General features: G+C 36.0%; 5 protein-coding genes, 4 long non-coding RNA genes and 1 pseudogene across 23 annotated transcripts; 2 read left to right on the forward strand and 8 right to left on the reverse strand.

The window, feature by feature from the left end:
- Nucleotides 1-5,921: 5,921 nt before the first annotated feature.
- On the reverse strand, nucleotides 5,922-64,060 carry LOC113273170 (telomere repeat-binding factor 5-like). The gene is made up of 5 exons (XM_026522932.1): nucleotides 63,986-64,060; nucleotides 63,719-63,783; nucleotides 62,967-62,986; nucleotides 62,667-62,921; nucleotides 5,922-5,977 (listed from the first exon to the last, which is right to left on the reverse strand). The coding sequence occupies exons 1-5, from the start codon at nucleotides 64,058-64,060 to the stop codon at nucleotides 5,922-5,924; spliced, it is 471 nt and encodes a 156-aa protein (XP_026378717.1).
- Nucleotides 64,061-66,889: 2,829 nt separating this feature from the next.
- On the reverse strand, nucleotides 66,890-67,644 carry LOC113273171 (annotated as a pseudogene).
- Nucleotides 67,645-69,877: 2,233 nt separating this feature from the next.
- Nucleotides 69,878-70,994, forward strand: LOC113274298. The gene is made up of 3 exons (XR_003322936.1): nucleotides 69,878-69,931; nucleotides 70,604-70,711; nucleotides 70,864-70,994. It is a non-coding gene; the product is annotated as an uncharacterized LOC113274298 (long non-coding RNA).
- A 1,213-nt stretch (nucleotides 70,995-72,207) lies between these two features.
- LOC113273172 lies at nucleotides 72,208-77,665 on the forward strand. Its single transcript, XM_026522933.1, has 2 exons — nucleotides 72,208-72,269; nucleotides 76,735-77,665. Exons 1-2 carry the CDS (start codon nucleotides 72,208-72,210, stop codon nucleotides 77,663-77,665), a joined length of 993 nt encoding a protein of 330 aa, XP_026378718.1.
- Nucleotides 77,666-87,212: 9,547 nt separating this feature from the next.
- On the reverse strand, nucleotides 87,213-88,078 carry LOC113273173 (cytochrome P450 71D10-like). The gene is made up of 2 exons (XM_026522934.1): nucleotides 87,949-88,078; nucleotides 87,213-87,836 (listed from the first exon to the last, which is right to left on the reverse strand). The coding sequence occupies exons 1-2, from the start codon at nucleotides 87,952-87,954 to the stop codon at nucleotides 87,213-87,215; spliced, it is 630 nt and encodes a 209-aa protein (XP_026378719.1). The 5' UTR covers nucleotides 87,955-88,078.
- A 1,601-nt stretch (nucleotides 88,079-89,679) lies between these two features.
- Nucleotides 89,680-93,657, reverse strand: LOC113274299. Of its 3 annotated transcripts, XR_003322938.1 has the most exons (6): nucleotides 93,520-93,649; nucleotides 92,542-93,135; nucleotides 91,443-92,282; nucleotides 91,287-91,341; nucleotides 91,073-91,210; nucleotides 89,680-90,772 (listed from the first exon to the last, which is right to left on the reverse strand). It is a non-coding gene; the product is annotated as an uncharacterized LOC113274299 (long non-coding RNA). The 3 variants fall into 3 exon arrangements; XR_003322939.1 differs by lacking the exon at nucleotides 92,542-93,135; XR_003322937.1 differs by lacking the exons at nucleotides 91,443-92,282; nucleotides 92,542-93,135 and having other exon boundaries at nucleotides 93,520-93,657.
- A 6,354-nt stretch (nucleotides 93,658-100,011) lies between these two features.
- On the reverse strand, nucleotides 100,012-100,948 carry LOC113362763. The gene is made up of 2 exons (XR_003365816.1): nucleotides 100,537-100,948; nucleotides 100,012-100,357 (listed from the first exon to the last, which is right to left on the reverse strand). It is a non-coding gene; the product is annotated as an uncharacterized LOC113362763 (long non-coding RNA).
- A 10,577-nt stretch (nucleotides 100,949-111,525) lies between these two features.
- LOC113362764 lies at nucleotides 111,526-114,046 on the reverse strand. Of its 2 annotated transcripts, XR_003365818.1 has the most exons (4): nucleotides 112,988-114,046; nucleotides 112,518-112,662; nucleotides 112,289-112,416; nucleotides 111,526-111,912 (listed from the first exon to the last, which is right to left on the reverse strand). It is a non-coding gene; the product is annotated as an uncharacterized LOC113362764 (long non-coding RNA). The 2 variants fall into 2 exon arrangements; XR_003365817.1 differs by lacking the exon at nucleotides 111,526-111,912 and having other exon boundaries at nucleotides 112,209-112,416.
- A 3,071-nt stretch (nucleotides 114,047-117,117) lies between these two features.
- Nucleotides 117,118-122,253, reverse strand: LOC113362765 (protein MAIN-LIKE 2-like). Of its 12 annotated transcripts, none has more exons than XM_026605258.1 (5): nucleotides 121,557-122,253; nucleotides 120,032-120,138; nucleotides 119,682-119,945; nucleotides 118,801-119,561; nucleotides 117,118-118,419 (listed from the first exon to the last, which is right to left on the reverse strand). In XM_026605258.1, exon 5 carries the CDS (start codon nucleotides 118,109-118,111, stop codon nucleotides 117,161-117,163), a length of 951 nt encoding a protein of 316 aa, XP_026461043.1. In that variant the 5' UTR covers nucleotides 118,112-118,419; nucleotides 118,801-119,561; nucleotides 119,682-119,945; nucleotides 120,032-120,138; nucleotides 121,557-122,253; the 3' UTR covers nucleotides 117,118-117,160. The 12 variants fall into 12 exon arrangements, 10 of the variants coding, with proteins under 10 accessions (XP_026461043.1, XP_026461041.1, XP_026461042.1 ...); XM_026605256.1 differs by having other exon boundaries at nucleotides 120,032-120,902; XM_026605257.1 differs by having other exon boundaries at nucleotides 120,678-122,253.
- Nucleotides 122,254-135,699: 13,446 nt separating this feature from the next.
- Nucleotides 135,700-138,611, reverse strand: LOC113362766 (transcription factor ICE1-like). The gene is made up of 4 exons (XM_026605263.1): nucleotides 137,544-138,611; nucleotides 136,777-136,995; nucleotides 136,253-136,423; nucleotides 135,700-136,127 (listed from the first exon to the last, which is right to left on the reverse strand). Exons 1-4 carry the CDS (start codon nucleotides 138,429-138,431, stop codon nucleotides 136,044-136,046), a joined length of 1,362 nt encoding a protein of 453 aa, XP_026461048.1. The 5' UTR covers nucleotides 138,432-138,611; the 3' UTR covers nucleotides 135,700-136,043.
- Nucleotides 138,612-144,179: the final 5,568 nt, after the last annotated feature.

Raw genomic sequence — 144,179 nt, forward strand, 5'->3', positions numbered from 1 at the left:
AGACTGATTCAGGTTATACAAACCAAGGCCCTTACATAGGCCAGAAGCTGAACTGCATCATAATGATGCATCACAAGACTCAACACACTAGCTAATCTCAACTGAGCAACCATTCCTCCCTGCCATAGTCTCATTTCCAATTCTACTTCTTTAACATTTCAATTCTTTATACATTCATTTAAAGTAACTTATGTTTACATGCAATTGCAGTAGGCGTAGTAACTATCTTCTCAACTCAAGCAAACCAGCAGACCACAACTACTACACAAAATCTTAGAGTTCTTCCTAAAAGCTTAGTTCAGAATTCAACTTATTCTTCTCACTACCAACCCCTGTTATGGACATTAACACTTAACAGTTTACCATAATTTTCTTTCCCGTTCAATACAAAGTTTCCTACAATTACAACTGACCACTTCATTTCACCTGTAACATTAACTTAACTACAATCCTCACTGTATCAATCAGTATCTTACATGCTCATCACCAACAAAACAATCCAACCAACTACTGTGACACAATCCTGTCAATGTCATCATCTCACAACAACACTAACACCCACAAAATTAACTCACGTCCCTAACACTTTCACTTCAGTTGAGACTAAGCACAAATACCCCCAACATCTCAGCTTCAATACAGTTCTCCATCTGAACAACACAATCACTTTTCCAAGCTGAATATCACTTCCATTACAACCTACAACTCTCAGCAACATATTAAATCTCCACCTGCAGATTCATCTACACAGACAACACCACCATCCTTAGATATCACATGCCATTAACCTAGCATTCATTTAAAACACAGTTCATTCAAAACATCCTCCCCTTCATATAACTTCTCCAATCCACACAAACATTATCTCTATCTCTATCTACCACAGGTTCAACTCTTCCCTGTAACTTAGCAATCTTTCTACTAATTCAACCCTGTAATTATCATAACTCAACAACTACGGCTCATCCAATTCACAACTCAGATAATACTCATTCATCCAATATTGATGTAATCTAATCAATTACTCAATGAACCCTAAAACGAAAACAAATATAAGAAACCTTAAATTAGATTACCTTTTCTTCTGTGTTGAATCGAAACCTGAATCAACACCACCACCACCAACTATTTTTGATTGTATTCACTTCTCTTGATCTCAGTCTCTTAACCAAATTCAGAACTTCAATTTAATTACAACCCTTCTGTTATTCAACTAGCAGCAACCCAAATCACATCTTAGTTCACCTAAAAACTCGAATTCAATTCCCAGAAACCCTAGCTCTTTGATTCTTCAATTCATCTTCAAAACATCTTCATAACACCAAATTAGTATCCACCCCTTCCTTCAACATCTATCAGCAACTCATAAACAACATCAATTCTACTCGAACCCTAATTCACTTCCAGAACTCCTAATAATAATTTCTCTACAGATCGCCATCTCTTCTTCTTCTCATGACCAAATCAACATAAACACCATCTCTTACATCATCAAAACATATTCATCGATTAATTCTCTCAAATAAATTCTCACACTTCTCTTGAAAATCTGAATAAAAGAGAAGAAAATGAGGAGGAAAGAGCGAGAAGAAGAAAGAAGAAGAAAAAGAAAATAAGAATCCGAGTTTATCTTCTCGAGTGAGAGATAAGGCCGACCAAATTTACTGAGACCCCCACTCGCTTCGACACGTGCAGCCACAAGGGTAACATCCAAATTATTATTTTACCCTCCGAAAACAAATTGATAAATCTTCTTCACCCAATGTCCAAAAGACGCGTGCGAGTAGTCCATTATGCCTAACTTTTCGAGACCTATTCAATGATACTAGTTTCGTATCTATATCGTTGTTAAATTAATTTCTATTAATTAATGTTCGTGTTACACTAGTCGAGTAATTAGTGGCTAAGACGTCCCTTGATCATCGCTAGACCAGTCAAATAGCGTTGACGAGCTTGAGGGTCCTTACATTCTCCCCACCTTATGTCATTTTCGTCCTCGAAAATCAAACAATTCTTCTGGTCTTCAAAAACTCCCCACCTTATAGAATAATCTCATCTCTTGTCTAAGCGCAAACAACATAAAACAAAATTCAACCTAAATGGCTTTGTACAACTAAAATTTGTGGCTCTAGGTTTAACTATGTAGATTTAAGTTCTACCAAATAGGGAAGTCTAAGTTTCTTGCACTAATTCCTATTTTATAAAAAATATTTGTCTCTAATTACAAGGGAGATCCCTGCGAATCTTTCTAAGTGGATTTATACTAAAAATTTATACAAAACTTCTATGATCGGTCATCTCTGAATGCAGTTTCCCTGTCAAGGTTGGCCAGGCCCAACAATGCCTTCCTACGAACAGAGAAAACACAACCTTCACTATTCCCCAGTGCTGGATTAACTAATTATTAATTTATTAAAATTAATTAGTCTCTAAAATTAATTATTCTCTAATCTTATTAGCTAGAATTGTTGGTGTCCCCTACAATTTTTACTTAATTACACATACAAATAACCAAACAAACAAACATATCTATCAATCAAATAAATCTTTTAATTATTAATAGCTTTTAGTGATTAAGATTTATCTCACAAAACCAACCCAATTCTAAACTAAACTATTTCACTAACCGGCGCTGGCTATTCCTATTGTTTCCCATATAAGATCTAATAGTGAGCTCTGATACCAACACTGTAGCGCCCCCAAAGCTAGCAGCTGACTAATCCAAGAGATTAACTAAATACAGAGGCACTAAAAATCTAAATCATATACTTAAACATTTAATTAAGAAATCTGCTACAAAACTTAACCCAAAACTAGCCTCGCTCAGAATAATATATACAAGAACTCCTATCAAATGATACATATACAATAGTCATTTGGTTTGCAAATATAATAAACAACATAATAAACATAGCATAAGTTAACTAATTAACGAAGTCAACTCCTCGAAGCTTTCGCTGCGCAACTCTGATCTGTCTCTGAAACTGAAAGTGGGAAAGGATGAGCACATCATCCCTAAAAGGGGTGCCCAGCAGGAATATCATTTTTAAAGAAATCACGAGCAAGATTTGGAAAACAATACATGTTTTCCCAAACATCAAAGTGACTAAGTCACTGGAAATGCACAAACAATGTATATGGACAAACTCCTTCTTAAAACAATATATATTAGTGATGCCGGGTTTTTCCACACCTACATAGCTATATTGATGTCGGGTTGTTCCACACCTAATAAGCATAAAAGTTGAATTCATGTAGATATAAACGAAGGAGCGTATCCTATATACCACACGTGGAAATTCTCATTTCCCATAACAATTCATATTGACAACAAAACATTACATGTCCTTTCCAAATTCATGGAAAGATTCAAAGAATCAACAGAACAATCATAATACAAACTAAACAATGCGTGAAATGCACGAACAGACAATGCATGAGTTTGTTAAACATAAACTTTTGTAAAAGAAATAAACAATGGTTTCAAAAGAGTTAAAAGTATTCCCACCTCTTTTGATGAAAAGCCACGCCTACTTCGAGATCCACGGGTTCGTCCTTAAATCGATCATTGTTAATATAGACTAACTGTTAATCACACAAGAAGTCTAAGAATCTAGCCAAAAGGCTCACACAAGAATTATACAATTCTATCTAATGGTTCTAAGCCCTAGTCCATCAAACCAGCCCATTAACACAAGGTCTGACCACCCAGGTCAACTAACTGTCACTCTCAGTCAAACTAGTCAACTGATGGTCAGCATCTATTCCAAGTCAAATCCACTGGTCAAGGTCCCGGTGAAAAGGTCAACTAAGTCAAGTCGGGCCAAGGATCCAACTCATTCCTCCCTGCCATAGTCTCATTTACAATTCTACTTCTTTAACATTTCAATTCTGTATACATTCATTTAAAGTAACTTATGTTTACCTACAATTGCAGTAGTTGCAGTAACTATCTTCTCAACTCAAGCAAACCAGCAGACCACAACTACTACACAAAATCTTAGAGTTCTGCCTAAACTCTTAATTCAGAATTCAACTTATTCTTCTCACTACCAACCACTGTTATGGACATTAACACTTGACAGTTTACTATAATTTTCTTTCCCGTTCAATTCAAAGGTTCCTACAATTACAACTGGCCACTTCACTTCACCTGTAACATTAACTTAACTACAATCCTCACTGCATCAATCAGTATCTTACATGTTGATCACCAACAAAACAATCCAGCCAACTACTATGACACAATCCTGCCAGTGTCATCATCTCACAACAACACTAACACCCACAAAATTAACTCATGTCCCAAACACTTCCACTTCAGTTGAGACTAAGCACAAATACCCCCAACATCTCAGCTTCAATACAGTTCCCCATCTGAACAACACAATCACCTTTCCAAGCTGAATATCACTTCAATTACAACGTACAACTCTCAACACCATATTAAATCTCCACCTGCAGATTCATCCACACAGACAACACCACCATCCTTAGATATCACATGCCATTAACCTAGCATTCATTTAAAACATCCTCCCTTTCATATAACTTCTCCAATCCACACAAACGTTATCTCTATCTCTATCTACCACAGGTTCAACTCTTCCCTGTAACTTAGCAATCGTTCTACTAATTCAACCCTGTAATTATCATAACTCAACAACTACAGCTCATCCAATTCACAACTCAGATAATACCCATTCATCCAATATTGATGTAATCTAATCAATTACTCAATGAACCCTAAAACAAAAACAAATATAAGAAACCTTAAATTAGATTACCTTTTGTTCAGTGTTGAATCGAAACCTGAATCAACACCACCACCACTAACTATTTTTTGATTGTATTCACTTCTCTTGATCTCAGTATCCTAACCAAATTCAGAACTTCAATTTAATTACAACCCTTCTGTTATTCAACTAGCAGCAACCCAAATCACCTCTTAGTTCACCTAAAAACTCGAATTCAATTCCCAGAAACCATAACTCTTTGATTCTTCAATTCATCTTCAAAACATCTTCATAACATCAAATTAGTAGCCACCCCTTCCTTCAACATCTATCAGTAACTCATAAACAACATCAATTCTATTCGAACCCTAATTCACTTCCAGAACTCCTAATAATAATTTCTCTACAGATCGCCATCTCTTCTTCTTCTCATGACCAAATCAACATAAACACCATCTCTTACATCATCAGAACAGCTTCATCGATTAACCCTCTCAAATAAATTCTCACACTTCTCTTGAAAATAAGAACAGAAGAGAAGAAATTGAGGAGGAAAGAGCGACAAGAAGAAAGAAGAAGAAAAAGAAAATAGGGGTTTTTTATAAAGTGCCACACTTCCGATTTGCAGTTTAAGAAAATGCCACCGTTTTTTTCAGAGTTTATTAAATGCCATATATTTGACCTTTTCCATCCCATTTTTTTCAAAAGAACAATTAACATCCATTAGTGCATAGGTGGCAGTTATCCAGCTTAGTAAATGACATTTGTGCCCTCGAAACAAAAGCCGAGAACTCAAAAACCATCACTGTCATCTACAACCACAGCAGCAAATCCATAACAATCATGTACGCGAAATGGCTGAATGCCTTCTCTATTGATATCATCGTCTTTAAATGAGAATAATGTACAGCCTAATGAGAATAAACGTCAAAATTGAAAGTTAAAGAGAAGGGGTAAAATATTGCTCAGATTGACTGTACTATTGACTTACAAGGAGACGAGGAGGGACTTTCATGGAGCAAATAATTCGACCTGGTTCAATAAGATCAACTTTGATTCCTTGAATGATTAGAGGGTCGAGTAATGAGCCTGGTAAGTCATACATTTCCTCCCCTTCTGATGATGTTCTCTCCAACAACTTCTTCACTGCTTCCAACTCCATTGTTTCCCCCTCTCTATTCTTCTTTACCCAGATACTCCTTCAAGTTTGTTCTTACTTTTTACTTTCTCAATTGGCTGCCCTACATTGACAAGTAATGATAAATTATACATTAGATTCGAACTTTAATATGAACCGCTATTTAAGTAACATGGTGAGAAAACAAAGCATCCATGTATTGTTAATAGACTGTACCAAAAAAATTAAAATCCGTCTCTTATTTAGCAAATTGCTACCTCTGATATCATTACAGACTTAGCGCAGCAGAACACGTGGGTCAACAGAAAATATAAGGAAAATGATTAATCTTCTGCAGGGAAAGTAATATGCCTGAATAAAAATGATGACCGCTGCCATTACTTGCTCAAATCAATCTCAAATCCGCATGAACTAGAATGGAAGAATGATATGCTACTGTACAGTTACCCATTAAATATCTAAAACTGTATTCATAACCATTTCACCAGATTGGCTGATGAATACATTAGTCGAACAACATAAATACTGATTGGCTGATGAATCATTTCACCATTGCCATAGCATGCCCAGTACATGCATCCAAAACCTACATCAGTACATGAACTCGCCATTGACAATTCAATAAACTAAATGAGCTCAATTTTCTCCACCCCACCATGGAAATCAGTTAGGGCATAACATTCAGTCACCGTGTCAATTATAGGTCTTGCTGTTGGCATACCTTAAATCTACTAAAGCATGAACCAACTTAACAGTAAATCCCAATTCCACTTCTCAAAATCCCTAAAACAGCGATCTTTAATAAATTTTATCAAATTCAAGCTAAACCCATTTCTCAAAAATCAATCTTGTCTCTGAAAAACACCCAGTTCATTAAAAACACAAAAATTTCCATTGAACATTAATTGATGAATTTACACACAGAAAACAACAGTTATTGAGGAAGAATTTACCTCCAGGTGATGTAGCACAAGAAACCAGAATCAGGATTGGAGATTTGAGAGACAGGGGAGAGTGGGAGACTTTGATGATAACTTAAATTTTGAGAACTGATTCTCTTTTATGTAAATTCTATCAGCAACCATCATCATTCTTTCTCTCTAACAACGATTCCAACACAAACCCATGTTCTAATTCTTTACAAGCTCTTTAAACCCTTGTTCTTCATCTCTGAACCCATCTGATTTCGAGAACCCACTCATACTCAAGTTCCACTTCCCCCTGAAATTCTCCATTGTCTTCTCTCAAGAACATCACAAACCCGTTTCTCTACTGTTTCTTCTCATCCATCACCGAGATCAACAAATAACAACAATCACCAATTCTAGTATAATAGGGTTTTTAAGGGTAAATATGTAAATCGTGATAGATTCTTTTGACCGAGTCAGCGAAAAAGACCGAGTGTGTGGGTCCTGACGGAAAAACTAATGGTTATGGCATTTAATAAACTCTGAAAAAAACGGTGGCATTTTCTTGAATCGGGATTTGTAAGTGTGGAAGTTTGTTAAAAATCCCAAGAAAATAAGAATCCGAGTTTATCTTCTCGAGTGAGAGATAAGGCCGACCAAATTTACTGAGACACGCACTCGCTTCAACACGTGCATCCACAAGGGTAATATCCAAATTACTATTTTACCCTCCGAAAACAAATTGATAAATCTTCTTCACCCGGTGTCCGAATGACATGTGCGAGTAGTCCATTATGCATAACTTTTCGAGACTTGTTCGATGATACTAGTTTCGTATCTAGATCGTTGTTAAATTAATTTCTATTAATAGTCGAGTAATTAGCGGCTAAGACGTCCCTTGATCATCGCTAGACCAGTCAAATAGCGTTGACGAGCTTGAGGGTCCTTATAGATATGCTTTCTCCAAAGCATTATCACAATGAAATATGTCACGTGCTTTTAGAGTGAGATATTTGAAGTTTCTTTCGTCGAGTTTGAATTTAATGAGCATTATTTCCCCAAGTTAATACTTCTTCTATACAGTCTGCCCCGTTTTTCAGTAAAACAAAATTATTTTTTAACAGATTGCATTTTGTTTTTTCCCCCAGAAAATTGTTCTTATCTTAAACATTGTTGTTAGTTTTCATCATCGAAGACAATTTGAAATATACCTTTAATTGAAATACTTTTATTCTTATCTTGAATGATGGCGTAGATCCACTTGTTAATGCATTCGGCTCCATTTAGTCGTTAAGTTTGGAGCAGCGGGTTATGACGTGTTTACCTATTTCCAGATTCCACGTGAGATTTGTTTTCCTGAAATACATGAAGGTTCAGGATCATAAGAGTTTTTTATTAAGATATTAGTATGCTTTCTTCATCTACGTTGAATTTATATATTAGTTGTTCTCTCGATTCGTGTTATAATTGCTCTCAAACATTTTATGTATGCATCAGATAGGTTCTAGCATTTGCTACACGTCAGGACATCAGAACTTGGATTTTTTAAGAATCCTACGCGAGTACCTAGAGCTTTTCGCTCCAATGATAGAAGTGCTACTGTAATAAACTTTGGAAGTCATACAAACACAATTGTCGTTATAACATGTTTGAATAGCAGAAGTCAGTTCTAGAAGTCATAAGCAATAACATTTTATTTTGCTTGGTTCTAGAAGTCATTTGAAAAAATATCCGCAAGCTGATTTCTAGAAATTGAAAAGTTTGTTCTCAGTGCACATCCAAACGCTCAATTATAACACCTTTGAATACAAAATTCAAAATCATCCTTAACAGAAATCATAAGCAAAATATTTTTTGCTTCGCAAAAAGGTACGGTCTTTTTTACTTCTAGAAGTTGATCTGAGTTCTACACCCAAACTGACTTCTTCCAAGAAGTCAAAAAGTTACTTTTAAGCTTCAAGTTCTCTACTTCAGATTGATGTCGAGCATGATATTGCGAGGTCCCTTGTTCAAAGATCTCCATTTTTTTTTCTTCTACACATACTTGTAATATAAACTTGATGTGCGTGTGATTCAAAAGTTTAGTTGGACTGTTGGTCTTGAGGAGTTTGCACATCATGTTGTTTTCTCAACTGTTGGAATTATTGGACCAACCTTCTTTCTGGTGACCAATTTTCATTCTTATTTGAAATGACCATTTGAAATTGATACTTTGGTTGCTGAAAAAAACTTAAGCTACGTCAGTTCCCATATTTAATTGAATTATCAGTAATTTATTCGCTTGGTACTTCTTGTTTATTTATATGCACACAATCACAGTAATAACACATTTGCTAGACAATTAACTCATAGAGACGATAAAACTTTCACATGACGGAACAAAAAAACAATCACCGGTCTCAATCTTTCTTTTCACTATATAGAACGGTCAAAATAGATTTAGGTTTTATTAACTAAAACTATCATATTGTATATTAAAGATCGACCCATGAATTAAACCATAAAGACCAACATATTTGAGTGCTTACACATGTCGTTGGACATGTTTTCAGCATCCACTGATAACCCTGCTAATCCTCTTCGTAATAACCCATCATTCTATTAATTCCAAGTTCCAAGTAGCGGTAGTTTTCATCGTAAATACAAAACTTATAATCGAACAGAAATAATCACAAACAATTTTATTTGGAAGTATTATGGCATTGATGTGATGCTTCCTTTTTCATTATCGAACAAAATGTTATCCTAGTCCATCCTTGATTTGATGGCCACTACCATAAACATTACAATTTATCATTTTGACAATTCCTATTTCTTACAGGAATATTGACCAGTGATGCTTTTACTCTCTCGTCGACAAAAGATAAATCAACTATTGTTCTTTATATATACTTATCGTATGCATGAAGATAAAACGGACCATGTACGCACATAGCTAAGAGTATAATTTTTGATTCTCTAGTTTCTTTATAATACAAAGAGCTTCCCTTACTGTGGAAGCTATTGCATAACTTATTTCTGGAAGCTAGTATGTAACCCATGTTATACACTGGGACCAGTAGGAATCTTTGGTTTGGTATAGCGGGGCTTCTCCCCGCGCTTGTTGCCCAAATGCGTTAGGATTTCTTTAAAAACTCTTGCTTAGTCTGATTATTTTTAATAGATAGGAAAGTTTGACTCCTTTTATAATCAAACTATGTTATACGACTGAAACATTAAGAAACATATACTTCTGTACCCTTTAAAATGGCAACAAAAAGCAACCAAGTATTTTTTATATTTCTCATTATAGCCACAAAAAAAAGAAGTCCAACGTGTTACCAAGCGGAAAAATTTCCAAATGCCGGAGGTTGATTAGTCACCATCCATACCAAGCCATTAAGGGCATGAGAACTACAAAGCACCTAATTTCTTATAAACTAACAGAGCATGGTCTAAATGAACATGGAAAACAAAAAGAAAAATTTAATTATACCCGGCGTGTACAAGTTTTTAGCGCAAGCATCTGTTCATTGACACGGGGAATCAGCTCTCACCCGTAAATGAGGTATAATTACAGTGAAATCCATTTAGTTCTAAAATTTCACGAATTTGTTTTTTGTTATATAAAGTTTGACACAAAGGACAATAACATGTTTGAAAAGTGGTGAGTTTGGGAATAAACACTTCCTTCCGTAGAAAAAAATCACTCGTATAGATATTATAACGATTATACATACACTATCTAATAAGTGAGGAAAAAATTGATTGTACTGCGCATTTGTACCTTGGTGTTTGTTGATCCTTACAGGAAGATGAGTTATGCTCGTGAGTGTATGCATATAGAATTTTCTTGTACTAAGTACTGGTCAAAAATCTCTATGGTACGACTTTTACTTAAAAGGTTGGATTCGAATGATTTGCTTGCCCTGTATTTGTCCTTGAAGTACATAATAACTTTCGGTTTAAGTTTAGAATGCATTTACTGTTCTGTTGTGCGCTCTATGAATAATAAATATTCTAACTTTTTTTTTACATTGTTCTACTTAGTTACGAATCTATAAGAATCATCTACAAATTGTACACCTGTCACATCTTATTGTTAATTAACTTCTTTAAGCGTTGTCTCTGTTAGAATCATAACTAGTCTTAAGCATATTCTTTTTCCTATCACTGTGAATAGGTGATTTTGCTGGTTTTGTTTAGTTGTCGTTCCTCTCCTAAAGCCTTTAAGTAAAAAAAACATGTACTTAAGAAGCTTTAATAATGTTTTCATTAACTTATAATAAATGTATATTAAAAATTGACACGTAGATGTATAAGAAATCAAAAACAGAGTATAAGAAATTCAGAACAAATGTATTCGCTTACCACGTAGCCTCTGCTTGTTGTCTTTGAAATTCAAAACAGATGTTTTCTATATAACACGTAGATCCAAGCTTAAATTTTAATTCTACTCAAGAAAGTATTTGCAAGAAGTTCCGACGGGTTTTTCCATTTTCTAGGAAACATATTTCACAGATGGAATCCATAAGTATTATAACCTTTTAAATATACTGTAATATGCACGAAGACCATTATCCCATTGAAGCCCTTCCTCACTCAAGATCTTCTTTATTTAGTGATATGAAGCTTAGTTGACGACCAAATTGATGGAGGATAACAAACTATTTATAAAATCATTATGTAGTGCTTTCAATTAGTCTTTGATCTGCACCAATATATCTAAGCACCATGATCATCCTGCATTAAATTTAGTACGAAACCATTAAAAATTTCCTTAGGGTAAAATTGCTAATATAATCATAATTTTCACATCGGTTTAGCTTGCTACTGACAATGATAAACATCACCATTCGTTTGGGGACAAATTCTAAAATATACTTTCTCTACTGCTATCAAAAGCAAGACAGTGTGCATTGTGCATATGAATGGATATTAAGATGAACCAATGAATAAAGAGCAGAAAGAATATCAAGATGTAAATGGATGAACTAATATTAAGAGGAACTAAACTAAAGAAATAAAATGAACAAAAAGAAAAATAATTTATTTTGATTGTGTATTATATCCAATAAAAAACTACAGACTCTGCAACGATAATTTCAAAGATTTGTTGATGTTAGATTTCTAAAAAAGGGTAAAATCGTAACCCTGCATATTCCTGATCCAACAGTCAGATGAATATTGAGAGTTATCTCTCATTAAAGCGTGAAAGCTCATGCCACAGTGATCTCTGATCGAGCGTATTGTCTCTCAGAACATCTCTAAGAACCTCTAATCGAGTATATTACTTCTCAGGACATATGTATACAGTCTCTCAGCTGGGACCACAACATATTTCGTTATCTGAGCAATTTCAGTAATCACTTCTGTAAAGAATCGAAATGATTGGACGGATCCTAGATGTATTACTCACTAGTATAGAGCACTACGTCTTCAGGACGTCGCAATGTTCCCTGACTTTACAGAATACACTTTCAAATCGAGTGTTCTGCTTCAGCTAGCTCATACCTCGATTTCCGAATAATTATAATGCTCCTAAACGGCGTGCCTGCTAGTATAGAGCCATCAATTAATTATTTCTAGTCGCAAGATTCATCAATTGAATTCCTAGAAAAATACTCTGCATTCTGCACAATATTTCATTACTTCAATTTATGGTTATTCCCAGCAGAATTCCATGGGTTAGTAATAAATATTTAATGTGTGGGCATCTGAGCCATCATCGAGTAAGCCCCAAAGAAACGGTGCAAGTGTATTCAACAATAAATGCACTAACGAGCATCTAAACGAACGAATGAGCGCTCGATAACACGAAGGAACGATCAAATAATAATATTAAAATATTTAAAGGAGGCGTCTAAGGAGACCAAACACACCGTCCAGCCGGTCATGTCGCCGTGGTCGGTCCCACGCTTCTCCCTTTATTTTATCATATTTTATTATTTTCCTTGATCCCATGAAAATCTCTTCAATTGATGGAACTCCTTCGTCTCATGGTACTTCCTTCACATTAAGGAAATTATATAAAATAATATAAAAATTAGGAAAAGTGTCGCGGGACCGTAGTCACTAGCCGACCGACCATGCCCTAGCCGTGACCGGTCCACACCTTGTAATTCTTATTCTTATTAAATATTTCCATCGTCTCATGGAAATTCCTTAATCCTATGAAACTTCTTCGTTTCATGGTGTTTCCTTCACATGCAGGAAATTATACAAAAATTACATAAAATTAGGAAAGGTGTCGCGTGACCGTGGTCACTAACCGGCCGGCCATGCCCTAGCCGCGACCGGTCCCACACCTTATAATTCCTTATTTTATTAATTATTTCCATCGTCTCATGGAAATCCCTTAATTTCATGATATATCCCTCAAATCATGAAAATTATATAAAATTAGGGAAGACTGAGGGACCCGACCACTAGCCAACCGACCATGCCCTAGCCATGGCCGGTCCCACACCCCCTTATTTTATTATTATTAATTCTTTTGTTTCCCTCATCTCATGGAAACTCCTTCACTTCAAGGAAACTCCTTGATTTTAATAAACTCCTTGATTTCATGGTATTTTCATAAAATCATGAAAAATAATATAAATTTAAGGAAAGTGTCACGGGACCGGGTTTATTGGACGGTCGGTCATGCCTTGGTCATAGCCGATCCCATATTTCATGATCCCTTATTTTATTACTCTCTCCGTCCTAGTTTACTTGCCAAAATTGAGTTTTTTATCAAAAGTGTACCAAAAAATTACTATATTTTCCACTAAAATTTTCTAATTATTAAGAAAGAAATAAAAACTAGGATATAAAAACTAATATAGTAAACAAGAAATTTGAAAGATTGATGGCGTATGTGAAAGTAATTTGAATTTGTTTCAAGTTTTTGCAAAATGCTATTTTGGCAAGTAAACTAGGACGGAGGGAGTATTATTATTCCCTTCATCTGATGAAGTTTCCCAGTTTCAGCAAAACCCTGGTTTCTGTGTATTTTCTCAAAATGTTGCTCAAACGCTCGTCAGAAAATACCAAAACTCTCAGGACTGAGACACGTACACCATGGTGGCACGGGTATGCCTCCATGACCGACCATGGCCGGCCCTAAGGCTTGCAAGAAGCCGGTCTCACACTTATTCATAACTTATACCTAATTTACCATCAATTGGTCATTGGGTCTAAATTCTCTTCAATTAACTTGAGACTTGCTCGAGTGACCAACAACTGGTCCCACGGTCACCAAGGGTCGGTTTCATGCCCCCTTGGTCGGACCTCATCTCTCCACAATTAGGTTTTGCTACCTAACGCTCGCTCGAGCGCCAATTTAATAAAGGATTAAACCAGCATTTAATCATCCTTTCACCCACTGGTCTTCAAGAGACTTTGGTATTTTTCTCACTCGAGCATCAGGGTACCACATGGTTGATTCATCATCCCATGTAGCCGGTCCCTCCTTCACTCCATGGTTGATTTTCAATAAATCATCAATTGATCAACAATTGATCATAATTAGGGTTTCGAATCCAAAGCTCTGCAAAACATAATTCTGAGCAGATTCAAACATTAATAATTTTGCGTTGATCTCATGATCAACATTTTAATTAATTATACTCGGTTCAGTTGCCAGTATTTTAATTAATATTTATTTTGGTCATGTTACTAATAATTCATCAAACGAGCAACATTTGCTCAGAGCAATATTTGCTCAGACTAAGGAATATTAGTTCAACTATCAATATTCAACAATTCATCGAATGAGCAATACTTGCTCACCTTAACTATCAACATTTACTCGAGAATTATACCTCTGTCTCAACAGACATGTTCAAATCATGAACCCTAGAACATTTACAAATCATGTTCGACTCAGCAATACAAAGACTCATCGTCCCATAAAGTCAGCAACTGACTAACTAAATACACGCCTGCCTTGCAGACTCCACATTCACGAGACATCAATCATGTCACATGAAGGGATATTAACTAGGGTTTTGGTCTGGCGGTCTACGGAACGTGTGTTCATACACACAATGAGAATGTGAGAAAGTCGTGCAATCAGTTGGAGGAGTTAGCAAAGTAGTGGATGGAAAATCAACCAAGTCTCCGCACGATGAATAACTAGTTTTGACACGATTTCCATTTCCCCACTCTTTGACTCCAGCAAACTGTCACACTTCATGGGATCATGATGTCTACTACTTCTGCAACATAAATAGTTCTCTGAACCGATGATTGAAAAAACAGAACAATTCTGGCAAGGAAAACAATTCTTGCCAACAAGACAACGTTCATACGATAGACAGTCTATCGTATATTCATCGTTTTAACAATTACTCTCAACTGAGTAAATTCAATCACTCAGAAACTATTTTCACGCAAAATACACAACACCAACAATACTTGATCACCATTCATCTCACACATTTCTCAGCTTCCCTCCTATAGATCAACCCATCCTCTCTTGTGACCGAATTGACTCCGTAACGACCATTGTCTTGGTTTAGGTCGGAGTCCTACAGATTGATCTCTCGAATTCAAAGCACTCCCTTTTGCAGTGCATCTTTGTGAGGTTGAGCAATTTGCTCGGTTCAAGGAGTCTCCACCGCACGGTCGTCTCCTCAATTCCTTAAAAACCAACAAATCGTTTTGCCCCATCTACAATCTTATACTCCCTTCTATTATACAACTCACTTATCTTTCATTACTTACTGAAATGCACTACGACCTTCAACCCATTATAATTAAATTTAAGTTGAATTCTTTATCTCAAAAGTCATTGATATCTCTATCTCTCGCAGGTGACTTGCTCATATTGAGATGCTTAGGACCTTTCTGAAAGCTTCGAGACGTTAGGCTTGGAAACCCATAAATATCTGATCATCCACCTTTCTACCACTCAAAGGATATACCCATAAACCATCCCTAACCTATGTCATTTCCCAGCTCTCAATTGCTTAAAGACTTAAAAAGTTTATTTGTGAGCACCTCCTTCATGTGAGGCAGAGTCTAAACAATACTCATGCGGTAGATCCAAGTCTTGGTCTATACCCTCGTTCTTCTATAGCACCCGGTTCTGGCTTTGGAGATCCACATTATGTGAAGTACGTAACTGGAGACTCGGCTCTAGCAAAAAACCATAGTTAATATTTCCATTAATCGCATTTGCACGTTAAAATAACATTAGAGGAAGCGCATTGAAAGACGCATTGTGAAGTGGATGTCGTAGTGAAAAGATGAGGTACTTGAGTATTGCAGAGACACATAAGTTCACTTTATCTAACAGATCAATGTATGAGTTCCCTTCTTTTCGATACACTGTTAACTTCATATTTCATCAAATCCTAACGATAAAATCCCAAAATAAAGTACACGTAAAACCTTTTGTTTAGTAATTTCCTATGTGTTAACCTTTTCCCCCAAATACCAACAACATCTAAAGTTACTAAAGTCCTCAAATCCCGAAGTGCAATTAACATACACAGTTACAAATTATCTCACATTTAGATTAGATTTAGATCATGTACATCAAGAAAGCTTGTTTTCCTTTATCCTAGAGGTTAGGTTATCTTAATTCAATAATAACTTCATCTTTAAATCCTAAAGATGTTGTCAAATTAAGATGTGATCCAAATTACAGGAAAAATAGGAAGTTCAATATAGACATAGTAATCATCAGCTAAAACACATTCGATCTTTTTGGTTGTATTAGGAGAATCTGTAAAATGAAACCAAGTTCATAAGTGAAGTCACAAAATTTCATAAGAGAAGTCACAAATTCCCATATCTCTTCCAAGATCTCCACCTTTTATTATTCCAGAAACATAGTAGTTCAGAATGAAATAAAAAAGCGTTTATTGTTGTATATGAACTGCACACAAAAAAAATAAAAAAAAATAATCATGCAAGGGGTTAGTTGAATATGGTAAAATAGGATTATCAATAACAAAGAACCACATCAACATCTTTACAAACAGATTACAACTAATTGCTGATTAAAATACCTTTTGTCTAATACACCTCCCTAACTTGTTGAATTAACAATTGCTTTTCATGCTACCAGTCTTATTCAACCTGGAGTACTTTCTTTTCTTTTTTTGGAGTTTCCTTCCAAGGATCATCTATTTCATACAAAATGATGTATGGTTCATATTTATTTCATGGCACAACATAATAAGATGTCATAAGGATATCGGAAATGCGAGATATACCGAGGGATTGCACCTGCAAATGAAAAATAAAAAATATATTATAAATATATGTCTCGATAAATGGCATGGATTAATTTAAAGTCCATTCAGGTAGTCTAATTTTGTTTGTCAAATTTTCGGTCATATGTAGAATTAAGAAGAAATTGTAGCAATAATAGTGAACTACCAAAAAAAATTGGTATGTTAACACCCTAATCAATAGTATTTCGTTCAATCTTGGACGACCTATGCTTCTCTTTGTGTCTGCTAGATGAAAAATAAGAAATTGTTTATTTAATAATGTGTAAGTTAAAATGTTTCTTACCCCCTATCCATAATGATTATGTCAAAGCAGAACATTCTCTACAAATTGGTTTTCCTGGCCGAACTCTTTTACACCCACCAAGCACATCCCCTGGAATCTAAAGTTAAACAAATGGAAATTGTTGTTGCTAGCAAATTCCCTGCTTAGAATCATTTCTACTTTATTTCATATGAATTAGTCAATAACTACAACTTAAAACTGCCAAAACCGAATACCTACGACCTTCATGGCACTTGGATGGACAACAATGCACATCCATATAACTATCACAAATTCCACCTAAATTGGATGCATGTATACAGAATAATACAAAAAGAATCCTGATTATCAGATAATATTAGTGACTTTCTAGAAAAAAAAACATTGAGTTGGAGCTTCACCTTAAGATCGAATTAAGTGGTATGGTCTTGAACTCTTGATGACTTTTTGCACTCATTACCTTAACTCTCTGTATTAGGTCACAGGCAAGGAGCTCTTAGTTTCGCAGGATCAACAAAACTAAGCCAGCCATCCAAGAACTCCGCCATTCATCACTTTTTGAGCCCCATGTGCATCTTCTTTAGCTGCATAATAAGAAAATAAACAAAAAAAATGCAAACCACAATGAAAAGAAAAACCAACCTGTCAGGGGAGAAAGATCTAGACCTTGGATGAATCACGTGGTTTCTTGAGTACCATCCTTGGAATCAATCTAGACAAAACTCGTCAACAACAACTCTCAACAATTCATGGTTGAGGCAACTATAAGCACTAATTTTGAAACTGCGTAAGATCAGACAGGATACGTAGCGTACACCAATCAGAGACCACACAAAGCAGATATCGGCTCATAAACCTTTAATGTGTATATATCAAGTAAACTGAAGCAGGTACCGAACATAAAAATCAACCCTTTCATTACAACCATGGGTAAGTCAAAAACCCAAGTATTCCAAAAAGATGATAACATAAATTTCCCCTTGATAAAAACAAAGAATTGGGGCACTGACATTAAGAAAATTCTCATCCTAGCTCAGATTGTAAAACAACGTAAAACAGTTTATAAACAACTGATATCGAAATCTAAGAAACAAAACCCTAATCAAATTAACCAATTGCAATAGCTTTGTAGGCATAGAAAATCACTTCCTCTACAGACAAACAATGGCAGTCAAAAATTAACCATTTGACCATAGCACATAAATCATCTTCAAGAAATACATACGCCATATAAACTACAGAAGGTGCTGAGATATATAGCCAGTTAATTTTGTATGAAAAGGTGATTACAGCTTTTCGACAATGAAATTGGTCAAATAACACGTTAGCAACGTAGATGGCACAGATCAAAGAGATAAGTCATTACCACAAAGCAAATGAAATCTTTAAAACACCCATTGTTGGAAAAAAAACAAAAATCAAACACAAATCAAAGAGGAGAGCAAAGGTCTAGGGTTTCTGTGAAGAGAAGAGAGAAACAGAATCGCAGAAAGAAAACCGGAATATACATGGTTATCGCATAACCTTTGTCAAGAAATAAAAACTTCCAAAATTATCTAAATACTTATGTAAAAATTTAAGAAAATTCCTGAAAATAGTTTGTTTGAAAATACTAATTCTTATCGCCAAAATTTGGCATAAGAACTTAAACGGAAATAATGATTATCCATACTTACAATAGGAAACCATATTTAGTAAGAATGGTAAATATCTATAGTAGTTTAGGAATCTTAGATTTGTTTCTTAATTTAAGCATTAGATCCTTAAAATAGTTTCTTGCAATGGTTCGTTACTAAAAATTTAAGCATTAGATCTGAAGGTCTAGATTTCATTAAAATTATGTAAACGCGGTGTAAGAAAATCCTAAACCTATCGACTAATATGGAGCATCAATCCCATTAAAAATTGACGACCACGAAATGTAAAGGGGCTAACTTTGATTTCGGCCAATCAGGAGCAAGAGTTCCGTTCACCGGCCAATGGGAGGGAAGGTTACCGCAATTCTCGACGTGATGTGAGAGATGTGATTGGATGTTTAGGTTGTTGATGGCATGCACCCTTGTACATTTTATCCTTTTATACCAATATCTAAAATTCAATTAAGAGGACTTAAGACTTGGACATAGTTGGGACTTAAAAATGAATAGCCAAGCTTAACCAAAAATGGTGATTAACAGCATCACTTAAGGGTACTAGTTTGAATCATTTAAATGTAGGTTGACAAAATTCAAATAAGAAAGTGTTTATGCAGTATTACATTAAAATGGTAAAATCATTCTCATAGTAGTCGTGTACTCACAATATTATGAAGTTAGGCTAGAAACATAAAGACATAAACTAACAATAGACAGAAAACCGAAGACTAGAACTCTAATAAGAAAGACATTAGTTTAAATCATTTAAAAGTAGTTAGACAGAATTCTAATAAGAAAGTGTTTATGCAGTATTACATTAAAAATGGTAAAATCATTCCCATAGTAGTCGAGTACTCACAATATGATGAAGTTAGGCTAGCAACATAAATTCATAAACTAACAATAGACAGAAAATCGAAGAATAGAACCCTACTATGGTGATTAACAACACCACTTAAGGGTGCTAGTTTAAGTCATTTAAAAGTAGTTAGACAGAATTCTAATAAGAAAGTGTTTGTGCAGTATTACATTAAAATGGTAAAATCATTCCCATAGTGGTCGAGTACTAACAATATGATGAAGTTAGGCTAGCAACATAAAAGTATAAACCAACAATAGACAGAAAATCGAAGAATAGAACAATAGAAAATCAACAAGACGTTGTTAAATCGAGTCTAGGGCTAGAAGCCAAATTACCCATTGATCTAACGATTATTTTCTTAAAAAAATTAATAAATTCTACCTTCTAAGAGACGGCTAATACTCTATTATACTAGAAAAGAAAACCTAGAGAGAGAAAACCCTAAAACTAACGGACAGAAACACCCTTTCTTAAGAGATAAACTAGCAAACGTCCTAAAAAGATAATATTCATGACTAATCAGAATATGCCCCTGCATCACAATAATTTAAGCATGCAGTTTCAAACTTAAGACAGATATATTTTTGACTAGCTAGTCTGGTTGAGTACGATAGTTTAAACGTACATCAAGGATCTAACGATGCCCATTCTATGAGAACTTAGCAAATACAACAAGACAGATTTTCACCTTCAATTTCAAATAAAATAAGGAATTGAGATCATTACTACCACGGTTTCATTTCCATTCCTAAAATATCAAATTCAAGAGGGAAACTAATTCCTAACCAGGGACGGAACTACGGCCAGACTAGGGATGGCTTAAGCCACCCCTACAAGCCCAAAAGACTTGTTTTCCACTACTTATTTTAGTTGGGTTGCTAAAATTAAGCCCAAATAATAGACTTAAGCCACCCCTAAAAGCCCAAAACCACCCCCAAGTTAAATTTCTAGTTCCGCCACTGTTCCTAACATTGACTTGTAAACCGACATTCCTACCCATTTAAATCAACTAATAGCATATGCAACAAAACTGAGTGAATGATTTAACTGTAGATGTCATTCTAAATCCATAACGAAAACATTACGGAATCACCTAACTCGGCATGGCTTAGACATTTATGTACACGCATATACACAATAAAACACAGACACTACAGTACTATTTAAAGCATACTTGAACCCATACACCATTCATGGCTTCACTATTTTACAAATACCATAATGGCTAATTACTGCATATACAATTTTATGTTGGCATAAATACCATGATCAAAAGCTATTCAATCAGAGTTCAGTCCAATAGATCACAGTACTTCTCTATATGACATGTTATCCCAATTAATTGGACATACTTCTAAAATTTGTTACTGTAGTTAGTTCCAATACAACCATTGCTCACAATTCAGTGCAGGAATATCTTTGAATGAACATTACGGAACTGTAACTGCACTTCTCACGGAAGTTATAACATTTCAAGACATAAAACCTCCATGCATGAATGGTACAAAACAGTAACAATACTGATCTCCCCCGCAATACAACTACCATGATGCATGTATAAATTAATAAACATAAGAATATTGATTCACTAAATTTACCTTCACTAGCAGTGACCAGATCAAGACCCAGGTTACATTTCTTTCATAACTTCTCTCGAACAGTTGGCAGGCATATTTTCACGATGAAGAACTGATTTTGCTGCACAAATTTGGCTCCCTTTCATAGATTCTAGACATGAAAATTTTGAGTTCAACTATAATACAACAATCCCAGTTTAGTATGAGCTCTAAAACACCTTTCAATTTCAGCCATTAAACATCTAACCACGGCAGCAAAACATGTCTTCAAGTGGTTCTTAATTTTCAATGACATGTTTTGCTTGACTTGTGACCTGTTAAACACCTTAAATAGTTTTCTAAGCAAGTATCTACCTAATTAACAAGTAATATAGTGTAGTCAAGTTCGTTCACACGAGGAGCAAGGGGTTTTAATTGTTTAGTTGTCACAAAAGGGGTTGGTTTTGAAAAGAAAAAAAAAATAAACAAAGCAATTAAAAGTGTATGTTGAAACCAATAAGATAGATTAGATCAAGGAATCCTTCTTCGTTACAAAACAATAAATCAAGTTATGTTCTTTTCCACTTTTTATTAGTCACAGATTATCACCAACCGTAGGTAAAGCAGCTAGCTCAGTGCTAAACCCCTAAATCCCTAGTATCACCGGATACGGAAGTTCTCGACTACCAGATTCTATTCACCAAACCACCTAGTAGTAGCTCACTCAAGATGTAATTTAGTTAAGACTATTTATGTTTTAGTCTATTTATGAATTTATTAGGTTGATATTAGTAGTTAGACTCTTAGCTCAAGGTCTACTTGCTAATGTTGTTTTCACACACAATTGCTCCACAGAATCCCTCCGCAAGGTCTCGTGTTTGCTACTTGTGTAAAGAGTCAAGAAACCATTACTTATCCCCTAACTTTCACTAGCTTTAGATCAATTAACAAATCAATTTAGTTGGCCACCTAAACAATCTATCAATCAACCATGAATGTTTAAACATTCCTATTAGTAAAAACAAACGATAATCATGTGAAAAACTTCAAAATAGATTTAAAACCAAAACTCAAAACATGTTAAGAACTAGGAATTCATCCTAAATCAATAAGAAAATTAGCTACTCATGTTTTTGAAATTCACACAAATAATTAAAGGGAGAATTTTTAAAGTTCACACAAATAATTAAAAGAAGAATTTTGAAAGCAAGCAAAAATACAAGTGTTGTGTGTGTAGAGAGGTGTGTAGAAGTTGTGTAGAGAACTTCTCTATTTATAGGCTTCAATTTCCTAGCAATCCTCTTAGGAATAGAACCCCTTTCCCTTTGTAGCTCAACTTCCAAATCCAAGTCTTTCTCAAATCTTCCATCTTCTCTTTCCAAATCCAAGCCCAATTCTTCAAACCCATGAGTTTAGAAAATTCTTCACAAATTCTGCTACTTTTGAGTCGCCAGAAAAAGTTCTCGGAATCACCGGAATCCGGCCACAGAACTCCCCGCCGGTCGCTGGAATCTTCTTCTCTGTTGACGGAATATTCTGTCACCGCACCGTTATAATTAACAGCCAGACCAGTCAAACCGTTAGTCAATTTGGTCAAGGGAAGTAGTCAGCCATCTTGAGTCAGCTTCTCAGTCAGTCATACTGAGCTTACTGGATCTTGTTCAGCTGAGTCAAGGACTGTCGGTCATGGTCATCACAGCGCTGAGTTGAATCGTCAGAGGGGAAATTCAGACAGAGTTTCCTCTATTTTCAGGATTAATCCGGCCATAATTTCAGGCCATTTTCTTCTTCCCTGCGACAATCCTACACATTCATCTATTGTAACTCAAGCATTAGAAGCTTCAGATTATCATCAGCTTTTCAATTCTTTCAACATCTTTGTAATTCAACCACACAGCACCACCAACACTTTCCTGAGCTTCACGGTGTAACAACATCGACTCAACTTCTTCACAGCCTCTTGTTTTGCAACTCAAACAAGCATCAACCCATGAGAATCCTCCCTGTTCTGTCGAACCCATCTCCTTCTTCTTCGAATTGCTCCATTCAAAACCCATTTGCTCTTCCCGATATACTGAATCTCGACCGCAACATTCATGGTTGTAAATTCAATACAATTTTATCACCACCACCATATGGCTCAAACCCATCTCCCGTTTCATCATTTAACAACTTGTTCTTCTTCTCGATTAACAAATCCCATCTCATCGGAACGCATAAGAAACCCTAACTTCAATTTCTACAACAACACCAATATTCTTCCTCCTTCACTGAGATTCAAACATCAACTCTGTGTCTCGATCTTAAATTCATCAGTAAACCCTGAACATCATGGATTTCTCCTTTGAATCCACTTCAATTTCATCTCTCAGTTTCTCAATTGGCTGAAAATCATTTCCATTTTCAGATCCCCTTTTATTTCTCTCGAACAACCACTTTTATTTTCTTCTCAATTTCTGTTACAAATGATTGAGAAAGAAGAGATATTTATCGACTTTAGGGTTAGGTTGGGTTTGGGTGCTCACGGCCCACAAATCTTCTGGATAAGGGATACTCGAATTAGTAACCCCTTAACCTTAGCTTGACTGCATTTAGTCCTCCTCCAAGCAAGGTTACCCTTAACCTTGACTGGGGTCCAGATAATGTTCGCCATGAGATGATAATTTTGTCCTTTTGGCTCAAATAGGGTAATTTCTTCTTCTTTTCCTCCATCGACTCCAAAGTACCTAATAACTCAAAAACACTCGTAAAATACATAATTCACACGAAAAGTAACAAAGAAAGCATAACCAATAGATATTAAATATGGTGTAATCTACACCCTATCAAATTCCCCCACACTTAGACTTTGCTAGTCCTCGAGCAACTCAAACTAAAACTTACAACTTCAAAGCGTTCTAGTGTCCCAAGCATCCAAAGAGTTATGAGGACATAAAGTTTCTGCATGCTAGTAATAAGAAGTTAGAAATACCAAAGAACATGTTCTCATTCTTGAATGTTGAGTGAGAAATAACCACACCATAATGAGAGAACGCGTGTTTGAGAAGCGATCAATAAGCATTTCGCCTCGACTTCTGCCTCACCAAAAAGGGTTTTATGAAATTGCACTCAAAAGACGTATTTTTATGGTTCTCACATGTGTGCAGGTAGGAATGAAGAGATAAATCCTGCAACACGTTGAATGGTGGGAAGGACAACTTCCGAAATATTTTAAAAACCCACATCTTTTAACATTTTGAAAAAACATTTTTCTAACGATCTCTAAGAAAGTAAATCAACCACTATTATTGAGGATGAGATTACTTACTTACCTTCACATCCGATTGCAAATTATGATAACACCACTCTCACGACATCCAATAGAAACGTCTTCCACTCCTCATCTTCATTTTCTTGATTGTCGTCTTCGGCTTCAACTATTGATGATAATAAACTCTTGAATTTCATAGATCCTTGACAATTTGTAACTCTTTACCTTAAATTCCTTATCGCTTGAAACTTCTTTATAGATTTTCCTTCCCCACGGCTTATTAAATAAAAGATAAAAACAAAAATTTCTCTTGCCATCATTTCATTTTTTTTTTTAGAGACAAGAGAAATAAAATACAAAACGAAGTGAAAATAAAAACAAACCATAGCCGTGGGAAAAATACTTTACCGCTTGATTCTTCACAACTTGTATCGTCTCGAAATCATAAACTTCAATAATTCTCACCCTTTGCTTTTCTTTGCTCTTGTAAATAAGTCTTCAACTTGGATATAAAATTACGCTCCTTATATGTAAGTCTTCAACATGTATATATAAAAATCCGCTCATTATATGTTGCTTTACTTGGATATGAAATTTACTTTTTTCTTGTTCCGTTGCTTGTAAACCTTAAACGTTTTCAACTTTCCTTGTAGATTTTGATGTTGCTCCCTTGTTGATGATTATGGTGTTTCTATGGACCCGTTGTTGTCGAGAGAGAGAACGGTGCTAACTGAAAATCGAACTACAAGAAGGAGGCTTTCATCTATAGACGTCACCCTCATGATTGACAAAATTAGCACTCAAGAGATCAAAGAGTAGTGCTTCTATTGGTGGGAGGTTGGGTAGCTCACCATTCTACCCGGAACTAACGTACGGTGACACACACTCAAAAGAAAGCTCTTTAGTTATTTATAAAGAAATCTGGTTGGTGCCTCGCATGATATAAATAGGGTAGTCTCCACTAATGATTGATCAGCAACTCTAATAATGCATGTCTCCCTGCTCCTAATCTGCATCACCGACATGATTAAATCCATTATTTAACACTCTAACAAGCAAGAAATCCGAACGTAGTTCCCTAACACTTCCAAGTTCAGTTATGTCGGTCAGAATTCTGTATGTAAACATATGTAGAAGTATGCTAGTGACTCTAAAATCTCTACAAGTTGGAGGTTTTATGCAATTTTTTTTTTAAAAATAAATAAATGAAATGCTTAACCACTCCCCCACACTTAAACCTTACATTGTCCTCAATGTAATTGAATCGTCCAAGTAAAGTCAAGGTGGAAAATCCTAACATGATATGGAACAAGAAAAATAAATAAACAAAACAAAAAGAAAATAAAAAGTAAAAGGTAAGAAATACAAAACTTATGGGTTGCCTCCCATTAAGCGCTTGTTTTAAAGTCGATGGCCCGACTTAGCTGTTGCTTCACATTACTCCTCCAGAGGGAGTGAATCCTCAAATAAAAGTTCATCCACATTCACATATGCGATGTTCTCGTAATATGGCTTCAATCTATGGCCGTTGACCTTGGAAACCGAGTTGTCTCTAAGACTAGTAATTTCAACTGCACCATAAGGAAAAACATTAGTAACAACATATGGTCCAATCCAACAGGACCTTAATTTTCCAGGAAATAGTTTAAGGCGAGAATGATATAAAAGGACTTTTTGTCCCACTTCGAAGCTTTTACGAGAAATCATCTTATCATGAAAAAGCTTGGTCTTTTCCTTATAAATACGGGCACTCTCGTATGCATCTTTACGTATCTCCTCTAGCTCATTTAGTTGTAACTTTCTTTGCTTCCCGCTTCATCATACTCCATGTTGCATTTCTTTATCGCCCAATAAGCCTTATGTTCAAGTTCAACCGGAAGATGACAAGCTTTACCATAAACCAACCGATATGGAGACATTACAATTGGTGTCTTGTACGCCGTTCTATACGCCCAAAGTGCATCATTAAGCTTAAAGCTCCAATCTTTCCTTGTAGTATTCACCGTTTTCTCAAGAATGAACTTGATTTCCCGGTTTTAAATTTACGCTTGTCCACTAGTTTGTGGATGATAAGGAGTACCAATCTTATGTATAATGTTGTACTTCTTGAGGAGAGCCTGGAAAGCCTTCTTGAAATGTGAGCCTCCATCGCTTATCACCACTCTTGGTGTACCATGCCTAGTGAATATGTTTTCTCTTACAAAATCACAAACAACTTGAGAATCATTAGTTTTGGTGGCTCTAGCTTCCACCCATTTCGAAACATAATCCACCGCAAGAAGTATATAAAAATTTCCATTTGAATTGACAAAAGGACCCATAAAATCGATTCCCCACACATCAAAAATCTCAACGGTGAGGATTGCTGTGAGTGGCATTTGATTTCGAGCCCTTTGACATCTATCACACGATTTACAAAAAACATGTGCATCTTCAAACAAGGTGGGACAATAAAATCCACTCTCGAGAACTTTGAGAGCGGTACGTTTAGAACCAAAATGGCCACCACAAGCAAGAGTGTGACAAAAATAGAGAACAAATTGAAATTCAGAATTAGGCACGCACCTTCGTATCATTTGATCCACGCCATATTTCCATAAGTATGGTTCATCCCACACATATTGCTTGGCTATCTTCTTAAGTTTCATCTTTTGGAAGTTAGACATTGTATTAGGTACCTTCCTGTTTACCAAGTAATTCACTATATCCGCGTACCAAGGTGTAGAATTTTCCAAGGAGAAAAGTTGTTCGTCCGGAAAGCGGTCTTGAAATGGAAGTTCTTCTTGAGACATAACAAGTCTACTGAGATGATCCGCAACGGTATTCTCCACACCTTTCTTTTCTCGAATTTCTATGTCGAACTCTTGTAGCAATAGGATCCATCGGATTAGCCTTGGCTTAGCTTCTTTCTTCTTTATTAAGTATTTAAGTGCGGCATGATCGGAATATACAATAACCTTGGTGCCCACCAAGTATGATCAAAACTTTTCCAATGCAAAAACTATAGCCAATAACTCCTTTTCCGTGGTAGAATAGTTGATTTGTGCATCATTAAGGGTCCTCGATGCATAATAGATAACATGGGACAATTTTTCCACTCTTTGACCCAAAACGGCTCCAACCGCATAATTACTAGCATCACACATTAATTCAAATGGAAGATTCCAATCCGGTGATTTGATAATTGGCGCACTTGTCAACATTGCCTTCAATTTGTCAAAGGCATCCTTGCATTCCTTGTTGAAGTCAAAAGGTACCTTCTTTTGTAATAACTTGCACATCGGCATGGAGATTTTGGAGAAATCCTTGATAAGCCGCCTATAGAAACCTACATGGCCAAGAAATGAACGGATTTCCCTCACTGAAGTGGGATATTGTAAGTTCCTTATTAAATCTATCTTTGACTTGTCAAATTCGAGCCCTCGAGGATGTGACCAAGTACTATGCCATGACTTACCATAAATTGACATTTCTCCCAATTAAGGACAAGGTTTGTGTCTATACATCGTTTAAGAACTAGTTCAAGGTTATCTAAACAACTATCAAAAGAATTGCCATAAACACTGAAATCATCCATAAATACCTCGATGATGCGCTCCACATAGTCCGAGAATATACTTACCATGCATCTTTGGAAAGTAGCCGGTGCATTGCAAATACCAAACGGCATCCGCCTATATGCAAATGTTCCAAACGGACAAGTGAAAGTGGTCTTCTCTTGGTCCTCCGGTGCAATAAAAATTTGGTTGTATCCCTAATAACCGTCCAAGAAACAATAATGAGAATGCCCCGCTAACCGCTCTAAAATTTGATCAATGAAAGGTAAAGGAAAGTGGTCCTTTCGATTTGCGGAATTAAGCTTTCTATAATCAATGCACACTCTCCAACCGGTTTGAACTCTTGTAGGAACAAGTTCATCGTCTTGATTTCTAACAACCGTAACACCGGACTTCTTTGGTACAACTTGTACCGGACTAACCCATTTGCTATCGGATATTGTGTAGATCACCCCCACACTTAGGAATTTGAGTATCTCTTTCTTCACAACCTCCATCATGGGAGGATTAAGCCTACATTGAGCATCACGTACCGGCTTCACGTTCTCTTCCATTATAATTCTATGCATGCACACGGATGGACTAATGCCTTTGATGTCCGCAATTTTCCACCCAACAGCCGTTTTGTGCTCTTTCAAAATTCTAAGCAAACAGTCTTCTTGTACCGGTGTGATGTTCTTTACAATAATCACCGGAAGCTCATCTTCATCTCCCAAGATAGCATACTTCAAATGTTCCGGAAGTGGATTCAATTCTAGCTTAGGCGTCTTCACCATAGATGGTACAAGTAATTCATCATCCATGGGTAAAGAAATATATGAAACATTATCCTTTTTAGCTTCTTGCAATGCCGTCAAGGCACCACACATCTCCACCAATTCCTTGGAGATTTCAACATCCAAATTAGACAAGCCGTGGACGTCCAATTCAATGCTCCTTTGCAACACCACCTCAAGTTCGTCTTTTTGACTCAATTCCACCTTTTATTGCGCTAACGAACTAACCACATCAATGGAGTAAGCGGAATGCACATCACTTGGGTAGCGCATGGCTTCAAATATGTTGAAGTGTATTATCTCCTTATCGAATTCCATAGTAAGTGTACCCTTATCAACGTCAATCTTCGTCTTTGCGGTCTTCATAAATGGCCTCCCAAAAAGTAAAGAAGTAGATGACTGATTCTCATTTTTGTCCATATCCACCACGAATAAATCAACCGTAAAAATTAGCTAATTCACTTGCACTAGCACGTCTTCTACAAGTCCCTTAGGATATATGTTAGACTTGTTTGCTAATTGGATAATAACTCTTGTCTCTTTCAAAGGTCCAAGATTTAAGGAGTTATATATATCGGCCGCTATTACACTTATGGAAGCTCCCAATTCAAGTAAAGCATGTTCAAACCTTTTTGTACCAATAGTAATTGGCCCCGTGAAACCACCGGGATCCGTGCACATTATAGGCATCTTCTTCAGTAGCGTAGCCGACGCACTCTCGCCAACTTTAGTAATTTCATTACCAAGCAACCTATCATTCTTTGTGCATAATTCCTTCATGAACTTAGCATACCTTGGCATTGTCTTGATGGCCTCTATGAAAGGGATGTTGATTTCGATCTTCTTGAAGATATCCATGAGTGCCTTGTCTTGAGCTTCTTTCTTGGACTTAGCAAAGCGACTAGGAAAAGGAGGTGGAGTTGTGAAACTAGGAACCGGTTCCTTGGATTGGTCAGTTGGTGTTGAATTCTCCTTTGGTGCGACTTCCTCTTTGTCTTTGACTACCTCTTCACTAGCTTCTTCATGATGATGACTTGGACTCTCCACTTGTCTCCCACTTCTTAACGTAATCGCATTAACATTTTCTATTGGATTCACAAATGGTTGTGAAGGAAGCTTTGTGGATGCTTGAGATTTCAATAGATGCACATCGGTTTCCAATTGTCCCATTTGGGTTTCCAAAGCCTTAATGGCCGATTCATTCTTTTGTTGGATTTGTTGTAACATAGAAGCAAGACCTTGCATGCCTTGCATTAACGCATTGAGCTTATCATCACTCGAAGAATCATACTCCTTGACTTGTTGTGGTTGGAATTTTTGTTTAGGTTGGAAGAGTGATTGTTGGAAACCACCTTGTTGCACATATGGATTAGGTGCCGCCGCTTTCTTGTTCGCATAACTAAAGTTAGGATGATCCTTCCAACCGGTATTGTAAGTATTGGAGTATGGATCGTACCTTTGCCTTTGATTTGGATATAAAGCATTTACTTGTTCGATCTCATCATCCGGAATAATTACCGCGGCCATTCGTTGCTAAAAGGGAGGAGGTTTTGGTTTTGAAAAGCAAAAGAAAATAAACAAAGCAATTAAAAGTGTATGTTGAAACCAATAAGAAAGATCAGATCAAGAAATCCTTCTTCATTGCAAAACAATTAATCAAGTTATCTTTTTTCCACTTTTTATTAGTCACAGATTATCACCAACCGTAGGTAAAGCAGCTAGCTCAGTGCTAAACCCTTTAAATCCCTGGTATCACCGGATACGGAAGTTCTCGACTACCAGATTCTATTCACCAAACCACCTAGTAGTAGCTCACTCAAGATGTAATTTAGTTAAACACATTAAGATTTATGAATTTATTAGGTTGATATTAGTAGTTAGACTCTTAGCTCAAGGTCTACTTGATAACGTTGTTTCCACACACAATTGCTCCTCCGCAAGGTCTCGTGTTTGCTACTTGTGTAAAGAGTCAAGAAACGATTACTTATCCCCTAACTTTCACTAGCTTTAAATCAATTAAAAAATCAATTTAGTTGGCCACCTAAACAATCTATCAATCAACCATGAATGTATAAACATTCCTATTAGTAAAAACAAACGATAATCATGTGAAAAACTTCAAAGTAGATTTAAAAACAAAACTCAAAACATGTTAAGAACTAGGAATTCATCCAAAATCAATAAGAAAATTATCTACTCATGTTTTTGAAATTCAACAAATAATTAAAGGGAGAATTTTTAAAGTTCACACAAATAATTAAAAGAAGAATTTTGAAAGCAAGCAAAAACACAAGTGTTGTGTGTGTAGAGAGGTGTGTATAAGTTTTGTAGAGAACTTCTCTATTTATAGGCTTCAATTTCCTAGCAATCCTCTTAGAAATAGAATCCCTTTCCCTTTGTAGATCAACTTCCAAATCCAAGTCTTTCTCAAATCTTCCATCTTCTCTTTCCAAATCCAAGCCCAATTCTTAAAACCCATGAGTTTAATAAATTATTCACAAATTCTGCTACTTTTGGGTCGCCGGAAAAAGTTCTCGGAATCACCGGAATCCGGCCACAGAACTCCCCGCCGGTCGCTGGAATCTTCTTCTTTGTTGATGGAATATTCAGTCACCGCACCGTTATAATTAACAGCCAGACCAGTCAAACCGTTAGTCAATTTGGTCAAGGGAAGTAGTCAGCCATCTTGAGTCAGCTTCTTAGTCAGTCTTACTGAGCTTACTGGATCTTACTCAGCTGAGTCAAGGAATGTCGGTCATGGTCATCACAGCGCTGAGTTGAATCGTCGGAGAGGAAATTCAGACAGAGTTTCCTCTATTTTCAGGATTAATCCGGCCATAATTTCAGGCCATTTTCTTCTTCCCTGCGACAATCCTACACATTCATCTATTGTAACTCAAGCATTAGAATCTTCAGATTATCATTAGCTTTTTAATTCTTGCAACATCTTTGTAATTCAACCACACAACACCACCAATACTTCCCTGAGCTTCACGGTGTAACATCGTCGACTCAACTTCTTCACAACCTCTTGTTTTGCAACTCAAACAAGCATCAACCCGTGAGAATCCTCCCTGTTCTGTCGAACCCATCTCCTTCTTCTTCGAATTGCTCCATTCAAAACCCATCTGCTCTTCTTGATCTACTGAATCTCAACCGCAATATTCATGGCTGTAAATTCAATACAATTTTATCACCACCACCATATGGCTCAAACCCATCTCCCGTTTCCTTATTTAACAGCTTGTTCTTCTTCTCGATTCACAAATCCCATCTCACCGGAACGCATATGAAACCCGAACTTCAATTTCTACAACAACACCACTATTCTTCCTCCTTCACTGAGATTCAAACAACAACTCTGTGTCTCGATCTTAAATTCATCAGTAAACCCTGAACATCATGGATTTCTCCTTTGAATCCACTTCAATTTCATCTCTCAGTTTCTCAATTGGCTGAAAATCATTTCGATTTTCAGATCCCCTTTTATTTCTCTCGAACAACAGCTTTTATTTTCTTCTCAATTTCTGTTACAAATGATTGAGAAAGAAGAGATATTTCTCGACTTTAGGGTTAGGTTGGGTTTGGGTGCTAACGGCCCACAAATATTCTGGATAAGGGATACCCGAATTGGTAACCCCTTAACCTTAGCTTGAATGCATTTAGTCCTCCTCCAAACAAAGTTACCCCTTAACCTTGACTGGGCTCTAGATAATGTTCGCCCATGAGATGATAATTTTGTCCTTTTGGCTCAAATAGGGTAATTTCTTCTTCTTTTCCTCCATGCGACTCCAAAGTACCTAATAACTCAAAAACACTCGTAAAATACATAATTCACACGAAAAGTAACAAAGAAAGCATAACCAATAAATATTAAATATGGTGTAATCTACACCCTATCAATTTACCCTCTCAGTTTGACCATCTTTTTGAGGATGATATGCAGAGCTTAAATTCAAGCTTGTACCTAAAGCTTTGAATAAGTCACCAAAAGTTACTTGTAAATACATTGTCTCTGACATTGTGCTTGGGGCAGACTGGCTCATAACTTTAGGTGATGTACTTTTTAACTTCTCCAAGTTGTGTATTTCCTTCAAGTACCAAAATAAGAAAATTACACTACATAGTACAATACCAAAATTTTCCTTGTCCATGATGAGCAGTGATGTAGCCAATAAATGTTTTGAAACAAACTCTCATGGCTTGGATGGAGTATAAGACCACCAGTACACCCACCTCCACACCTCCTAAAATACTTCCTTTACTTCAAGAGTTTGATGATATTTTTGCAGAGCCAACTCAGCTACCTTCTCAAAGGACTTTAGATCACAAAATTCATTTACAAACAAACTCAAGCCCTGTGAATCAAAGAGCTTATAAATGCCCATATACCCAGCAAGATGTAGTAGAACAGCTTGTCAAGGCGATGCTCACCTCTTGCATCATCTAACCTAGCCATAACCCTTTTGCATCACCAATACTTCTAGTCAAGAAGAAAGACAACACATGGAGCAGATACCCATCACACGATGAAATGATCCTTGAAGCACTTTCTAACATAACAGATCCCGTTGGAGCAGATATTGGTTCTATCAACGACTTTATTGAGGTCAGAGAGATATCTATATTCATGTTACTGCTTTCAATTTACATATGTTGCCATTCTTGTGTGCTTCTAGTAGATTAGTATAAATCATGCATGTTCAAATATTTAGAATAGGAGAAACATTTAAACATTAAGACAAGCACTTTTACTTATATTTCTTACGAACAGAAATTATGAATGTTTGCTTGAAATATATTGCAGCAAAGGCATGATGTGCCATCTAACTTTAGGTTGAGCACAAAGTTGAGAAACTTGAAAAGGTGAAGCTCCTTTCACATGAAACTAAGGTTGGTTTATTTTGAGTATTTGAATTTGCCTTGTGTATATCTTGGATTTTTAAAACTTATACGTCCATGTAGAGTCAGAAACCTGAAGTGAACGTCTGGCCAAAAAATAAAAAAGGAGTTGAATTTATAAGACAGATCTCTGCATCAATGCTAGATCCTGATGAGTTTATGTTAAACAAATTAAGCCTCAATATGTATCCTCAAAATACAAGGTCAGGTTTGCACGAGTCAGAGACTCGGAGACATGATTAAGTTATTCAAAACCGTTTTTGCTAGAAATGTCCAATCCATAGTGGAAATAACATCTAGCAGTTACCATTCTTACCTCGCCAAATAGTGTAAATAACATCTTGGTTCTCTCTCTTGTAGCTACAGTTCCATTCGATTCTTCGTGTATGCGGTAGGGATTCACTTGCAACATCTTCATTAGGGGTGTGTGTTTATGCAACGGCTTGTTTGACTAACATCTGATTCTAACTTATTTGAGAAAGATAGTTTTTGTTTGGAAGAATTAGTAAATTTCAGTAAAAGAGTTTGTGAAATATCAACATATAACCATATGAACAGACCACTTCTCAGTTTTTCCAGCAAAGATTTAAGTTGTTACTTCTTTTACATGGGAATATTATCATTGAAGTAGAAGACCCGAATTTAATTACAGGAATAAAAGGTTAACCTGGGCTTATTTTTTCTATTTTGATTTTTCTTCCTATGTGGTGATGTGCAGGTCCAAAATTACTACAAGATCAAAACGCCACATTTGGAACAAAAGCACATACCCAAAAACCAAAAGATAGACGAACAACGCAATCACACAACTCTAAGTTTTTTGCCTCCACATTGTTTACGGGCCAAAAAATTGCTGAGTTTGAAAACAAGCCATTTTTGGTGCATGAGGCAGTTAAGGAAGCAGAGAGGGTAGAAGTGATGGCCGAACAGTCGGCATGTATGAAACTGGTTTTTGAAGATACACTGGAACAATGTAAGATATACACTTCTCTCTATCTCTCTCTCAATTTGAGCATTCATATTTTTGAATTTGAGCATACATCATGGATTTTTGAAGGAAGGGCTTGGGTATGCAGCATTTGTACATTTGTATATTAAGGCTTCTTAATAAATTTGTAATCCTTTTTGAAAGTTATTTCCAGAGTTGAAAGCGATAATATGATTAATGCTCTGAGAGGGCAAAACGGGTATGTTATTTTTCTAAATTGTTGTAAATGGATTTAGGATTATACAACAAGGCGTTTTTGTTTTTTTGCAAGGAGTGATAATCTAAATGCAACCTCGTCTTAAACCTGCTACCCACCTAGTTATTACTATTTGATACTCGCACTATAACCTAGGAAATTGTCCCTAACTACTGGCAGCATGGTTAATCTGGACATGTAACTGAACTTGTAGGTTTTTAACGAATTTTTGTATTACAGAAATTAATTTGTATTAATAAATCCAAAAACAAGAAACCCGTTGTCAATTCAAGAAATGAAATAAAAAATTTATCTGAATTCCCATCCCCATATAACCTAGAAACCTATTATAGATGAGGGCTTTTATGGATTCAACTATCCTAAATATGGACGAGGGACTATCCTAAATATTAATCAAAAATACAAAAACACCTTTGACAGCCAAAATAATTATCAAACCTAAATCTAATTAAATCAGCCAAAAAAAGGAAACTCGTATCTTCTTCTTCCTCTCTTCTTCTCCTCCTAAATCTAATTAAATCAACCAAAATAAGGAAACTCGTCTCTTCTTCTTCCTCTCTTCTTCTTCTCCTCCTCCTTTTCTTCGTTTTTTTTTCCTTCAACGATAATTAATCGTCATTTCTCAGACAATAATAACTCTAATTCGGTAAGAATCTAAAACCCAACCTTTTTTCGTCAAAACATTTTGATTATAGCTACGGATCTTCAACAACTATGATGCTGAGTTGAACACGCTCATAATCACTGGAGTACTTAGAAGTGACGAAGATTTCGAATAATATTGAAGAACCAAGGAAATCAAGCATTTGGATGAGAATCCACAAAGTTTATTTATTTTGTAATCCATATGTATTAATAGTTTTGTAACTAAAATTGACAAAGGGGGAGATTGTTAGAGCACTTCTCGGTCGAACTCTCAAGCGCTGCTATCTCAAGATTATTTGTCAAGTTTAGTTTCCAAAACTATAAGTCTTGATTTCTAGTCTACTTATAGCTAAGTCTCAGATTAGGATAGAATGTGTAGTTGAGGTTCAGATTTCACGGCGTTCATCGATTGAAGACGAAGAAATACTAAGAGGAGCTTGTGGAACTTCATCAACAAAAGGTATGTGGAGACTTGAACTCATCTGTCACTCAAAAGTCTATTTCTACTCTATCTCCTATTTGAGACAAAAGTCGTATAGCTATATAGACTTCAATTATACACATTTGATATTTCGAGCTGAGTTTAACTCATTTACATATTTCTCGAAATATGAGTTGGTAAGCTTTCGCTTTAACCAAGTTCATCTTATATTCTTGACGAAAGATAATGTGAAAATATCCTGGTAACATCTTATATGATTTGTGTGAGACAGTCATTTGGTGTAGACTCGGAATGTTTCGTATTGATCATTTGATCACTTGAAAATTGCTTTGAAGCTAATAGTTTGTGTGAGACAGCTACTGTCGTTTTCTAAGAATGTCGCAATGTTTGAAATGAGAGTTTAGAACGATTAAACATTAATTGGATACAGCACAGAATGCGTACTTGTATGCTAACTGTTGCAAGTTACTCCAAGTCCGGGAACCATAGTATGCATACCCACATGCCTACTGGTTTAATAGTTGAAGTCTGGAAACCTAGTATGCATACCCGTATGCGTACCGACGTATCAGTTCAAGTCCGGGAATTCAACTGAGTTTTCCCTTTCAAAGTTTTCACCAAACCTTGTTGTATTAAAACAACTCTCATCTTTAGCCTCCATAGATTAAAATCATTCCTTCCATCAAACTTCTCAATATCATATTTTGTCGCCATTGTAGATCGCTTCTACTCGGAGCTCTGATACCAATTTGTTATAATCAATGGCTCAAGCTAGCACAATCAATCAATATATGAAAATGTAAATGAAATCAATCAAGTTAAGAACACAAATAACACAAGGATTTATAGTAGTTCGATCAAGATGATCTACATCCATTTGCGAAGACAAGGAAGTGATTCCACTATGATGATCAAACAAGTTTACAAGGGTTTCTCCCAAATCCGCTCTAAAGAACATAGCCTCCTTTGTGCCTCACACTCTTTCAAGAATAACATTAGTTTCTCTCTCTATTATAAACCCTAGACCCCTTTTATATTTGACCTAGGTTATAAAAGAGACTAAATAGACTATTGGGCTAAGACAAGAGAACATGCCCAAGCAGATTTATTAAGACCATACTCAAGGCATACATAACAGAAACAATAAAAATGCCAGTCGAGACTCTTCACTTGTTAAAGTAGTAACGCAACAGATGACTTGGGTGCCGTGCAACGAGGGCATCAAGTAGTTGAACCCTTGTCTAAATTACATGGTCCATATCATTATAGTACTACTACAACAACTATTAATGTTTTATCAAGGGAGAGACAACAGTAACAATTACGATACCGGATGTATTAAGGCAGCAGAGCGTATGATCATGACCAGCAAGCTGCGCTTATCATATTTTTGCCAGAGCTACAACCATCAATCCCACTATTTCAGTGTTGAGAATACCGTTGGATGTCAGTGAAAAAGCGGGGTCTAACAACCATACCCAATATTTCGTTTAGGCAATCTGTATGGACAAACTCCAATATAATTTCCAAGAGAATCAACTAGATAGTCAGACTCAATCAATTGAAATATATCCAAGAGTTATATCTTCGTTTCTCAATGTAATCAGTAATTCAAAGACATAATCCGTGAGCCTGATTATTATGAGAAACAACTTGAATTGTGCCAAAGACCAATGTTCAAGTGTCAAGCAATTTATATCAACAACCAAAGGTTGGATTATCTAATTGATTGAACTACGCACAACCTGTGATATTTAAATTATATAAAAAATATAATGCGGAAAACAAATAACACAGACACCAGAAATTTTGTTAACGAGGAAACCGCAAATGCAGAAAACTCCCGAGACCTACTCCAGATTGAACACCACACTGTATTAAGCCGCTACAGACACTAGCCTACTACAAGTTAACTTTGAACTGGAATGTAGTTGATCCCTAACCAATCTCACACTGATAAAGGTACAATCGCGTTCCTTACGCCTCTAGAACCACGACGGATTCTGCGCATTTGATTCCCTTAGCTGATCTCACCCACAACTAAGAGTTGCTACGAACCAAAGTCAAAAACTTGATAAATCAATCTGTCTCACACAGAAAAGTCTATTGAATAGATAAATTATTCTCCCACAGAAATACCTACGAGTTTTGTTCCGTCTTTTGATAAATCAAGGTGAACATGTACCAATTGACACCAAACTTATATTCTCGAAGAACAACTTAGTAATATCAATCACCTCACAATAATCTTAATCGTATGGTAGAGAAACAAGATATTTTGGAATCACAAACAACTAGAAGAAGATGTTTGTGACTACTTTTTATCTTCCCTATCGGAGATTAAATCTCAAGCAAATCTTAGAGAATCTAGTACTCAATATGATAGAAGAAAGCAAGATCGGAATAAGCAACTATAGAGAAAATAGTTAGGTCTGGCTTCACAATTCCAATGAAGTATTTAAGTGGTTAACCTATAATGGTTTTAGGAAAAACCTAGATTAAAGGAGAATCAACTCTAGTCGTAACTAGTGTCACACAGGAGGTGTAGGGATTAGGTTTTCCAGTTGCTATAATTCTCCCTTATATACTCTTCAAATCAGGGTTTGCAATCAATGTTACCTTGGTAACAAAGCTTTCAATATTCATCGTTAGATGAAAACATGATTAGACTCAAGCTAATATCTTTCAACCGTTAGATCGAACTTAGCTTGTTACACAAAAAAAAAGTGACTTCATTTAGATATGGTAACCGTACCTAAACGTGTACAACTTGGTGGCTCAACAATAGTTAACCGAAGTTATCCATATGAACGCTTTCATATCAATCTTGTTCATCTTAACATAACTAGTTCAAATGACTCAAATGAAACTAGTTATAGAGTTGTTCAATTTTTATATTCCCATAGAAGTATACAAGACACGATTGAAACAAAACAATTTTGATTCACTCGAATCAATTCATGAACATTATAACCACGATTTGCAAAATTGAATTCCTTATTATATAAATGTATTTGTTCATGAACAACCGATTTTAGAACTTAACCCACACAAGTATGCAAACGGGTACGCGTACTTAGAGTTCCGGACTTGGCCTGTGTTCGCCAGTATGCGAACAAATACGCATACTGTCGTTCACAACCAAACTCAGTTGAATTCCCGGACTTGAAATGATATGCCGGTACGCATACGAGTATGCATACTAGGTTTCCATACTTCAACTATTAAACCAGTACGCATGCGGGTATGCGTACTATGGTTACCGGACTTGGATTAACATGCAACAGTTAACATACAAGTACGCATTCCGTGCTATATCCAATTCATGGTGAATCGTTCTAAACTCCCATTTCAAACATTGAAACATTCTTAGAAGACGACAGTAGCTGTCTCACACAAACTATTAGCTTCAAAGCAATTTTCAAGTGATCAAATGATCAATACGAAACATTCTGAGTCTACACCAAATGACTGTCTCACATAAATAATATAATATGTTACCAGGCGATTTTCACATGATCTTTCGTCAAGAATATAAGATGAACTTGGTTAATGCGAAAGCTTACCAACTCATATTTCGAGAAATATGTAAAGGAGTTAAACTCAGCTCGAAATATCAAATGTGTATAATTGAAGTCTATATAGCTATACGATTTTTGTCTCAAATAGGAGATAGAGTAGAAATATACTTTTGAGTGACAGATGAGTTCAAGTCTCCACATACCTTTTGTTGATGAAGTTCCACAAGCTCCCCTTAGTAGTTCTTCGTCTTCAATCGATGAACGCCGTGAAATCTGAACCTCAACTACATTCTATCTTAATCCGAGACTTAGCTATAAGTAGACTAGAAATCAAGACTTATAGTTTTGGAAACTAAACTTGACAAATAAGCTTGAGATAACAACGCTTGAGAGTTCGATCGAGCAGTGCTCTAACAATCTCCCCTTTGTCAATTTTAGTTACAAAATTATTAATACATATGGATTACAAAATAAACAAACTTTGTGGCTTCTCATCCAAATGCTTGATTTCCTTGGTTCTTCAATATTATTCGAAATCTTCGTCACTTCCAAGTACTCTAGTGATTCTGAACGTGTTCAACTCAGCATCATAGTTATTGAAGATCCGTAGCTATAATCAAAATGTTTCGACGAAAAAAGGTTGGGTTTTAGATTCTTACCGAATTAGAGTTATTATTGTCTGAGAAATGACGATTAATTGTCGTTGATGGAAAAAAAAACGAAGAAAAGGAGGAGGAGAAGAAGAGAGGAAGAAAAAGAGACGAGTTTCCTTATTTTGGTTGATTTAATTAGATTTAGGAGGAGAAGAAGAGAGGAAGAAGAAAATACGGGTTTTCTTTTTTTTGGTTGAGTTAATTAGATTTAGGTTTGATAATTATTTTGGCTATCAAAGGTGTTTTTGTATTTTTGATTAATATTTAGGATAGTCCCTCGTCCATATTTAGGATAGTTGAATCCATAAAAACCCTCGTCTATAATAGGTTTCTAGGTTATATGGGGTTGGGAATTCAGATAAATTTTTTATTTCATTTCTTGAATTGACAATGGGTTTCTAGTTTTTGGATTTATTAATATGAATTAATTTTTGTAATACAAAAATTCTTTTAAAAACTACAAGTTCAGTTACATGTCCAGATAAACCCTGCTGCCAGTTGTGGACAATTTCCTAGGTTATAGTGCGAGTATCAAATAGTAATAACTAGGTGGGTAGCGGGTTTAAGACGAGGTTGCATTTGGATTATCACTCCTTGCAAAAAAAAATATCCGCCTTGTTGTATAATCTAAAATCTATTTACAACAATTTAGCAAAATAACATATCAGTTTTGCCCTCTCAGAGCATTAATCCTATTCTCGCTTTCAATTCTGGAAATAGCTTTCAAAAAGGATTACAAATTTATTAAGAAGCCTTGATATATAAATGTACAGATGCTGCAGACCCAAGCCCTTCGTTCCATAGTATCTTGGCCCATGTTTCAAAAAGCCACGATGTATGCTCAAATTCAAAAATATGAATGCTCAAATTGAGAGAGAGAAGTCTATATCTTACATTGTTCCAGTATATCTTCAAAAAACAGTTTCGTACATGCCGACTGTTCGGCCATCACTTCTACCCTCTCTGCTTCCTTAACTGCCTCATGCGCCACAAATGACTTGTTTTCAGCCTCCGCTATTTTTTGGCCCGTAAACAATGTGGAACTAGGAAACGTAGAGTTCTCTGATTGCGTTGTTCGTCTATCTTTTGGTTTTGGAGTATGTGCTTTTGTTCCAAACGTGGTGTTTTGATCTTGTAGTAATTTTGGACCTGCACATCACCACATAGGAAGAAAGATCAAAATAGAAAAAATAACCCCAGGTTAACCTTCTATTCCTGTAATTAAATTCGGGTATTTTACTTCAATGATAATATTCCCAAGTAAAAGAAGTAGCAACTAAAATCTTTGCTGGAAAAACTGAGAAGTGGTATGTTCATATGGTTATATGTTGATATTTCACAAACTCTTTTACTGAAATTTACTAATTCTTCCAAACAAAAACTATCTTTCTCAAAAAAGTTAGAATCAGAAGTTAGTCAAACAAGCCGCTGCATGAACACACACCCCTATGAAGATGGTGCAAGTGAATCCCTACCGCATACACGAAGAATCAAATGGAACCGTAGCTACAAAAGAGAGAACCAAGATGTTATTTCCACTATTTGGCGTGGTAAGAATGGTATCTGCTAGATGCTATTTCCACTATGGATTGGACATTTCTAGCAAACAAGGTTTTGAATAACTTAGTCATGTCTCCGAGTCTCTGACTCTTGCAAACTGACCTTGTATTTTGAGGATACATATTGAGGCTTAATTTGTTTAACATAAACTCATCAGGATCTAGAATTGATGCAGAGATATGTTTTATAATTAAACTCATCAGGATCTAGCATTGATGCAGAGATCTGTCTTAAAAATTCAACTCCTTTTTTATTTTTTGGCCAGATGCTCACTTCAGGTTTCTGACTCTACATGGACGTATAAGTTTTAAAAATCCAAGATACGCACAAGGCAAATTCAAATACTCAAAAGAAACCAACCTTAGTTTCATGTGAAAGGAGCTTCACCTTTTCAAGTTTCTCAACTTTGTACTCAACAATCTTCTAAAGTTAGATGGCACATCATGCCTTTGCTGCAATATATTTCAAGTAAACATTCGTTATTTCTGTTCGTAAGAAATATGAGTAAAAGTGCATGTCTTAATGTTTAAATGTGTATCCTATTCTAAATATTTGAACATGCATGATTTCTACTAATCTACTAGAAGCACACAAGAATGGCAACATATGTAAATTGAAAGCAGTAACATGAATATAGATATCTCTCTGACCTCAATAAAGTCGTTGATAGAACCAATATCTGCTCCAACGGGATCTGTTATGTTAGAAAGTGCTTCAAGGATCATTTCAATAACTATACCACCATCATCAAGGATCCTTTAAGCCATTCTCAACTGTAGATATTTTATAGGATTTCTATTTTTTAAAATCTCTTAAATATATTTGGCGTTTCAATGAATTAATTCTCGTAGTTGAAGTTGAATAAGATCGACGACATGATGTGGTTTTTCTCTCTGTGCCCTTTTCTATAAGTCCCATTACAAGATATTCTAAATTTAGCTCTGGTTTGATACTAATCATATATAATTGAAAACACCAACAATGGAGAAGGGATTATAACATTTCTCCATGACCAATTGATTCCAAGTGTAAACAGTAAACACCACAAATCCTGGATGATCAAACCCTAACAGATCATCTAAAACTAATACATTGGCGAACCAAATGGATCACAAGGAAACTCTTAGAATAGATAAAGTCCTCGTTCTAAATAAACATCCGGGTTCTTCACCTTGGATTGGATGACAAAAGCTAAAGAAAAATAGATGGGTACTTTTCTGCCTTCCGCAATTGAACTGTTTGAACTAAACCAGTTCTATACATGGAACTAAATCTAATAAGCGATTTATTGGTTAAAATCTGATTAACAACCAAAAGGTGAAGATGATGGCGGTGGAACATTGGTGGGGGAGTTTCCCTGCGTATGATTCTTGTTGAATAGGTGTATTTAGTAGGGATGTATTTGTCCGAGTCTGAAAGATATACAGAATCAGTCTTAGTTAACGAGTTAACTACGATTTTCGCATTCCTCGAATCCTTTTTGCTCTCCCTTTAACAAAAATCGAAAGGAAATGTTAAAACGGAAAGTTTTAGAAAAAAAATATTTTTGAGATTTGATATTATCCCATAAATCAGGATATTCTCCCGCCTTGTTTTCCCTCCAAATCTTCCATTGTGTTGGTTATAAAAACTATGATCCATTTGTCTCAAACTCATTATTCTGATTACGGAGAGCAAGCATCAAAAAGAGGAGGAAGAAATTGTCAGGTACATTTTTATATGATTTCTTTTCTTTTCTTTTTTGAATACCCATGAGTGATGACTCCATGACTCTGTGTATGATTGGATTGTGCTGGTTTGATTTGTACCATCCTAGTGTGTGAGTTTTTTTAATATGTATAATGCTTCCTTCGTGTTTGTTAAAATGCCTCAACAAAATTGTTTATGGATATAGCAGAAATTACTTTTTATTTCCTTCTTATTTTGGTTGTAACTTATGATTGCTTGGTAGAATGCGAGATTTTGAAAGTCGTCAGCGAGCAGCTCTTTACACAATGCCTATGCTGATGCAAATTTTGACGCTACTTATTTTACAAAATATATATTTCTTTCCTTACAAGGGCTCCCTATACGAATAGAACTAGCGTGAGAAATGAGGTATTGGGAAGAATGTATACAGAGAGTGATACTTATTGCCATGAACAATTAAGAATGAATCGATCTGTTTTCCATTGCTTGTGTGCACAATTGCGAGGGTATGGATTAGTTGATGGCAGATATGTCAAAATTGAGGAACAAGTAGCCATGTTTTTACATATTGTTGGTCACGACTTGCGAGTTAGAAATTCTGTTTTCCAGTTCTGTCGGTTGGGGGAAACTGTTTGTAGATATCCATATGGTTTTATCATCCTTGCTCAGTTTGTACGGGGATGTAGTTAAGCCGGCTACCGCTGCAAACTCTCCTATTGATTGTTCCGTCGAGCGCAATTGGCATCATTGTTTTAAGGTTGGCATTCCTATGTATTCAGTTTATGATGTAGATGAACCTGTGATTTTTTTACTAATTTATTTAACTAATTAGATTAGTTTATATATATCCATAGGATGCAGTGGGTGCGATTGATGGTACTCAAATCCAGGCAACCGTTCCATTAGAGGATCAAGCGAGATATAGGAATAGAAAACAAGTAATCAGTCAGAATGTGCTTTTGGCATGCACTTTCAACATGAAATTTACTTACGTCCTTGCTGGTTGGGAAGGGTCTGTGCATGACGGTCGTATGTTAAGAAATGCCATAACTCGTGAAGGCCGAAGGAAGGAAGCTAGCATGGATAAAGATGAAGCTTCAAAAAATATAGTTCGGGTTTCCATTCGTTAGAACTTTTTCTCCACGTATTTCATAATGTTTAGATTTCTGATGTTTTATTTGCTTTTATGGCTCACAACTTAAATCAATAAATATGAAAAAATATATTCTTTACGTGGAAATGATGAGCAATCAAACGGTAGAAATTATCTTTTTCGTGGAATAGTTGTCTGATATCAAACGGAGGAATTCATAATTCCACGAAATGAGTTTCCGGGGAATCTAATTCCATGAAAATTAGGCTTATTCCATGAAACTAATTCCCTGCTATCAAACACAACCTTATAAGCATCGAGAGCAAGAAAGGTACGTATATATATCGTAATACAGGATCTAACGATTAACTTATTTTAGTTTCTCTAAGTACTTGTATTTTGATTATTAACCTAGTCTAGGGGACGAGACTTGCTTAATTAAACTCAAAATATTTTTATTACTCTCTTCGTTTATGGAAAAAATATACTTTTACTTTTTTAATTTGGCTTAGTTTCTGGAAAAAAGATATTTTTACTTTTTTTAATTTAGCTTATTTTTAGGCTAAAATGAAAAAGTGGAAATATCTCTTTTTCAGAAACGGAGGTAGTATGACTCTGCAAGATCAATACCGCTTTAGATCTTTTTGTCAAGTGTATAGTGGCTGCTATTTTGATACCCAACAGCTAAAAGGGATACTTCATTGGCTTAAGGCTTACCGGAAAGTGTATCTGATATAATAAATCAAGGTATTCCAGCTTCAGATTCCTATATATGAAGATATTTCATCAAACAATAAAGTCAGATCATTGTTATCTGGTGTTCAACAGCGTTATACTAGAAGATACTGATCATGCATACCTGAGAGACTTCTGTAAAGCAGGGACAACAAGATCAGGGTGAGCATCAGTGCACCACAACTTGCAAGTAGTGAAACTTTGGATCTATCCAAGTTGAATTGCCTCATATATTGCTTCACCGAGAAACTCTTCACACTGGTAAGCACATGCTGTATCCAAGCGTCTATAAACCAATCTTGATGGCATTCAACATTGCAACTTTTATTTCTTCTGGACCAACAATCAAAATCATTAGCCCGTCTCTCTCTCTCTCTTTTATTTCTATCTCTCGCTTTAACAAAGTAAACATGAGATAAATAGTTTTCTAACAATATTTGTGGACTGATGACGTATGCATGGCAAACAATTACCTGTGAGCGAGTTTATCAGTTACACGAACCATGATTCACTTTCACTACAACCGATTCTCCTATCTTCTTCCCATGGTGAGGTTGAAAGAGCGAGTTTTGCAGGCTTCAACAATAAAGTATTCACTAAAGCCCAACAAAAAAAAAGGTTTAGGCCTCAAAATTATCCCAGCTTCCCAAAACAACACAGTTTCAAAGAAAAAATATATCAAGGAAAAAACAACAACAACAACAAAATTATTATCAAAGAGTGATTTGTTAATCGTCTCTTCATCATGATTTATATGTTCTGAATAGATCGCTCTCTATTAAATGATGTCTACGCCTCTACCAGAGTCTATGAGGATACTGAATATTCAAAATTTCACAAGAACGTAAATGTTAGAATGCCCTACCAGAAGACTATGGTAGCATGTAAATCCATAAATTCAGGAATAAGTAAACATGAGTTCCAACCAAGATCACAAATATGATCTCCTTTAAGAAGAAAAAATTCTCAGAAATCCATTCAGTCTAAAGCTATGGTGGAGATATCTAATGAATCTCCCTTGAATAAAAGGTCAGTAATCTATGAACGAGCTCTGAAACCTGAAACCTGGTACTTACAAACTCTGGCATGCATATCTAAGAGAACATATAGAGATAGTACGAAATCTTCCTGTAACTCATTCTCGGTACGAGAGTTTGAACAATACATACAAAAAATGCCCAAGATTTGGATTATGTATTTGCAAACCCTATCTGAACAAAAACTATAACGCGTATGCATAGATGTTTTGATAGTGCATTATGTGCTTTAGCAGTCGGCCAACATGATAGAATTTGGGGACCTTATGTTTTGATAGTGCATAATGTGCATAATAATGCACCTCTAGGCTCTAGAAACTCTCAAGATCCTTGTTCTTTCTAGTTTTGGTGCCCATCCATGATGCTTTTCAGATATGTCCAGATTTGGGCATAGGATGGTTAGAATGTAATTATCAAGTAATGCAGTAGGTTCCTTGAAAAACGTGTTAAAAAACTTCATGCTATATTCACCATGGATAATAACATTTTTTTATTGCAGGTGTGCTCAATTATTTCTTGGGATCTAAACTGCAAAACAGTGCTCACTCCTAACTCTAGAGTTTGTCCCTTGAGCTTAGATAGTGAGCTTCAGGATTTCAATTGCAACGAAAACTCTTTTAGTACTTAACTGAAGCTCCCGACTCCTGAAAGTAAATCTGCAGACTTGATTGAAGAGATACCTGTTGAGACTAAGTCGAAGGAGTAGATATTGCAGAATTTGAAAGGGACAACAAAGATGAGATGCCTCCTAGAAAGCCATATGGCAAGAGATCAACAGATTGAATCCCTATTGAAATTTTAGTTCTTTGTAGGATGAGATGCAACGGGGAGGTCCGTGAGTTGTGTCAGGACGAGGAAAAATATCGTCAGCTAAGAAAAAATAGTTCGTCTGAGCTCCTAGTTTGTGCTTGGTGCATGCCAGGTTTTCATTGTAATCTTCTAGCGTTAGGCTTGTTCTCTTTGTACAGAAGACATTTTCCCGTGGTGATAAAGTGAGGTTTCCATTTCAATTACAATTACTATCAAGAGATTCGCGACATAACAACCAACACATAAATCCATTATTGCAGATTCCAGAATTTAATCCATGTTAGTATCTTACGGGCAAAATTGATAGTTCTGATCAGGAGGAGGTAATAAAAGTAGAAATTGACGTTTAATCCTCTTTTTGCTAGGCTTTGGACGCTCTAGTACATCCCTTTCAGGCCTAGTACTGGTTAGTCCAAATCTACCCAATTTAAAACGGGTTAGTCCCTTTATAAACGATTCCGTCCAAAATCGTTATTTTTTATGACAAAAATACCCCACTAGCTAAACGTGATATCACTTCTTAAAATTCATTTTCTATTTGTTCACTTCCTTTTCTTAGCAGCTCTCTCTTTCTCAATCGAAGAACAAATCCTAAAAACTAATTTCGATATTTTCAACTTCCAAACATAAATCTGAGAATTAATCAAACACTCGATTCAATTCGATTCCAAGCCTAAATCGTCATCATCGTTTTTTCTTGAAGATTAATTTCAAATCGAGGGAAAACGTTGATGAGATTCAATAAAATCAAATTAATTTGTGGATTTCATCATTGTAATCGATCTGAAAAGTAAGTTCAATCTATTATTATCATTTAATTTATCGATCTCTAAATCGATTCCGGAAAAAGAAAGAAAAAAACAGTTTCAAAAACTTATTAATTCAATTTGTTCGAATTTTTAGATCTATGTCACTGTTCAGGAAAAGATTGCTTATGTTGGATACATAAAGTGAGTTCAAGTTCATTAGTTTGGATTCGACAAAAATCCTCTATAAAATATCTATTAGTCAGCATAAATTATTCTCACCTGCTTTCTCGATTTGCTTGACAATTTGCGATTTTTTTTTTTTGCAATGTAGCTTTTAATCTCAGCCGCTGTCGGTTTATAGAAATTGGGATTGAAAATGTATTGAAATCATATTATTTTGTGGTTAAATGTGACACATAATGTAGATATAGTTTCTTGCTAAGTTGCTTTACTAATGTTGGTAGGAACTGTATATGTGAGATGGTGATACAAATCCACTGATACACATTTTTGTTTCTTATGTTCTACTATGGAATTATGTTATTGCTTGGAGCAACTATAAAAAAGGGAATTAGCGGTGCATGAGAAAGAATTAAAGACGAAAGATATGAAAATATTTTGGAGGAAGTTAATTTGTTTTCTGCTTCTATGATATTCATATTTCTCTATTTTGCTGCTCTTTAACTTTATGCTTTACTGATTTGCATGACGCAGTTTGATACTATTACAACAAACAACGTCTTCGGCGATATTCTGTCCGATAAGGCTTCAATGCTTACTGGGAGTATACGAATACTTCCGTCAGCTTGAATTGGCGACTCGGTAAAGTCATGGATCTCGTAACAATTTTATGTGTTTTGGTTTGTGACGGAACAAAGACAGCCAAGCCCCTAACCTATTTTTCCTCTAAAGTAATGTGTCTCGTGTCTATGCTTTTTCCACAACTGTTTTATTTACTCTCTTTTTTTTCCTTCAGGGACCAGGACTGTATGAACCTATCCACGGTTTTGCTCCTGATATTGCTGGACAAGTAGAGTTGACTATGAAATGGATCGATCAGTTTAAATTTTTTACTGATGATAAGTCTCAACAGTTGCGGACAACTTGTATGGTTTTTGTTTCTTACCTTATGTTAGTGTAAATTGTAAATTTAGTTATTTAGACCTTAGTTCTTCTTTCCTCTTCGCAGGACAAGGAAAATCCTCTAGCTACGGTGCTGAGTGTTGAGAATTTATTTTTCTTTTTATTTGCAACGAGTTCCCTACTCCCAAAAAAAGATCCAGTCTTGACTTCATAAGTTTATTTTTTGGCAAGGTAACTACCGGCATCTGTTTGCTTATGTTGATTTATTTTTATAGGCTCGTCATCTATGGTAATAATATTTTGCTTATCATTTCATGATTGTCTGTATTCATGATCATTTAGAAGAAGATTTAGATACTGATATTAACAGCCAAATTGTCCTTTCTACGGTTCACCACCGGTACATGCTAAAAACTATGTACATAACATATCGATTTTTAATGTGTACATAACTGTACACATATTCATTTTTAATGTGTGCATAGTTGTACACCTATTAGTCGTTAATGTGCACATAATTGTACACATGAGTGTATATGTTCTGGGTATACATGTGTACATAGTTGTACACATGTTAGTTTTATTATGATTAGCCTATTATGATGACAAGTAATTCGTCCCGTATCGTATCAAAAATAATAATAAAAAAGATTAATTCTTCCCATATAAAGATGAGACTTAGAACTAAACGATATAAGTAATTTAACCTGATCCTTAACGTGTATACAATTGTACACAGGTTAATTTAAGTTGATTTTTAATGTGCACATACTTGTACACATGATGATTCTTAACATGTACACAATTGTACACATGTTGAGTTTTTAATGTGCTCGTAGTTGTACACTGTTGATTTTTAATGTGCACATAATTGTACACATGTTTATTTTTAAGATGCAAATGGGTGTTATTATAAAACCGAATCATATCACCCTTGAGCTTCCATCCACGTTCTCTTGAAAATAAGAACATATTCATTTTAACTTACTTAAGAAATGATCTGAGAAAATTTAGATTTTCTTCATGATTTGACAAATATTTTTTTTAAATTTTAATTTATATCATTTTGTCAGAAAGTCACTTCAGACTTGAGAATTCTCGCTTTTAAATTTATCGCATTCGATCATTAAACATTCTACATTTTCATTGTCTCTGTAAGGTTGCCAGTGAAGATCTCACATTACCTTGCAAGGTCTGTAAATATTCTATAATTCCACTATTCAGTTGATACTTGCACTATGGGGATTCCTTCTATGGTTTCACCATTTGAAGCCGAGCCACAGGACGAAACATTTAAAAGGTACTGATTAAGGATCTTCATTCTTCTGTTTGTTTCTTCTGTTTTTTTCTCTATTTTGCATTTTGCATTTTGGGTTTTTCGGTTCGTCTGTCATAAACGGTATATATTATATAAAAGCAATCCAGATATGAACATCACTAGCATTATCACTTTCCAATTTACCAAAACTAGAAGTCATCGACGTGTGTCGCCTATGTGTATATAGTTGTACACATGATGAATATTAATGTATACATAATTATACACATGTTTATAGATAATGTGTACATAGTTGTACACTTGTTTATTGTTAATGTGTAAAAATTTGTTATAGTGTCATCTCTAGTATTCATTATTAACAACAAATGATGCTTACCGGGGGTTGTCATGCGTTTGGATTTGAAAAAGTTGATGATGTAATATGCTTACAGTTTTATTTAGCTTATTTACTGTATGTTTGTATCTTTGCTTCTATTTCAGTGCTGAACATTTTCATCTAACAAACTAATACTCATAGTGGTATTTATTGCTCTCAGGTGAAGGGGAAAATTGGATCACGATTATTGCTTACCATTGCTGCTCACTGTTTGCCTATCACCATTGTTGATCATCATGTCCAGATAAGTGTCCATTGAAAGAAGGCTATACATCGATAATATTGATCAAAGAATAACCAAGTATGCATCACTCCCTCCCTCCCTCCCTCCCTCCCTCATACTAGTACTAATAGTCGTTGAATTTGTATTCATAACTATAGGTTGGTCTTGATCAAGATGTTTTCTCCTTGTTGAAGGATCGAGTCAGAGAATTTTTATGGCACACTCGTGGTCCAAAGCGTGGAGAGCCACGAGGTTTCACTTTCATTTAGTTCAGTACCGAAGAGGTATATCATCCATTACTTTCAACTACTACAGATTGTTATAGTGTGTACATTCTTTCTAGGAAGATAGGAATGCTTGAATATCAATGTATCATAGAGCGAGCAGGTTCACATAAACTATAACCAGGGCGTACAATCTGGTGCACATGTGAAAAAATGACTTGATAAGCTCATTCTTGCATAAGTAACTTGGGTATACAAATTTGTGCACATGGGAAAAAGATTGACTTGATAAGCTTATGATGCATAGATGCCTACTGATGCACTATAGAAAGGCTTATGATGCATAGATTGACTTGATAAGCTTATGCTGCAACTGCATAGATTTTTATATTTAAGTGTAGTATCATTTTTCCGGACTTTTATAAATGTGTAAATAGTTGTACACCATTGTTCTTTCTTATGGATGTATGTCATGTTTAGTTGCATGGACGTTGGATTTGCTAGGATTTCTGTAGAGGTGTATATATATTTTTGTTTATATAGCATGTACACTTTAAAGTACACCGTATATGTTTTTTATTATGTATTTGTAATATGTAGGGTATCAACCATGTTGGAGAAGGTTGTGTATGCTATTCTGAACTATGGTGAACTTTCGGTCATACTCTGGTAGATGTGTACATATTTTCTATAATGAAATTCTCCGTGATGAATGCAGGGATTTTTTTGTTTGAATAAATGCGCTACTTTGTTATTTTTGTAGATTTGTACATACTTGTACTCTGGTATTCTGTATGCGTGGCATGTTCTGTAGACCCAAATATATTGTGTCTCTTTAAGTCAGTAACTGACTAACTTTTTTACTTTGATTGTTTTCTTGCTTTGTTTCTTATATAGTTGTTGGTGAAAGGTTAATCCCTTCTTTTTCAACCCGCGATTTCTTATGTTTTTATCGTTTTATCCTTATACAGGTTGACTGCTAAACCAACCTCTGCAAATCCGGCTATTATCTAACTAGAGCTTGGTGTGGTTGATATTTTTGTCAGTATATATAGACTAGAGTGGCAGTCTGGCTATCATTGATATTGGATTTTTTGGATTTTTCCAGATGTGTACACCAATGTAAATTAAAAAACAAATAATGAAAATTATATAGTCATATGGATACTCTTTTTGTAGATCTCGGAAAAAGCTTTTTATAGATCTCGGAAAAAGCTTCCCAAATATATAAAGTTTGTGAATAGAGGTGTCAAAGAGGCCAGGTCAGTCCGGGCCTGGTCTGGCCTAACCCGTATTAAGCAGGCAAAGCCTGATCTGGCCCGTTTTTAAGTTTGTCAGGCCCTGGTCAGGCTCAAGTTTTCGGCCTTTTAGGCTGTTATGGCCAGGCCTGCTTTAGCCTGGGACTGTATGAGCCTGACAGGCTAGGCCTGCTTTAGCCTGGGACTGTATGAGCCTGACAGGCTAGGCCTGCTTTAGCCTGGGACTGTATGAGCCTGACAGGCTAGGCCTGCCATGGCCTGTATAATTAGAAACCATGATGAATTTATTCGTACAAACAAAAAGGATGGTGGAGTGGCTCGAACAGTTTGAGAGGGTATCTGCCAACAGATCTCGAACACGTTTGGTGATGGAAATTGTTTCACGTTCGAATTTATTTAAGATCAGCACTCCATCATTAATTAGGGATTTATATCTCATGGTAGCTATACACGTATAAAAGGAAAAATATATTTGAAATAATATCTTTCCAATATGAGATTATTTTGTAAATATATCTTCCCTTAAAATGTTTTTTCGTTTTTTGTTTGATTGACTCAATAATATTTTAAAGATTCATGTTTATATTACTAACTTAATTATAGTAATTACTAACTTATTTATAGTAAACATGCATCATTAGTGTAAATATTCATCATTAAAGTTAATTAAATGTCGCTTAATTTTGCCTATCTAGACGTCAATGACGTGTTGGAATTTATATCATCACCTTAAAAGAAAAGTTATAAGTAGAAATAAAATATTTTTGTGTTAGTGTACCTAATTAACAGTTTTCTTTTGTATATACATAATATATACTGATCTAGTACAACAAAGAAGCGAATTGGACCAACTGGCTACAATGCAATTAGGAATTATTTAGGTCTCGAGTTGGAGTTTCTTCTTGTCCAAATTTCCATTTTTGAACGCTATATGCAATATAGCAGGCTCGCCTGGCCGGGCCAAGTTCAAAGCAGGCCTGGCTCAGGCCCAGGCTAGGCTCGCTCATAGGATCTCCAGGCCTAGCCTGCTTAATTGACAGGCTTATCCAGGCCTGGCCGGCATGTTTGGCACCTCTATTTGTGAATTTTGGATGTGCCTGTTTTTTAATTTATTTTTATATTATTTAAAATTGTTGACATCTTCATGAGTCACTTTGGACTAAACTGTAAATATTTGGACTAAATTGTAAATCAGGAAGGTTATTTGTGTACTTTCCATAAAAAAGGACTAATTTGTACCTAGTTGAATGGGTCAGGACTAACTAGTATATTTAGATTGGATTTTTTGACTAAATCGTATTTTTCCAGTAATAAAAACCAACCCCGGTTCAATCCAGCAGAGACCAGTCCCCGACAGCAGAATTAGCAACTACGAGTATCACCCTTCCTTACCTACATGTCAATAAGTCAGGGTATTTTTTTTTTTAAAATTAGGGTAATTTTAAGAAAAGCAGAAACCACTACTGGAAAATTACAGCAAAACATGACCGATCAGGGGGGACACACCAAAGAAAATTTAAACACAATAGACTCTACGAAATGTCACATTTTCCCTTCTAAGATTCAATTTTAAGGATAAGTTTTCTCTATTGATACGACATAGTATATGATTCAAAATTACAGCTACTCACTGATAGTTGAAAAGATAAACATTTCATATGGTTTGATGAAGCCGTGTCAAGTTTTCGTCTACTATAGAAAAAGTTCATGTCTGCTCCTATATACCTTTGCACTTCCTAACGTTAACAAACTGTTCGAAGTGCATTGTGATGCATCTAAATCAAATACCAATCACCATGCTCGAGTAGGTTCAAAATCAAATACTATCTAATCGGATATCCATTTTCTATCCAACACAAGTCCGGTTCGAACAATACTTGCCTGTTTTACGAATCATAGCCCTCGCAACATATTCCTTATCACTGCTCTAGCTTAAGAAATTGCATCCGCCTCTATTGGACGTGTAAATGTCATGCCACAGCTGAGCAGTCAACTGCTAACACTAGAACCAAGTCTTGCCGCAAATATACAGTCAACAACCACCAGATGCAAGTCTTCAGCTGAGTCCTAGTCTCCAGTATTCGTATTTTGTTGTAACAAAGCTGTAACAAGAAGAAACTACCCTGTAATCTCGTTCTTATTGTTTAGGTTATATTTTGAATACCTCTTTCTATCTCTGTATATACTCATATAAATACGTAATGAATCAAATCACAGTCGATACACAATTTGTGAGACTTTAAACTCTATTTACATTCTAGTTTTAAGATGGTATCCTTGTAGATCCTAGGAATCCTAATTTCAAATCTTCTGCTTCATCTCTGTCTTTATATTTTATCTAGATTTTTAACCATGCCTGAACCAGATCAATCCTCCCCAAACTCTCCAGTTCACAACTCAAACCAAACCAATACCAGCAACTCCTGAATCCTTGATCCCTATGTTATACACCCTAGTGATAATCCATCTACTATTCTGTTTACTCCATTGCTTCAAGTTGATAACTATGGTGCCCGGGTTCGAGGAATTACCAAGGCATTGAATGCCAAAGAAAAATTGGGATTTGTCGATGGCTCCTTACCACCTCCAGAAGATGATCTCACCCATCGCTGCTGGAAACGTTGTGACGACCTAGTGGGAAGTTGGATTCTCAATTATATCCATCCAGACATCCGTGCAAGCTGTCTCTATACAGCTTCTTCTCATACTATATGGAAGGACTTGCAGGTAAGGTTTTGTGTATCCAATGCTCCAATTCTATTTCATCTGAAATCAACAATTGCTTCCATCAAACAGGAATCTATGCCTGTTTCACTCTACTATACTAAAATAAAAACACTTTGGGACCAGTATGATTCTCTGGTCGCTTTTATGGAAGCTTGTATTTGTGGTGCTGGAAAGCACATGTTGGAAAGGCTGGAGAGAGATCGTTCCATGGATTTTTTGCAGGGTCTCCACGACAGGTTCTCCAATCTTTGAAGCTAATAGTTTGTGTGAGACAGCTACTGTCGTTTTCTAAGAATGTCGCAATGTTTGAAATGAGAGTTTAGAACGATTAACCATTAATTGGATACAACACGGAATGCGTACTTGTATGCTAACTGTTGCAAGTTACTCCAAGTCCGGGAACCATAGTATGCATACCCACATGCCTACTGGTTTAATAGTTGAAGTATGGAAACCTAGTATGCATACCCGTATGCGTACCGACGTATCAGTTCAAGTCCGGGAATTCAACTGAGTTTTCCCTTTCAAAGTTTTCACCAAACCTTGTTGTATTAAAACAACTCTCATCTTTAGCCTCCATAGATTGGAATCATTCCTTCCATCAAACTTATCAATCTCATATTTTGTCGCCATTGTAGATCGCTTCTACTCGGAGCTCTGATACCAATTTGTTATAATCAATGGCTCAAGCTAGCACAATCAATCAATATATGAAAATGTAAATGAAATCAATCAAGTTAAGAACACAAATAACACAAGGATTTATAGTAGTTCGATCAAGATGATCTACATCCATTTGCGAAGACAAGGAAGTGATTCCACTATGATGATCAAACAAGTTTACAAGGGTTTCTCCCAAATCCGCTCTAAAGAACATAGCCTCCTTTGTGCCTCACACTCTTTCAAGAATAACATTAGTTTCTCTCTCTATTATAAACCCTAGACCCCTTTTATATTTGACCTAGGTTATAAAAGAGACTAAATAGACTATTGGGCTAAGACAAGAGAACATGCCCAAGCAGATTTGACTAAATTGTAAATCAGGAAGGTTATTTGTGTACTTTCCATAAAAAAAGACTAATTTGTACCTAGTTGAATGGGTCAGGACTAACTAGTATATTTAGATTGGATTTTTTGACTAAATCGTATTTTTCCAGTAATAAAAACCAACCCCGGTTCAATCCAGCAGAGACCAGTCCCCGACAGCAGAATTAGCAACTACGAGTATCACCCTTCCTTACCTACATGTCCATAAGTCAGGGCATTTTTTTTTTTAAAATTAGGGTAATTTTAAGAAAAGCAGAAATCACTACTGGAAAATTACAGCAAAACATGACCGATCAGGGGGGACACACCAAAGAAAATTTAAACACAATAGACTCTACGAAATGTCACATTTTCCCTTCTAAGATTCAATTTTAAGGATAAGTTTTCTCTATTGATACGACATAGTATATGATTCAAAATTACAGCTACTCACTGATAGTTGAAAAGATAAACATTTCATATGGTTTGATGAAGCCGTGTCAAGTTTTCGTCTACTATAGAAAAAGTTCATGTCTGCTCCTATATACCTTTGCACTTCCTAACGTTAACAAACTGTTCGAAGTGCATTGTGATGCATCTAAATCAAATACCAATCACCATGCTCGAGTAGGTTCAAAATCAAATACTATCTAATCGGATATCCATTTTCTATCCAACACAAGTCCGGTTCGAACAATACTTGCCTGTTTTACGAATCATAGCCCTCGCAACATATTCCTTGTCACTGCTCTAGCTTAAGAAATTGCATCCGCCTCTATTGGACGTGTAAATGTCATGCCACAGCTGAGCAGTCAACTGCTAACACTAGAACCAAGTCTTGCCGCAAATATACAGTCAACAACCACCAGATGCAAGTCTTCAGCTGAGTCCTAGTCTCCAGTATTCGTATTTTGTTGTAACAAAGCTGTAACAAGAAGAAACTACCATGTAATCTCGTTCTTATTGTTTAGGTTATATTTTGAATACCTCTTTCTATCTCTGTATATACTCATATAAATACGTAATGAATCAAATCACAGTCGATACACAATTTGTGAGACTTTAAACTCTATCTACATTCTAGTTTTAAGATGGTATCCTTGTAGATCCTAGGAATCCTAATTTCAAATCTTCCGCTTCATCTCTGTCTTTATATTTTATCTAGATTTTTAACCATGCCTGAACCAGATCAATCCTCCCCAAACTCTCCAGTTCACAACTCAAACCAAACCAATACCAGCAACTCCTGAATCCTTGATCCCTATGTTATACACCCTAGTGATAATCCATCTACTATTCTGTTTACTCCATTGCTTCAAGTTGATAACTATGGTTCCCGGGTTCGAGGAATTACCAAGGCATTGAATGCCAAAGAAAAATTGGGATTTGTCGACGGCTCCTTAGCACCTCCAGAAGATGATCTCACCCATCGCTAATGGAAACATTGTGACGACCTAGTGGGAAGTTGGATTCTCAATTCTATCCATCCAGACATCCGTGCAAGCTGTCTCTATACAGCTTCTTCTCATACTATATGTAAGGACTTGCAGGTAAGGTTTTGTGTATCCAATGCTCCAATTCTATTTCATCTGAAATCAACAATTGCTTCCATCAAGCAGGAATCTATGCCTGTTTCACTCTACTATACAAAAATAAAAACACTTTGGGACCAGTATGATTCTCTGGTCGCTTTTATGGAAGCTTGTATTTGCGGTGCTGGAAAGCACATGTTGGAAAGGCTGGAGAGAGATCGTTCCATGGAGTTTTTGCAGGGTCTCCACGACAGGTTCTCCAATCTTTGAAGCTAATAGTTTGTGTGAGACAGCTACTGTCGTTTTCTAAGAATGTCGCAATGTTTGAAATGAGAGTTTAGAACGATTAACCATTAATTGGATACAACACGGAATGCGTACTTGTATGCTAACTGTTGCAAGTTACTCCAAGTCCGGGAACCATAGTATGCATACCCACATGCCTACTGGTTTAATAGTTGAAGTCTGGAAACCTAGTATGCATACCCGTATGCGTACCGACGTATCAGTTCAAGTCCGGGAATTCAACTGAGTTTTCCCTTTCAAAGTTTTAACCAAACCTTGTTGTATTAAAACAACTCTCATCTTTAGCCTCCATAGATTGAAATCATTCCTTCCATCAAACTTATCAATCTCATATTTTGTCGCCATTGTAGATCGCTTCTACTCGGAGCTCTGATACCAATTTGTTATAATCAATGGCTCAAGCTAGCACAATCAATCAATATATGAAAATGTAAATGAAATCAATCAAGTTAAGAACACAAATAACACAAGGATTTATAGTAGTTCGATCAAGATGATCTACATCCATTTGCGAAGACAAGGAAGTGATTCCACTATGATGATCAAACAAGTTTACAAGGGTTTCTCCCAAATCCGCTCTAAAGAACATAGCCTCCTTTGTGCCTCACACTCTTTCAAGAATAACATTAGTTTCTCTCTCTATTATAAACCCTAGACCCCTTTTATATTTGACCTAGGTTATAAAAGAGACTAAATAGACTATTGGGCTAAGACAAGAGAACATGCCCAAGCAGATTTATTAAGACCATACTCAAGGCATACATAACAGAAACAATAAAAATGCCAGTCGAGACTCCTTCACTTGTTAAAGTAGTAACGCAACATGATGACTTGGGTGCCGTGCAACGAGGGAATCAAGTAGTTGAACCCTTGTCTAAATTACATGGTCCATATCATTATAGTACTACTACAACAACTATTAATGTTTTATCAAGGGAGAGACAACAGTAACAATTACAGATACCGGATGTATTAAGGCAGCAGAGCGTATGATCATGACCAGCAAGCTGCGCTTATCATATTTTTGCCAGAGCTACAACCATCAATCCCACTATTTCAGTGTTGAGAATACCGTTGGATGTCAGTGAAAAAGCGGGGGTCTAACAACCATACCCAATATTTCGTTTAGGCAATCTGTATGGACAAACTCCAATATAATTTCCAACAGAATCAACTAGATAGTCAGACTCAATCAATTGAAATATATCCAAGAGTTATATCTTCGTTTCTCAATGTAATCAGTAATTCAAACAGACATAATCCGTGAGCCTGATTATTATGAGAAACAACTTGAATTGTGCCAAAGACCAATGTTCAAGTGTCAAGCAATTTATATCAACAACCAAAGGTTGGATTATCTAATTGATTGAACTACGCACAACCTGTGATATTTAAATTATATAAACAAATATAATGCGGAAAACAAATAACACAGACACCAGAAATTTTGTTAACGAGGAAACCGCAAATGCAGAAAACTCCCGAGACCTACTCCAGATTGAACACCACACTGTATTAAGCCGCTACAGACACTAGCCTACTACAAGTTAACTTTGAACTGGAATGTAGTTGATCCCTAATCAATCTCACACTGATAAAGGTACAATCGCGTTCCTTACGCCTCTAGAACCACGACGGATTCTGCGCATTTGATTCCCTTAGCTGATCTCACCCACAACTAAGAGTTGCTACGAACCAAAGTCAAAAACTTGATAAATCAATCTGTCTCACACAGAAAAGTCTATTGAATAGATAAATTATTCTCCCACAGAAATACCTACGAGTTTTGTTCCGTCTTTTGATAAATCAAGGTGAACTTGTACCAATTGACACCAAACTTATATTCTCGAAGAACAACTTAGTAATATCAATCACCTCACATTAATCTTAATCGTATGGTAGCGAAACAAGATATTTTGGAATCACAAACAACTAGAAGAAGATGTTTGTGACTACTTTTTATCTTCCCTATCGGAGATTAAATCTCAAGCAAATCTTAGAGAATCTAGTACTCAATATGATAGAAGAAAGCAAGATCAGAATAAGCAACTATAGAGAAAATAGTTAGGTCTGGCTTCACAATTCCAATGAAGTATTTAAGTGGTTAACCTATAATGGTTTTAGGAAAAACCTAGATTAAAGGAGAATCAACTCTAGTCGTAACTAGTGTCACACAGGAGGTGTAGGGATTAGGTTTTCCAGTTGCTATAATTCTCCCTTATATACTCTTCAAATCAGGGTTTGCAATCAATGTTACCTTGGTAACAAAGCTTTCAATATTCATCGTTAGATGAAAACATGATTAGACTCAAGCTAATATCTTTCAACCGTTAGATCGAACTTAGCTTGTTACACAAAAAAAAAGTGACTTCATTTAGATATGGTAACCGTACCTAAACGTGTACAACTTGGTGGCTCAACAATAGTTAACCGAAGTTATCCATATGAACGCTTTCATATCAATCTTGTTCATCTTAACATAACTAGTTCAAATGACTCAAATGAAACTAGTTATAGAGTTGTTCAATTTTTTATATTCCCATAGAAGTATACAAGACACGATTGAAACAAAACAATTTTGATTCACTCGAATCAATTCATGAACATTATAACCACGATTTGCAAAAGATTGAATTCCTTATTATATAAATGTATTTGTTCATGAACAACCGATTTTAGAACTTAACCCACACAAGTATGCAAACGGGTACGCGTACTTAGAGTTCCGGACTTGGCCTGTGTTCGCCAGTATGCGAACAAATACGCATACTGTCGTTCACAACCAAACTCAGTTGAATTCCCGGATTTGAAATGATATGCCGGTACGCATACGAGTATGCATACTAGGTTTCCATACTTCAACTATTAAACCAGTACGCATGCGGGTATGCGTACTATGGTTACCGGACTTGGATTAACATGCAACAATTAACATACAAGTACGCATTCCGTGCTATATCCAATTCATGGTGAATCGTTCTAAACTCCCATTTCAAACATTGAAACATTCTTAGAAGACGACAGTAGCTGTCTCACACAAACTATTAGCTTCAAAGCAATTTTCAAGTGATCAAATGATCAATACGAAACATTCTGAGTCTACACCAAATGACTGTCTCACATAAATAATATAAGATGTTACCAGGCGATTTTCACATGATCTTTCGTCAAGAATATAAGATGAACTTGGTTAATGCGAAAGCTTACCAACTCATATTTCGAGAAATATGTAAAGGAGTTAAACTCAGCTCGAAATATCAAATGTGTATAATTGAAGTCTATATAGCTATACGATTTTTGTCTCAAATAGGAGATAGAGTAGAAATAGACTTTTGAGTGACAGATGAGTTCAAGTCTCCACATACCTTTTGTTGATGAAGTTCCACAAGCTCCCCTTAGTAGTTCTTCGTCTTCAATCGATGAACGCCGTGAAATCTGAACCTCAACTACACATTCTATCTTAATCCGAGACTTAGCTATAAGTAGACTAGAAATCAAGACTTATAGTTTTGGAAACTAAACTTGACAAATAAGCTTGAGATAACAACGCTTGAGAGTTCGATCGAGCAGTGCTCTAACAATCTCCCCCTTTGTCAATTTTAGTTACAAAATTATTAATACATATGGATTACAAAATAAACAAACTTTGTGGCTTCTCATCCAAATGCTTGATTTCCTTGGTTCTTCAATATTATTCGAAATCTTCGTCACTTCCAAGTACTCTAGTGATTCTGAACGTGTTCAACTCAGCATCATAGTTATTGAAGATCCGTAGCTATAATCAAAATGTTTCGACGAAAAAAGGTTGGGTTTTAGATTCTTACCGAATTAGAGTTATTATTGTCTGAGAAATGACGATTAATTGTCGTTGATGGAAAAAAAAACGAAGAAAAGGAGAGGAGAAGAGAGGAAGAAAAAGAGACGAGTTTCCTTATTTTGGTTGATTTAATTAGATTTAGGAGGAGAGAGAGAGGAAGATACGGGTTTTCTTTTTTTTTGGGATTAATTAGATTTAGGTTTGATAATTATTTTGGCTATCAAAGGTGTTTTTGTATTTTTGATTAATATTTAGGATAGTCCCTCGTCCATATTTAGGATAGTTGAATCCATAAAAACCCTCGTCTATAATAGGTTTCTAGGTTATATGGGGTTGGGAATTCAGATAAATTTTTTATTTCATTTCTTGAATTGACAATGGGTTTCTAGTTTTTGGATTTATTAATATGAATTAATTTTTGTAATACAAAAATTCTTTTAAAAACTACAAGTTCAGTTACATGTCCAGATAAACCCTGCTGCCAGTTGTGGACAATTTCCTAGGTTATAGTGCGAGTATCAAATAGTAATAACTAGGTGGGTAGCGGGTTTAAGACGAGGTTGCATTTGGATTATCACTCCTTGCAAAAAAAAATATCCGCCTTGTTGTATAATCTAAAATCTATTTACAACAATTTAGCAAAATAACATATCAGTTTTGCCCTCTCAGAGCATTAATCCTATTCTCGCTTTCAATTCTGGAAATAGCTTTCAAAAAGGATTACAAATTTATTAAGAAGCCTTGATATATAAATGTACAGATGCTGCAGACCCAAGCCCTTCGTTCCATAGTATCTTGGCCCATGTTTCAAAAAGCCACGATGTATGCTCAAATTCAAAAATATGAATGCTCAAATTGAGAGAGAGAGAAGTCTATATCTTACATTGTTCCAGTATATCTTCAAAAAACAGTTTCGTACATGCCGACTGTTCGGCCATCACTTCTACCCTCTCTGCTTCCTTAACTGCCTCATGCGCCACAAATGACTTGTTTTCAGCCTCCGCTATTTTTTGGCCCGTAAACAATGTGGAACTAGGAAACGTAGAGTTCTCTGATTGCGTTGTTCGTCTATCTTTTGGTTTTGGAGTATGTGCTTTTGTTCCAAACGTGGTGTTTTGATCTTGTAGTAATTTTGGACCTGCACATCACCACATAGGAAGAAAGATCAAATAGAAAAAATAACCCCAGGTTAACCTTCTATTCCTGTAATTAAATTCGGGTATTTTACTTCAATGATAATATTCCCAAGTAAAAGAAGTAGCAACTAAAATCTTTGCTGGAAAAACTGAGAAGTGGTATGTTCATATGGTTATATGTTGATATTTCACAAACTCTTTTACTGAAATTTACTAATTCTTCCAAACAAAAACTATCTTTCTCAAAAAAGTTAGAATCAGAAGTTAGTCAAACAAGTCGCTGCATGAACACACACCCCTATGAAGATGGTGCAAGTGAATCCCTACCGCATACACGAAGAATCAAATGTAACTGTAGCTACAAAAGAGAGAACCAAGATGTTATTTCCACTATTTGGCGTGGTAAGAATGGTATCTGCTAGATGCTATTTCCACTATGGATTGGACATTTCTAGCAAACAAGGTTTTGAATAACTTAGTCATGTCTCCGAGTCTCTGACTCTTGCAAACTGACCTTGTATTTTGAGGATACATATTGAGGCTTAATTTGTTTAACATAAACTCATCAGGATCTAGAATTGATGCAGAGATATGTTTTATAATTAAACTCATCAGGATCTAGCATTGATGCAGAGATCTGTCTTAAAAATTCAACTCCTTTTTTATTTTTTGGCCAGATGCTCACTTCAGGTTTCTGACTCTACATGGACGTATAAGTTTTAAAAATCCAAGATACGCACAAGGCAAATTCAAATACTCAAAAGAAACCAACCTTAGTTTCATGTAAAAGGAGCTTCACCTTTTCAAGTTTCTCAACTTTGTACTCAACAATCTTCTAAAGTTAGATGGCACATCATGCCTTTGCTGCAATATATTTCAAGCAAACATTCATTATTTCTGTTCGTAAGAAATATGAGTAAAAGTGCATGTCTTAATGTTTAAATGTGTATCCTATTCTAAATATTTGAACATGCATGATTTCTACTAATCTACTAGAAGCACACAAGAATGGCAACATATGTAAATTGAAAGCAGTAACATGAATATATATATATATATATCTGACCGCAATAAAGTCGTTGATAGAACCAATATCTGCTCTAATGGGATCTGTTATGTTAGAAAGTGCTTCAAGGATCATTTCAATAACTATACCACCATCATCAAGGATCCTTTAAGCCATTCTCAACTGTAGATATTTTATAGGATTTCTATTTTTTAAAATCTCTTAAATATATTTGGCGTTTCAATGACTTAATTCTCGTAGTTGAAGTTGAATAAGATCGACGACATGGTGTGGTTTTTCTCTCTGTTCCCTTTTCTATAAGTCCCATTAAAAGATATTCTAAATTTAGCTCTGGTTTGATACTAATCATATATAATTGAAAACACCAACAATGGAGAAGGGATTATAACATTTCTCCATGACCAATTGATTCCAAGTGTAAACAGTAAACACCACAAATCCTGGATGATCAAACCCTAACAGATCATCTAAAACTAATACATTGGCGAACCAAATGGATCACAAGGAAACTCTTAGAATAGATAAAGTCCTCGTTCTAAATAAACATCTGGGTTCTTCACCTTGGATTGGATGACAAAAACTAAAGAAAAATAGATGGGTACTTTTCTGCCTTCCGCAATTGAACTGTTTGAACTAAACCAGTTCTATACATGGAACTAAATCTAATAAGCGATATATTGGTTAAAATCTGATTAACAACCAAAAGGTGAAGATGATGGCGGTGGAACATTGGTGGGGGAGTTGCCCTGCGTATGATTCTTGTTGAATAGGTGTATTTAGTAGGGATGTATTTGTCCGAGTCTGAAAGATATACAGAATCAGTCTTAGTTAACGAGTTAACTACGATTTTCGCATTCCTCGAATCCTTTTTGCTCTCCCTTTAACAAAAATCGAAAGGAAATGTTAAAACGGAAAGTTTTAGAAAAAAAATATTTTTGAGATTTGATATTATCCCATAAATCAGGATATTCTCCCGCCTTGTTTTCCCTCCAAATCTTCCATTGTGTTGGTTATAAAAACTATGATCCATTTGTCTCAAAATCATTATTCTGATTACGGAGAGCAAGCATCAAAAAGAGGAGGAAGAAATTGTCAGGTACATTTTTATATGATTTCTTTTCTTTTCTTTTTTGAATACCCATGAGTGATGACTCCATGACTCTGTGTATGATTGGATTGTGCTGGTTTGATTTGTACCATCCTAGTGTGTGAGTTTTTTTAATATGTATAATGCTTCCTTCGTGTTTGTTAAAACGCCTCAACAAAATTGTTTATGGATATAGTAGAAATTACTTTTTATTTCCTTCTTATTTTGGTTGTAACTTATGATTGCTTGGTAGAATGCGAGATTTTGAAAGTCGTCAGCGAGCAGCTCTTTACACAATGCTTATGCTGATGCAAATTTTGACGCTACTTATTTTACAAAATATATATTTCTTTCCTTACAAGGGCTCCCTATACGAATAGAACTAGCGTGAGAAATGAGGTATTGGGAAGAATGTATACAGAGAGTGATACTTATTGCCATGAACAATTAAGAATGAATCGATCTGTTTTCCATTGCTTGTGTGCACAATTGCGAGGGTATGGATTAGTTGATGGAAGATATGTCAAAATTGAGGAACAAGTAGCCATGTTTTTACATATTGTTGGTCACGACTTGCGAGTTAGAAATTCTGTTTTCCAGTTCTGTCGGTTGGGGGAAACTGTTTGTAGATATCCATATGGTTTTATCATCCTTGCTCAGTTTGTACGGGGATGTAGTTAAGCCGGCTACCGCTGCAAACTCTCCTATTGATTGTTCCGTCGAGCGCAATTGGCATCGTTGTTTTAAGGTTGGCATTCCTATGTATTCAGTTTATGATGTAGATGAACCTGTGATTTTTTTACTAATTTATTTAACTAATTAGATTAGTTTATATATATCCATAGGATGCAGTGGGTGCGATTGATGGTACTCAAATCCAGGCAACCGTTCCATTAGAGGATCAAGCGAGATATAGGAATAGAAAACAAGTAATCAGTCAGAATGTGCTTTTGGCATGCACTTTCAACATGAAATTTACTTACGTCCTTGCTGGTTGGGAAGGGTCTGTGCATGACGGTCGTATGTTAAGAAATGCCATAACTCGTGAAGGCCGAAGGAAGGAAGCTAGCATGGATAAAGATGAAGCTTCAAAAAATATAGTTCGGGTTTCCATTTGTTAGAACTTTTTCTCCACGTATTTCATAATGTTTAGATTTCTGATGTTTTATTTGCTTTTATGGCTCACAACTTAAATCAATAAATATGAAAAAATATATTCTTTACGTGGAAATAATGAGCAATCAAACGGTAGAAATTATCTTTTTCGTGGAATAGTTGTCTGATATCAAACGGAGGTATTCATAATTCCACGAAATGAGTTTCCGGGGAATCTAATTCCATGAAAATTAGGCTTATTCCATGAAACTAATTCCCTGCTATCAAACACAACCTTATAAGCACCGAGAGCAAGAAAGGTACGTATATATATCGTAATACAGGATCTAACGATTAACTTATTTTAGTTTCTCTAAGTACTTGTATTTTGATTATTAACCTAGTCTAGGGGACGAGACTTGCTTAATTAAACTCAAAATATTTTTATTACTCTCTCCATTTATGGAAAAAATATACTTTTACTTTTTTAATTTGGCTTAGTTTCTGAAAAAAAAGATATTTTTACTTTTTTTTAATTTAGCTTATTTTTAGGCTAAAATGAAAAAGTGGAAATATCTCTTTTTCAGAAACGGAGGTAGTATGACTCTGCAAGATCAGTACGACTTTAGATCTTTTTGTCAAGTGTATAGTGGCTGCTATTTTGATACCCAACAGCTAAAAACGCTGCTTGGCAAAAGATAAAAACAAGCGTTTGTAGTCCGACGTTTTGGATAATTGTCTCTCGAATCAGTCATTCTCCCTCAAGGCTGTATAACGACACGCAGCTGATTAACGATACCTTTAGCCTTGCAATATTCCCTCAGTTTCGAGTTTTGCCAAACTGGATTCACCTCCACCTTCAAGTAACGCATTCGTTATCAAAACAGCAAGTAGGAGAAATGACAAGAAGAAGAAAAGAAAAAGTAAATGCTAGAAAAAAGATTGAACACAAAAGAAGAAGGGGTTCACTTGATTAACAACAGGAGGGGTGCCAAAACAGTTTGAAGCTTCTTGCAAGAAAAATTACTGACACCAATTGTCCAAGATTTTGACACTCCTCCATGCCTGCCCAAACAGATTTATAGTCCATAGGGGAGGAGATGCTCCTTTTTAAAAGGGATACTTCATTGGCTTAAGGCTTACCGGAAAGTGTATCTGATATAATAAATCAAGGTATTCCAGCTTCAGATTCCTATATATGAAGATATTTCATCAAACAATAAAGTCAGATCATTGTTATCTGGTGTTCAACAGCGTTATACTAGAAGATACTGATCATGCATACCTGAGAGACTTCTGTAAAGCAGGGACAACAAGATCAGGGTGAGCATCAGTGCACCACAACTTGCAAGTAGTGAAACTTTGGATCAATCCAAGTTGAATTGCCTCAGATATTGCTTCACAGAGAAACTCTTCACACTGGTAAGCACATGCTGTATCCAAGCGTCTATAAACCAATCTTGATGGCATTCAACATTGCAACTTTTATTTCTTCTGGACCAACAATCAAAATCATTAGCCCGTCTCTCTCTCTCTCTCTCTTTTATTTCTATCTCTCGCTTTAACAAAGTAAACATGAGATAAATAGTTTTCTAACAATATTTGTGGACTGATGACGTATGCATGGCAAACAATTACCTGTGAGCGAGTTTATCAGTTACACGAACCATGATTCACTTTCACTACAACCGATTCTCCTATCTTCTTCCCATGGTGAGGTTGAAAGAGCGAGTTTTGCAGGCTTCAACAATAAAGTATTCACTAAAGCCCAACAAAAAAAAAAGGTTTAGGCCTCAAAATTATCCCAGCTTCCCAAAACAACACAGTTTCAAAGAAAAAATATATCAAGGAAAAAACAACAACAACAACAAAATTATTATCAAAGAGTGATTTGTTAATCGTCTCTTCATCATGATTTATATGTTCTGAATAGATCGCTCTCTATTAAATGATGTCTACGCCTCTACCAGAGTCTATGAGGATACTGAATATTCAAAATTTCACAAGAACGTAAATGTTAGAATGCCCTACCAGAAGACTATGGTAGCATGTAAATCCATAAATTCAGGAATAAGTAAACATGAGTTCCAACCAAGATCACAAATATGATCTCCTTTAAGAAGAAAAAATTCTCAGAAATCCATTCAGTCTAAAGCTATGGTGGAGATATCTAATGAATCTCCCTTGAATAAAAGGTCAGTAATCTATGAACGAGCTCTGAAACCTGAAACCTGGTACTTACAAACTCTGGCATGCATATCTAAGAGAACATATAGAGATAGTACGAAATCTTCCTGTAACTCATTCTCGGTACGAGAGTTTGAACAATACATACGAAAAATGCCCAAGATTTGGATTATGTATTTGCAAACCCTATCTGAACAAAAACTATAACGCGTATGCATAGATGTTTTGATAGTGCATTATGTGCTTTAGCAGTCGGCCAACATGATAGAATTTGGGGACCTTATGTTTTGATAGTGCATAATGTGCATAATAATGCACCTCTAGGCTCTAGAAACTCTCAAGATCCTTGTTCTTTCTAGTTTTGGTGCCCATCCATGATGCTTTTCAGATATGTCCAGATTTGGGCATAGGATGGTTAGAATGTAATTATCAAGTAATGCAGTAGGTTCCTTGAAAAACGTGTTAAAAAACTTCATGCTATATTCACCATGGATAATAACATTTTTTTATTGCAGGTGTGCTCAATTATTTCTTGGGATCTAAACTGCAAAACAGTGCTCACTCCTAACTCTAGAGTTTGTCCCTTGAGCTTAGATAGTGAGCTTCAGGATTTCAATTGCAACGAAAACTCTTTTAGTACTTAACTGAAGCTCCCGACTCCTGAAAGTAAATCTGCAGACTTGATTGAAGAGATACCTGTTGAGACTAAGTCGAAGGAGTAGATATTGCAGAATTTGGAAGGGACAACAAAGATGAGATGCCTCCTAGAAATCCATATGGCAAGAGATCAACAGATTGAATCCCTATTGAAATTTTAGTTCTTTGTATGATGAGATGCAACGGGGAGGTCCGTGAGTTGTTTCAGGACGAGGAAAAATATCGTCAGCTAAGAAAAAATAGTTCGTCTGAGCTCCTAGTTTGTGCTTGGTGCATGCCAGGTTTTCATTGTAATCTTCTAGCGTTAGGCTTGTTCTCTTTGTACAGAAGACATTTTCCCGTGGTGATAAAGTGAGGTTTCCATTTCAATTACAATTACTATCAAGAGATTCGCGACATAACAACCAACACATAAATCCATTATTGCAGATTCCAGAATTTAATCCATGTTAGTATCTTACGGGCAAAATTGATAGTTCTGATCAGGAGGAGGTAATAAAAGTAGAAATTGACGTTTAATCCTCTTTTTGCTAGGCTTTGGACGCTCTAGTACATCCCTTTCAGGCCTAGTACTGGTTAGTCCAAATCTACCCAATTTAAAACGGGTTAGTCCCTTTATAAACGATTCCGTCCAAAATCGTTATTTTCTATGACAAAAATACCCCACCAGCTAAACGTGATATCACTTCTTAAAATTCATTTTCTATTTGTTCACTTCCTTTTCTTAGCAGCTCTCTCTTTCTCAATCGAAGAACAAATCCTAAAAACTAATTTCGATATTTTCAACTTCCAAACATAAATCTGAGAATTAATCAAACACTCGATTCAATTCGATTCCAAGCCTAAATCGTCATCATCGTTTTTTCTTGAAGATTAATTTCAAATCGAGGGAAAACGTTGATGAGATTCAATACAATCAAATTAATTTGTGGATTTCATCATTGTAATCGATCTGAAAAGTAAGTTCAATCTATTATTATCATTTAATTTATCGATCTCTAAATCGATTCCGGAAAAAGAAAGAAAAAAACAGTTTCAAAAACTTATTAATTCAATTTGTTCGAATTTTTAGATCTATGTCACTGTTCAGGAAAAGATTGCTTATGTTGGATACATAAAGTGAGTTCAAGTTCATTAGTTTGGATTCGACAAAAATCCTCTATAAAATATCTATTAGTCAGCATAAATTATTCTCACCTGCTTTCTCGATTTGCTTGACAATTTGCGATTTTTTTTTTTGCAATGTAGCTTTTAATCTCAGCCGCTGTCGGTTTATAGAAATTGGGATTGAAAATGTATTGAAATCATATTATTTTGTGGTTAAATGTGACACATAATGTAGATATAGTTTCTTGCTAAGTTGCTTTACTAATGTTGGTAGGAACTGTATATGTGAGATGGTGATACAAATCCACTGATACACATTTTTGTTTCTTATGTTCTACTATGGAATTATGTTATTGCTTGGAGCAACTATAAAAAAGGGAATTAGCGGTGCATGAGAAAGAATTAAAGACGAAAGATATGAAAATATTTTGGAGGAAGTTAATTTGTTTTCTGCTTCTATGATATTCATATTTCTCTATTTTGCTGCTCTTTAACTTTATGCTTTACTGATTTGCATGACGCAGTTTGATACTATTACAACAAACAACGTCTTCGGCGATATTCTGTCCGATGAGGCTTCAATGCTTACTGGGAGTATACGAATGCTTCCGTCAGCTTGAATTGGCGACTCGGTAAAGTCATGGATCTCGTAACAATTTTATGTGTTTTGGTTTGTGACGGAACAAAGACAGCCAAGCCCCTAACCTATTTTTCCTCTAAAGTAATGTGTCTCGTGTCTATGCTTTTTCCACAACTGTTTTATTTACTTTTTTTTTTCCTTCAGGGACCAGGACTGTATGAACCTATCCACGGTTTTGCTCCTGATATTGCTGGACAAGTAGAGTTGACTATGAAATGGATCGATCAGTTTAAATTTTTTAATGATGATAAGTCTCAACAGTTGCGGACAACTTGTATGGTTTTTGTTTCTTACCTTATGTTAGTGTAAATTGTAAATTTAGTTATTTAGACCTTAGTTCTTCTTTCCTCTTCGCAGGACAAGGAAAATCCTCTAGCTACGGTGCTGAGTGTTGAGAATTTATTTTTCTTTTTATTTGCAGCGAGTTCCCTACTCCCAAAAAAATATCCAGTCTTGACTTCATAAGTTTATTTTTTGGCAAGGTAACTACCGGCATCTGTTTACTTATGTTGATTTCTTTTTATAGGCTCTTCATCTATGGTAATAATATTTTGCTTATCATTTCATGATTGTCTGTATTCATGATCATTTAGAAGAAGATTTAGATACTGATATTAACAGCCAAATTGTCCTTTCTACGGTTCACCACGGTACATGCTAAAAACTATGTACATAACATATCGATTTTTAATGTGTACATAACTGTACACATATTCGTTTTTAATGTGTACATAGTTGTACACCTATTAGTCGTTAATGTGCACATAATTGTACACATGAGTGTATATGTTCTGGGTATACATGTGTACATAGTTGTACACATGTTAGTTTTATTATGATTAGCCTATTATGATGACAAGTAATTCGTCCCGTATCGTATCAAAAAAAATAATAAAAAAAATTAATTCTTCCCATATAAAGATGAGACTTAACACTAAACGATATAAGTAATTTAACCTGATCCTTAACGTGTATACAATTGTACACAGGTTAATTTAAGTTGATTTTTAATGTGCACATACTTGTACACATGATGATTCTTAACGTGTACACAATTGTACACATGTTGAGTTTTTAATGTGCTCGTAGTTGTACACTGTTGATTGTTAATGTGCACATAATTGTACACATGTTTATTTTTAAGATGCATATGGGTGTTATTACAAAACCGAATCATATCACCCTTGAGCTTCCATCCACGTTCTCTTGAAAATAAGAACATATTCATTTTAACTTACTTAAGAAATGATCTGAGAAAATTTAGATTTTCTTCATGATTTGACAAATATTTTTTTTAAATTTTAATTGATATTATTTTGTCAGAACGCCACTTCAGACTTGAGAATTCTCGCTTTTAAATTTATCGTATTCGATCATTAAACATTCTACATATTCATTGTCTCTGTAAGGTTGCCAGTGACGATCTCACATTACCTTGCAAGGTCTGTAACTATTCTATAATTCCACTATTCAGTTGATACTTGCACTATGGGGATTCCTTCTATGGTTTCACCATTTGAAGCCGAGCCACAGGACGAAACATTTAAAAGGTATTGATTAAGGATCTTCATTCTTCTGTTTGTTTCTTCTGTTTTTTTCTCTATTTTGCATTTTGCATTTTGGGTTTTTCGGTTCGTCTGTCATAAACGGTATATATTATATAAAAGCAATCCAGATATGAACATCATTAGCATTATCACTTTCCAATTTACCAAAACTAGAAGTCATCGACGTGTGTCGCCTATGTGTATATAGTTGTACACATGATGAATATTAATGTATACATAATTATACACATGTTTATAGATAATGTGTACATAGTTGTACACTTGTTTATTGTTAATGTGTAAAAAGTTGTTATAGTGTCATCTCTAGTATTCATTATTAACAACAAATGATGCTTACCGGGGGTTGTCATGCGTTTGGATTTGAAAAAGTTGATGATGTAATATGCTTACAGTTTTATTTAGCTTCTTTAGTGTATGTTTGTATCTTTGCTTCTATTTCAGTGCTGAACCTTTTCATCTAACAAACTAATACTCATAGTGGTATTGATTGCTTTCAGGTGAAGGGGAAAATTGGATCACGATTATTGCTTACCATTGCTGCTCACTGTTTGCCTCTCACCATTGTTGATCATCATGTCCAGATAAGTGTCCATTGAAAGAAGGCTATACATCGATAATCTTGATCAAAGAATAACCAAGTATGCATCACTCCCTCCCTCCCTCCCTCATACTAGTACTAATAGTCGTTGAATTTGTATTCATAACTATAGGTTGGTCTTGATCAAGATGTTTTCTCCTTATAGAAGGATCGAGTCAGAGAATTTTTTATGGAACACTCGTGGTCCAAATCAAAGGAGAGCCACGAGGTTTCACTTTCATTTAGTTCAGTACCGAAGAGGTATATCATCCATTACTTTCAACTACTACAGATTGTTATAGTGTGTACATTCTTTCTAGGAAGATAGGAATGCTTGAATATCAATGTATCATAGAGCGAGCAGGTTCACATAAACTATAACCAGGGCGTACAATCTGGTGCACATGTGAAAAAATGACTTGATAAGCTCATTCTTGCATAAGTAACTTGGGTATACAAATTTGTGCACATGGGAAAAAGATTGACTTGATAAGCTTATGATGCATAGATGCCTACTGATGCACTATAGAAAGGCTTATGCTGCATAGATTGACTTGATAAGCTTATGCTGCAACTGCATAGATTTTTATCTTTAATTGTAGTATCATTTTTCCGGACTTTTATAAATGTGTACATAGTTGTACACCATTGTTCTTTCTTATGGATGTATGTCATGTTTAGTTGCATGGACGTTGGATTTGCTAGGATTTCTGTAGAGGTGTATATATATTTTTGTTTATATAGCATGTACACTTTAAAGTACACCGTATATGTTTTTTATTTATGTATTTGTAATATGTAGGGTATCAACCATGTTGGAGAAGGTTGTGTATGCTATTCTGAACTATGGTGAACTTTCGGTCATACTCTGGTAGATGTGTACATATTTTCTATAATGAAATTCTCCGTGATGAATGCAGAGATTGTTTTGTTTGAATAAATGCGCTACTTTGTTATTTTTGTAGATTTGTACATACTTGTACTCTGGTATTCTGTATGCGTGGCCTGTTCTGTAGACCCAAATAGATTGTGTCTCTTTAAGTCAGTAACTGACTAACTTTTTTACTTTGATTGTTTTCTTGCTTTGTTTCTTATATAGTTGTTGGTGAAAGGTTAATCCCTTCTTTTTCAACCCGCGATTTCTTATGTTTTTATCGTTTTATCCTTATACAGGTTGACTGCTAAACCAACCTCTGCAAATCCGGCTATTATCTAACTAGAGCTTGGTGTGGTTGATATTTTTGTCAGTATGTATAGACTAGAATGGCAGTCTGGCTATCATTGATATTGGGTTTTTTGGATTTTTCCAGATGTGTACACCAATGTAAATTAAAAAACAAATAATGAAAATTATATAGTCATATGGATACTCTTTTTGTAGATCTCGGAAAAAGCTTTTTATAGATCTCGGAAAAAGCTTCCCAAATATATAAGTTTGTGAATAGAGGTGTCAAAGAGGCCAGGTCAGTCCGGGCCTGGTCTGGCCTAACCCGTATTAAGCAGGCAAAGCCTGATCTGGACCGTTTTTAAGTTTGTCAGGCCCTGGTCAGGCTCAAGTTTTCGGCCTTTTAAGCTGTTATGGCCAGGCCTGCTTTAGCCTGGGACTGTATGAGCCTGACAGGCTAGGCCTGCCATGGCCTGTATAATTAGAAACCATGATGAATTTATTCGTACAAACAAAAAGGATGGTGGAGTGGCTCGAACAGTTTGAGAGGGTATCTGCCAACAGATCTCGAACACGTTTGGTGATGGAAATTGTTTCACGTTCGAATTTATTTAAGATCAGCACTCCATCATTAATTAGGGATTTATATCTCATGGTAGCTATACACGTATAAAAGGAAAAATATATTTGAAATAATATCTTTCCAATATGAGATTATTTTGTAAATATATCTTCCCTTAAAATGTTTTTTCGTTTTTTTGTTTGATTGACTCAATAATATTTTAAAGATTCATGTTTATATTACTAACTTAATTATAGTAATTACTAACTTATTTATAGTAAACATGCATCATTAGTGTAGATATTCATCATTAAAGTTAATTAAATGTCGCTTAATTTTCATCATTAAAGTTAATTAAATGTCGCTTAATTTTGCCTATCTAGACGTCAATGACGTGTTGGAATTTATATCATCACCTTAAAAGAAAAGTTATAAGTAGAAATAAAATATTTTCGTGTTAGTGTACCTAATTAACAGTTTTCTTTTGTATATACATAATATATACTGATCTAGTACAACAAAGAAGCGAATTGGACCAACTGGCTACAATGCAATTAGGAATTATTTAGGTCTCGAGTTGGAGTTTCTTCTTGTCCAAATTTCCATTTTTGAACGCTATATGCAATATAGCAGGCTCGCCTGGCCAGGCCAAGTTCAAAGCAGGCCTGGCTCAGGCCCAGGCTAGGCTCGCTCATAGGATCTCCAGGCCTAGCCTGCTTAATTAACAGGCTTATCCAGGCCTGGCCGGCCTGTTTGGCACCTCTATTTGTGAATTTTGGATGTGCCTGTTTTTTAATTTATTTTTATATTATTTAAAATTGTTGACATCTTCATGAGTCACTTTGGACTAAACTGTAAATATTTGGACTAAATTGTAAATCAGGAAGGTTATTTGTGTACTTTTCATAAAAAAGGACTAATTTGTACCTAGTTGAATGGGTCAGGACTAACTAGTATATTTAGATTGGATTTTTTGACTAAATCGTATTTTTCCAGTAATAAAAACCAACCCCGGTTCAATCCAGCAGAGACCAGTCCCCGACAGCAGAATTAGCAACTACGAGTATCACCCTTCCTTACCTACATGTCCATAAGTCAGGGCATTTTTTTTTTTAAATTAGGGTAATTTTATGAAAAGCAGAAACCACTACTGGAAAATTACAGCAAAACATGACCGATCAGGGGGGATACACCAAAGAAAATTTAAACACAATAGACTCTACGAAATGTCACATTTTCCCTTCTAAGATTCAATTTTAAGGATAAGTTTTCTCTATTGATACGACATAGTATATGATTCAAAATTACAGCTACTCACTGATAGTTGAAAAGATAAACATTTCATATGGTTTGATGAATCCGTGTCAAGTTTTCTTCTACTATAGAAAAAGTTCATGTCTGCTCCTATATACCTTTGCACTTCCTAACTTTAACAAACTGTTCGAAGTGCATTGTGATGCATCTAAATCAAATACCAATCACCATGCTAGAGTAGGTTCAAAATCAAATACTATCTAATCGGATATCCATTTTCTATCCAGCACAGGTCCGGTTCGAACAATACTTGCCTGTTTTACGAATCATAGCCCTCGCAACATATTCCTTGTCACTGCTCTAGCTTAAGAAATTGTATCCGCCTCTATTGGACGTGTAAATGTCATGCCACAGCTGAGCAGTCAACTGCTAACACTAGAACCAAGTCTTTCCGAAAATATACAGTCAACAACCACCAGATGCAAGTCTTCAACTGAGTCCTAGTCTCCAGTATTCGTATTTTGTTGTAACAAAGCTGTAACAAGAAGAAACTACCCTGTAATCTCGTTCTTATTGTTTAGGTTAGATTTTGAATACCTCTTTCTATCTCTGTATATACTCATATAAATACGTAATGAATCAAATCACAGTCGATACATAATTTGTGAGACTTTAAACTCTATCTACATTCTAGTTTTAAGATGGTATCCTTGTAGATCCTAGGAATCCTAATTTCAAATCTTCCGCTTCATCTCTGTCTTTATATTTTATCTAGATTTTTAACCATGCCTGAACCAGATCAATCCTCCCCAAACTCTCCAGTTCACAACTCAAACCAAACGAATACCATCAACTCATGAATCCTTGATCCCTATGTTATACACCCTAGTGATAATCCATCTACTATTCTGTTTACTCCATTGCTTCAAGTTGATAACTATGGTGCCCGGGTTCGAGGAATTACCAAGTCATTGAATGCCAAAGAAAAATTGGTATTTGTCGATGGCTCCTTACCACCTCCAGAAGATGATCTCACCCATCGCTGCTGGAAACGTTGTGACGACCTAGTGGGAAGTTGGATTCTCAATTCTGTCCATCCAGACATCCGTGCAAGCTGTCTCTATACAGCTTCTTCTCATGATATATGGAAGGACTTGCAGGTAAGGTTTTGTGTATCCAATGCTCCAATTCTATTTCATCTGAAATCAACAATTGCTTCCATCAAGCAGGAATCTACGCATGTTTCACTCTACTATACAAAAATAAAAACACTTTGGGACCAGTATGATTCTCTGGTCGCTTCTATGGAAGCTTGTATTTGTGGTGCTGGAAAGCACATGTTGGAAAGGCTGGAGAGAGATCGTTCCATGGAGTTTTTGCAGGGTCTCCACGACAGGTTCTCCAATCTTCGCAGTCAAATACTGACTATGGAACCCTTCCCTATTGCTCTGCGCATCTTCAACCTGGTTCAACAGGAAGAAGAACAACAACACATAACTACTGCTTCCTTGCCAACTGTTGACGCTGCTGCTCTCAATTCTAATCGGAACTTTCCATCAACCTCTCGTGCTCCCGTAAGCCATAACAAACGTCAGCGCCCACACTACGATTACTGCAACAGACACGGCCACGTTCGAGATAAATGCTACCGTCTCCATGATTTCCCTACCACCAACAGCTCTCTGCCTCCAGCCAACAATACTCTGCCACTTGTTTTTGCTGCTACAGCCGTGCCAACTGACACATCTTCCATTCAACCAGCTATTCCATCTTTGTCCGCGGATCAATATGCACGTCTCCTAGCTCTCATCAGTCCTTAGCTAAGTCTGCACAAATGAAACCTCGTGCAAACTTTGCAGGTCTGATTTTAACCATATCTTTTGATCCATGGTTCGTCGACAGTGGTGCTACACACCACATTTTTAATTCTTTATAGTATTTCACTTCTTATACACCTGTCAAAACTTTAATCAAAATGCAATTACCGGATGGTTCATTCTCCATTGTTAAACACATTGGCGAAGTTGTCTTCTCGCAAACTCTTAAACTTTATGTGCATCACATTCCATATTTCAAATTTAATCTTATTTATGTGAGTCAATTAACTCTCCAATCAAATTGTATCGCTTATTTCTTTGAAAATGTTTGTTTCTTTCAGGATCGAGTCACGAAACAAGTGATTGGTCAGGATGATTTTCTCCCAGGCTTATATCATCTTCAAGTTCATCAGCAAATGCCAATGACGCACAATGCCTTATGTAATAAAGCGTCATTAGATGTATGGCATTGCCGGCTAGGCCATACTAGCTTAGAACGTTTTAAATTTCTATGTAAAAGTTTTGATTACATTAATTCTAGTCCTTCTATTTTTTGTGATGTTTGTCCTCTGGCAAAACAGAGTCGTTTATCGTTTAATAAAAATAAAATTTCCTCTACACGTTGTTTTGAATTAATCCATTGTGATATTTACCCCTTCCCTTTCTGGTGCACGTTACTTCTTAACCATTGTGGATGACTTTTCCAGGTGCACTTGGGTTTATCTTATGCATACCAAAAGTGAAACTTTTAAGTTCATCAAATTTTTCACTATTTTTGTTGCTACCCAATATTCACGACATATTACGTGTATTTCCACAGATAATTCTATGCCTCATTTACCTATACTGCAACGAGTCCAATCTGACAATGGGACTGAGTTTTTATCTCGTGAAATACAAACTTGGTTCGCTGAAAAATGTATTCATCATCAACGCAGTTGTGTTACCCCTCAGTAGAATGGAGTGGTAGAGGGTAATCATCGTCACTTACTTAATGTGGCTAGAGCATTACGATTTCAGGAAAATTTGCCTATCACTTAGTGGGGTGAGTGCATCTTAACATCAACTTATTTAATTAATAAGACTCCAACTCCAATCCTTTCACATAAAACTCCCCATGAAGTTCTATTGGGATAGTCACCAAATTATCGAAACTTGAGAGTTTTTGGTTGCTTGTGTTATGCTCGAAACACAAATATTTCTTCTAAATTTGATACCAAGACGATTCCTGGCATTTTCTTTGGTTATCCAAATAATCATAAAGGCTATATTGTTTTAAATATTGAAACTAAAACTACCTTTGTATCAAATGATGTTGTTTTTCAAGAGCATTGTTTTCCATTTAAAGATGTTATCATTCCTAGCAATGATTTTTTGTATTTTCCTCCATAAGACGAAGTTTATTATGACGACCCTTCGAATTTGCCACCTTTTATACAATCTCCTAATCCTCTAGCAACTGCAAGGCACGATCATCCTGCCACAACTGAGCTCTCTAACACTGACACTTCACCATCATCACATATACAACTTTCATCCAACCCAGACGTCCCATCCTCTTCTCCTGACGTCAGTGCTGCAACTGATGCTCTAACTGCCACTATTCAAGTAAGTCCTACAGCTCCAGTTGACCATACTCCACCTATTCCGCGATCATCTAGAGAATTCCATCGCCCATCTCATCTCAAGGATTACATTTGTTCAGTTAAACGATGTACATCCAACTCTCCGTATCCCCTTACAAATTACATTTCTTTTGATAAATTCACTCCGCAGCATCGTGCGTTTTTATCATCCGTTATCACTAACGATCAACCTAGCACTTTTACAGAGGGTATAAAACTTCCTGTCTGGCGTGATGCCATAGTGCAAGAACATACGTATTTACAAGACAATGATACTTTCACCTTTACTAATCTTCCTCCTGGCGAAACAACCATTGGATGTAAATGGGTATCTAAAATCAAGTATCGCCCGTCATAAACTCGTCTTGTTGGTAAAGGATATCAACAAGAAGGAATTGATTATCATGACACTTTTGCTCCTGTTGCGAAACTAGTTTATGTTCATGTCTTATTGTCTATTACTTCCATTAATAATTGGCATCTTCATCAATTGGATGTTAATAATGCCTTTTTACAAGGTGATCTTCAAGAAGAAGTTTACATGAAACTGCCTCCAGGTTTTCATAAAAAGGGAGATAACCGTGTTTACAGATTAAACAAGTCCTTATATGGACTCAAACAAGCCTCTCAACAATGGTTTGCTAAGTTTTCTGCAGCATTACTAAATGAAGGTTTTGTTCAATCCCGTGCTGACTACTCACTTTTCATTTTTCATTCAGGGGAGATATCCATTTATGTTTTAGTTTATGTCGATGATATTATTATTACAAGTAATAATGACTCGGCTATTCAAGACCTAAAACACAAACTGGAATCAAAATTTTCACTAAAAAATCTTGGTCATTTACAGTATTTTCTGGGAATTGAAGTTTCTCGTTCTCCGAAAGGTATTTTTCTTTGCCAAAGAAAATATATTCTTGATATTGTTCAAGACTCTGGCCTTTTAGGTGCTAAGGTTTCTCCTTCTCCTATGGAACAACACCTTAAGCTTCTTCCAACTTCAGGTGCTCCTCTCCCTGATCCTAATATTTATAGTTGCCTAATTGGACGTTTACTTTATCTTCAGGTGACTCATCCTGATATCACCTACTCATTTAATTATCTTAGTCAATTCATGCAGCAACCTTGCTCAGGTCATTTGGTTGATTCCCATCGTGTAGTTCGATATCTTAAAGGAACTGTAACTCATGGCATTTTTCTTTCTGCAAATAGTTCACTTTTCCTTGCTGGATATACTGATTCTGATTGGGTAGGTTGTCCAACTACTCGACGCTCCACAAAGGGATATTTCACAATGCTAGGGAACAGTCCTATTTCTTGGAAGTCTAAGAAACAACCAACGATTTCCTTATCTTCTGCTGAAGCAGAATACCGAGCTCTAGCAAGGTTAACTTCTGAACTTCAATGGTTGCATTATTTGTTCACTGATCTTCGTGTTCATATTACGAAACCCATTCCAGTCTATTGTGACAATCAGGCTGCTATTCGCATCTCTGAAAATCCAGTTTTTCACGAACGAACTAAGCATTTTGAAATTGATTGTTATTTTGTTCGAGAAAAACTTATCTCTGGTCTTATAAAACCAACTCATATCCCATATGCAGCACAACTAGCTGATCTATTTACCAAGCCACTGGGAGTGGATCAATTTAAACGTCTTGTCAGCAAGTTGTGCGTTCGGCCTCAAGATCCTCCCGCTCCAACTTGAGAGGGGTATTGGACGTGTAAATGTCATGCCACAGCTAAGCAGTCAACTACTAACACTAGAACAAGTCTTTCCGCAAATACACAGTCAACAACCACCAGATGCAAGTCTTCAGCTGAGTTCTAGTCTCCAGTATTCGTATTTTGTTGTAACAAAGCTGTAACAAGAAGAAACTACCCTGTAATCTCGTTCTTATTGTTTAGGTTAGATTGAATACTTATTTATATCTCTGTATGTACTCATATAAATACGTAATGAATCAAATCACAGTCGACACACAATTTATGAGATTTTAAACTCTATCTAGATTCTAGTTTTAAGAGCCTCCCTCAAAGATCTATATTATGGCACAAATACTCCTCCGAAAAACAAAACAAGTTACTAGCGACTTTGCTTTGAATAATGGTTTTATGTCTAAAGAAGTTACACAATAACGGTTTCTGGACACTTAGGCAATGACTTTTCTCAATGTCCTCCTCCTGGACAGAATATTATGATTATAGTGACAAACTCGAGGTTGGGGGCCTGATGTGGAACATCTAATTTAACAAGTTACCTCCGTTTGACACAACTTTCTGTTTCCTGATCCTAATAGTTAGTTTTTATTAACCAAAAGTTGTTGCAAACGCGGACTACCACTCACATGCTAAAAGTCATAAGATCATGCAACAAGTTGGGATTTAGTGAACACTACCAAGGGAAGGAAATGCCACAAAGCTTATGATCGGTAAAAATACTATGTGCACCAGGACCTTCATAAATGACTTTACCAGAACAGTGTCCACCATGAATAAAGGGGATAAAATTATTTTTGAATTGGAAACAGGTCCATACAAAGACCAACATAAAAGTGAAAGCATTACGATCGGACTATGGGGCTGACTTAAAGTACTTCATCCCATACATGGGTTTTCAGATCACGTGAATCTTAAAATACTGGAGAATGTACAATATATGTTGTCCAATGCTGAATTAGGCAAACAAGTTTGGCTTGCAGCTATGCATCACCTATTGGACCCGTTACCAACTACGGCACCCGGAAGTAAAACTCTGGTGGTAGCATGGTACATTAAGCTAGATAATATATCTCTGGTTGTCCTGCTTATTATCATGTGAGGGAATAAACCTGATCCTACGGCAGAAAGTGTTATCTCAAATGACTGCATAGTCTAGTGAAACTTGAAAAGGATAGCTTCCCTTTCTGGATGCGTCCTTGACATGGATAGCTCACTCATGCACAATGCAAACACCTGAAATAAAATGAGACCATGAAATGTAGTGTTGAGCGACCTTTGTAGAAATTCAATCTAAACAATCAAAATGCATAATTGAACATCACTTCATACTAGTCCATAGAATGGATGCGACTATTCGTTCACGTGCATGACTAGTTTATCTGATAAAACATGTAACTAGCAAGCCACATGAGGAGAGGAAGTCGAATCTCACAATGGTCATGATCACCATATTGATAGAGCAAATTTTGTGGAGCGTCTAAACATAACAATAACAATACAAATCCACCAACCATGATTGCAATATGAACATGTGAAGACAGGGATACCTGTTGCTAGTGCAATAAACCCTAAAAGGTGGATGTTGTGTCCTGAAGATGAACAACTAAGCTAACGAACCCTATAACAAGAACATGACTGAATCTAAGAGACGGAGGTTCCTCTTCAAGAAACCGTGTATGCTGTACTGCATCAATTCGTATTGGACGTGTATATGTAAGTCACCACCAGCCATCAGTCTTGCCACAGTTGAACAGTCAGCAGTCACCACCAGGCGCAAGTCTTTAGCTTAGGTCCGAGTCTTATGTACTCATTCTTGTTGTAATTTGGTGTAACTAGCTGTAACTATCCAATATTGACGTTATTATTGTTTATCTTAGGCTTTGAATCTTTCGTCAATTCTCAGTACTTTGTATTCATATAAATACACAATGAAATATAATCAGTCTCAACAATTATGAGATTAATCCATATTATTCTTGTAAATTTAAGATGGTATCATCCTATTAGATCCTAGGAACCTAAATATCCTTCTTCTTTCAGGAACCTAAATATATTTCTTTTTCCAGCATTTTTTTTCTCTGCCTCTTACAATGGCATCATTGTCTGCTGAAGAAACTCCTTTCATTGCTGCAATACAGCAAGTCTTTTCGGTTTATTATACCAAGCTCAAGTCTTTATGGAATCAAGATGGTTCCCTAGTTATAGCCCCATCAATTAAATCCGCTGCTCTCAACAACAATCTTCTCCATGTCGCTGCTAAAGATAAAATTTTGGCACCTCAACCAAATCAAGTTTCACAACCAGTTCTGGCTGTTCCATCTCTCTCGGCGTCCCAGTATGCTAGTCTTCTAACTCTTCTCAACCCTCCTACAGAGGATACTCCTACGGAACCTCGAGTGAACCTAACTGGTAAGATACTTAACACTTCCTTTATTTCTCCTTGGTTTATTGACAGTGGTGCAACACACCACATCTATAATTTCTAATCATACTTTACTTCTTATTTTCCTGTCAACACTTTGATTGAAATGCAATTACCTAATGGCTTTCTTGCTGCTGTTAAGCATATCGGTGAAGTTGTTTTCTCACCCACTCTTAAACTCTCAAATGTGCATCATATCCCACATTTTAAGTTTAATTTGCTCTATGTAAGTAAACTCACACGATCCCTCAATTGTGTTGCTCTCTTAACTCGAGATCATTGCATCTTTCAAGACCCACTCACAAATCAAGTGATTGGTCAGAGTAATCATGTTTCTGGACTTTACCAACTTCAAGTTTTGGCTGGACCGGCAACATCACACAAAGCTCTTTTTAATAATAAAATCCCGTTAGATGTTTGGAATTGTCGTCTTGGCCATCCAAGTATTGATCGTTTTAAATTCTTATGTCGCTCTATTGATTGTATTAGTTCCAATTTTTCTAGTACTTTTAATGTATGCCTTTTGTCAAAACAAAGGAAATTACCTTTCAATAGAAACCACATTTCATCTAAACGTTGTTTTGAACTTATTCATTGTGATATATGGGGTCCCTTTGTGACACCATCACTCACCGGTGCAAATTATTTTCTCACCATAATCGATGACTTTTGTCGTTGTACATGGGTTTACCTTATGCACACAAAGGATGAGACTTTTAAATTCATTAAGTACTTCTCCAGTTTTGTTATTACTCAGTATTCTAAGAAAATCGGTCATATATCTACCGGTACCTCAATTCCTTTTCTCAGTTCATTACAAAGAATCCAGTCTGACAATGGCTTAGAATTTCTCTCCCGTGAATTTCAAACGTGGTTTAAGGAAAATGGTACCCATCATCAACGCAGTTGCGTTTACACTCCTAAACAAAATGGTGTTGTCGAATGCAAACACCGGCACTTACTTAGTGTAGCTAGAGCTCTGCGTTTTCAGTCACAATTACCCATCACTTATTGGGGTGAATGTGTATTAACAGCTTGTTATCTTATAAACAAAATGCCTACTCCTCTATTGGCACATAAAACTCCGCATGAAGTTCTTCTTGGTAGTGCTCCTAGCTATCGCCATCTTCGTGTCTTTGGCTGTTCTTGTTATGCTCGGAACACAAATATTAAATCCAAATTCGATCCATGAGCGAAGCCGGGTGTGTTTTTGGGTTACCCTTACAATCACAAAGGGTATATAATTTTATATATCGAAACAAATACCACTTTTGTATCCCGTGATGTTATCTTCCACGAACACTTATTCCATTTTAAGGATGTTAAATTTTCAAATTCAAATGATCTCCCCCCAACTGAATTGCAAAGTACTGATGTTTTCTACGAGGAGTTAACTTTGCCTCCGCCATACTCAAACGTCCAGTACCACTGCCTCCTTCCCAATCACTACATCTCTAGAATCTATTTCCTCTCTAGCAACAGATTCTGTTGTCACTCCTTCTCGTAATATTTTTCCTGTATCATCATCTCCAACGCAGTCATCATCTATCAATCCATCTTTGGAGTTAATTTCATCCAGTCCTAATCCAGGTACTGATAATACACCGTTAGCATCTGCCCCATCTCTTGTGGCTGACACATCATTATCCTTTCCTTTTGGTCCATCATCTAGTCCGAGTTCTTTTAATCGCACAATATCTTCACCTTCTCCTACTACTGAGGTTGTTCTTTCAGATTCACATATAGTCATACCATCTAATATGGAACCATCTGTACGACGATCAACTCGAGAATGTCATCGTCCTTCACACTTAAAAGATTTTATTTGCTCAGCACAACAGTGCACTTCTACTTCTCCGTATCCCTTCACTAACTATTTATCATTTTCTCAATTTACTCTACAACATCGTTCCTTCCTGTCATCTGTTATCACCAATGATGAACCGCGCATATTCATAGAAGCAATTAAAAATCCAGACTGGCGTGATGCTATTGTCAAAGAACATACTGCTCTAAATGACAATGATACTTTCACTATCACTACTCTTCCACCAGTAAAAACAGCCATTGGCTGTAAATGGGTGTTTAAAATCAAGTATAGACCGGATGGTACGATTGAGCGCCATAAGGCACGTCTTGTTGCTAAAGGGTACACGCAACAGGAAGGAATTGATTATCATGACACTTTTGCTCCTGTTGCAAAACTAGTTTCTATTCGTGTCTTACTCTCCGTTGCTGCTGTTTATAATTGGCCTCTCCATCAACTAGATGTCAATAATGCCTTTTTACAAGGCGATCTTCATGAATACATTTACATGAAACTCCCTCCAGGTTTTCAGAAAAAGGGATATAATCGTGTTTACAAACTCAACAAATCCTTATATGGGCTCAAGCAAGCCTCTCGTCAATGGTTTGCTAAATTTTCTATAGCCTTACTTGATGAAGGTTTTGTTCAATCTCGTGCTGACGATTCTCTTTTTATTTTTCATTCAGGTAAGATATCTTTTTATGTTTTAGTTTATGTCGACGACATTATTATTACAGGTAATAGTGACACGGTTATTCAAGAACTAAAACACAAACTTGAATCTAAGTTTTCTCTCAAAAATCTTGGTCGTTTGCAGTATTTCCTTGGAATTGAAGTTTCTCGCTCTCCCAAAGGTATTTTTCTCTGCCAACGAAAATATATCCTTGACATTGTTCAGGATTCTAGTCTTTTAGGTGCTAAGATTTCTCCTTCTCCTATGGAACAACACCTTAAGCTACTTCCAACTTCCGGTGATCCTCTACCTGATCCTAGTGTTTATCTTCGCCTAATTGGTCGACTGCTTTATCTTCAGGTGACTCGTCCTGATATCACCTACTCAGTTAATTATCTAAGTCAGTTCATGCAGCAACCATGCTCAGGTCACTTGGATGCTGCACATCGTGTAGTTCGATATCTTAAAGGAACTGTCAGTCATGGTATTTTTCTTTCTGCGAATAGCTCATTGTCTCTTGCTTCTTATACCGATTCTAATTGGAAAGGATGTCCAACAACTCGATGATCCACAACATGGTATTTCACAATGCTGGGCAACAGTCCTATTTCTTGGAAATCTAAAAAACAACCAACGATTTCATTATCTTCCGCTGAGGCAGAATACCGTGCCCTAGTAAGGTTAACTTCTGAACTTCAATGGTTGCATTATTTGTTTACTGATCTTCGTGTTCCTATTCCGAATCCTATTCCAGTCTATTGTGATAATCAGGTTGTTATCCACATCTCTGAAAATCCAGTTTTTCACGAACGAACTAAACATATCGAAATTGATTGTTATTTTGTTCGAGAAAAATTGCTCTCTGGTCTCACAAAACCAACTCATATTCCATATGAGGCTCAATTATCTGATCTCTTCACCAAGCCACTTGGATTGGACCGGTTTAGACGTCTTGTCAGCAAGTTGGGCGTTCGGCCTCATGATCCTCCCGCTCCAATTTGAGGGGGGTATTGGACATGTATATGCAAGTCACCACCAGCCATCAGTCTTGCCACAGTTGAACAGTCAGCAGTCACCACCAGGCGCAAGTCTTTAGCTTAGGTCCGAGTCTTATGTACTCATTCTTGTTGTAATTTGTTGTAACTATCCAGTATTGACGCTATTATTGTTTAGCTTAGGCTTTGAATCTTTCGTCAATTCTCAGTACTTTGTATTCATATAAATACACAATGAAATATAATCAGTCTCAACAATTGTGAGATTAATCCATATTATTCTTGTAAATTTAAGACATAGTGAGTTTAGCTAAATTGCTGAGCTGAGTAAGCAACAGGAATTACATGTAAACCGTTCTTTCTCTTAAGAGTCAAACCAAAAGATTCTGACATGTCTAATTCTTGTGGCTTCACTCCATTAGCGAGTTTCCAATCGAAATGGTACAATAATTGGGAAAGCATAAGCTCGACCATGGTCATACCAAATCCCATGCCCGGACACATCCTCCTTCCTGCACCAAATGGAATATACTCAAAGCTTGTTCGTTTATATGAAATTGACGAGTCCTCAAACCTCTCGGGGTTGAAAATCTCGGCGTCGCTCCAGTATTCTGGGTCTCTTCCTATCGCCACATAATTGATTGTGACTTTGGTTTTCGCCGGTATCTCATACCCATTGATATCACATCTCTCTCTGGTTTGTCTTGGTAACAAGAATGGATTAGGAGGATGTAGCCTTAGAGTTTCATATACAACTTGTTTTAGGTAACTTAGTTGATGCAACTCCCTTTCATCGACCTTCTTGTTTTTGTTTAGCACATGTCTGACTTCAGCTTGGGCCTTCTTCATAATCCCTGGGTTCTTGAGTAATTCAGACATTGCCCATTCTACTGTCACCGAGGCCGTGTCAGAACCTGCCCCAAATATGTCCTGTAAACGCAACAAAAGAAAATATGATATACATTTTTTTTTCTTAAAAAAAAACAAAAACAAAAATAAAAAGAATAATTGTATGCTGAGCTACTAGATGGCATGTACTTACAAACATAATGGCTTTAATGTTGTCATCTGTAAATGGAACTTCTAGTCCGCCATCAGCTTGCAGTCGTAGTAGAGTATCAACAAAATCTTCCTCGTATTGATCATGGTTACCGCCCGTTATGCCAGGTGAGACTATTTTCCGCCTATGATCATCAAGGATGCTACTCATGATCCCGTCGATCTCCTTGTGTAACATCTCTAGTTTATGCTGCCAACCCGTGATGGCAGGAAGGAATTTTAGCGAAGGGAATAAGTCAGCAACGGTGAAACCACTGGCAATCCTAGTTACATCGTGAAACAATGATATAAAAGCCACTTTATGTTTGCATTTCTTACCGAACACTGCTTTCGCTACCATGTCATTCATAACTGAGTATATCAGTTCACCGAGATTAACAATATTCGTATGCGATTCGGCTTTCAACGAGATATTTTCAATGAGATTTAAGACCTCTTCTTCCCTTAGAGACCTGAATGACTGCACACGGTTACTACTTAGAAGTTGTACCACAAAAATCTTTCGCATTCGTCTCCAGTAATCACCATATGGAGCGAATTCCATATCTGTGTAATTGTATGTCATAATCTATCCGAGAAGTTGAGATCGTGTACCTTCATTATCTGTTTCGCCATTGCTGGTGAAGATACGACAATAGTCGAGGCTTCACCAATTTGTAGGTGCATAAGGGGACCATATTTTTTTGACAACTCTGTGAGGGCACGGTGTGGCTCACGACCAGATAGTTGGTGCAAATTTCCTATGAGAGGTAATTCCCATGGCCCTGGAGGCAGTTTCCTTTTCTTGCTTGCTTTCAAAACTACAAACAGTGAGATGATGAAAGCTATGAATAGTGGATAAAATGTGGGAAAGATTGCAGTAGTAGAGAGCTCCATGGGTGGTGTGCCCTGGAGAATTCAAACTTTTGAGTTTCATGGAGGAATCTCTGGTTTTGTCAACATATGGATCGAATAATGATATATTTATTTAAGGAGATCAAGAGAATTTATTGGATTGCTATTAGAAAGATATCAAGAGAAAATGCAGACGTTCGCAAAAATAAAAATAAAATAATATCTATTATTATTAATTCATTCCATAAATAATGAATTCGGACAATTTTATGGAAGTCAATCTGAAATTCAAACTATAAAAAAATTCCCCCAAATTTCTCACCCTCCGTATCTTCTGTGCCAAAGAAATCATGAGCCACCTGTGCCAAGCCAATAACATGGCGACACTTTATTTTAAATAGTTGAATCAGGTACAGTTTCCTTAATCTACTCTTCTCAGTTAGGAAACACTATCAAAACTGATTCCGATATATATTTTCTATATATAGAAAACATTTGACCGATATATATTTTCTATCCGGAGGTACTACTTATATGAATAGAAAAGTTTTGATTTTCCTCGACTCCTCTTTATATTTACCGATGTATGTACACTATCTCTTCCTACGTTAGAGATTGTCGATAGGTAGATCAGATTTCTAAATGAAACTGGAAGATTTTTTTTTTTTTTCGGTAAGAAGATTTTACTACACAAAAACTAGATGAGCCTTGCATATCTAGGTGTACATCACTTACATCATTTTTTCCCATCTTCTTTAAACTTACTTGAATGATTATTTATCTTTTTTTTTTTTTGATTTTCTTCTTTTTTTTTTTTTGGAAATATCGATGTGAATTATAGCTAAATGATTTTTCATATTTTAATTTTATACTCCCTCCGTTCCTTAAAAAGAGATACTTCTACTTTTTCAGTTTAGTCTAAAAATTTCCAGCTTTTAATTATTTCTTATTCTTGACCAAACTGCTTATCCAGGATGCTTGCTGGTAAGTTTCCTGATGGAGGTTACAAGTTATCTAGAGATGCAATAATTGCAGCAGGTTATTTCTATCCACATTTTGCCGTCCGCATTGGCTACCTGAACCTAAATTTTCTATTACTTATGTTAATAATTCTACTCAATCTTCCATGAAAAAACAAAAATTGGATCAGAAAAATATTATATCGTAACCAGTTAAAGAAACTGCAAAAGGAGGTGTTGGTAGTGGCTAACAGCGGGGTGGCGATAAACGGTTCTGGAGCAACCTGTAAGTGTGATCTGAAGATAGTATCCACGAGCCACGGTGTGATTATGGGGTGCTCATCTGGATGAACAAGTATTTTAAACAACTCGACATTCACGCAGAAAAGTGGTCATCATCTGACAATAATACACTTGGGTTCCCTGTTTATCCAAAGATCTTTTCGAAGGAATCTGCTATTTATAAATCGGTACATACTGTCCAGCTTACTGTCTTGAGTCTTGACGCTTGATGCAAAGAGATGCTGCAAACTCAAGCGATTAACTCCTGCAATCGAATAATTATATCGGAGAAATCTGGTCGATCGACTGCTAGCGACATGATGCTAGCAGTCCTGCATTAGAGTTCCCAGACGACCATCACATCTGTGTGGTATCTCTGACCTAACAGAATTCTTCCGAACTCCAGCTGTTTAATCTTACTATGATAAAGAAAGGGCTTTTTAATAAAGTAACCACCTTTTTGAACCATATTTAAGAAACTGGCCGTTTTTTTGAATCTTTATATAAACTGGCCGATATTGACATTTTCCATCCCGTTTTTTTCAAAAAACGGATTTAGGTAGTTAACTGGCTATGTGGCAGTTAACCTGCTAGGTAAAAGACGACTTAACCCTCGTCTGAGTTCGTAGCCAAACCAGTATCGAGTCAACTCGGTGACTCATTGCAACGGTCGGATTTGTAACGGTTGGATTTGTAACGGTCAGATTCAGCTTCATTCATATAAATTAGGCCCTGCAGAGAAGAACCATAGTATTTGTCATACTCAACAGATCAAAAAAATAAAAATAAATAAGACATGAGCCAAAATGAAGTAAACTCTCCAGGCAGCAGTAGCAGCAGCAAGGTAAGATTAAGATTAAAACAACCCCTAATTTCATGTTGTATTTGTGCACAGGGAATTCATGATCCAAAGGTATGTCCTTGGATTTATTCCAGGTGCAAATATATACCATGTAATGATATAAGGCAACTATTGTTTTCAAAAGCAAAAGAAACAAACGAAAAAATGTTTTTGAAGTGTTCAATTCCAACCTGTCAGTACTTTGAATGGTTTGACGATGCCATCGATCCTGTCAAATGCAAGATGGTGAAATTACCAGTAGAGAATGGTTGTTACGCTTGCGTAGAATCTGGTCATTGCTTCAAAAACTGCCCACTGCAAAATCAAACCTGCAACAAAGATCACTGCAAATCAAAGATGGAGATGAAATTTTGCAAGAATGAACACAACAAGAACATAGCATACCTCACTTGTACAGATTGTGACGGTTTTAAATGGGTCTCAGAGGAAGTCTTCATTGCTGCAAAAAACAGAATTATGCATTCAAGTTTACAACTTAATGCTATATGTAAGAAACTCAACAATCTGAAAATGTAACCTGCAAATGTACTAATAAACAACCTGCCACTTTTGATTCAGCATTAATTCAAGTCTACAAAAGAAAAAAATATTGTCTTCTTAAACACAAAAAATCAGAAAACGGATCTCAAATCATTTCTTCTTAGCCTTTCCATTTCCCCTTCCCTTTCCCTTTCCTTGTTTTATATTCTGAGATACAGATCCAATGCCAAAGAAGTTCTGATAAAGGTTATTTATTGTAAAGGGTGGAGTAGAGATGGTGTTATAGATGGCAGACTCATAGGTGTTGTGGAAGCTGGAGTAGAAGATGGTGTTGCCAAAGGCTGACTGCCAGGCCCTGTAAAACATTCACCAACAAATGTCTTCATCTTCTTCTCCTTCTCCTTCTTCTTCTTCTTCTTCTTCTTCTTCTTCTTCTTCTTCTTCTTCTTTCTCTTCTTGTTCTTCTTCATCTGACCCATACTCAATGTCTTCATCACTGTCATATACTGGAGGAGCTTCTGGATTCTCAATTGGGTGACATTCATCTTCTTTGGTGTTTTCCAGCTGAATATTGTCCACATCTTCAACAAACTTAACTTCATTTGTAGCTTTTGACTGACTGCAACCACTGCTACTAGCCTGAGAATGTTTGGACATGGGCACATCCATGAAACTCAGCTTTCTTGATGCACCTTCAACCACTGCTACTAGCCTGGCAGTGGCAGACATTCTTCCTTAAACCAATATAAATTAAACTTCTCTTTAACATCCATAGACAAACCCTTATACACCATATACTTAAGTGTCATCAACTCTGTTTCATCTCTATGGCAATCAGGAAATACCAAAGTCTCATTCTTTGGCTCCGCATATACACTGATATTCCTAAATTTGAACTGACTGCAACACAAATGAAACAAAATCAGATATAAACCTATGAAAACCCAATGAAAACCTAATTAAGCAATATTACTTAAAATCAAACACCCAATCACGAAAATTAAACCCCAATTAAACAATAAAAATTTGGTTTCAAATAAACCCTAATTACAAAGGAAAAAAAACAGAAACCCTAAAAATCAATCGATCAATTAAATCAATTAACTATCAATACAATGATTTTCATCATATATTAAGTCACGGGTTTCGTTAATCTTACCTTGATTCAGACAGTTTCAATCCCGGTTTGTACCTCATCTTCACTGTATCACCACTATCTCTGAATCCCTAAATATGTAGAACTTTTCTTCCAAATACACTCTGGTCTTTCACTAACATCTATGTCTTCAACAAAAACAACTTCAATAACATCAGTTTTCTTTTTCTTTTCAAACAGCTTCAATACCTAACCCTAGTTTCAGAACTGGGAGAAGAGAACGAGGGAGAAGAGAACGAGGGAGAAGAGAGGACGAAATAGAAAGTGTGGTGAGAGATTACACCACACGCGTCTGTAAATGGGCAAGGGCACAGTCGTAAATTCTCGTACCGAGTTTGACTTGTTCAACGCAGCTGACCGATCTGGTGGGCCCAGGTGTCAATTCTAACGGAAAGGCCAGTTTCTAAAAGAATTTAAAAGCTTGGCCGGTTTATTAATTATATGGTTTGAAGCAGGACACTTTATTAATTTGCCCATAAAGAAAAGGGGGAGTTTTCAACCGTCAAGAATTTTGGTGTAGCCTTTCGTAATTCTTTACATAAAAACAGAGTTTTTTCGAGCGACGTGGTTAACCGGAGCTTCTGGTTGATTCTGGCCCTGCCATTCTAAATTTCAGCCGATAGAATTTCAAGAGAATTTTTTGGGCCCACGAAATATTATTTAGCCAATCACATTTTTTTGAAAATAATTACCTAAAATTACTAAATATTCTTAATTTAGGAAACATAACAAAACAAACATAAACAAATTCAGCATTACAAAAAAAAAAAGAAATCATCATGATAAAATTAAATATGCAATGTGCATCATGATATCATCTTAAAATTGAATCAATCATATGAATTAAAAAAAATCCAATTGTAATAAATCTGCCTAATTACAACTCCAAAGTACGGGTAAAAGAAATAATAATTACAATTGCACTTACAGTTGATATTAAAAGAAAATACAAAATTTATATTGACGATCAAAAGAAAATACCTGATTTGTGGATGTCACATATGAATCAAGAAATCTTCTTTCGAGGATTTACAAAAGGGTTTTTTAATCCTGTACAGATAAAAATAATACAACATCATTAGGAGTAAAACATTTGCAGAGAGGAAGAAAAAAAAACAAAAAAAAATGGAATACGAAACAGAACAAAAAAAAAAGAATGGAATATAAAGCATTCTCAACCCCACAAATTAGGAAAGCAGTTTTGTCAACAATGGAATTTAGGCAAGTTGCATTTTTTGACCTAAGATGGAACCCGATCAACTCCACAAATTAGGAAAGCAGGTTCGTCAACAATGAAATTTAGGCAAGTTGCATTTTTTGAGTAAGATAGAATCCGATAAGTATAGCAATTTTGACAAATTTCTACGCATGAAAATGACTCAAATATATCAACATTTATGTGGAAATCAAGGTATAAAAAAAAAGATATCGAAATAAATATGGATATCAAAAATATAATGATACTGATATTATTTTCTAAGATATTCTCTGAGTTTAGTAGCGCTCTATATAAGACAAAAAATATTAGGTGCACTAAAAACAGAAAATTTTACGGTAAAAAATGATAAAATATGTAAATTTGTGATTTTCGTTCTTAAGCTTGACAAGAATATATGAATTTTAGATATTTTTAGATATTTTGTGAAAAGAATATAATGTTGTTCCCAAAACAAGAAGTTTTTATTTATGGGCAAGATCTAGACGTTTCAATATAAAGTAGCCGAGCATAAGCCAAGACCCATTATTGCTCGACGCCGCTTCTTTCTGGTAGCGGGGTTTAGATTGGTATTTTCCTTTTTATGGTTTTGCAGGTATCCTGGGAAGTATCCATTGGCACTTCAAATGGTATTCCAATGGGATTTTTCTAGCTTGCAGATTTGTTTCTGATCCATGGTTTTTGTCGAGATTGGTTTTAGCTTGCAGATGTCTTTCTTCTGATCTATAGGTTTCGTTTATTTTTACAGGTACCACACACAAAAAAAAAAAAAAGTCAATCGCGGATTCTACTCCTCTCATTCAAAATCACTTTAGGTGATTTTTTTTTCTTTCTCTCTTTTTAATGTATTGTAGATATTATTCACCTATTGAGTAGGTTGTTTTTTAGAAAAGTATCACAGAACATTAAGCTCTTCTGGGTGCTTTAAGTTGCCGTGTTATTGCAATCGTCTTTCCTCCATTTTTCAGGAAAGCTCAAAACGATCCAAATTCTCTTCCATTCGCCCCTGTTTCAAGGTAATTAAAATCTTCTTAGAAATCATTAATAAATTTTATATAGAAAAATATTAACCACTAAATACGATGATAGAAGAATAATGTGGCTATTCAAAATTGCATTTTAGAATAATTTCTTAGATTTTGATATGTAGATCAAATCTAAGATGAATATCATTGATTACAAAAACATTATTAAGATTAAATCAATGATAAACATAAATTAATCATAAAGAAATTAACCTACATACCAAAATCAAATGGAGGAGACAGGTATTAAAATGGTTCGGCATTAATGGCCTACGTCCACTGACAAACCCCATAGGGTGAAATATTATTGATCTTCAGATGATTTCTCTGAGATAGTTTTACATTTACATAGTGATCCTATTTATAGGTGATAGGATACAAAACCTAGAAGATATAATAACAACCGATATCTTGACTAGGTGAAACTATCTATCTACATTACAGGATTTATTGTTTGACCTGATCCTATAATCTAGTAGTTGCATTGACTGAGCATCATGTATCTTGAATGGTAGCCCACGGTCACTCACTTTTGACGTGCACATTGATCTCTTTGTAGCATACGCGTGTTTATCCTCTAATACCCCCTCTCAAGTTGGACACGGAAATTTGTTGAAGTGTACAACTTGAAAAATCTTCGGGAAAAGACTTTGTAACCTAAAACCGTATAAGTTGTACTTTGAGCTTCAATCACGGACCACAGAACTTGAACACTTGAACAAAGGTACAGAAGCAGCGGAAAAATCTTCAAAACTCGAGAACATATATGGAATGGTGGCTCTTCTGGTTGCTTAGTGGACTTGATTGGATATTGATATGTTGGGTTGTTGATTTCAAACAAACAGAGATAAGGAATCCCCAAAACTGGTATCTTCTTTTATGATGAATCCTCCATACTTTGAAATATTGATCCAAACCCAATTGTGCAAACAAACATGCGTATTAAAAGATGGAATTTGGAGATGAATTGACATGAGATTCCAAAAGATGGAAAATATCTTTGGAGGTAATGATTTGACCAGAATTTAAAGAGCCAATAGCTGATGGCAGCTTCAAAGAACAATAAACATATCTTTGATTCCTTGAAAAGCCGATAAAATGGCAGTATCAAATAAGAAAACTAGGTAGATAAACTAGTTGTTCTCAATGCGAAACAAATGAATAGTATTGCATACCAGATTGGGAAGCACTGTTACGTGTTGAGCATGAGTTGCGATTAGGTAAAGGAACTGTAGAAGATACTACTGGATTATTAGTAGTATTTGGAGAAACTGCAGGTGAGATTGAATCACCCGGATTGGCAATAGATATGGGTAATCCTGAATTACCAGAATTGAGAAAAGAGGGTGCAGCGGAATCGCCTATAGTTATCCCAGGCGTGAAATTGTCAGTGGACAATTGAAACCAGTTAAGTGGTGAAGCAAACTATACGTCTGTTTATATGAAAGAATGATTTTAGTTTTGGATGATCGACTAAAATCAAAAATAAACATACGGGTCTCTGATGGGAATGAGAAAAAAAAAACTTTGTAATGTTAGGAAATCCACACAAAGTGACAGAACTTAGCAAAAAATATTGAAAAACTCCATCAAAGATTAGGGAAGCGGAAGCGATTGGATCGAGAGCATTTCTGCTCTGATACCATCTTAGATTTTGATATGTAGATCAAATCTAAGATGAATATCATTGATTACAAAAACATTATTAAGATTAAATCAATGATAAACATAAATTAATCATAAAGAAACTAACCTACATACCAAAATCAAATGGAGGAGACAGGTATTAAAGTGGTTCGGCATTAATGGCCTACGTCCACTGACAAACCCCATAGGGTGAAATATTATTGATCTTCAGATGATTTCTCTGAGATAGTTTTACATTTACATAGTGATCCTATTTATAGGTGATAGGATACAAAACCTAGAAGATAGAATAACAACCGATATCTTGACTAGGTGAAACTATCTATCTACATTACAGGATTTATTGTTTGACCTGATCTTATAATCTAGTAGTTGCATTGACTGAGCATCATGTATCTTGAATGGTAGCCCACGGTCACTCACTTTTGACGTGCACATTGATCTCTTTGTAGCATACGCGTGTTTATCCTCTAATATAATTCAATAACAATATTGTAGATATTACATTCCAAATATAATGTATAAACATTTTCTATCTTTGCCTGTAAAAAGATCCCTTCTTAATATGAATTTGCAGCTTGGTCTCTCCCATGTGTGATCAATGGCTGCTAAGCTCTAAGGTGTGATGGACGGCTGCAACAACTGAGCTAAAAGGTATGATATCGGCTATTTTGTAGCAAACTCATTCAAGGTATGTATAATGATGAAATCCTTTTTCTTCACAATATTCTTAGTATTTTTTGGTATTTATGAAGAGTCGGAGTTAAAGGATGACCATAAACCATTGCATATTTAATGATACAAATTCAAAGGTTCATTCAATTATCAAACCCTAGCCTAGGATTTTCTTCCTTCTTATTGTAGTGAAAAAATTGTTTCATGTATTGTAAATCTTCTTTGGTTAGAATTTTACATGTTAATGATCCTATTCTCATTAATTCTTGACATATTTGCTTGTTTAAATTTGTTAAAAACCATAAACTTCAATCTCTGCATTGATAATCATGATTTTCATCGTCGATTATATTTTTGGCCAGATTCATTTAATTTCGTATCCATTAGTTGTTATTTTCTATGGATTGTTGTTTCTATTGTGAAATTTCGTGAGATGAGCTAAATGAATGACTGCTAATACTGACAACAAGTGAGTTTTTTTTTTTATTTCTCAAGTATTATATGTTTGAATCGTTTTCAGACGTGGTTTCTGATTTACTTTTGTTATGTTTCAAGTTGGCAGTTTAAGAAGGCCAAAGTAAACCAGGTGAACTCCCAAATTCATGTCTTAGATTTTGTATTTGGAGTAAACTTTGTTTTTTGGTGCTGATGTGGTTCAATGGTTTTCCTTATTTTTTGGGTTTTCTTACTAATGAAGTTTTTCATTTGAATGCAGTGTTTATAAAGAAAGATCAACAAATCTTAATTCCTTATCTCTAGAATGATTAAGTTTACTGAAGAAAGTTATGTTTCTTTTGTTTGATATGATATATTACTTTACTTTCTTGACTTAATATATTTTTATGTCTATGCTAAATTTTTTTACGGATGTTTGGGTTATGAAGTGAAGATTTCTGTAATGGTGTTCTGAAGAAACATTATTTATAACGTGCGGCAAGTTATTACATAAGTGTATCGAGCTGGCACTGACGCCGATGACTGTTCCTATGATTTCAGATGACAAACGTAATGTAGGCGTTCCACAAGCCTAGATCAGACACCATTGAATATTGCTAAAAGGTTAGCTTAATAGTCTGTTAATGCTGTCGTTAATTTGTACTATTTGTATGAATGTATCTGTGTAATTTCTTAAAAAGCTTCATGCACTTTACTATGAACATTACCATTCATACAATTGGTATTGTGAGAAGTTATATAAAAAAAAAATCCAAAATGGATTCAAGTGTTTCAGTTGACCCCTGGATTAAGATTAATGCATTTTAGACTTTATCCAAAATCTATTTTCGATTTTAAGGATTATGGCAAAAAAAATGATGTGTTTTGAAACAGATATGAGATATTCTGCCCTATATCTTACTTTTATATCTTCCCAGTAATATGCTTTGCAAAATCTTTCATTGACAAGTAGGACAGTGTTCTTTTTCGTTTGTATAAGCTGCTTATTAAGCTACTGTAAAACTCCTTATTTATTTCGCGATGCACACTGATCTTTGCACATTTCTTGCATCAGATGACAGATTGAAATATGTGGTTGAATGATACAAGTTCCGAAAAATGCTTGGGAAATAGATCCATTTGGTTACTCACCTACCATGACATATCTGCTCCGGCGCATGGGTTTTCTTAAACTTGTTGCCAAGAAATTCATCAGTTCCTTATAAACCGATTTATGTCCAGAGAGTATAAATTTTTTATGACCTGATAATATCTAAAAGCGAACCACATGCCTGCACAGAAACCACCACATATATGTTGCCTTAATAGTTCACTAGTAATATGGCACGCGCGATGCGCCTGCAGTGCAAAACTAATGCTTTTATAATTCGGAGCCGCCGAAAGAAAAAAGAGAATTGCAAAAAAATGGTACATAATACGACATAAGACTACCACATACGCATTTTAGATTATTGTTGGTTGGCATCAAACAAATTGATATCTATAAAAGTAATTATTGAAGATATTTATGTTCGACAATCAAAATACTAAACAGACTACACCATTTAATTTTAAGAACCTTGAGCATTCTTCTCACAACATTCTTCGGATGTGCTTTTCTAACGGCTCCTAAAGATCCGCATTATTGCGAACTGGCAAAGATCAAGACTAAACCGCAAAGTTACTGGATGATAAAGAAAGGATCAAAAGAACACAGCAACATTTGCAAATAAATGAAAAAGGTGATTGCATGACAGTATCCTATATTTATTGACAGTAGGTTGATGATGTCTATATTCAATCTGCACATAAAAAGTAAAGTCGTAAAACGTGAACAGGAAACAAAGGTTGAGGAGGTAAAAGAGGAAACTCACCCATCCCTGAGGCAATCTTAGTAGATAAAAGCAAACTAATCAATCTAAACAACCAAAAATCAAAATCAGACATGAGGCAGAAGTAGGAGAATCACCCTCTGCGCCTCCAATATGCCCTCAAATGTGGTTATCTGCAATATACTATATACCCGGCAAACACGCTCAAAAATTCATATCCTCAAATTCAACAAACACAAAATAAAAAGGCAAACAAATACACTTTATCATTTGTTTTTCCATTCTGAAACTAATCAGCAACTTTCCAAAGTTGTCACGGAAACAAAATACGATGCCACATTTTTATGACCATTCACCATCAACGGATCCTAATTGGACGTTAGACGTGCATTCCTAACAAACGCACATAGAAATATTGGATTGTTAACCTCAAACTTCAAATATGTGTATGTTAATCTAAGCCTCCATATACAGTGTTGTGTTCTTAAAATTCAAAATCGCAAGTTGACATTAACAAATTCAATAGGAATGTCTTGTAAGTTTAACCCTCACCTGAACCCCTCGAACCTTTGTATATTCCATTACAACTTACCATGAAGCACGACTGAAAATTTGACAATTAGATTTTATATGAACCCGTGACTTCTTTAAGAACTAAATCAAAACTAAACGTATTTTCTATTAGGCATTTCAACAAACAGTCAGCAGAAGTATGGTAAAATATTGATCATTTAATCCCAAACTGAAGAAATTAAGGATCTGATTTTCTAAGTTTCAACTGAAATTGAAGTCATACCCGCAATCAGCGCTTCAACTCATATATATCCAAAATCCAAAAAAAATTACCATAACCATTACACATCTGAAACTCATACTCAAGATTTACACTGAATGATGTAATCGAAACGATTAAAGGGATCAGATAATTTGAATCGAGATACCGGTAGCCTTTAATCCAATTCCTGCATAATTCGATTTGAAAGATTTGTCTTTCAAACCAAACATCAACACAACATTAGAAAGAAAATATCCTACTATTCTTGCCATTTCCCAAAAAAATTGAAAACGGAAAACAACTTCAAAAATTCCAAAATAATTCATAAATATAGTTCAAGACAAACACATTCAAGTATAAAAATACCCTAAAAAATAAACAGAAAAAACTCACGGGATCAGAAATGGAAGATCGACCAGAGGCATAACTCTTCAGACGACGCATTACATGCATGATTCCTCCTTTCTTCCACCGGCAACACACTGAACAACAACAAGAAGAAGAATCTCCCCTAATCTTCTCGATTTGATTGATCTTCCTATTCTATGATATTAACCAAAACAAAAAAATGCAGCAAACAAACCAACTTCAAGAAAATCCATCTTTGTTTCTTCTCTCGGATAACGCTGATAACACCATCTCCGTTTAAAAATCAATCTGGTGTTGTATACTTGTATAATAATTAAAGTGGTACCGGTGACTCAGGAGGGTATTATTGGTATCAATCGGTACTAATGACTCGGTGGCTCACACTGAGTGAGACTCGCACATAGTTGTTAGCTTGTTGCGGAGTTTGACTGTTCTCGCACCTTTACCGAGAATACTTAATATCTATGACGTTCGCTCATTATAAATGCGGTGGTGCTATTCACAGCTCTAAAACACCACTCTACTCACGGTTCAACAACATCTAAGCCCTACATCTTTCAAATGGTGAACTAGGGGTGTAAATAATACCCGAAAATATTCGGCCTGCCTGTATCCGCCCGAGCCCGCCTGTACCCGAAGTAGCCCAAAACCTGTTATGGCCCGTCATGGACCACCCGGCCTGGCCTGGATTAATTTATTGGACGGTCTCGGGCTTTGCGATTAATTATGATGCCCGGCCTGATACCCGGCCTGATGCCCGGCCTGAAAGCCTTCTATGTGCCATTAATCATTTAATATCCTCTTAAAAGACTTAAAAGTTACAATTTTATAATTATCAATTTTATGTCAAGAAAAATAAAATACATAATTGTTTTTTTACTTATAATTAACCTTTTCAAAACATTAATGGTAATATATTTTCTTATTAGAAAGTTTATTGTACTCTAATTAATTATTTATTATAGGCTAAAATTAAATATTTATCAGTGTAATTTAAATATAAAATAATACTATCACTTATGATATGCAATGTTGGAAAGAAAAGGATATTGTATTTAATACCGTTTATTTGAAAATTTAAACTTAAAAAAAAAAATCAAAATAGTGGCTTGTCCGGCCCGATCTGGCCTGCCCGTATAAAAAGCGGGCTTTGGGCGGTCTTTGGGTAGCAAATTATCTACTTGTGCCCGGCCTGTCCGGCCTGAATTTTTTTACGGGCTCACAAAAATTAAGCCTGGCCTGCCCGGCCTGTCTTAGTTTTTGGATCGGGCGGCCCGGCCTGCCCGAATTTACACCCCTATGATGAACCCTTTTACTTAATAGTGGGTCCTTGCTGAATATCCCTGAACCACTACTCTTGTGACACCTAGCATTGAGTGGTGAATAGAGCTCTAAGTGGAGAGCTGAATATCATTTTCCTTATAAATGAGGTTGGAGTGGGACCCACGGATCCAACCGGAAGGCTGGCAATCCGACGAGCCTTTATATGTCAAAGACAACAAACTCCGGCTAAAAACATCTTTTTTCCTATTTTATTATAACTTATTAATTAATTAATTAAATCGTTAAATTCAACCACAATTTTTAAGAAACCTATTATAAGGGCTCCAAACATTGGGTTTAGGGTTCACAAGATGACAAAATTGGATTATAAAATAGTAATCAACAAAATCCCATATCCAACTATTTTTTACAATGACTAAAATACCCTCTGTGAATTATAAAATTAAATTTATTATCTTCTCCTTCTCTTTTAATTCGTAAATCATGATTGAAGATGATGATCATATATAATAGATTTAGTTTTTTTGTTCCTCAATTATAAAGTCACTTCTGAGTAAGGAAAATTTAGTTTGCTTGCAAGACGACTCAATTATTTCTTACAAGCTTCCAACACGGTGTATATGCACCGGAAAAAATCGCAATATTAATGATATAAAGTCTTGCAAATTGGCAATGATATCCTGTATTAACCCACAACATTATTGGGTTACGCAATTTGAACTTAAAACGATATGTGGCAAACTAAAAATAGTGTCCCGTATGAATTTTTTCTTGTGCGCATCTCCCCCGAAAAAGAAGCATTTTAGATGGACTATAGTTGATTCTGACCCACCGTAAAATAAGTTTTATTACTATAAGGAATTTTGAATAATGCTTTAAAATTTGTTTTTGTTTAATAATAGCTTATAATAAAAGATAATTTTGATCGGAGCTTATGAAATTTTGTTTATTTTATTTTTTTTCACTTTGGTTTTGTAATATATCTCATATATGAAAAGAGCATTAAAATTCCATAAGCAATAAGAAGACGCGGGTGAAAAACTAGTATATTACAGAAAAATACCCCATCAATCTTCAAAATACCTCGCTTATCCCCTGTGTTTTCGTTCATTTCTTTTCTCCTCCGTTTCCAGAACCAAATCAAACCACCCTCCTCCACCTCCTTCTGTCGCCACCATCCTCCTCCACTTCTTTCTGTTACCACCACCGTCACCCAAAACCAATTTGCATTCTTCGTTTTTCTTAACTAATCACTCCCCGAAACAAAAGCAAAGCAAAACAAAGAATCGGGGGTTTTTAATTTTCGATTTCCAAGTGCTGATAGCTAAGGCGAGAATCTTGCTTTTCCTCCCTCTCTCTCGAATTGGGGAATCTTGGTTCATCTGCCAAAACGGTGGAATTAGATATAATCGGATGAAGAAGACAACTCGACAACACTTCGACCACACCTCTCAACAAATCAAAGACAAAATGAGAAAAGCGGAGGTACAGGTTAGTTGAAATTTACTTTATGAAATGAGTTTGTGAATGGTTTGATTTTCATCTGTTTCCATTAGTAAGCTAGATTAAAGCATTAATTAGATTGTCGACTAAGAGAATTTTCATAATTTGTGAATTTTCAGGTGTTTGTTCATTTCCGTAAGAGAAGAAACATCTTTAAAGTTGAATTTCAATTTCTCATGTAAAGATATGTAGTTGTGCTTTTGTAGCAGTGGACAACAATGAAGTCTTCATTCCCAGCCTTTGTTGTAGAGTAGCAGAGCAAGCTGGAATTCGATGAGTTGATATATACATCAACTGAACACAATAGAGTACCATATGAGATGGTCACGTAATGTTTGCTTTTTTACGGATTTAGCTACCGCTTCGTTTTAGAATATTGGTCGATGCTTGGTGAGTTACACTGCCCTTAAATCACCATTTACATTACATTTTTTTACTGCATAAATGGAATACTAGATCACAGAGTGTCCATCCAAGTATGATTATGGAGAGCTAATATCGGATTCTAGGGAAGTTTTCAAAAGTATCTTAGGATATAATTTTTTTTTATTTTCACTAAACAAGTATTACCACAAGGAAACTATGGTGGTTACGGACATTAGGTCCAGTTACATTATAACACCATGAACTCGAGTTTATTCAAGCCAAGATATGATTGTACATAAGTAACACAGTAGTGAGAAAAGGAAGAGGAGTATCATACTGTAAGTATGACCGACTACTTGAGATGACTACTTGGGATGACTGTTTTAGCCTTTTCATTTGTTTATCGATGTAACCAAGTTGATCAGTGTTGGACTTTATTGATGCAATCAAATATCCTCATATTTATTAGCTTTCTAGCGTTGTTTTTCTACAAATCTGAAACTTGGATTTTTTTTCTTTGAAAACCTTGGATTTTTTTTCTACGAGTCTGAAACTTGCCCCGATGTTGAGCTCAAGAAGCTGCGGGTAGCACCAGTAGCAATTCAAATTTTCTTTTTATGTAATTCTTCAAACATTTAGTTTGAGTTTCCTCAAATAGAATCCGGTTTTGCTAGAAATGGGAAGGTTAATGAATCTCAGTTAATAAGGTCGATTTTCTGGATTGTACAGTATTCCAATTCTCCTCATGGACTTGGAAGTTAGGAATAAAAAGTAAACTTTCTTTGACAAATTTATGGGTCATAAGCATGAGGCTGTTTGAGGGTATTCTACATACAAAGGACAAGTTCAAGGATTTGGCAATGACGGCTGTGTTTGATATTGCTGCGGCTGCAATATGCGATGGTGGCTATGTAAAAGCTGAAATGAAATGATGGTCATCATCACGAAGATGTTAAATAATTAGTAAAGGAGGTGATAGTGTGAACACATAGTTTGAACACTTAAATGAATTGTTTAGTTCCTTTTCTCTTTTTCTTTCTTTTTTTCCCACTGATTCCTTGTCATGCATGTTATCTATTCTTTTATCTTCTTATCCCTGCCATGCGTGTTTCATGGATACTGCAAACACGTTAAGAGATGTTTCTATCCATTGTAATCTATATATACCCACAATATTGGTGATAAGAATATATGAAAATAATTCATTTCAATACTTGAAGTTTAAACTGTGAGTGAACCTTGAAGTTGGTATCAGAGCTTCCATGGCGAAGCTGAGTATTTCAATATAGAGTGAGTGCTTCTTATCAGTTAGAAGATAGGTTATCGGTGAATGCTTCCACACATTCAGTGTGCAGAGAGCAGTTCTATTTATATTAAAAACAGTTTCAATATTCTGTTACAGATTTTGGTAAAAGATACAGAGACTGATCATGCCAATATTGTAGGCTTTAGACTCTGACACAGTACTTGGTCAAGAGACTTGGTGTAGAGACTTTTTAGCAGAGTCTTCAGGGGTTTGCTTAACACCTCCCCTCAAGTTGTACTGCAGCTGGCGAAGTTGCAACTTGCTACGTAATATATGAAATCTAGGTGATGGAAGCCCCTTAGTAAAGATGTCGGCGATCTGATCTCTTGAACTGATGAACCTGACATGAAGTAGACTAGCAGCCACACGTTCACGGACAAAATGATAGTCTATTTCAATGTGCTTTGTGCGAGCATGGAATATGGGATTTGAAGTTAGGTACGTGGCTCCTAAATTATCACACCAGAGTATTGGTGGTGAGATTTGGACACCAAGCTCTTGCAGCAAGGATTGGATCCATATTATCTCTGAAGTGGCTATTGCAATGCCACGATATTCTGCTTCTGTACTGGACTTTGATACCGTTTTCTGCTTGCGTGCACTCCATGAGATCAAGTTGTCGCCGAAATATATACAGTAGCCACTCGTTGAGCGTCTGTCATCCAAACTTCCAGCCCAGTTTGCATCGGAGTAGGCTTGCAAAGAGAAGTCTGAGGAAGAACGACTATGCAGACCATAGTCTACTGTATTCTTAAGATAACGAATAATTCTTTTGACTAGTTCCCAATTCTCTTCATACGGGTCATGCATGTATTGACAGACCTTGTTAACTGCCACAGAGATATCAGGTCGCGTTAAGCGCAGATATTGCAGTGCACCCACTACACTGCGATACAATGTCGAATCATGAAACCTTTTGGTACCTTGCTTCTGAATTTTCACATTTACTGCCAGAGGTGTGTTTACTGGCTTTACCCCATCTAGCTTTGTCTTGCGCAGAAGGTCTGTAACATACTTACGCTGTGTGAGAATTAGGTCTGTCCCCTTTCTAAGCACTTCGATCCCCAAAAAGAAAAAAAGATCTCCTAAATCTTTTAGTGCAAACACATCACTAAGATATTCAATCAATCCAGAGATCTCAACTGGATGTGAACCGGTCACAATTATGTCATCTACGTACACTAAAACGTACAATGTGGATCCCTGTGTTTGACGAATGAAGAGAGAACTGTCAGCTATTGAACCCTTGAACCCCAACTGGACTAGGTAGGTGCTCAGTTTTGAAAACCATGCTCTAGGCGCCTGTTTAAGGCCATAGAGTGATTTGTGCAGTTTGCAGACATGGGTTGGATGCAGCTCATCTACATACCCCTGAGGCTGCTGCATATGTACATCCTCTTCCAAGTCTCCATGAAGAAAGGAGTTCTCTACATCCAACTGTTTTATATCCCAGTTGCGCATTACAGCAATTGACAGCACAAGGCGAATAGTGCATGGCTTAACCACTGGTGAAAAGGTTTCACCATAGTCAATTCCCAGCTGTTGGTTATATCCCTTGGCAACTAGACGTGCCTTTCTCTTGTTGATTGAACCATCTGGATTCCCAGCTGTTGGTTATATCCCTTGGCAAATAGAAAGCGCAATGAATATAATCCCGAATTTGCAAAATTAGTTCAACACAAAAATGAGGAGAATAACGGTTGAAAAAGAAGAATTCAACAAAAAATGAGGAGAATAACGGTTGAAAAAGAAGAATTCGTAGGCGCTGAAACACGAGAAATGGTGCGATTAAGAAAGTAAGGGCATACTTAAACTCACTCTAGTACTTCAATTTCATGTTTGTATGTTAAATTAGGTCAGAAAAATCGAAATTGTGAATTGGCAGTTGCGACGCCGGCAAGTTATTATGTTATCGACCTTGCCGGATTTTCATAGTTAGGGTTTGGTCGGCAGGCTCTTAGGTTGAATAACGTGTCGGCTGTTGAATACCTGTAACTGTTACTTGCAATGCCGGCAGGTTATTCAAATGTAAACCTTGTCGGCGTCAGTTTTTTAATGAAGCCGGCATGTAATTATTTTTTACCCTGCCGGCTACTTGTTTCAATATATTGGTTCCTGATGCCTTGAATTTTTAAAACCGAAATGGTATTTATATAAAACCATGCCGGCGGTTTGTCAGCCGACGATATATGGGTTATGGACCTTGCTGACCTGTAATGTGAAAAATCCTTGTTTCTACTGTGTTCATATGTGTTATAAGCCGGCAGACTATTTTAATGATACCCTGCCGGCTGTAGTTTGGCCGGCATGTAATTTAGATATCGACCCTTCCGGCCATGTTTCCGCCGGATATGTTATATTTGTAGACCCTGCCGACCTGTAAAAAAAAATTTCTTAATTGTTCTTGTTCAGGTTGGAAAAGGCAAAAAAGAAACCTCTGAAAGCTCTTAGTCCTCCTTCAAGACCTCCTCGTGTTGGTGATAAATTCTTGACTTTAACACATCGATGGACATACGTTGTGCCGGGAACGACAAAGATCCGTATAACGTATGATTCTGAACCATCCAGGGATTCAGACGAGACTCCAGATGAAGACTAATCAATTCCATCTGGTAGAAGAGGTGATGATGATGATGTTGATGAAAGCATTCCGTCTCCGGAGGAGGTAACAATGATGATGATGATGGTGATCAAAACATGCCTGATGTCGGAGGAGGTAATGATGATGATGATGATGGTAATGGAGATAAAGGTAAGAATATCCAAGATGAAATTGTTGAAGAGGAAGAGGAACAAGAAGAAGAAGGAGGAGGAGATGGAGATGGAGAACAAATTCTAGTTATTGTTCAACCCACCGAAGCTTCAACTTCAACGAAACCGGAACGAGGAAGAGGGCGATCACTAAACCAGCTGATTCTCACATGCCTCCCCGTCACTTGATGCTTACACTAAAAAAAGGTGAGCTTCTAAGGGGAACCCCAAGAGATGGTGGAAAAGTTCTTTTTGGATACAGACTCATGGGCATGTACGATCCATAATACTATCGTAAGTAATCTCAATCCGTCTTTGTTCTTTATTCAAGTGTGTAACTATATTAAATTTGCGTTAAGTGTTTGTATTTCTTTTCATTTTGTTTTTTTGGTATTTAGGATCACAAGCATGTCGTCCGTCTCATGAGGCGCCAAGCTTCGTGTTCAGTGACTAATACTTGGGATCTTGACAAGGAATGTGAGGAGGTGAATGTGATTGTCAAGAACTCCGGGTTGTGGCCTGCGGTGGAGAGTTCGAATATTGATCATGATAAAGTTACCGTATATGCATTCTGTGAGAGGTTCTACGGAGAGACTGATACAATGTTATTCCCATTCGGTGAGATGGCGACAACTCCCGATGATGCTCAACAAATTCTAGGCCTCGAGGTTGATGGAAAAGCAGTCACTGAGGGATTCGATAATAAGTTTCCTTTCAAGGATATTTACAAATTGAGCTAGAAATTGTTTGGTTGGAATCAGATTGAGACGGAGTCTGTTCTTGAGATGAAGGATAGTCGTCTAAGCAAGAAGTTTAATCTGAAGAAGTTGAGGGACACATTATGGGAGACAAAGAAAATCTTTGGTAAGGAAGGAAGGGTGAACCCGGTGCGAATCAATGCTACCGCGTCAGCTTATTTGCTATACGTCCTGGGCAAATGTATCTTCCCCGACAGTTCCAGAAGCTTGGTCGAGGCCAGTTACTTGCAACTATTGGATCCCTTAGATAAGATGCGTGAGTATTCTTGGGGTACTATAGTGGTCGCCTTCTTGAACAATGAGTTGAAAAAATGTTCTAGGGCACTCACTAAGCAAGTTAACGGAAACACATGTCTCTTCCAGGTAATTTTATTGTCTAAATCATTGCAAAATTCTCGTAAGATAAAATTCTTACTGAACTTTTTTTTTTGCATAGGTTTGGATATATAAGCACTTCCCTTCTTTGTTCAAAACCAACTCCTACGTCAAAGTGGATGCAATGTTGCGGTTGATAAGCCAAGAATGCAAAGGTACAGTTTTAAGGGTACTCAGGATAAGGAAATGCCACAAAATCTTATGAAACTCTGAAACGCCATCGACAAATTGACTGCGAAGGAGGTGATATTTGATCCGTATCGAGATGCTATAACTAAAGGTTCAATCCAAATGAGAGATGAAGTTGCATTATACTATGGACCCTTGATGACTATGTATGATGGATATTCAATGTACGATCCACATCGGGTAATGCGACAATTGTGTTACGTCCAAGAAGAACCTCATTTCGATGAAGAAAAGCCGTTCTTTACTGTGGACATGACTGAATGCAGCACGTCCCAAAAAACTATTAACGTCTCTTACGATCCAGCACCAACTCAAGAACATTGGGACGGTAGACGTCGTTGTAAAATCGATGTGAGTCTTTTGGACGAGGTGACCACCGGTCACGAAGCTAGTGAGAAATACATGGCGTGGTACTTGGGTTGGGCTCGTCCTACCGTGAGTAGGGAAATGACTGCTGAAGAATTGGCTCGTAAGAGGAAGATGGCATCGAAAGACCCAGCAACAAGTCTTAAGTTCTTTGTAAGTATTTTAGAGTTTCTCTTACTATTTTAAGATTACATTATCGAATCATTCTATTAATTGTTTGTTGTTTAATTGAAAATAGAAGGAGCAATTGAAGACCTTTGTGAAGGTGTTGTGTTGCGCGAAAGACAGAGGAGAGCCTTTGTCGATTGAAGAGCAAAGCAAGCACATTGACTATACTTGCAATGTTGACAATGAGGATGCCCATGAATTGTTCAAGCAACTTGAGGCTGAAGTAAAGTTGAAAGAAAAATCTAGGAGGGAAGCACAAGCCAAGCTGAATGTTGACAAAAAGAGGGCTCGTAGCGGTCGTGGTGGTGAAGGTAGCAGCGTAGTGTTCCTAAACGGGGTCGGGGTCGTGGTGAATGAATGCTTTCCTAGTTTATTTATTTATGTTGTGGTGGACAAATGTTTATGTTAATGGTGTGGACAAATGTTTTTTTAAGATTTATGGGACATGTTTTCGTATTTTGGACAAAAAGTGTTGGATTCCTAGTTGTTGAATGAATGGTTTGTGTAGCTATGTAAAGTTTCAATACTTATGCTGGCATGCTTTTTGTAAGTTACATTGCCGACTGTCCCAGGGCCGGCAAGGTTGTGAATTGTCAGACTGCCGGCCCTGACAACGGAAATTGTGTAGTTACCAGGGTCGGCAAGGTAATACGATTCCTACCTATCTGGTTGTTTACTTACCGGCAAGGTAATATGTTATCGACCCTGACGGTTATGTGTGGAAAAAAAAAACCTTTCTCCTGATGCCTAAAATCATATAAGGTCGGCATGGTAACAACATTCATACCTTGCCGGCCGAATCCTGGCCGGCATGCTAATGACCCAATACAGTTCCGGCGGATACACAGAAGAAAAAACTTCTCCTGATGCCTAAAATCATATAAGGTCGGCATGTTAACAAAATTCATACCCTTCCGACCAAATCCTAGCCGGCATGCTAATGACCCAATACAGTTTTGGCGGATACACAGAAGAAAAACTGGTCTCCTGATGCCTAAAATCATCATCAGGTCGGCATGGTAACAAATTTCAGACCATGTCGGCCTTACTTAATCGGCATACTGGTGAAATAAAACAGTGCCAACGAATTTAAATTTCAAACTTTTTGCAAGTACAATTTCATTGATTGACTTGTACTTGGGCACTATAACGGCCAAATTTGGCCACCATCCTATAAATACACTACTTCTCTCTACAAAATAACTTACAAATAGTTCCATATACTCTCCAAAGCTCATATCATCATACACTCCATCTAACTCACCTAATAGCTCCTTACAAACAACAATGACTTCATTTTATTCAAATGAAGATTCGGCAATCACCAAAGCATGGTATGCGGAAAAACAACTTAGACGCCAATCCTCCGAAAGGGTGGATTCCACAACCTTTTGGGCTAGGGTACACAACAAATTTATCCAAGACTTTGGGAATCCAAATGCAAGAAGTGTTCAACAAGTGCATGAGAGGCACCTAGTCATTGAAAATGCGATACTTGCATTTTTAGCTCTCCAACCTCGGATTTTTAACACTCGCCCCTTCACCTTGTCCATTGCACAATTTGTGAGTATTTTTGTGGTTAGTTTTACGTGATCCATGTTCTTTTATCTTCCAATGAAACACCACTAACAAATGTAAGTTTGTTTTTGTAGCATGAAGTCGTGAAAGCGCCCTACTTGGAGGTAAAGGGGGAAGCATTCGCGTTCGATGCAAGCTATCACTTCTTGACCGGAAAAATCCTGGAGGATAACCCGGACTACTTGGATGTTGTACCGTCTTCGTCGGAGGAAGATTGATGGCTTTAGAAGTTTTTGTATAGGTTTTGTGGGTATACCTCTATGTAAGCCCTCACGAGACTATAACTCGTCCACTAGGGTCGCCTAGGGGTTCAAAGGCTTGATGCACATGCTAAGTGCGTTCGTTTTTCCGTCGACAAGGATTAGGTTTTATGTTTCGATCAATGTAGTAACCAAAATTGAATGAATAAAGTGAATTACATCTTCCCATATTCTGTTTTCTGTTTGGTATAAGTACATGCCAACATGATTATAAATCCTTATCATGCCGACTACAGGTCAGCCGGCAGTGTTAAAAATTATGTGCATGCCGACTATATGATCGTCGGCATTGTAGGAAATTTTTTCATGCCGACCGTAAAATTCTGGCCCAAGATAGTCGGCGTATTCTTCATTCAAAGACCCTTTCGGCCGAAAATCGGTCGGGGTATTCTGCATCTGAAAACCATGTCGGCCTCTCTTCGTCGGCAACTTATTCAAAGTAGACCTTGCCGACAACCTTTGGTCGGCACCTTATTCAAATGTTTACCTTGCCGACCTTATGCATTTTCAAAACCAAATTTTTTGATCGAAATCGAACTCATAAGACAAATGAAAGGTTTAATCTATTGAATTCATAATCACAAAATTTTAATCTAAACTCAATTAATTAACCTAATCAGAATTTTAGTGTTAACTAACCAAGAACATATCACCCATTTAGAAAATACAAGGTTAAGAGGTGGCTTGGTTTTATTTCAAAATAACCAGATTTTGTCTTATTGGATATACTCCAATTAGTTTGAGTGTACCCCAATCTCGGCAGGATATATAAACCCTTTTTCTTTCTTTTTTGATAAGAACAAAATATAAACCCTAGAAAGTATATCCTAACAAACAAAATTTGTTCATCCTAACTTATGAAAGGAGCTCACCTTTGGCGATACCTCACGGTCACGGCGGTTAAGTAACTCCGGTGCCTTCCATGGTAAGGGCCCATGTTTGCCGAGCGCCACTGGTATATCCAAATTGAATACTCCAAAATCACCGAGCTATTAAGAAACTTCGATCAAGAAAACAAACATGTATTATATTTACTTTAATCATGTATACATCATCATGGAAAGTACATTAAAGTCATCAAACAACTTCAAGGTAATTTACCTTCCAAACCGGTTGTGGTCGTCTTAAGTCAAGTAGCAGGGAAGTTAACTTAAGATCCCAATGTGTGTATCTTTGGCTGTGTAAGTAATTCAGTCCTTGAGCTCCGCCAAAATCAATCTTGATCTTTTGCTTGGTGGTGAGACTCCTGATTTTATCCACCAAATATAATAGTAACATTAACATATGCATAATTTCTTGTCCAGAAAATAGGATAATTACAGGTACAATTGTACAAACCATTATCGGAATTGTTTTATTATGGTATACAGAGAATAATTTTGCATGAATTCAGTCACCATAATAAATATTGGGCCGTTGACATAGACCCATAAAAGGAAACGATGTCCGGATCAGTTAGCGTCTTGATAACGTTAACCTCTCTGGCAAACGTCTCCGACTACAATGAAACACGAATTGTTAGGGTTTTACTAGAAATCGTGAAATACACACATGTATCGGTATTTTCTTACCATCGTGCTCCAGTCTGTTGGAGGCAAGTTCACACAGGCTTTAACTCCATTTAATTTTCCCTCGAGCATCTCCGCATGTTTTACAAGTTTAAGACGTTTGTTGTCGTCCTCCTCCTCCTTTATGCTTAACTCATTTTTGTTGATTTTCCAAAACACATGAATTGAGTATAGAAGAAAAAAAAAGAGTGAAGTTAGGGTTTGGTGGTGACTGTAGAGAGAAAGAAGGAAAGATACAAACGAAACAAAGAAGAAGAAGAAGGGTGTTCAGACATGATGGGATGTGTCTTTCCTTCTTTTTTTTTTAAAAGGAGAGCTTGATTGATACAATGCGCGTTCTGGTACTTACTTATACAGTAATTATAGATGTCCACCAGAAGATTTACCTTCTCTATACGAGGACGATAGGGCATGTCCTCAGTCTTTTGATAAAGAAAAAATTTCTCTAGAAAGGCTAGAATCATCTATCACTATATCTTAATCTTTCTCAAAAATATCAGAACTCTCTAAAAAATCTCTTCCTACCTAAACCTATTCACTTTTTTAGTTTTCTCTAAACATGAACTGAATCCCATTCAAATCCAATACTCAAATAGGTGAAAAAGATGAAATGAAATCAAGGCTTGAAGAAAAATATGATGAAAGAAGGTCACGGTTGGGGGTACTCCTGAAAATGGTGATGAAATTGTAGGTAAAAAGATTATTATTCACTTCGTTGTTGTTTGATTTTTTTAGGGGTTTGAATCAAATCACAACCTAAGTAAAAATGTTCAATCCTCTAAGGAGGAGCAAGAAGAAGTTAAAATCAAGACAATGAACAAAGATTATTATTCACTTCATTCATTCGTATAAAGATATATGCTTTTGGGAAATATATTAGTGATGTTTTTTGTTATGAACAAACCTAGATTAAATTTCTTATGTTAATGTGAATGAAGCAGAAAAATAGATTGATATATATATAATATATGCTAATGAGCAAGAAGATGATTAAAATTACCAGTACGTATTCCTTAATTTCTGGTACAAGATAACACTCCATTGGCCGAAGAAGAATGACACTCTATGTTGAGTTTGAGAAGCTTAGATCTCCAAGAGAGTGTGGGTCTATTTATTTTAAGTGACACATAGGATTTTAGACCCCCGTTTGGCATAAATCCATCCCCAACAGTAGGTCCTAGAAGTTAGGAGGGACCAATTACTAAATATGAAGGTGTTTAAGAAAGTGTTATTTACACCTCCGGTTGCACCTCCACGTCATGTTTTTAACCAATTTTCTTTTAATTTTAAGGGTTAAATCTCTTACTGTTGGAGATGATTTTTCAGATATGAGGTCTTATATTTACTTTATGTGTAGATCCCCATAAATAAAAGGACTAAATAAAAAATCCACATAGGATTTTTTACACCTTCTGTTGGAGATGCTCTTAGTTGGCACTAATTTTATAGTCGCAAGTAAAATGTTTATAAACTAGACTTAGAGCAACTGCAATGGACGACTAAACCCAAATTTTTGGTCCAGATACGTGACGCAGTCGAACAGAATAAAGATCAAAAACCAGACTATACCAAAATTTCAGACTATATTTTGTCTGGACTACGGACCAAAACCAAATTTGGTCGAGCGAAGTTATAAACTTCGCCCGTTAACAGGAGTTTATATAATGCACGCTTCAGATGAAGCGGTTGTATACTTCTCGTCCCATGGTCAGGCGTTTATATACCGTACGCCCCAGTGAGGCGAAGCTATAATGTACGCCCCACTCAGGCGTGAGTATAATGTCCGCCTGATGATAGGCGTGAGTATAATTTTCTCCCTATTCAGGCGTGCATTTTATGGCCGCCCCACTCAGGCGTGCATAAAGCTCACGCCCCACTCAGGCGTGCATAAAGCTCACGCCCCACATCGAGCGGACATTATACCTTATACTCCATATGTTACCATGTTTGAACGGATGAAAGTAGTCGACAAAAATGTTTATACCGTTGGTAATTTTCGAACGTTGGAGAAAACTGAACGTTGGACATTTTCAAACGTTGGAAAGTTTGAAAGATATTTTCGAACGTCGGAAATTAGGTTTCTTTCATACACCTATATATACACTTGAATTCCTCTAATATTTCACCAAACATTACTCATTCATACTATCTATCAGCAGCAGCAGAAGAAGTATTATTTCGTCTTTCAAAATCATTTATTAGGAAATTTTCACTGAATCGCTTACAATGGCACCACGAATAGCACGAGGTCCAAATTTTACGACAATCGAAGATGTAACGATGTGTAAAATTCATTTATCAATATCTCAAGATCCCGGTGTTGGAACTGATCAATCAGAGGCGGCGTTGTGAACTCGTATCAAGGATGATATTGAACTTCATTTACCTAATAAACCAGAGCGGTCTTGAAGTTCCTGGCAAAAACGATATCGGGGAATAAGTAAAGATGTGGCGTTGTTTTCGGCGAAAGATGCGGAAGTGGATGGTGAATATCATACTGGATGGGGTCCTGAAAAGAAGGTAAGTATTCTTTATTTTTTGAACAATTATTTTCTAATATTTACACGCCCATGAACTTAACTGTTTTTAAAAACATTAACAACTTGAAGAAGTAAACATGCGGTTCAAGGAATGCAATAATGGAAAAAAATTTAAGCACGAAGAGTGCTACCCAATTGTCTCAGAAAATATAAAATATAATCGGCGATCGACTTTTGTATTCGATACGACGCACGATTTGGACATTTGTGAGAATAACGAGGAAGATGAGGAAGGACAACAAACAACAACTCAAGCCGAGTCCGGTAACGACACAGATAGGGGAGACATAGAGAACACATATCTCCGTAAGATGGGGGAAAAAGCAGCAAAACGATTGAAGAAAACTGGGAGAGAGAAATCCACTGTCCAAGAGGAATTGATGGGAATAATTATTAAAGAACAACAAAATTTCAATACTCATTACCAAGCACAATCAAGATTCAAGATGGAACAAAGAGCAGCAGAGTTTGCAGCAAAACAAGCCGAACATGCGGCAAAAAAAGCCAAGGAAGTTGAAGACGAATTCATTATGATGGATCTTCAAAAATTGGATCATGTACAAAAAGAGTACTTCGAACTTCGTAGGGCGGACATAGTTCGGAATAGAAGAAACCAATCTTAACTCAAAGGCGGAATAGTTGAAAACTTTATTATCTCTCTTATTTAGTGACTAATAGTTTTAGTAGTATAACTATCTTTTAATATTTCTTATTATTACAATTAGCCGTATTATTATGTAATTTTTGGATTTTAAGTTTATTTCCGCTGAATTGAATTAAATTTAAACGTTTTTGAAACAACTAAACGTAATTAAAATTTGATGATGATTACATAAAAAAGAGATAATACATTTAAATAAAACAATTCGTCCAAAAATACTAACCAAGTATTGATCAACATCTTTCGAACAATAATTATAGGAAAGTTACAACATTCTAATTTAATCATTCGTCGGGATTATAGTGCGCAAGATTTGATTTGAAGATTTCATAGCATTCCTCATGCTCAAAATCATTGCCTGTCTCGTGGTAATATTCCAACCGAGCTGTAATTTGCTGCAAATTTAAACAAAAATAAGTTACATATATGTTTAGTTTAAATATAGCTCTAAGCATAGGATTTGAAATATATTCTCACCCGTTCCTCATACGCCATACTAGGATTCCGTATGTTAACATCAGCCTGAAACACAACAAAAGTTTCCACCTCCTTGTTGATGCGATTGAACCTATTTTGAACATCTTTTTTAGTTCTAGATTTTTCATTACCTGTTAACGTATCGAATATATCAAAAATATTTGACCAAAAACGGTTGGGGGGTTGCCCTGAATAAAGTGGATTTGTTGTAACATTGATCCATGCTTGAACAATACCAACATCTTCTTCTTTAGAGAATTTTTTCATATTTCGTAGCTGAATCACAGACTAAAGAGATTGTTTTGGGTGGAGAAAAGAAGAAAAATAAGAATTCTATAGTTTTATAGGATAAAAAAAAAAGGAATGGACACGAATCAATCATAATCTGTTGGGATAAGAAAACAGTAATCCCATATAGTATCGACAAAAAAAAAATGATAAGAAGATAAGAAAATTATTTTATTATTATCCAAAGTTAAAATACAAAGAAAATGACAATCATAAGCTTTCATAAAAAACAACCCATACAATGACAATCAGTGTCCAAACTTTTAATTTCCATATATGTTCGATTAAGTCATCACGCAAGCGAATATGCACTTCTTTGTTACGCATTGCACGTCGGCTTTGCTCAGATCTAATTTGGGAAAACTCCTCATTGTTGCCTCTTAATATATTAACCGGTGCCGGGTTGCTACGTTTTTCATAAACATGTGGCCAGTCTCCGGGTAGACGCTCATCCTCGACTATCATATTATGTAAGATAATACAGGTTTTCATGATATAGGCAAGCACATCTGGATTCCACATTCTTGCAGGTTGTTTGATGATTCCAAACTGTTGTTGGAGTACACCAAATCCCCGTTCTACATCTTTTCTTGCACCCTTTTGCATCCATGAAAAGATTTCATTTTTCCTACCTACCGGATGTTTAATGGCCATAATAATAGTAGGTATCTCAGGGTATATGCCATCACCTAGATAATACGACATATCATATGAATGTTCGTTTACCTCGTAGCTCACTGGTGGTGCTTTTCCTGTTACAAGACTTCGAAAAACATATGAAAGGTTCATAACGTTAATATCGTTGTTAGATACGGGCATGCCAAAAAATGCATGCCAAAACCATAGATCATAGGACACCACCGCCTCCAACACGATACTTTCGCTCCCTTTAAATGCGGTGTAAGCCCCTGACTCTGCCGACGGACATTTATCCCATTTCCAATGCATGCAATCTAGACTACCTAGCATCCCTGGAAATCTCCGGTCTTTGTTTTGCTTGAGCAACAGTTCAACATCACCAGCAGTTGGTTCATGCAAATATTCTTTCCCATAGACGTTGAAAATCGTCTTACAGAACCTCCGAGTAGCTTCCAACACAGTGGTTTCTCCTATGCGTAAGTACTCGTCTATTGCATCTGCCGCACATCCGTAAGCTAACATTCTTACTGCTACTGTTACTTTTTGATGAGGGTTTAATCCTACAACTCCACAAGCATCGGGCTTTTGAACAAAATATTTGTCTGCATTGGTAACACCTTCCACTATTCGGTTAAACAATTATCGACCCATTCTTAATCTTCTGCGAAAAACATTGGGTAGTTGGTTTGGGTACGGAGAAAAATAGTCGTTCCATAGAAGTTCAGCTCCTGCATCGCGATTTCTGGGTATTTTGATATGAGTTTGAGGCCATTTTGAATTTGTAACAAGGACTCCCAAATTAACGGCCATGTTATTTTGCATAATTGCTACTGCATCATCATCAGAAGAATAAAAACTACTATTAGAAGATGAAGAAGAAGAAGAAACAGAAGAGAAATAATGAGCGGTTTTCTCATAGTTTTCCATTACTATCTGAAGCAGAAGAGGGGTGTTTCCATTCATATATTGGGTGATCAGGTCTTTAATTTATATCCAAGAGCATTAGTAAAAAAAAAAAAAGATGGTGAGAGATAGTGATTTTCTTGAAAAAATAAAAATAAAAAATCCAAAAAAAGATAAAGTGTTTGTCAGTAGCCTGATATGACTATACTCTATACACACTGCCTACTCTCAAACTTGAGAGGACAACTAAAGGGATAGTGGAGAGAGTAGACTTGAAATTACTACTCGCTGAAAGATAAGATATTAACTATCAGTATCCGAAGGCGCCGATCGAGGTGGCATAAAAGGCATCTGCATTCTCGGAGTGGCATTGACTGAGGACATTTTTGAAGCTGATCCTTGACTCATAGAACTCCAAACTTGCGGTGGCATTGTTTGGGAAAAGGAACCAAAACCAAGGGAAAGTTGGACAGCGTGCGGCGGACGGAAAAGAGACATTTGTTGCTGCAAATCTATGTTCATAGTATTCAGCCTTTGTATTTCTGCTTCTTTTGCCATAATAACGTCCATCCTCTCCTTCGTTTGTTTTAATGTAAAATCGTGAAATTGTTAATTAAAATCAACATGTTCTTGAAATAATGTGTAAGTTTTGTGCTGTCATGAAAAAATAAAATACATAAGTACAAATGTATAATAAAATGTCGAACGTTCTTGAAAAAGTCGAAAGTTAACATACGTGGGATAATAGATGTGGAGGAGGGATAGGTACATGTTCAGCAGGGGTGTTCAATTGGGTCCGTATACAAGTCACCGACAAGCCCATATGTTTGGGCTTCCCAATTAGGATGAGTCACATAATCGTTGTAGTTAGTTACCTTTCTCCAGTACTGCAAATATATATCATAATCTTTAACAGATTGTATTATCTCTGTAGCATCGAGCAAACCTTCATTTTTAGGCGTTCTGCTTGAATACTGCCGATATCCCCAATAACTGTGTGTAGTTTTATGGGAACAACAAAAGTATAATGGTTTTGCCTCCAGCACCTTTCTCCGAGGTACATGTTATGCTGTACAGTTAGAAAGGGAGTACGAATGTAGTAAGTATGATATATACTATTTAATCATGAAAAAAAATATTTATTGGTATTTAGCAACAATTATCGAATAAAATTTAATTATTAACTCACAATGCCCATGTAAGAAAATATATATCTGGAGTCTGATAGCCTCGAAGCCGTGCATCCCATATCAGATGAAAGAACTTCTCTGTATGATTCCCATGGGCGCCATGTCACTTCTTCAGCAATAAGCTTACTCAGTAAATCCCTACAACGGAAAATATCATTTGTATTCTTCGGTACATTCCATTTAGAAGTTACCGGCCATTTTTGTTCTGTACTCCCCTTTGAGATGTCTGGTCGACATATGCCCAGGTATTCATACCCCCAAAACTACTCCATGAAAATAATTAACCAATTTAATAACTTCGCAACAAAATAAACAATGAAAGGAAGAAAAAACTGGATTAAAAGAATACCTCTAATATTTGGAATGAACCGCATAGTGCCTTCTGTCTCCTCCCATTTAAACGGAGTGACGCATACAATCTTGAAAAATCGGCACCACCCCAGTCATACGTGGACACTACATCAAGATTTTCAAAAGCAGCTAACCATCCAGCATCAATATAGGTCTTTGCATTAGAAAAGAAAAAATGTCCCAAAACATACATGAAAAAGGCAATAGCTACTCTATAAGCAAGGGTGCTATCATTTTCAGCCGCAACCAACTTGTCTTCTAAGAAATATGAGCTTAAATATTTAATTGTAATTGAATTTGAAACCCACGACGAAGCTTTTGGACATAGCGTGACATCTTGGATATCCGGAAAGATACGTTCACGAACATATTCAAATTGATACTTCCCAGAATCATACGGAACGTCAGGCCCATCACCGATACTCAGTCCAGTCAACATGAGCCAATCTAGGGGTAAATCCCATCTCACCAAATGGGAAGTGAAAAGTATTTGTTGTATCCCAAAACCGCTCAACAATATAATCAACCATTGAATGCTGGGTTTCGCTACATTGTATGTTCAGTAAACTTTGCCATCCCGCTTTTTAAATAATATATTTAGCTCTAAGACAGTATTGTGAAATAGTTTGATAGTGATGAATTACCGATGCCAGAGATCCACGATGTTGATACGTTAATTTCTGCTCTCTCCTGTAAATGTAATGTCTGTAGTAGCGTGCGGCTTATCATCTTGCAGTACAGGAAACCGCCCTAACCGGAGAATATCAACCTCCTTAATTTTACCAGTAGAGATTATGTTGTAATACTCTTCGGCTAAAGATTTATGTTTCTTGTTCGTCTTCATGCGACCATTGAACCGCGCTGTGAGTCTGTTCAGCATTTGTGCACACACAAGATATATGCAATCTCAATTTTAAAACACCAACCCTCATTATTCCATATTTTTATAAGTCCATCACCATTTATATTCCAAATACTATAAATCCTTAACACAAACTATATTAACTCCAAATTCTATAATTCCACAAACACAAATTAAATCGTCACCTATGTATGTAGAACATATTAGAAACCAAAAAATATACCTCATAACAACTCAATTTAATCACTTCAACATTCCATAAAAATCACTACAAAATCAATTACTTTTAACCCCATTTACATACATATAAATTAGCTATTATACATATGTAACACACAAAATTCACATAACCACAATTTGTCACATAACCACAAGAAATGTAAAAACACATATTAATCCAAATTTATGAAAAAACGCATAAATTTAGCTCATCTTAAAACCAAATTTCATATTTAACCAAATCCACATACAACATACGTACTCAAATCTGTTCACATACAATATTATATTCATAATTATTTGTCAATACCCAATTTTCTAAAACCTAATTTTAACAAACTAAAACCATAAATAAATTAAAACCTAATTTTAACAAACTAAAACCCTAAATAAATTATACAAGAATGTAGATAAATAGAAGAGATTAAGAAAACTATATTACCTCTCATGAAATCTATCTCGTTGCTATTTTCCTTTTTTTTCTTCCTTTCCTACTCGTTACTGCGTTTGAGAATGGGAGTGAAAGATAGAGGTGTTGTTTTGATGGCGGTAGAAACAAAGAGGTAGAAAAGAAGAAGACCGAGAAGAAAAGATTAGGGTAAACGTGTAACATGTAAAGGGGTTTATGTGGAGGTGGAGGTATAATGTTTGCCGGTCCACACGCGTTGGTTACGTGTGTTAAGTGAGCGAAGATTATATGTACGCCTTGGACCGGCGGAAACTATATAAACGCCCCATCGGGCGTGTATTATATCACCGTCCCGTGTACAGGCGTAAATTATATGACCGCCCCACATCTGGCGTTTACTATATCAACCCCAACATCCGGCGTTAACTTTATGGCCGCCCCAACCGGGCATGTATTATATCAACGTTCCACTATCAGACGTTGATTATACGTCCGCACGACTAAATATACTCGTTACTGTAGCGTCATACTACGGACTAAACTCAAATTTGGTCGTGATTTTTGGTCTTTTGATCGTGGTTTTTGGTCTTTGGTTTTGATCGCAACACTGTGATGCTCTTACTCACTCTAATTTTAGAGCATAACCTCACTTTTCGCTCACCCTTATCCTACCACTCCACGCACTGATTTTAATCTCAATAGATTCCACTCGATCACTCACTCTCTCGTTTGATCGATGCTTACAAATGAGGGAAACACCCTGTATTTATACTAGTTAATTGAGCATTCCAGAGAACCTTGTACTGGAACCTATTATCTCATGGAATAAATTAGGAATTTAATTCTTGGAAGTACAATCACTTGATTCTCTCTGTTCTTCAAAAGATTGAATGATAAGACAACACGTTTGTTTTACCGAACTTTGGCATTAATAATTGTGTGATATGGATTTTTAGCCGCTCACTTATCAATCTTCATCTGCTTTTGCCATTTTCCTAAAGGGGGACGGAAAGTGCACGTTATTCTTCAAACCGTTTGTATTCGTTCGGTTCAATCACTCGATTATGTCATTTGTTCTCCAAAAGATTGAATGATACATCATAGGAGCTGTAAACCTAGGACAACACGTTAGTTTTACCAAACTTTGGCATTAATGATTATGTTAACTTGTATATCTGGGCACATGTTAAGAATTAATTAATTAATAATATCCCCCACATATTCTCATCACGTTATTTTTATAGTACAACTCTTTATATCCCCAGATATTCTCATCACGTTAAAAAAGAAATACAAACTCGTTGGACAATATTCATCCTCGCTTGATTGGGTATGCCAAATGAGACAAAATAAGGTCATTTTGAAATAAAACACAAAGCCCCTTATCCACATATTTATGAAAATGACTAATCTATCCTTGATTAATAACACTAATAAATGTGATTAGTATAATTAATTTAATTAGTTAATTAGTAGATTAAAATTTTGAAATTAGGTTTTATTTTAGATTGAACTCATGGATGTGGGTAGATTTTTGAGATTTTTTTCTTTCTTTTTTTAAGAATTCTACTTGTAACAGAAATGAAATTGTATCACCCAAACACTTATAAATATGGGATTGTAGAGCTGCTGGTCGATTTTATACTCAAAATTATAGAAGGAATCAACGTTTTCAGTTCTGAAAATATGAAAAGTCGGCAAGGTCTACGGATGAAGAACATGCCGACTATATTTGGCCGGCAAGGTCTGCGTATGAAGAACATACCGATAACTTATGGCCGACAAGGTCGATAAAAAACACCGTGCCGACTATACGATTTTTGACATACATAGTAGTTGTTACAAATGCATGATTAGTCGGCAAGGTATTAATTTCATAACCTGCCGACTAAAATATAGTCGGCAAGGTATAGAGATGGATATCTTGCCGACCTTGTAACTGCTAATTTCAGAGATGGATATCTTGCCGACCCTGTAATTACTAATTTCAGAGATGAAAAGCCGGCATGGTATTCAACCTTATACCCTGTCGACTATATTTTTGTCGGCAAGGTCGACAAAAAATACCCTGCCGACTTTTAGTTCGTTTTAATTTTTCGTTTTTTTTTCTTTTTGGATTTCACATGTATAGTTAGAGTGTAGAAGAAAGATTTTGATGCTTTTTTTAATATGACCAGAATACAAAGTATTTTCATGCCACCGCTTCCAATAGAAAAAAGAATAAATTCCATCAATGCTCTTAGGGAACCTTCTGTTCTTTGTCTTTTGGATAAAGACCAAATAAATTCTCTTCTGGTAAATCATTTTACCCACATACCTACAACCCAAATAAACAGTTGTAACTTTGATCTTTCCAGCATCATAAAGCTTTGTATATCCGAAGCGGCAAACCTATCTTTCCTAGAGATTCCAGCCAAAAATGAAATATGGCTTACATTATCCAGTATGAATCAATGGGGTGCCCCAGTACCAGATGAATTTCAATCAGGTTTCTTCAAAGCTTATTGGGAAATTTTTGGACCGGATATTATTAACACAGTCTAAGATTTTTTTAAATCCATTATTCTCGATACTAATCTCAACCACTCATTCATTACCTTGATTTCATGTGCAGATATACGGTGATAAAGAACATGGAAGCCTGAGTTCCGCTGCTATTACGAGTATAGTCGAAGATTGAAGTCAAGAACGAAGCACCGAAAATTTCAACTCCTCAAACTCCGGGTGATTTCAGACCAATAAGCTTAAGTAATACCATTTACAAACTAATCTCAAAAATTCTCGTGAATAGATTAAAGCCCATTCTCAACAAATTAATTTCTCTCAACCAATCAACTTTTCTCCCGAGAAGATAAATTACTGATAATATTATAATCGTCCATGAGCTTATCCATTCAATGAAAACTTCAAAAGCGAAAAATGGATGCCTGGCTCTTAAATTAGATCTTTCTGAAGCCTTTGATAGAGCGGAGTGGCATTTTGTCGAAAAATCCCTTCTTAGTTTTGGATTTAATGATAAGTGGGTTAATCTCATAATACAATGCATCTCAACAAATTCCTTTTTTTATTCTGCTCAACGGCTCCGCTGGGCCAAATTTAGAACCTCGAGAGGTTTAAGACAAGGAGATCCCCTATCTCCATACCTTTTCCTGATCTGCATGGAAATTCAATCCAGGCTTCTAGAAAATGCGATAGTGGATAGGAAAATCTCTGGTCTTTGAATAAAAAAAAATTCCCCGAATATTTCACATCTATTCTTTACGACTGTTTCCTATTCACAAAAACGGATCTGTGGGAGGCAAAAAAATCTTCTAGATGTCTTATTACTATTTGGAGATATAACAGGTCAAATGATAAATCTTCAAAAATCCAGTCTCTATTTCAGCCCAAAAATTCATCCCAAACATGGAAAAAAAATAACCAGAATATTTAAAGTCCCTTTGATGACAAAAAAATGACAGATATCTCGGTACTCCCTTCTTTTTTGACAAGAATAGAAAAGCGAATTTTGAGCCACTTTTATAAAATTATTATTCCACTCTGCGAGGATGTAAATACAAGCTCCTATCTCAAGCTGGAAGGACAGTTCTGATAAAATACATCCTTCAAGCTTTCCTAACCTACCAAATGCAGGTGATTTCCCTTCCGAAAGAAATCTTGGATCAATTAGATCGTATTCAAATAAATTTCTGGTGGAATAAAAAAGAGAAAAAGAGAAAAGGAGGGTTCATCAGAGCTTGGAAGTTATTTTGTAAACCTATCTCTCGAGGTGGATTAGGTATTAAAAACCCTCAACAATTTAATATAACCTTAATCACTAAACTTGCTAGCATATATATTAATATTAGAAAAATACCAATTACTCAAAGAGAAATATTTTCCAAATTCCCACCCACCAGAACCCTCTAAATCCTCCAACTTATCGTGTATTTGGACGAGCATCCAAAAAGGTCTATATTTCGAGATATAGATAGGCGAGGTATATTCGGTTCAAAATACCAAATGTGTATAATCTAAGTCTATATATATATAGCGTACGACTTTTTGTCTCAAGAAGTAGGAGATAGAGTAGATAGATGATGATATTTTTGATAGTGGTAAATAGAGTTGTCTTTCACTCGAACTTAGTTGAGATTGATTTTAGGATTAAATATAAAAATAAGAAATTATATACAAAATATGTCACGAGATGAAGAATTCACTGGGACTCGGGATTTCGTTGTTTTTCATATTCAAGTGGTTCAGAAATTAATCCTAGGCAATTATAGCTCCAAACACAAGAAATATTAACTCTATTCTTTGCCAAAATAGATTTCGTAAAACATCAATTGTAAATTACAAGCATAGTGTATCAAAAACACCTAAAACTAAGCATACACTATCAAACAAGATAACAATTGATCAATAGAAATCATAAATCATTTATAATCGGTGCAAAAAGTAAATAAGGAATTAATTAAATTTACCACATGATGAAATTCATCTTCGTCCGTCGTCTCAGCGATGGGGTCTAGCTCATCATGTTGAAAACCCTCTCAAAGAATTTATTTATGCTCAAAAATGGTTTACAAATGATGAAAAGGGGAGAAATGATGAAAAACGGGTTTGTAACAATTATGCCTGTTACAAACTAACTGTTACAAAGAACGATACAACTAATGTGTCACTGTCACTGTAGCATGAACAACTGTCTACAGGCGTCTTATGTTCTTCGTGTTCATCAATGGCAGCAGTAGCAGGTTTCTCAAACTTGATTTCTCTCCATTCTGTTCTTCCCTCTAACGCTCCATCCCCTTATCTGACTCCAAACTCAGCTATAAATACACCTCTCTCGAGTAAATACCAGAAAATATCGTATTAAAGTTTAGGAGATCTTATTCTCCTTTCCTCTATTATACACGTCTGAGTTGTCCGAAACTTTTCAAACTCTCTCGGGATTGGATAGAAACAAATTTTCAGAGAATATATCCTCTTAAATCCCACGTAATATGCTCTTACAACTCAAGCGTAATCCGAGAATATTTGTTACCCTGTTTAACGCAACAACCATTCATGGGCAGATTTTATTCCTTGTTTTCCTTCCAAAAACACGTCATGCGACCTATTGATTAAGTAACAACATAATCACACCATAATATCCATGAAAATCTCCCAGAAATCTCGTGCAGTGGTGATGAAATATTTCCCGCCGAAAATGATTTTCAAATGAAGAAGAAGGGGGTGCCCCCTATCCAGAGTAGGGGCGCCTTTAACATCAAGGGTGCCCTGGGGTGGACCTTATCCAAAATGAGGGTGCCTTTAGTACTTTTACGGGGGTGCCCCGAGCAACTTTTCGAGCCGAATTTTCCAAAAATGTTTATTTCCCAAAAATACCTACAAACACATAAAATACCATAATAAGTACGAAATCGAGTACCAATAATACAGAACATTGAGGACAAATTAGATACAAAAATGTGTCTATCAATAGACTATTGAGTGACATATAAGTTCAAGTCTTCACATACCTTTTTGTCGAGAAGTTCCACCGGTTCCTTGAGTAGTTTTTCTTCTTGTATGATGAATCGCCATGAAGTCCTTGAGCCCAACTACAGTTTCTATCCTAGTCCGAGACTTAGCTATAATAGACTAGAAATCAAGACTTATAATTTTGATCACTAACATTAAAAAACATGCTTGAGATAGCAATGCATGCGTGTTCGACCGAGCAGTGCTCTAACAATCTCCCCCTTTGTCAATTTTAGTGACAAAACTATCGATACATATGGAATACAAAAAAGATAAATAAACTTTAGTAGCTCCTATTCCACATGTCTAATCTTCATCATTCCTCGAAATTCGCCACTTCCAAGTACTCCAACGATCCCAAAGGTTGTAAGTTTAGCATCACCGTTGTTGAAGATCCGTAACAATAACAATGAGAAAGCATCGGTCTCGATCATTGTTATACAGTGTCATAGTATTATTACACAGTGTCAAAGTCCAAAATTATCACAACTTCAACAATAATACTATGGTGATATGTATCACTCCCCCTTAGTCAATACTCCATCTCACATGGAAACCACTCCCCCTTACACAATCATCAGAAAACCATATGTATTTGTAGTGTGAACTACACATTAATTCTCCCCCTTTTTGTCAATAAAATTGGCAAAGGTACAAGAACGGGATCATAATGAAATTTTCGTAAGAGACATTTCATGACTAAAAGAAAAAGAATACATACCATCTAATTTAGATGCAATCCTGTAGCCGAATCTAATATCATTCATCAAGGAATTTAAAGATACAAGATAACCCCTCTAAAATTCCACAACCGTACACCCCTCAAGATATGACCATTAAGCACAAGTTCAAAAGAACTCTCCCCCATTTGATGTCATTCCCAAGGGAACAACAAGAGCGACCTTAATTTCAAAAGAAAAGAAGGAATTCATTGGACACCAAAAACCATGAGAATGATTTTCTATATCCAAAAACTCAATCAAATTAATCACAAGTAAACCCATGATTAATTTAATCGGAATACGCAATCAAATTAAACACAAAAGTGATCAACTTAATTGATTATGCTCGACATAAGAGAACCTAAGGAGCATACGACTAACATAACCATTAGAAAATGAATAGGATAGTCGTTCATATACTCAACATAAGAGGAATCTTACGGAGTATGAAAATACTCAACTAGATTAATTACAAGAGAACCCATAATTAATTTAATTGGAATACACAACCAAACTAATTACAAAAGTAATCAATTTAATTGTCATTTGTTTTGCTCGACATAAAAAGACTTATGGATCAATAACTAAATAACCAAACAAGATGATTAATTTAGTTCAAAAATGCTCAAAGTAAAGTACCTTACGGATCAACCAACAAAGCTAATCAAAAAATAATCAACTTGGTTGTATCGTGCTCAACATAAGACGCATTACGGAGCCTCACAGTATTACATAAAATATGGATCAGTGAAGATCAATACTATGGAATACACAAGGATTCGTTTTATCTTCCATCACTATTTGCATAACGATATTTAATAGACATAATCCTTGAACACAAAAGATTTTAACCTATCTTCCATCAAAGAATTGATAATATAGGCTTAACTTTTGTATATGTCAAAAGTCCATTCATTCTTTTACCAGTACGTGAATACGGAACACGAGCGACTTTACTTTTGACAAAATATGGGACAACATAGTTCACAGACGTAAACACCAATATCCCATAACAAATTGCAGTATAACAAATCATAAAGATTAAATACTGCAAACCATCATCCTCCAAATATTTCTAGAATTTAATACCAATAAACCTAAAAAAAAAGACAAGAAGATGAAAATGATAGCTATGTGTAGTCACAATCATTGCTATTCCAAGCACTAGTTATTCTTCCATCTAAACCAAAAAGAAGACTTACTAGGCATTGTAGATCTTTTTCAGAGCATCTACAGCAAATTCCTTCTCATTATTGAAAAACCCATTGATTATGAGATCGTTCAATTCCTCTAGATCTTCAGAAATATCAGTTAACTCACTAAGTTCTCTTTTTAGATCACACATGGTATTCTTGGTCAGAGACAACCTTTGTTCATAGTGAGTTATCTCTTCCAAAGAGAAAATAATTCAATATTTTAAATCATTTCGCTTGTTGATGAAAAATTTCACCATGTCTCTAGTGAGACAAACAGAAGAGAGACAGTTAGAGGAAGAACCTTCTCCATTGGTTGTTGACTTCTTCTTTATCATTCTCGTGGAAATGATTCCTTTGCACAGATGTACATTGACTGCTTCTACTGCATCTCTTTTGGTAGTACCTCTAGTTACAAGAGCCATGAGAACGTAATTGAAAGAAGGATAAAAACAAACAATAAAAGGAGATTTATAAGTGTCAAACCCTAGACCATTTTGACATAATCTTTCAAGAATCTAAAAATAAGATTACCTATACAAATATAAATTGAAATTCATGAACACTGAGTTGAGACACTTCTCATCATTCCCAAGTTAAAGATGAGAAGGCAAACTTCACCATTCAGTTGGTGACCGGACGGGCCAAATGCCCACTTCCCTTGTTTTTTCGTGGCTTGTCACTGTTGGTTGTGCTAATAGATTTCTTACTTCTTCTGGAATATTTATCTTGCTTATATTTATCCAGACTCACTCTTTACATGTTCTTTTGAAGTTTGGTGACTCCTTTGTTGCTTTTCTTGAATCTCCAACATGTATCTTTATCATGCCTTGAGTGTCAACAGAAGGAGCTGATCAATGTGAATTTTTTGTCTCCATGTAATTTTTCCTGTTTGACACAACGCCCAACCATTGTTTCCTGATTTGCAGAATCCATCACTTTTGTTGTTGTGCTTTTGAATCCTAAACCATGATTGTTTCCAAAGGATCTCTGACCAAACAACATTGCTGCAATTTTGTCAGAGCTTCCAGACATCCTTTGCAGGTCATCTCCGAGAGAATTAATTTCTTCTTCCTTTAGAGACATGGTTTTGACGAATTTAATATGAATATGCTCTATCTCAATATTTTTCGTCTGGAGTGATGATTCAACATTTCTCAAGGAGGCTTTAAGACAAAGGTTCTCTTGAAGAATCTCTTTATTCAGGAGATCAACCAACTCAGTATCAAATTCAAGTTCTGAATCAGAAATTGAAGTCGAAATAGAATCTGAAGTAAGGGCAGTAAACCCATTGCACCAGTTAGACTCATCTGAGTTATATTGAGAAGTATTGTCTTCTGTTGAATTATTTTCAGCAACCAGAGAAGATGGAAAACCTGCAAATCTATTATTCCTTTTTATTATATTCTTGACCTCTTTGACTATTAGTGAATGATCACATTCATCATCCCATGAAAGGTGAGAGGAAGACATCTCAGGTTTGTTCACAGCGTTGAGTGCGAACGTTTTTCCTGTCCCTTGATTAAGAATTCTTAACTTTCCAATTAGTGAAGTCTTGGAAAGTGTATCAGGGTTATTTCCCTCAATGATGGAATGCTTCTTAGAATCGTATCTTGATGGCAGCGATCTGAAGATTTTCATTACACTGTACTTTTCAGGAATGGTCTTACCCAATGAAAATGATGCATTAAAAATTTCAGACACTTTGTGGTAAAAATCATCAATCGGTTCATTATCTACCATACAAATATTTTCCCATTTAGAATTCATATTTTGAAGTATGGATTCCTTTTCACTGGTATTTCCTTCGAATACGTTTTCTAAGATATCCCAAGCATCTTTATACCTAGTGCAACTTGACACATGGTGTTGAAGGTGTGGGGTAATGGCATGTATGATGGCATTCAAACCGTTGGAACTTTGCTTTGCAGCAAGTAGCTCGGCAGGACTATATTCACCAATATTCTTGGGAACGTTTATATCACCAACTTCCACCATAAGTAATTAGAGCCATCAAAGACTGGTGGTACGTTAATAGAGATAGCATCTCTGTCCATAGAGTCAGATCGCTACAAACACATACTTGTAAGGTCTTGAACGTGTTTGCCTACTCTGATACCAATTGAAAAGGCGGGGGTCTAACAACACCACCCAATATTTCGATTATCAATCTGTATGGACAAACTCGTTTAAAAGTACATCAACGAGTTTATATCTCTCTCTCTTGATTTGATTCCTCAAACAGAAACTGCGAATACTAATCAAATACAAGGAATAACTTGGATGGTACCAAAGACCAATATCCAAGGATCAATCAATGACAATCAACAACCAAAGGTTGGATTACTCTAATTGATAATCTAACGCACAACCTGTATTATTTCAATTATAAAGATAAAACAATATAATGCAGAAATTGAAATAACACAGATACCAGAAATTTTGTTAACGAGGAAACTGCAAATGCAGAAAAACCCCGGAACCTAGTCCATATTGAACACACACTGTACTAAGCCGCTACAGACACTAGTCTACTCAAAGATAACTTCGGACTGGACTGTAGTTGAACCCCAATCAGTCTCCCTCTGATCTAAGGTACAGTTGTACTCCCTACGCCTCTGATCCCAGCAGGATATTGCGCACTTGATTCCCTTAGCTGATCTCACCCACAATTAAGAGTTGCTACGACCCGAAATCGCAGGCTTTGACAATAAACAAATCTGTCTCACACAGACAAGTCTATCAAAGGATCAATCTGTCTCCCACAGAAAAACCCTAAAGTTTTTGTTCGGTCTTTTGATAATAATCAAGGTGAACAAGAACCAATTGATAATCCGGTCTTTTATTCCCGAAGAATAGCCTAGATAAATCAATCACCTCACAACAATCTTAATCGTATGGTAGCGAAACAAGATGTTGCGGAATCACAAACAATGAGACGAAGATGTTTGTGATTACTTTTTATATCTTGCCTATCGGAGATATCAATCTCAAGCCAATCAATCTGATTATACTCGTACGATAGAAGATGCAAGATCAGATCACACAACTATGATAAAAGTAGTATCGGTTTGGCTTCACAATCCCGATGAAGTCTTTAAGTCGTTAACCTGGTTTTAGAAGAAGAAAACCAAAGGTTAAAGGAGAAATGACTCTAGCACGCAAACTAGTATCACATGCTAGAGTTTTGCACAATACTAGATGTCTCCTTTATATAGTTTTCAAATCAGGGTTTTGCCTTGGTAACAAAGCAATCAATATCCACCGTAAGATGAAAACCTGATTTAGATTCAAGCTAATATTTCTCAACCATTAGATCGAAAACTTGGCTTGTTATACACAAATTAAATACACGCTTCTAGGTTTGTTAACCGTACCCAAACGTGTACATTGTTGGTTCAACAATAGCTAACCAAAAGGTTATCCATATGAGCATTTCATACCAACCATATTCTTCTTCACCATAACTAGTTCAAATGACTCAAATGAACTAGTTAGAGAGTTATTCAATTGCAAGGAAATCTTATGTACTACACAAGACACAATTGAAGCAAAGATGATTTGATTCACTCGAATCGGTTCATGAACTTTATAACCACGGTTTGTAAATTGCATTCCTTAGTATTTATAAGTTTAAGTTCAGAAATCATCTTCAGATATATAACCTTCTTAAGTTCGCACACTAGGTTCGCGGACTTAAGCAACCGGACAGAGTTTACAAACTCCAGCAGAAAATCTCGGCAAAGACTTTCCACCGGTTTGTGGACTAGGTTCGCGGATTGGTACTCACGCAACTAGTTTGTCAACTCCAGCAGAATTTCTCGGGATGAGAAGTTCGGCAGTTCGCGGACTTGGCAACAAGCCATTCTTCCTGTTTCTCTTGATCAACAAAGTTGCAAACTTTGGTTCAAGGGATAGGAATTATGCATACACGTGTTTCCAAAACAATATTTATGTCCATCATTGGTTATGTAATCTAAACTCTCATTCGAACCATTGAAACATTCTTTGAGGACGTTATATAGTTGTTACACCATTTCTCGTCAAAGCAATTTTCAAAGTGATTGAAACATATCATGACTTTCGTCACTAGGTAAAGATAAACATGGTCGAAACGAAATGCTTACCAACACATATTTCGAGATATAGATAGGCGAGGTATACTCGGCTCGAAATACCAAATGTGTATAATCTAAGTCAATACATATAGCATACGACTTTTTGTCTAAAGAAGTAGAAGATAGAGCAGATAGACTTTTGAGTGACAGATAAGTTCAAGTCTTCACATACCTTTTTGTCGAGAAGTTCCACCGGTTTCTTGAGTAGTTCTTCTTCTTGTATGATGAATCGCCATGAAGTCCTTGAGCTCAACTACACTTTCTATCCTAATCCGAGACTTAGCTATAATAGACTAGAAATCAAGACTTATAGTTTTGATCACTAACATTGACAAACATGCTTGAGATAGCAATGCATGCGAGTTCGTCCGAGCAATGCTCTAACATGTTTAATGGGTTGGGATAACATGTGTAAATATTCTGAGGAAGGACGCCTAGGATTCCAAAACAAGAAATTTTTAATATAGCAATATTCGCTTAGACAGGTTGGAGATTGTACAAAAATCCTGATTTTATAATGGCTAAAAGTCTTAAAGCTAGGTACTATCCTATGTGTGATATTTTTCATGTAAACATTGTTCCAAACTAAAGTGATAGTGATAGTTGGATGGAAAGCATACTTCTAGGAATAGCTTATTTAAAGAAAAATTGTTTTTGGCAGTTAAGAAACGGAGAAAACATAGATATAAGGGACGATTATTGTATCCCAGATGTAAAACCAACTGGAAACATTACTAGTTCATGGAATATAGGTATTACTAAAGTCTCTCATTAATAAAACATGGGATCCAACGAAACTAGCAGGTTATTTCGATAGCATAACTACTGTAGACAAGATAAGGGGAGATACAAATTCCTAGCAATAGTTTAGCAGATATCCCTCATTTGATTTTAAACAACTAAGATATGTTTAATGTTAATTATATATATTAAAACATTAATTTTACTGGACAAACTAACATGCAGTGGACCAAAATATGGAAATGAAAATAACTCTCTCAATCAAAAACTTTATCTGAAACGCGACACACTCTATACTTCCAAATAATGTGAGAGTTGCTGCCATAATACCAAAAATGTAATTTTTGGTTATGAAATGTAAACTCTGTAACATAGAGGAGGATTCTCTTACTCATCTATTTATGAAATGTAATTTCACAAAACAGGTATGGATGCATCTTAACTTTGATATTAATAATGCAATGCAGGGTGCTAACACTTTTCACGGTTGGTTAAATGGTTGGTTTACTCTAAGAGATAGAGGAACAATGCACCAGAATGGAAGGTTTTATTAAATATCGTAAGGATAATCCCTATGGTCTTCTAATCTAGTAGTTAGATTGGCAGTCCATATCGGTTAGGAAAATCTCCTAAGTCCCATGACATTGTTAATTTAGCAGATAGTTGGTGAACAGAACAGCGTTGGAAGCCGAATGGTACAACGGAAGAGCCTGGCGCCGAATGAAACAGCGCTCTAGATTTTATCAAACAAGTTTTTTAATTTGTTAAAACCATCACGCATTTAATGTTTGTCCTGAGTCAGTCCATTTGCATTAGTCATTTCCACTGTTGGCCGTCCACTAGGGCAAATAGGTTAATCGTGTGGACCTAAGACTATTCAGATGTAAAGGACTAGCTAATCGTGTGGTTGTATGTAGGGCTCCAGTTTTCAAATGTTCCCAAAGATTTCCCTCTTTCCCCTTTTCAAATCGTGTGGACCTAAACCATTCCCAGTTTTCAAATTAGGTAGTACTTTATAGAAGCTCTCCCATCAACTTTTTTATGGATTTACTAAAAAAAAACAAAAATAAAAAAATCTTCCAAGCGCTGAATGATTCAGCGGAGAGTCACTTTATTAGAGCTGAATGGTTCAGCTTTTCAATCTAGCGGTTACTTGAACTACGAGCAAATGGTAGGAGAAAGAAGTAGCAGGTCCAGATGTTAACTTTTTTTCCACACTAACTTTTTGATTTGCAACATTTTTTGGTCAATCTAGCAGCTCAATCTAGGCCATAGGGGATAGCCTAACATGACATGTCTGGAAAGCAAGATGTAATTGTGTGTTCAACAAAATACTTCGGGATATATGGCATTAACGATAAATGCAGCATTATCTATGCATGATCCTATAACATGCATGATCCTAGAACTAGTTCAGGAGTTGGAGTAACAATGACTGATTTTGCAAAAAGAACCACTGAAACTAGGGGTAATTGAAGAAACGGTACTACAGAAAATAATTAGAAGAAGCAAGAGCTGAGGCCGTTTTCTAATGGGCAGTTAAAATGAGTGGCTATCATATCATTTTTCAAAGTGATTCACAACCAACTCTAAAGAAGCTCATAGGGATGCATGCCATAGATAGAGAAAGAAGGTTCAAACAAAGTTCGGATTTTGGGAACAATTTACTCTTTGTTATAAACTCTAAAGCTATAGACTTTGTCTAGAGAAAGAATGGTGACAATTTTTTAACTATTATGAACTATCTAAATATTCAAAATTGGAATGTTCAAGTTACGAACACAGAGGACTTCAATCAAAAGACGTTTGTTATCTCAATACGTTTGAGGTTTTATCTTCTATAAAAAAAAAAAAAAAAAAACAAACAAACAAGGATTACTCAGTGCCCAGTTTATAGCAGTAAAGAAAACATAAATAACTCAAAATGAATAGTGTATCTAATTTTGAATGAACTAGCTACAGCACATTATGTTACCCAAAGCCAGCATGAACCTGACGGTAAGGGAATTTGCTCCCAATTAGCCTACATCTCTACTAAACGTATGTTTAAGGGACCTACAAATAAGCTTTTGTTACGAACCACTTTGATTGAACTAACCTAATTTTGGCGTTGGTTCCATTTACCCATAATCATCAAAAGGAACACATTCACCGTGTTAATAAGCTTGCTGTTACAAGTTCAACTCAATCTGCTCGTGTGACTGTTGTTGAGATCTTGAGATATGTGTTGTATCAGGACTACATCACTCCGTGAAACCCAGCCGAGTCGAGTAGAATCGACTTGATGTGCTCTGGCAGCAGATCAGAGCCTTCTTTGCGTTGCTGAAGAAATGTAGGGAAAACAATTTTTTTTTGTGAACTAGACAAAAATGTGTCAATATACAAAAACTGACTACATGTGAAGGTTAATGTGCTACAAGTTTTAACAAGATGAAGCTTGAAATTACCTCAGCACGGAAAACATCCAGAGAGAACCCCTCAAAACAACTGATAACAGCCTGCTCGATATCTAAACCAAGATCATCCAGAGCCCTGATGATGGAGAATAACAAACCTGGTCTGCGAGCACAAAACATGTGGATGTTGACACCTTTTCCTTCGCTTAACCTAACTTCAACCTGCAAATTCCAGAAAATGGACAATATGTAATGGCAATAGTTCTATTGCTGAGAGGTACAAAAACTGGAAATTTGAAATGCCAATAGCCAATACATAGATCTCAAGAAGGTGAAGTGAGTATATGGGGGATGGAGTAGTAGTGGAAATTTCATGGCTTAGGTAGAATGAAATGCCTAATTTCACACATAATCCGTTCAAGCAGAAAAGTTGAGAACTGAGTGCATTTCATAGATCCCACCAGGTGAATGAGTATATTGGGGCACCATTCATGAGATAAGTAACACTTAATAGTCACAAGTATTAGTTAATAATAGGGTGACCAAGAATTCACTAGAGTTCCATGAAAGCATACCCTTGTAGGTTGGCCGTTTGGACTAGGCAAAGTGATTGGGCAAAGTTCCTCCTTGACGCGGGAGGTTAGCGTTGCTGGGGTAGATGTCGAAGGGTGGACAGTGGACTGTGTTGAAGAATCAGGTGGGGTTGTTTCTAGTTCATTTTGAAGATTGTTAATCCTTTGCAGAAGCTCTTTCAAATATTCAATGGCATCTCCTAGTATAGAAGCTCTATCCATCTGCGGTTCAGGAAAAGATAAACAAGGTAAAGATAGTTTGTGTGAAATCGATAAAGCATATACGACACTGAGAAGGTGCAAGTTTAAGGTGCTTATGTACGGTACATTAAAAAAAATTATACTTTGAACCCAAAGTACATTAAAGAAATTAAACCATGGAATCAACAGGCATTAGGTTATCTATGCAGTATGAACAAGGACTTAGTTCTAAACACAAAAACATTGAGTACTCAGTTAAACTGGAGTCCTAGAGGGTAAAAATCAAACGACATTATGCCTGTCAGCAGTTTCCTATAGCTGGTTAATTTTCTTAGCTAGTTTGCCACTTAGCTGAAGCATTCAAGGTCAATATGTCATCTCGCATTAACCCTGTACCAGTTGAACTATCAGTGTTCAGTAAATCTCCTTGAGCTTAAGCTAGAATTAAATTTGAATGCAATCAGTATTGAACTTGAACAACCAATCCTGAAAAAGTTGCAAGCCTAGATGAACCAAAAAGCAGAAACATAAAGCAATTGACTAACAATAATGAGTACAGAAATTTTCACCTTGCTAATCTTGGGAACAACAGATCTCAGCATGTAAAGCCTATCATTAAGCTTCTTCCTCCGACGTCTCTCGGCCATCAAATTCTTAGCCGGTGCTCCTTTCCTATTTTTCCCCTTTTGGTCTCCACCAGTGACAATAGTACTATTCTCATTCTTAGAATTCCCATTCTCGTTTCCCTCATCAGAGTCATAATTCAAACAAGACCCATCAACACTCTTCTCTTGTTCACCTCCTAGCAACTCCAATTTCCCTTTCACATCATCCTCCATCATAACTGAACTCTGACCATTATTATCTGAACAACTAAAAAACCCTAAACCTCCATTCACCGGTGTAGCTAAATTCTGCTTAATAGCAGCAATTCTTTTCTGAAAAAGAGTGGGTTCAACCCATTTTGATGAGTCTGCTTGACTAAACGCCCTATAGGTTTGGCCAAAGTCGATCTCTAAGGGTTTGAGAGAAAAGGGTTCTTGAAAACCAGTAAGATTGACGACATTTTCAGGCAACGGAATCAAATTTGAAGAACCCATTTCTTCCTGAGAGGTTAAATTAGTAAACCCATTGTGGTTAATCTGTAATGGTGGTAGAAATTCAGGATAACAACTTAAATCAAAGTTATTCTCAAGTGGGTTATTACAAATAACATTGAGGAGAGAAGAGAATGAAAGGTCTTTGGTTTCATGGTTTTGATGAAGTAATAATGGGTTGTTGTTGTTGTTCATAAACAAGTCATCTTCTAACATTAACTTAAAGCTAGACATAGGGACCAATTCATCACCTTCTACTACTTGTTCCTTGTTATTCCTCATCCATGAAATGGGTTCTTCTTTTTCTTCTGCTTGTTCTATCCATGCAACTCCATTATTAAACCCTGGTACTGGTAGCATTTTTTTTTTATGTTTTTTTTTTTTTGAGAAAATTCAATTTTTTCTTTTCTGGGTTTGTAGAAAGGGAAGGGAGAAGAGGTGGGTAGCTAGAAAGAGGGAAAAAGGAGAATGGCTTTTAAAAAGACAACTGTGTTGTTGTTGTAGAGAGAAAAAGATAACTTTAAACGTTACACTGATAACTGTGTTGTTTGTTGTACTGCTACTACTGAGTATTTAGCTGTGAAGGATTAGAGGTCGGTTTAAATTAGACCAAGAAGGAAGTCAGGAGGCGGACCAAAAGTGACGGTCCAAAATTACCCAAAGCTCCATTTGTGGTTCACATTATAGTTGTTCAGCTAATACGAATGACACTATTAGAGCAGCTCCAACGGGCACACCAAACAGCTTGGTTCGGTGATTATACCTCTACAGTGAAACTGCAAACCATTAAAACGGATGAGCTAACCCTCAAATAAAAGGTTTTGCACATCGCGTCTCATACAGATTCGATCGGTTCTAACTGAGACGGTTTCGCTGCAGATGATAGGTGCTTAGTGAGCCGAGAATCATTTCAGGCATAGCCGATTGTCGTTCCACCTTTAGCCGGTCGGTTCATACTAAGCCGACAACGGCTAGTAACATCCAACGGCTATGATGCCTCTCCCTATAAATTGAGTTGATTTCAACATTAAAATCACACCCTCTCCACCTTCTACACTTATAAATTCTTCATAGTTTCACTTCAATCTTCATCATTTAATCTCAAAAAATGGCACCCCAAGTTCGTGGTTCTAGGTTTTCTTTAGAAGAAGATTTAGCAATTTGCACAGCTTATGTTACTCAAATAAGAAATGGTATCCACCGTGTTACGAATTTTGCGCAAACGACTTTCTGGCAACAAGTTTTTGCAATGTTCTCTATAGAAACGGGGAACCTGAGGGGCCGTGACGTTAACGGAGTGACTCATCGTTTTCAAATAAATTCTCATGACGTCCACCAATTTCTTGCTATGGTAACACAAGTTAACCAAAATAGGATTAACGGTGAAATTGAAGATGAATTAATCCAAAAAAGCTGGAGCGATGTAGCAGCAAGTTAACGGGAAACCTTTTTCATACTTAGCTTGTACCATCATCCTTAGAGCTCTTCAATGGTTCAACCCCTTCTGCACTCTAGATGCTCCTCCAGCCGCACCACAAGTCACTCCATGAATGAAGATATTTTATGATTTAGTAGTAATTAAGTCTAATGTAATGTTTAATCAAAGCTAGTGTGAGGCTAATATAACGTTTAATGAATTCAAATGTTGTTTGACATAAAGAGTGGTGAAAATACTTATACTTTTCCATTAATCAAGTTGATGTCAAAAACACTTAAACAATCCACTCCAACTTAAAACACGAAGGACATTCCCATAATTGTTTTCTATGTGTGTCTTCTTCTGTAGAAGCGTGCAAATGCTAAAAAGTTTACAACCAGGGCTTGAGCATTCACTAATCATATCTTCTGTAAACTCTGCTTCTCTGCAGTGATCGGGTTGTGGCTTCTTCAACCTAACTTTAAACTTCAAGTTTCTCTAAGATGCTGCAAACTTGTGGTCTTCTTGCTCCTTAATAGCATCAGCTAACATTCGTGGTTCTGTACGGCAGTTACGATCTTGACATTGCAAATACCTGATATTTTCTGGTTCCGATTCAACGACCATTCTGTTTGCCGAACAACTGATTTGTGGACACTTGGAATACATCCAAAGACATTTAATGAGACTGTGATCATCCATGAAACATAATGGACAAACCTCTTTTGCTTCCACGCATAATATTTGTTTTCCTTTGCTTTTGGAAAACATTGTATTGGATGAAGAATACGGATAAAATATTGGAAAACCGATTGCAGATGAGGACGTTTTTGGTTGTGTTTGGAAAATATTAGAGAAAATGTATGATATATATAAGGAAAAATATGAATGTTACGATGGAGACGTTTTATCGTTTCACAATTAGCCGATCGACGTTGATGGAGCTGACAACGACTAGTATCAACCAACGGCTTTCATTCCACTCCCTATAAAATTCTTGCGTTTTCAACTCCAAAACCACACCTCTAGTGCACAAAAATCTCAAAAATGTCTGCTGGAATCCGTGGTCCTAAATTTACTCATGAAGAGGATTTAGTTATATGCAAAGCCTACGTTTTTCATAAGGGATAAAATGTTCTGCTCGATCAAGACATGTCAGATGCGTATTTTTGGCATCATATTTTCACAATGTTCGTCTCACAAACAGGGAACCCTGAAAACCGCGATGCTCGTGGTTTGTATCTTTGTTTTCATTCAATTAATCGTTATGTTATGCCATGCATTGATCGTGCAAGGGAAATTGATCGAGAAAAGTTTGTCGGTGTGACCGAAGCTGAAGTAATCCAAACAGCTCTGGATAATTGGGAAGAAGCTAACGGCAAACCTTTTCTTTACGAAGCTTGTTTCAGTATTCTAAAAAATGGTCCATCTCAATCAACTCTTCACTACATCATAAGGGCCCTCCCTATCTTTAGTATGGAAGAAGATGTTACTCTTGTTCGATGTTGGATACATCATATGAGCACTCCGGATAACGATGATCATTTCTAGGAAAGAGTGTTGCAAGTGTTTGTAGCACTGCGGAACCAGTACATAAGAAACAGGAAGAGCCTAGAACTAAGATTTTCATTCATCACTAATGATGTCAAACATTATACAGAAATTTTATGGATGGTTCACCGTTGTAATTCTCGATTTTCCAACGAAGAACTGGTGAGTATGTATCTTAAAACCTTTGTCCTCATTGAGGAACTGCATCATAAAATATCTTAAGTAACTTGTTGTTTATGTTTTTCAGAAAAACATCACTCAAATTAAGTTTACTGAAGAAAACGGAACAGAGTTTAAGCATTTTGAATACTATGAACTCTATAGAGATAATGTCGCTGGATTTGATGTAGTTTGATGATATTGTTGTCATTATGAAATTAATTACTATATATGTGAGTCTAAATATAAATCCAATCGCTTGATATAAAACTTAAGCAATATTATCATTAATTAATATTACTGTCACTTCTTTTTTACAAGTTATAAACTTAGGCAATAATAAGAACTCAACTAAGTACATCAATAAAAATCTATCACAATCTTTGGCCTCCTGGTTTTCTTCATCTGACGTAACTTCCATTCAACGCGCTCTTGAACAGTTTCTCCTTTGTTATTGAATTTTCGGTTGTTAACTTTCAATACTGGAGCTTTTCTTTGCTTTTTAACGAAACATTTTGCTGGATTAACTTTTAAAACTTGCACAGATCTTTCCTTTTTACCATTTTAATTTTTTTTTAAAATTACCACAGATTTTATTTACAGCAGCCTCAAGTTTTGCTTCACAGAAAAGAGAAATTTCCTTATGATACACTCTAAAGAAAGATTAGTGGAAAAACTTCAAGATAAGATTGAATTTTGGTGTGAGTAGTATGTTTAATGGGTTGGATATTTATAGGAGAAAAAAATATCCGTTTGAAAATCTGACCATTGACGGCTCAATGTGCTCTGATCCTTGGCTCAATGTGCTCAGTTCCTCGGTTCAGTGCGCGCCGAGCATCGGCCCAGTGAGAGCCGGTCGTCTCCAACTGAGCCGGTCAGCTTATTTGGATTCGATAAACCCTCTCCCCACTGCCCAAAACTCAGTTTGTCTATCTACCTGGACATGCATATTATCAAACTCATTGTGTCCCATTGGACTTGCTCTTACAACCCTACTCGAATCACATCTATTTATTAGAGGTAAATTTTTTACATCAGCTTATTTGATAAATCAGAAGCTTATGAGTGTCTCCTAAAACCATTATACACCGTATGCAATAGGTTTTGGAATCAATTATGTCATATGTATTCTGCTATTTTTCCAACAGGTTGGCGTTTATAATAATAAAAACCAACGGTATCCTGTGATAATGAATGTGCGTTTTCCGTGTTTTTTTTATATGGCTATCTGAAAGTCCATGTCATAATATGTAATTTGGGAAATAATTTACAACTGATGCTAAAGATACATACACTGATGATTTTGAATAATGAGATCCTAAACATGAAAAAAAGAACCTCTCTCCTCTCTAGCTTCTTCTCAAAACCAAAAAAACTTTTCACTACCATTAAAGCTTGTTGCTCAGATCTAGTTAGTAGTCTAAGATAGTAGATTTCTTTTCTTTTTCTTTTGGGCTTGACCTGAGCAGATTTCTTTTCTTTTTCTAGTTTTCTTAGATAGTTAGTAGTCTAAGATAGATTTATTTAAGTTTTTGTTTCGATCTCCATTGTTTTCAGGAGATTTTTGTGGTGTTCTTGTAGGTGTTTTTTCCTTTTTGTTCGTGTCTTCTCTTTTATGGAGATTCTTTATGCTCTCTCATGGAGTTTCTTTGTGATCTCAATGGAGATTTTAGGTGGAAGTTCAAGTATGATGATCAAGATTCAAGACTTTGGACATATTACTCCCATATATTTATGAGAAGATCTCTTTTTCAAGAAGAAAAAAATCCTTTCAAAATGGTTGGATTATAATCCAAAACCATTCTCCCACTCTTAGGATTGCTTGGTACTCTTGTTAGTAGTTTGTGACTTCTCTTCACAAATTACTCTCTGTTAGTACCTTTTAATTGGATTTTGATCTTTGATCTTGATGTACTTGAAGTCCATGTAATCTCAATTTAATCATGAATAAAATTGGGTTATTTTGTTTTTGGTACTCAGGTTTTGGCCAACTTTTGAGTTTGGTCTAACATGTGTCCAGCTTGGCGTTTGGTACTTGGATTGGACGTTGACCCACATTGACTTTTTTAAATCTAACTTTCTGTTTTGTATTTTGTAAAAAGATAAATATATAATTAATTACAATCCAAAGCTCTAATGAAATAGCCGAACGCCCACGATTAAACTCTGAAATCATCTTTTCTTATCTTTACCCCTCTGCATCTACCAACCTTAAAATGAACCACACATCGTAGACACCATATAAATATTTGAAATTTCGTTGAATCACTGTAACTACGACAAAAGTTCCAATTTTATCTTCAAATGGAAGATCCGCAGTATTCAATCTTTCTAAACCAACAAAAAAAAACTTACAAATCAATATTGATTCATTCTCGTATCATGATTACCAAACATCGTTTAATAGAATCAATTATCCTACATGGAAATCAAATGTCCATTAATCATAATTCCTCTACTTTCCATGTTTGATGATTGGGCTAACGATCTGATGGTGATATGAGGATAGGTGATTGAAGGGATTTTTGAGGCTGAGAAATACTTTCATCTCTGTAAATTTTTATGATTCCGTCTCGTTGCTCTTCTTGTGATTTCATTTGAAAAGAACATCAGATCCCTTTCCGCGACTGATTATTCACTTGTAATTTCACCCTAGATCCATTTCAAGCGCAATGTTTCAAATCTAAACCAAATTCTTACCCAAATTAATACATCACCACCTTTATTTTGGGTTTCTTTTTTGCTCCTCTTACTTGTAATTGATCGGATAAGAACAAGGTATTGCAGTAAGCTCGGGTAAGAAACGACCGTTGTATTGGGGGAAGATGTAATTTTGGTAGAGGAAACAATAAAAAGGGTTTTATCAGAGAAATTGATTGATTTCAGGGAGCTTCTTATTCATTTGGGATTTTTATTGAATATGCTCATGGGGTTATGCAAATATGAAGAGGAATTGACTGGATTTGGTGGAGAAATTGATT

This window comes from Papaver somniferum, chromosome 4 (assembly GCF_003573695.1).
Source record: "Papaver somniferum cultivar HN1 chromosome 4, ASM357369v1, whole genome shotgun sequence".
Classification (NCBI taxonomy): domain Eukaryota; kingdom Viridiplantae; phylum Streptophyta; class Magnoliopsida; order Ranunculales; family Papaveraceae; genus Papaver; species Papaver somniferum.

Excerpts from the sequence above, each read along its gene's own strand:
- LOC113273172 (XM_026522933.1), top strand. The coding sequence starts at position 72,208 with ATGGGGATTCCTTCTATGGTTTCACCATTTGAAGCCGAGCCACAGGAC. Across the intron at positions 72,270-76,734 it reads CAGGACGAAACATTTAAAAG|TGATAATCCATCTACTATTC; the intron begins GTATTGATTAAG and ends TATACACCCTAG.
- LOC113362765 (XM_026605258.1), bottom strand. The coding sequence starts at position 118,111 with ATGTTAGCTTACGGATGTGCGGCAGATGCAATAGACGAGTACTTACGC.
- LOC113273170 (XM_026522932.1), bottom strand. The coding sequence starts at position 64,060 with ATGATCCTTGAAGCACTTTCTAACATAACAGATCCCATTAGAGCAGAT. Across the intron at positions 63,784-63,985 it reads CTATCAACGACTTTATTGCG|CAAAGGCATGATGTGCCATC; the intron begins GTCAGATATATA and ends AATATATTGCAG. Across the intron at positions 62,922-62,966 it reads GAATAGAAGGTTAACCTGGG|GTCCAAAATTACTACAAGAT; the intron begins GTTATTTTTTCT and ends GGTGATGTGCAG.
- LOC113362766 (XM_026605263.1), bottom strand. The coding sequence starts at position 138,431 with ATGCTACCAGTACCAGGGTTTAATAATGGAGTTGCATGGATAGAACAA. Across the intron at positions 136,996-137,543 it reads TTGTTCCCAAGATTAGCAAG|ATGGATAGAGCTTCTATACT; the intron begins GTGAAAATTTCT and ends CCTGAACCGCAG. Across the intron at positions 136,128-136,252 it reads TGGATGTTTTCCGTGCTGAG|CAACGCAAAGAAGGCTCTGA; the intron begins GTAATTTCAAGC and ends ACATTTCTTCAG.